At 37.8% G+C, this 144,179-nt stretch overlaps 3 protein-coding genes across 8 annotated transcripts; 1 reads left to right on the top strand and 2 right to left on the bottom strand.

The window, feature by feature from the left end:
- Window positions 1-11,722: 11,722 nt before the first annotated feature.
- EPDR1 (ependymin related 1) lies at window positions 11,723-37,408 on the bottom strand. 6 transcript variants are annotated; one of them, XM_079152583.1, is made up of 5 exons: window positions 36,830-37,400; window positions 32,866-32,939; window positions 26,882-26,960; window positions 14,579-14,787; window positions 11,723-13,512 (listed from the first exon to the last, which is right to left on the bottom strand). In XM_079152583.1, exons 1-5 carry the CDS (start codon window positions 37,105-37,107, stop codon window positions 13,316-13,318), a joined length of 837 nt encoding a protein of 278 aa, XP_079008709.1. In that variant the 5' UTR covers window positions 37,108-37,400; the 3' UTR covers window positions 11,723-13,315. The 6 variants fall into 6 exon arrangements, with proteins under 6 accessions (XP_079008709.1, XP_079008710.1, XP_079008711.1 ...); XM_079152585.1 differs by lacking the exons at window positions 11,723-13,512; window positions 26,882-26,960 and adding an exon at window positions 19,634-19,755 and having other exon boundaries at window positions 14,655-14,787; window positions 32,854-32,939; window positions 36,830-37,408; XM_079152586.1 differs by lacking the exons at window positions 11,723-13,512; window positions 26,882-26,960 and adding an exon at window positions 19,634-19,755 and having other exon boundaries at window positions 14,655-14,787; window positions 36,830-37,408.
- Window positions 37,409-40,644: 3,236 nt separating this feature from the next.
- On the top strand, window positions 40,645-50,066 carry SFRP4 (secreted frizzled related protein 4). The gene is made up of 6 exons (XM_079151159.1): window positions 40,645-41,423; window positions 42,751-42,831; window positions 42,931-42,996; window positions 44,802-45,000; window positions 47,924-47,987; window positions 49,625-50,066. Exons 1-6 carry the CDS (start codon window positions 40,979-40,981, stop codon window positions 49,808-49,810), a joined length of 1,041 nt encoding a protein of 346 aa, XP_079007285.1. The 5' UTR covers window positions 40,645-40,978; the 3' UTR covers window positions 49,811-50,066.
- Window positions 50,067-59,388: 9,322 nt separating this feature from the next.
- On the bottom strand, window positions 59,389-143,705 carry NME8 (NME/NM23 family member 8; the record flags this gene model as incomplete). The annotated part of the gene is made up of 16 exons (XM_079150394.1): window positions 59,389-59,526; window positions 65,383-65,621; window positions 67,454-67,598; window positions 75,102-75,253; window positions 79,889-79,996; window positions 80,660-80,804; window positions 113,712-113,887; window positions 125,677-125,873; window positions 127,147-127,239; window positions 129,769-129,842; window positions 130,924-130,990; window positions 131,648-131,764; window positions 138,015-138,086; window positions 143,247-143,353; window positions 143,536-143,593; window positions 143,673-143,705. 15 exons carry the CDS (start codon window positions 143,703-143,705, stop codon window positions 65,384-65,386), a joined length of 1,782 nt encoding a protein of 593 aa, XP_079006520.1. The 3' UTR covers window positions 59,389-59,526; window position 65,383.
- Window positions 143,706-144,179: the final 474 nt, after the last annotated feature.

Genomic DNA, 144,179 nt, shown 5'->3' with positions numbered 1-144,179 from the left:
TGATCTGGTCTCACATTAATAAGTGGTAAGTGATTGTGGGAGTCTGGCTGTGGTATTAAGTTGCTCCCAAATCTTTCTGCCCACACTGGCTGATGTATGATTGAAATCATAGTACAGTAGTCGCCTTTTCTTAAACTCAAGCTTTTGCCCTCCTCCCCCAAATCTCAGATGACTACTTTTCCTGTTCACCTTAGACATAATTTCATCCAGGTCAGGGTTTTCTAACGGCACCAGTATCACCTGGGAGCTTGATTGAAACATAGATGCTCAGGCTGACCTCAGATCTCCTGAATCTGAGACTCTGGGGGTGGGGATCATTCTCTGAGGAATTCTTTTTTATTTGGAATATATTTTTAGTTGTAGATGGACACAATACCTTTATTTATTTACCTTTATGTGGTGCTGGGGTTAGAACCCAGGGCCTCATATGTGCTGGGCAAGTACTCTACCACTGAGCTACAACCCCAGCCCCTCAACAACTCTAGTTCATGCTATAGTTTGAGATGCTCTAGGAATTTTACTCTAATCCCCACCCCAAATTGTGTTCAAAGCTTGTGGGGGACACAGAGTTCTTTTACCTATGTGCATCTTGAAGAAGAGAGGATCCAAAGATTCCATAGCGATTAAAAAGAAGTCCTTAATATTTTATTGGCTCATCAGGTTGATAAAAGATTAAAAACTGTTGGATAGAAGATTTCCCTAATTCTCAAAGATGAACTAAGTAAGGTCCTGTAAATTCTTTAAAAGTAATGTGGAATTGAGTTTAAGAAATGGTCAAACGATTAATTAAAACAAAATTTTCACAGTCTACAGCCTGGCTGCAAGTGTTTGTATTTCCACCTAAATAGGTGGAAATGTGTTTGGAGTTGGTGATGTTAAATGCCCATTTCAAAAATTTGGGGGTGATAGTGAAGGGATGGTGGCCTAAAAAATGTTATAACTCTCAATTCCGTATCACCAATGCTTTCCAGGACTGTTCCCAAGTGTAGGTTGGCAGTTATGTATGAGAGGATTTATCAAGCCTTTCACATCACTGGGGACTGTAAACTTTCTAATATGTATAAGTACTAGAAATGAAAATGGCATTATATTATTGCTTAGCCTGCATTTCTTTAACTTGATCATTTAAAAAATGCCTTTCGTCTTATTTTATGAATGTCTATTCATGTCCTTTATTTTATAATGAACCTTAAAAATTTTTGATTAGTAAAATGTCATCTAGGAAATACATTGTAATACGTTTCTTGACTTGTCATTTATCTTTTAGTCTCCTTCATTACATATATAATATTACATATTATGTAAACAGTTTTCTAAAATCAGCTCCCTCTCTCCTGTGTGGTTTCTTTCAATGATTTTTTTTTTCCTGAAATTTTTTCAAACCAAGATCAGGATGCTTGCTTTTGTTTTACTTTTATAACCTTTAAAAAATCCTTAGAGAAGTTTCATAGTGTTTTTAAATTCTTCTCATGATACATTACAATTTATTTCAGTGCATACTATGGGTGAAACAAAAATGAGGCTTTGTTTCTAACTAAAATGGCTGATTTCTGCAACACTTTTTAGTAAGAAATCTCATCCCTTAATACATTTTTTTTACATTTAGTGTCTTATATACTTGATGGTGAGATTCACTGTGATATATTCATATATGTACACGAGAATGTTAGGTCAGATTTCTTCCTATCTGTCCCTATCCCATACCTCCTCCCCTCCTTTCATTCCTTTTTGTATATGTTACTGAACTCCTTTTATTCTTTTTTTCTCCTGATGTTTCATTATGAAATGTCAAATTTATATGTCTGCTTCAAGACTATTGTACTCCATGGCTTATCTGTGAATTCCAGGATCTGTCCAATTTTTTATTCAACACTTCATTTTACACCTAACTCATTACAGGGAGAATCCACAGCTATACTTTCCTTTTCTCCTTGAATCCCAGATGGTTATTTTCCCAGATGGAATTTGACATTATTTTGTTAAATTTCAGAGGAAATCCTTTTGGGATTGGAATTAGATATTTATAACCCTTACATTAACTTGTAAAATTATACCTCTATAAAAGATCTACTAGCTGAGTTCAGAAATCGATAAAAATAATTATATGCTGCTATCCATTAATGAAGCCTGTGCATTTATTTTTTTTAAAACAGAGATTCCACAAATTTCTTATAAAGCTTATTTCTAGCAGTCCCAGTTTTCTTGACGCTTAACTTGAATATAACAATTTTCTTTTGTTTTATTTCTGATTATTTCTAGTAGTTAGAAACTATTGATTTATTAAATAGTTATCTTCATGTTCTCTTCTACTTAAACAGATGTACAACTGAAAGACAAGACACCAGTCTCCCCAAGAGGCAGAGATGTTCAGCTTGGGGAGAAGAGTAGATAGAGCAAGACACAGTTGTCATTCAGTTCTATACACTTCAAGTGGACTTCTCCCTTCACTGTCCTTGGTTTAGATTAAGAAGGAGGAGTTAATATGGGGCCCCATTGTTCATTAGTTTGTCTCAGTCAAAGGAGATGAATGGGCTTTCTAAACTTTGTCTTTATCTTTGAACTTCAGCACAATTCTCTGAGAACAAGAAAAATTCTATTGATATCTCATTACACAATATAACAGATAAACATATATACTATTCATGAATAATGACACTTTCTCCATAGTTCTAACAGCACACACACACACACACACACAGAATTAGGCTACTAGATAATAGACTGAAGAAAGAGTTCCCCTGCTACCATTAGCTAGTTTTCTGAATATGAGGTAAATTTAATAGCAACTAACACTTGACTGGGTGTCCTTAATTCCTCTTTCCTCACCTTCCAAAGAGAATTCATCAACACATCCACTGACTACTTCCAAACCAACCCTGACAGTATCGCCTTCTCCCCACTCCACTGCAGCCAACTCATGCAAGCTGCCATCATCTCTCCCATAGGTTACTCTACCAACCTCCTCCTGGTCTTCTTGCTTGCTTCTCACTTCCCTAACACCCATTTCTACTCAACAGCCAGAAGAATCTTGATAATAAATCAGATTTTGTGACTCCTCTGCTCAAAATTCTCCAACTCCCTTGGGTCTTATCCTGAGGTCCAGTCTCCTTGCTCTGCCACTCCAGTCTATGGAATGTGGCCTCATCTGCCTCCACTCTCAGGGAAGGTCTCACTCACAAAGCTTCAGCTCCATGGGTCTGTATATCTTCTCCACCAAGATGGACTCATAGAGCTGAAGCCTTTGCCTTAATTGTTTTGTCTACCTAGAGTGCTACTCTAGAATCTTCTCCTGCCCTGCTTCTTGATGTTTGGGGTGTCTAGTTAAAGGGAACCTTAGAGAACCTCCCCTGACCATCTTCATGTATAGGAGCTATTTATTCACTCTATTCTATCATCTGTGTAGTTCTTTTCATTCTCTGGCTTTTAAAATTGTCTGTGTATCATCAACCTCTCCTTTACCAGAATATCCTTGAGGTCAGGATCTTGTCCTTGACTATATCCGCACTGCCTAGAAGAAAGTCTTACACATAGAAATGTGCTATGGTTTTGATACAGTTTTTGTTCCCCAAAGGTTCACATGCTAAGAGTTTGGTCCCCAGTGTGGCAGTGTTGAGATAATAAAATCTTTAAGGGATGGGACCTTCTGTAAGGTGATTAAGTCATGCGGGGTACAACATTTGGAAGGGATTAATGCTGTTTGCACAAAGTGAGTTATTTCTCATCAGATTGGATTGTTATAAAACAAGCTTACTCCATTTCCTTGGCCTCTTCTGCATATAGCCATTTCCCTTTTTGCTTCTGTCATGTTGTGATACATATGGGGGATGGGCCCTTGTCAAGGTTCTGGCACTATGTTATTAAACCTCAAGAACTGTGAACCAAATAAAGCTTTTTTTCTGTATAAAGTATCTATCCTCACGTACTTTGTTACACAAAGTGACTTAACACACAGGGTTTCAGTAATGCTTAATGAGTAGAATGAGCAATAGGAAACTACAATCCCCAAGACCTTTTCTCTCTTTGGGGTAGTTCATGTGCTATTAATTATGGTCATTACCTATCCTTATTTCACTCTTGGTTGTTGCTAGAAATCATATTACCTGGAATTAATTCGTGAAAAATATTCTGTTGAGGAAGGGTAGATTTTATGAAGCATGAAGGGATAGCTTTAGTTAGCACTGACACAGCTCTATCCCAGGAGGGAAGATGACCGCTGGCTTTCTGACTGGACCAAACTTTTGGCCGAAGTGGTAACACTGGATGGAAATATCTTCCATCTTTATTCTTGCTGCCCTGTCACTTTTCAAGTCTAGAAATGGAATGGGCATGACCCTTGATGAACAGGCACCGCTGGTGCCTAGTTAATGATGCCTCTTGCACAAGTTGGCAAACAGCTAATGGATACTACTTGTTTCCAGTGTCACTGTGATTTTGGATTTTTTCATGTGTGTTTAAACAGACATTGACCATAAAACTTGGGGAAAGATAAGAGTCACTAAAACCTAGAAGTCTACAACTTCTGGCAGCCAAAGGTGATTTAGAAATTCGTGGTTTTCTTTTTAGATCATATTCAAAAATCATCTGTACAGAATTGTGTTTTAATGTATCCATTTAGTCTTTTTATTCACTTAATAAACATGACTTCTATAAGTAAAGCACTAATAGCACTTAGTAAATAAAATCGTAGCTGAGAATAATTATTAATTATTCTTCCAAGTCATGGGCATTTGATAAGGCCCTCATTCTTCTGTTCTATGAGATAAACTTAATAATATCCAGTTCAAGGCAGTTGAAAAGTTCAAGTGAAATATTTGTTATAAAACCCTGAGAGCTGACACAAAGCAAGTGCTCATTGTTTTTCTCTAGGACTGAAGTTGATACTAATTTCTTTTTCTGTTTTTATTACATCATATGCTCACAAGAGACACATTTATTAGTAGAAAGTTGCTGCTACTTTTTTTTCAGTTGTCAATGGATTTTTAATTAATTAATTTATTTATTTATATGCAGTGCAGAGAATCAAACCCAGTCCCTCCCTCATGTGAGGCAAGTGCTCTATCACTGAGCTACAACCCCAGCCCTGCTGTTACTTTTAAAACTGAATATTTATTACATGTGATGGTGCTTGAGTGTGGCTAGGGGTCAGTGCATATTTTTGCATGGGAATGTGAAGCAATTAAGGACAGAGCTACTCAGCACCTAGGGACAGACTGGCTAATAAATCAAGGTGAGCACAGGGAGGGCACTGCCTTTGTGGAGCTCTGTGACCCAGAACTAATCCTTAGAAGATTTTCACAGTTGTAGACGTTTGGTATTATTGGTCCACGGAGGATAAATCAAGCTCTCAGAATAAAGAAGTCAGGGAGGGAGGTGTCTAACATTTTGAGTGCCAATTATTTGCAAAGCCAGGTGTTACACATTTTGTAAATGCTATCTCATTTAATCCTACCAAAACAAAACAAAACAAAACAAAAAAAACCTGTGTCTCTCTTTGTAGGCAGTGGAGAGTTCAAAAAATTTATCCCCAGTCACGCAGCGGTAATAAGTGAATCAGCATTGAGACTCAGACGTGTGTGATTTCGAATCTTTGCCTTTCTTTTCCACTGCACAGTCTCCCTCAGAGGCTGATATATACTAGGCAACTTAACTTAGTTAAGAGAGATTGATATTTAAACCAAGACAGGATCTCATTATTTTATAATGGTGTTTTAAACTTTCCCTTGAGTGGACTGCTTAAATCTACCATTTTGGATATTCAATTGTGATTAAAAATTACTTAAAATGTCTGATCAGAAGAGTAAATCCACCAAGTCTAGAGGGATCATTCTAAGTTTATTGAGTTCTGTCTGGCCCCTAATCTGTTTTGGATCTTCTTCTTCATGCACAGAAGCATGCTCTAAACAGCCAGGGTCTGAGGAAGGCAGCATTAGACACTGAAGCAGACACTTTATTTTGTCCTTGTTCATCTTTTTCTGTTTCGGTGAGTCTATTCTTCACGTCTCTTTGTTGAACTGGGAATGGGAAGGTCCACTTGGTTGGAACTCATGGTAGAATGGACAAACCTGGTCATTTAGCCTGCTTGGGCAGTGGCTGCTTTGACCTCTCCTTCCTCCACTTGGTCTAGCCTTGTTCACCAGCATCTATGAAAGCCCCCGGAGCCAAAACTCCACCTAAGTAATAGTGACGATTAACTTGGCCTTGGCTTCTGGGCTTACTCCTCCATGGAGCTTTGACAAGGAGAGTGAAGTAAAATCTGAATATTCCTGAATCATAGCCAAAGTAACAACACATGACTTTGATCTCATAACTGTCCCCAACACTTCTCTCTGTGTCTGCCAGATTCTGTATTTTTTTCTCCTGGATACAGTGAGATAAACACTGCCAAATCCTTGCTTTTAGATTCCCTAACTAAACTCCATGTAAATCAATCTCCTTCTGCTGAAACACTTTGTCTTCAGGAGAAAAAAAAAAAAAATGATAATATCTCTGTGTTCTTTCACATCAGCCCAATTCTGACTGAGCCTTGATGAGACCATATTCCAATGGCAATCATCTTTAATTGGACATCATGATTTCTTCAATTTTTAGACCTTCTCTTTCTGTGATTTACACTGCTAAATAGCTAATCCATTTTTAGAACCTATACTTTCATAGTGTGTAATCTTATTTCCAAGTATAGAGCACCTAAACGCTGTCCTTGTATGTGTGGCTTTGTTAAGTAAAATGCATTGACCATCTTCAAGGGACGTATAGATTCATCTAAATGGAAAATACATTAGCAAACTTATTTTTGAATGGCTTCATTAAATTGAATGATAATTTATGGCAGGAATCTGGAGGTGGGGGTAGTTTACTTATCTCCATTCCAGGAGCGTCTATGGAAAATACCATAATAAACTTAATCATTTGTTCTTTAGCTGAACTATTTGAATTACCTGAAGAAATCTGTTTCCCTCTATTCCTAATCTTCAACCCAGGAAATACAGAGTTCTCATGCCTGAAGAGAAGAAGTGATTTGTCTAGGAATAATAAGATGGACCAAGAAATTTTAAAAATCACATGGAAACCAAGGACTAAGTACCTTTGTTATTATTATCCATTATTATCCAAGGACTAAGTACCTAATAATAAAACTTCCAAGTCAAGTTAAACCAAAAAGTTCCTTTAAGTTTTGATTTTTGCACACTTGAACACATAATAAAATTGAAATTTAACTTTTGGAAGTAGACAAAGTGAAAATCATTTTTAAATTATTTAACTAATAAAAGCAGGAACAATATTCCTGAAGCCAATAGCAGTTTTCTTTAAGGCTAGTTTCCTTTTTTTGTTAAATGACAACATCTACTTTGATTTACACAGGCATACAGACATGGAATCAATTCTGAATTTCTAATAGAAGAGACCTATGGGTCATGGGGATGATATTCAGTTTGCAAATTGTTTTAGTCCGCTTTTTCGCTGCTGTGAGCAAACAATCTACCCAGAACAATTTTAGAGGAAAAGTTTACTTGAGGGCTCACAGTTTCAGAGGTCTCAATCCATAGACAACTGACTCCATTCCTCAGGGCTGGAGGTAAGGCCCAACATCATGGCAGAGGAGTGTGGCGGAGGGAAGCAGCTCACACATCATCAGGAAGCAGAGAGTCTTCACTCTCCAGATAAAAATATATACCCAAAGCCACACCTCAATTCCCACCACCTCCAGTCACACCCTACCACTTCTGTTACCACTCAGTTAATCCCTATCAGGGGATTAAATCACTGATTGCGTTAAGAGTTTTACCACCCAATCATTTCTCTGCTCAACCTTCTCGAATGCCTCACATGTGTGGTTTTGGAGGACATCTCATATCCAAACCATAACAGAAATGCTCTATGTTAAGATAACTTACAATGGAAATACGTGAATTGAAAACCTCTGAGCCCTGTTCCAGTGTGGCTTGTGCTAGTCTCATGTTTATTCATCAATATGCAGCAACCCCTTTGACCTGAGAAGTTATGGCATTAAGCCAAAGACCTCCCCGTGCTTCACTTCTTCTCCCTCCTCCACTCCCTCACCCTAATTTCTCACCTCTCTTATCTGTTTGGGATATAGTTAGACAGTTTGAGCTAGAATTCATAGGAGGGCTAGGATCATGGTACTTGTCAACATTATTGAGGTAGGATACATAAAGATCTAAGTCAAATCCTTAGCGCCAAGATGTCAGAAGTGTTGGGATCCATCTGGAAACCTTTGTAGTGCTACTGGTTGCTTTTACGTGGTATGAGTTATGGTGATAGAAGCGCGTGGGTAGTTACTGAACGGGGAGGAAGTGATGGAATGTGTTAAATGAAGAGAGGTTCAACCTGTAAGAAACTTCATGAAGCATACATTTTTCCTGGGTTTGGTCATCACTCTTCTTACTCCCATGATGTAAATGTGCACCATAAAATCACTAAAATTTCCTCAGATCATGCAAGACAGACCAGGGTATGTCTTGACTTTATTATCCCTGAGTCCTCACAGAGGCCAGAGCTATTGAGAAGCAGACACTTAATGTTTTCAAATCAGAAACTGCTGCAGAAGAAAGGGCTCTGTTCAAAACATTAAATTTCAGCTGTTGGTCATGAATACCATCAACTAAGGTGATCACAGAGTATTTTAGAAATAATATTTATCCTTGCCTTAGTGTTTATATGTTTTTTATTTTTCTTAAAAATTAATTTTCTCAGTTTGTAATGGAATTTAGTGGGAACCTGGCCTTTGATGAAATGTATTTATTCCATAAGATAGGACAAAGATACACTGAGCAGACTTAAAAAAAAAAGTTATGTTTTATGTTTTATAGCACTGGAAGTGAAACACAACCAAGAGATCCTAAACTTCTGATATATACATAACCACTGATATATACATGAACTACTGATATATACATAACCACTCATGTATCCAGCCCAAGACTACATTGTTAATCAAGTAGCTTTGTGTATTTGTCTAGCTGGGAGCTTTCCAACAGTTTCGGTTGGTGCCTTTTTGTTGGGAAGCTTATGCCAGTGTTTTCCAACAACCTCCTTCCTCCAAGCTAATTGAGAAAATTAATCAACTGCTATAGTCTGGATATGGTTTGAGTGTCCCAAGGCTCCATGCATGGAAATTTAATCCCCACTGGGAAGCAGTAAGAGGGAGAAACTTAATTTACTCTGATGCTTAGAGGTGGGTGGAAACTTTGGGAAGTGATTAGTATTAGATAAATTCATCAGGGCAGATGGAACCTCATGATTGAAGCCTGGTGGCTTTATAAAGAGGGACAGAGACCAAACAGACACACACACTATATACACATGATCCCTGTCTCTTGCATCATGATACCCTGCTTCATCTGGGGACTCTGTTAGCAAGAAGGCCAACAGCAGATGTGGTTCCTTGTCTTCACATCTCCAGAACTGTGAACCAAACTAAATATCTTTTTCTTTATAATTAACTTGCCTCGGTTATTTCATTATAGGAACAATAGGCATTAAAACACAAATTATGCCTGAGAAGTTATTAAATAACACATTAGGTTTGAAAACCATTTTACACAATAACAGATAATCCTTGATTTATTATTTGTTTATGTGATAAATCTCTTTATTGAAACTATGAGCTTAACTGAAAATTGCCATGTAATATACACACATATATACTCAGATTACTTAAGTACTATGTATGCTGTATTCACTGAAAAATATTCATAAATTATAGGATAATTATAGTTCACTCCTTAATTGCTAGGGCTATCTTTTCCAACTTTAAATATGATATAGATATTGAAGATATTGTGTCAATTTTTGTTCTGCTGAAAACAATATGTATTTAAAAATTGGAATGTCATAAAAGTAAACATCATTCTAACTGCATAAAATATACAATAAATTCTAGGTCAACAATTTTTCCACCCCTGTAATTGAGCTAATAATTCAACTTTAAAACGAATAAAAATCTATTTCTGTTGTTACTACCCTGGCAAAGTTCTTGAAAGAGATGGTTACAAATGCTAGGCTATCCATAAAGTTAAATTTGTCTTTTAAAGAAGTGTCATAAATTACTCCCAAGTTGTTGGCTGAGCAGCCCCATTCTTTGCAACTCGTTGAGTTTTAAATCATCAAGTTATTTTGACTCAGTAAGAATGACAATAACAGCATTCCTGCATTTGAGGTGCTTTTTGTAGAGAGAGGAAGGTCCAGTCTGTGTATCTGGAAAACACCCCTGTGGGGTACAAGCCAACATGTTGGCTCAATGATTGACAGCAGAAGAAGGAATGTTGGAGGTGTAACTAACCAGGGAGATTCAGGAAGAGGTGATTACTGAGCTTACAAGTAATGTAGAATTTAGCTTGATGAGGAATTATGAGTCTTTCATAAAAAAAAAAAAAAAAAAAAAAAAAAACACTCTCAGAAACCTGAACTTTTTGGCATTCTTTAAATATTTAAATCTTTAAAGTGTGTTCCAATTTACAGAAATATTAGTTAGCAAAGCTTCTTAGAAGAAAATCATCCTGCCAAAGAGGAATTAAAGTCAGAAAGGCCAGGCCTCCTTGACTCTATGTGACCAAGTGGGAGAGACTGTGAAAGACATGCCCAGGGCTGGGCCTTCTTCAGCCTGGCAGAGGACTCCTCAGGATGTCCTGGCAATTTGAAAGTGAGAAGCCTGACTGGGAGAGGTAGAAGTAATCTTTTCCAATGTAGAATAAGGAGTCAGAGACAAAGGAGGCAAAGTATCCACAAAAACAGTATCTAACCCAAGTTCATGCCCATTGTCAGTAATGCTACATTTGCAGACACTGGAATGCTCCTCTTCACTAACAGATGGCTGTCCCTGTCACATTTAATAGCCCTCTTCATTTTGACTATGATGGTCACTAGCAAGTTTTTGCACAAGATTTCTGAAACTCAGGAAACACTCCTGCCACCGAGGGGTAACCCAGTCATTATTTCTCAAAGAAGGAGCAGTACCCATGATGGGAAGCCACAGGTCTGATCAAAAAGACTTGTTCACTGTGCTTAGGGGACCCTTTACTTTGGGACAGCAAAGAACCAAGGGATAGGGCACCATCAGATCTATATTAAGCAGATGTAAAATCCTTTTGGACTTTCTATTCATTTTGGTAAAGTGGGTTAATTACTAGGATAGGACAATTGGTTAAAAAAAAAAAAAAAAAAGTGCCCACTTCATGCGCTCCTGAATAAAATAAAAGGGTTTTCTTTCTTTCCCTTTTGAATAGGGACAAAGACAGAGTCCTGGGGATAAGGGGAAGGAAATGTGTGTTTTGGAGAGGAGAGGGTCATTCTGTGGGTGGGGAGATGGGGCAAACACAAAGGCTTTGTAGGCCGGCCCCCTGGAACACATTCTTCCTGGTCTGTGCACTGCGGATAACTGCCTCAGCTAAGCTTCACCATCCTTTGTGACTCCAGGAAACAGCATGGGCACTGGAGAGAACAGACGCTCAGTATTGGCTTATGAGTATGGATGAAGGAAGTGTGAAGGAGCACAGAATGTTTCTAGAAGAAAAGACCAGGATGAGGACAGAGGGTACAAAAATCCCCCCAAAGGCCAAGGATGGTGGAATCCAAGACCTGGTGGTAGCTAAGGAGATGGACAAAAACAGCCATTTTAAGAGCTGTTTTGATGGTGATTGGGGGTATTAATTGGTAGTGAGAACTGAAACAGACATGGGTCAAAAATGACTCTGAAGCTTCTGACTGAAGTCACTACAAACTGGACTTTAGTGAAAATAAGAGCAGGCTTTTGCAAGAGGATAAGCAATTTGGTTTGATCACACAAAACACTTTATTAGAGAAGATTTTAAACTTTCTTATAATCAAATTCATCCATGTTTATTACAATAACAAATATAGCAAAGAATGCTTTGAGATGTGCTTAAACTAGTTTATTAATATAGATAAACTGTGAGTAATACAGATTGTTTTGGACATAATATAGGTATCACACATTTATTTTGATAACTAAAGGATATGGCCAGATGAACTACAATAGAAGAATCTAGAATAATAAATTGTATTACTGAAGGTCTACCCAGCAATCAGCAAACCCAACCCTACTTAACAGATGAGGAAACTGAGAACCAGAGGCTAGTATTCTCAACTCTACAAATGTTGAGGGCACTGATCGTGTGCCAGGCACTTGCTTGGTGCTGGGGATAAAAAACGTAAACAGAGCAGTGTACCCGTACTCAAGGGGCTCTTAGCCAGGACAGGGGGAGACAGCATCCAGAAGGCAGGAAATCATCACACGGCATAAGTATTGTGAGAAAAGCATGCTCAACCTGCAAGTGCAACTAATCCAGGCTTGGGAGTAGCTCTCAGAGAATGTCGTGTGTGAGCTGACCTGGTAAGGACGAGCAGATGTCAGACAGACAACAGAGACTGTGAAACAGTCCCAGCAAGGCCAAGGTGAGGGCAAGTCTAGTGTACTTAATAACCAAAGGAGCTAGAGTACAAGGGAGTTCTAATCCTGCATTTGGGAGACAATAGTCTCCTGATACCCGGTACAGGGGTACTTTAGAACACTATCTGTCCATTGACAAGAAAGTCAAGATTCTGCACATAAATCGATACTCTTGCATAGAAAACAGGAAGCATACATGGCTTGTGCTTCATCAAGTATAAACATGATTGTCCAAATCCTCCTGCTTCAAAAGTCTTTGTTTTTCTTTTTCTTTCCCCTTTCAAAGAATTAATACTTCATGTAATAGCCTTTCATTTCCTTCCAAAATATTTCTATCCATGGGTCATGTCATAGAGCTCTTAATTCTGAAAGGAATTTAGGGGGTCATTTTGTGCATTATAGGGGCAGGATCAGGGTGAGCATCAGCGGAAACAGATGCCACCTGGACAGTGAAGCAAGGAACTTTCCTTATAGGGAACTTAACAATGAACACTGACCAAAATCATGCTGCATTTTATTATCACCATCAATTCTTAACAATGTCAGTGATAAAATATTCATCCCTGCCAAGGCAAACTGCTCCTACTAACCCTTCACCCCTTCATATGCCACAACACCGAATTGGCATCTATGCACACGGAAAGCAAAATAAGCTTTAGCAATAACTGAAGTGACAATGCTAGTGGTCATTTCAGAGGGCCACATGTTCTCCATTCAATTTCCTTCTGTATATGTAGCTGAGCAGTCAAAGTCAGACGCAGGAAAAACCTTACATCAGTGTTTAGCATCCTAAAACTATATTTATCCCCAGTGAAGATCCTCATCCCAACCAGTTTCCAATCTGTTTCCAGCTTGGAGTTCAAGGCAGTCGCTTCTGCATTTCCAGGCTCACCAGGTGCAATCCTCACTCATCTTCTCCAGCTGGGCTGTCTGGCACGTGCTTGGAGGGGTAAACACGGAGGGGTCTTTAATGCCCAGTTGTACATCAAAAAATCGTGTGGACAGTACCACACTATAATTTCTAATGAAGGTTTCCTGGACGGGATAACAATCCTTGGCTGTATAAATGCCGATCCAGGTTTCATCTATAAGAAGAAGAAAGCTGACTTTTAATAGAGGAGACAGACAAAATACCACATTTTTTCCTAACTGTGGTAAAATTCACACAAGATAATAGGTGCCATTTTAACCATGATTAAGCACACCATTGGAACCATTAAGGACATTCACACTGTTGTACCACCATTATCACCATTTGTCTCGATGACATTTTCATCTTCCCAAACTGAAAACTCTGACCATTACATGATAACTTCCTGTTTGTTTGTTTTTTTTCCACAGTCCCGCCCACCTCCATGCTCCTTTTTACCGGAAGGAATCTGGGTACCTAATGTAAGTGAAATGCAATATTTGTCCTTTGTGACTGGCTTATTTCTCTTAATATAATATCCTCAAGGGTTATTCATGTGGTAGCAGATTTCCCTTCCTTTTTAGGCTTTCTGCTGTATTGAATACCATATATTGTTTATTCATTTATCTGCCTATGGACATTTGGGTTATTTCTACCTTTTGCTTATTGGGAATAATGCTGCTCTAGATGTGGGCATACAAATACATGTTTAGGTCATGCCTTCCCTTTTAGGAATATATCAAGAACTGGACTGGCCGGATCAAAAGGTGATTCTGTGTTGACTTTTTTGAGGAACCGCCATATTGGTTCCCACAGCATGAATGCCTCAGTGTGTAAAACAAACTTGGAATCACAGTAAATAGCTTCACATACAAGCAGGCCAGTGTGACACTCAGAATAATGGAGTAGGTCTGGCCAGGGAACTTTAAGAAGCCATGAGGGGGAAGGAAAAGGAGGCACCTGATTCAAGTATGTGCCTTAGAAAAGTGCCCCCATGTCACATACTTCTGGGTGATCCCAAGATCCCAAAACATCAAAAGCCAAGGCAGTCCATAAGAGTGAAAGTGGAAGAAAAGTGTGTGTGGCACTGGAAGGCCGAGGTATTTCAAATGACATGCTTAGACCCCAGTGTCCCATAATGTGCAAAGTCCATGTGGAGAACTTACATGGCTTTAAACAACATAATTAAGCATATGTTTCCCTAACAGCTATCTTCCTTAAGAGACTGTTTTAATCCTTACAGGATCGAGCTGACTTTCTGTTGGACCACTCCTGGACAGTGATCTGCTCCTGAGGCCCCCCAATGGAGTACTGGTCTTCAAAAGTAGAGTTCTGAGGAATGTCGAGAGGATCCCAGGGTTCTGTCAGGGTGATCTTTGAGCACTGCTTGGTGGCTTGTTCAATCTGAAACATCACTCCATCCTTATAGAGCAAAATATATTCAAATAATCTGAAATACAGATGAAAAGAAAATAGAATTTTTATGCTACAATCATCATGTTTTTTACCAGCACAGAGTCCAAAGGCTTCCTTTGATATAAATTACTTTTACAATAGAAAAAAAATTTTTGCTTGCTAGGTAATCATTTCCTTAAACACTTCATACCAATCAACTTAATATGAAATCACTAAAATTTCAGGTCAAAATTGAATATTCACTGGACGAATTCTTATCAATGGCTTATTATACGCCTGACCCTGAGCCTAGTATGCACACATGGGGAAGTTATGACCCTGGCTTGACAGCTGGTTTGTGATATTTCCTTTAGCCACAGGGACACAGGAGGGTTTGACCCTTGACTTGGCTGGATTCTTACAACACTAAGCCAAGGAATTATAGGGTTGTAGTGAATGTAAGACAAGAACTCACTGAGGACCAGATGAACCAAATACCCATACCTCACTGCCTTGATGTCTATCAGTTACAAATAAAACTTAGTTGACGCAGCTGCACCAAGCTTCACATACCCTAGGAGGCTGAGACAGCAAGGACAAAAGCTGAGGGGTCCCCAGCCTGAAAAGGGTTCCTTAAACCGAGCTCTTCTACATGCTCCTGACCCTTTGCAGGAAAAGAGAGGGAGGTATTCCCAAGTGATGCCAAGTCATGTGCATGTTATGTTGTATCTCCCTTATAAAGCTGAGCAATCTGGTGTTGGGTGAAGGCCACCATGGTTCCAAACATTTCAGTATCAATCCAAAACTCTGGCCACCGCTGCTAGTGGATCAGAGTGGCATTGCACCTTGATCAGAAAAAGTGAAATTCACAACATCTGAGTGAAAAAGGACTTGGTACTTTTCACAAGTAAATTAAGTTGGCCAACAGAAGGCAGAGATGCAGCTCTGGTATGCTTGCCTGGTATGCATAGGCCCTATGCATAATCCTAGAACTGCAAAAAATAAAAATAAAAATAAAAAAAAACAAGAAACCAAGAAATGATCTGTTCTTCGTGGAACTCATGCCACTAGAAAAACACTCATGGAGGATGCATGTTCTCTTCCCCAGTCTGAGCTTAAAGATTACTTTCTTTATTAAAAAAAAAAAAAAAAAAAAAAAAAACTTGCAAACAATAACTGCCTGTGTGATGAAAATAATGCTATGAGATAGTATGGAAATATGAACATGATCTCATTTTAAACATTGAGATATATCCTGCTTATTCCAGAGAAGATATGAAATGGCTTACCAGAAAAAGACAAAAAATAAAAATAAATAAAAGAACAAATATCTTTAGAAGTGGGAGCAAATATAGAAAAATGTGGGTTTGTGAGATAATGCTCCAGAATGAAGTAATCTCTTATAATATGCATGTAGTGTCCACATAAAACCATTAGCACCTTGAAAGGGCTTGGTATTGGATAGTAACTGTTGCCTCACAAAGAGTTAAGCTCCTAACTCACTAGACCCTAAACATTCATTGAAGGAATACAAAAATATTAATATCAACTTCCAAAGCATAGTCCACTTCTAAATATGTGAATCTCTGTTGAAATATAAATCCTGTTCTCAGACACTTTTAATGACAAGTGGGCCACCACACAAACCCTACACTGTATACCCTCAGGAGTATATGGCTGCCTTTATTGTTTTTCTCCTCATCACTAGCATCTTGATCTTATGTTCTCTGAGGTCCTAGGTGTCCAGGCTGGGAGTCATTCCCAGCTTTTGCTGTTATTCCTTGCCTTGTGCTCCTCAAACTCTAACAACTGCTCCCTGTAGGATGTGCAGCCATGTGCATGAGAGAGATTTGTGTTCTTGATACTACTGTTCTCAGGCCCCAAATCCACAGGATGCCAGAAGTACCCACCTGAGCAGCATGGAGTCACACATGACTTTTCCACTGTCATCATAGCTTACAAGACCTGGGGTAGACCTGTGACCCCGAGTCACACAATCAGATTCCCACACACACATGTGAAATTGTAACTGAAGCCTACGATTCAACCTCTTTAGGCAAATGGGCATGTCATATTTAAACTCAGAAGCTGTTGAGAGCTACTTTTCAACATGTGAACTAAGAATAAAGAAGGAAGCAGCAGGAAGCACTAGCAAGCTGCTATTCCAACAACTGTTCATTTCTGAAATACCCCTGAAGAGTTATAAAACCTATTGTTCTCATAAAACTTCCTTTTCCAGCTTACAACTTTTGGACCTACTCACAACCAGGATTTCTGTCAGATAGGGTTGAGGATTCCAGGGCTCCAAGAAGGAGCCCCAATTAAGAGCTGTATGTTCATTAGTCAGTTTCTGTCACTTTCACAAAATACTTGAGATAAATAACTCATAAGGAGAAAACTTTATTTTGGCTAATGGTTTCAGATATTTCAGCCCATGGTCACTTGACCTGTTGCTTTCGAGCCTGTGTTTGTCATATTTTCATCAGTGTGACCAAAATAGCTGAAACGAACAATTAGAGAAAGAACAATTTATTTTGGGCTCATGGTTTCAGAGGTTCAATTCATGGTCAGCTGACTCCATCACTCCGGCCCAACATAAGACAGAACAGTCATGGTAGAAGGGGATGGCAGAGGAGGGTTGCTCAGCTCATGGTAACCAGGAAGCAGAGGGAGCAGAAGAGCCAAGGAGAAGATAGATAATCCCCCAGTGATCTACCCCTTCCAGCCATGCCCAACCTGTCTACAGTTACCACCCAGTAATCCATTCAAATTCTTGATCCATCAAATGGATTAGTCCACCAAATAGGTTACAATTCTCCTAATCTAATCTTTTCACCTCTGAAAGTTCCTGCATTGATATCACATGGGTTTACCAGCAGGCAGCTCCTAACCAAACCATAATAGGGCCTGTGGCAAGACAGCACATCATGGCACGAACACAAGGTTGAGTGAACTGCTCACCTCATTGCAGCCAGAAAGAAAAGTGAGAGAAGAAGCAGGTGAGATCCCAATATCCCTAATTTCCTCCAACTAGGTCCCACGTCTTAAGGGTTCCACCACCTCCCAGTTGTGCTGTGGGTTAAAACCAAGCCTTTTACACATGGACCTTTGGGGGACATTCGTGATCCAAACCAAAGCAAGTGGTCTCCAGGAGAAGCCTGCACGACCCTACATAAGGATTCAGGGCCACTAACATGTAGTCAGTCACATGCAGAAGAAAGGAAGGGGACAGCAAGAAAAGTTATCTGCAAATTTCTCCCTCCCCTCAGGCCAGCTCTGCCCATACAGAGAAGTACAATTTAACTTTAAACTTAAAATTCTGGGCCTGAAACTATCATTACAAAATATTAATGTGTTAAATCTGGGTGATTTGCACACAGGTGTTTGTTGTGGTATTCTCTGTAATTTTCTGTTTTTGAAATATTTAATTTTTTTAAGAGGGCACCATTAAGAGTGAGGTTATGTTGCCTAGCTTTAAGGAAAACTGAAAATAACTATATGATGGGAAACAGAGTAGAACTGTATAATTCACTTTATTTTTCAAAATTCCATGTGATTATAAATAGTAATACTGTTCCATGACAAAATTTAGGGAAGAAAATCTTAAGGATGCTCCCATGTTTATGTGAATGTATTAATAGCTTGGGTGTAAGTTTCTCCTACACAGGGTCTGAAGTTTGATAGGAGGGGACAGAAGGTCAAACGCAGCCATCAGCCCAGGTGGAAATGAGTCATCTCTGTGGGGACACTGTGCGGGTTGTAACCCACAGACCGGAAGGACTGTCAGACTTCAACAGAAATTGCATCCCTGGAGGCAGGATCAAAGCTGGGCTCTGAGATAGAGGCAGTTGTGAGGATGGGAGTCATCAACTACAGCCCCAGGATACAGTCCAGAAAGGTAAGGTGCTGGAATCAGTATGGAAGACAGACAGGCAGACAGCCCTGGGTCAACAACAGCAGGCAAACTTCACCTCCTTGCTGGCCAGACACCAAGCAAAGCATGGTTCTCTGGGAGCAGCGGGTGAGAGTTCCTGCAGAGGCCAGCCACCCGCTGCTGGGCCTTAGCTGTAAGCAAGGTCACAGCTGGTCAGGCCCGGCCAAGGGGTGAGAAGGCCAAGCTTTCTAAGGCAACCACAATGCAGAGGAGTGGCCTAAAGCCCATTTTGTCTCTCACCATAAGGGATAAAAGATTTATGTTGCTTTTAACAAAATTCTCAGACTCACTGACAATTCTTTCCATTTCCTAAAAGTTCTTTTCCTGAAACATTAGAATGCCATCCTCAAGTCTTCCAAAATACTGATAATGTGCATGAGTTTGATTTCTTTTGAAAATTGGTTTATGGTTTTTATAAAACTGATTCATGTTCATTAAAAAAAAAATCAAACAATACAGAAATAAAAAGAGAAGTAAAAGTTGCCCAGAAACTAACTTACAGAAACAGTAACTCTGTGCATTTGTCTAGATACTTATTCTTCTAGATACATCTTTATGCTTATATCAATTTTTAAATTATAAAATATCTATATATGTAAAGTTTATCATCTTAACCATTTTCAAATGAACAGTTAAATAGTGTTAAGTACATTCACATTGCTGTGTAACCAATCTCCAAATTGCAAATTTGAAACTATATGCCCATTAAAATTCTTTTCCATTTCCCCTTCTCCCCAGCCCCTGGAAACTACTTTTCTACTTTCTGTCTCTATGAATTTGACTACTCTAGGTACCACACATAAGTGAACTCACACAGTATTTCTGTTTTGTTGACTCTTACATTTCACTTGACTTATATCCATCTAGGTTCTTCTATGTTGTAGCATGTATTTATCAGTTTTTCATTGCTGTGACCAAAATGGCTTGTAAGAACAACTTAAAAGAGGAAAAGTTTATTTTAGCTCTCAGTTTCAGAGGTTCAGGCTACTCAACTCCATTGCCTGGGCCCCAGGTGATGGCTGAACTTCATGGCAGAAGGGAATGGCAGAGGAAAGCTGTTCAGCTCAGGGCAACTAAGAAGCAGAGGATCTGGGAAGCCAGGAAGAAGATAAGATATATAATCCCCAAGGGCATGCCCCCACGAACTTACTTCCTCCAGACATGCCCCCCACCTGCTTATAGTTAGTACCCAGTAATCCAGCCATATAATTAACCTATCAAATCAGTACACTGATTAGTTCCAACTCTCATAACCTAATCATTTCAACTCTGAACATTCCTACATTAGCTATCACATGAGTTTATTGGGGGAAACCTCATATCTAAACCATAACAACATATGTCAGAATCTCATATTAAAATTTTAAGGTTGAATGGTACCCCTTTACATTTGTATGCCACATTTTGTTTATCCATTCATGTTTGATGAATACTGGGGTTGTTCTCACCTTTTGGCTATTATGAATGAATGTTGCTATGAACATGGTTATATAAATATCATGCTGATTTTGCCTGTGTATGAACATATATATTAGAATGCCATTGCTTTAAGGTCCAGTCTGTGGTCAGCAATTCTTGTATGGTTACAAATCATGAATTCAAATTGATATTTCCAGCAGAAATTTAACATGACAGGTTTTCCCCCATTATTTTTTGTATTTATATATCTTTTCTCTTAAAAATCATTGCTTCCAAAAACATTAATAAATTTACTTATTTGCTTTATATTACAGTCAAATCTAATACAAAAAATAGAGTTGCTGAATGACTTTTAAGATTTCATAGCAGCTCTTATTGTCTTGAGAGTATAACTCAGATTTAGAATCACTTGTAATATGTATTTTCTGTGTGGTTATGCTTATAGATAGAATGCTAGGTTCATTTGTTTCAGTTCTTTTTTCTCAACTTAGGGACCTTACATTTACCCTCTTTGCCTTAATTTTATTGCATACGGAACATTTTTCATGTTTCACAATGCAAAATAATATCAAATGGCACATTGAAAGAAGTCTCCCTCCCATCTCAATCCTCACCCATCCTCAAATGCCCTATTCATCAGCCTCTATTTAACATCTCCTGTGTGTCTTTTTACAAAAACAAACAAACAAAACAAAACAAAACAAAAACAGCAAATGCATGCATGGATTCTTATTAACTCTCCTTTTCTAAGAGGGGTAGGGGGATGCTGGGGGTTGAACTCAGGGGAGCTGAGTCATATCCCTGGCCATTTTTTTTTTTTTTTTTTTTTTGAGGTCTCACTAAGTTGATTAGGGCCTCACTAAATTGCTGAGACTGGTCTCAAACTTGTGATCCTCCTGCCTCAGCCTCCTGAGCTATTGGAATTACAGGTGCACATATCCTCCTTCTTTATGAAAAAGTAGCATGCTCTATATTTTTCTGCACCTTGTTATGTCTACTCTCTATTATCACTACGTATGGGTTATTTGGTGTAAATGCCATCAGTTATTTAGGCAGAATTCTACTGATGAACATTGGATTGCTTCCATACTTCTAATATTAACAAAACACTACAAAGAGTGCCAGTGTGCTATTTTGTTTTGGAGGGGTATATTTAAGGTAATTCTAAATGGAACTGCTAGGTCAAAAGGTGAAACATTTTTGATTGTGTTAAATATTACCAAATTTCTCTCCTTAGAACAGTACTATATTTGGTACCCCTACCAAAATACATGAGAGTTCCTATTTTCTTTATATACTGCCAACAGAGCATGTAGTCAAACTTGGATTTCAAGACCATCTGATAGTAGGATATGGAATTTGACTATCAAGGTTTTTACTTTTTTTAAGAACTTTTAAAAATATCTATAACATCCTTACAATGGATTGCACAAATATAAAGTTTGGAGCTTGAAAAATTTTGCAAAGTGGGCAATCTGTGGATTCCCCACTTAGAGCAAATATGGCACCCTAGATGCCTTCTTCCTGCCAACTCCCAGTCACTACCCTTCCAAAGAGCAGACTAGTTTTTTTTGTTTTTTTGCTTTTCTTTTTTCCTTTTTAAACAGAGTCTCACTAGGTTGCTTACAGTCTAGATAAATTTCTGAGGCTGGCTTTGAACCTTCAATTGTCTGTCTCAGCCTACCAAGCCAATGGGAGTACAGGTGTGCTCCACTGCACCCGGATAGTCTAGTTCTAATTCTCCTTCACTCATGATAGTTGGTTGAGCAAATTTTCATGCGGAAGCATGATCTGGCCTTATTTTTGTATGAACTTACTCTTCATTCTCTGTACATTAGTTTTTTTTTTTTTTTCCTTTCCAACTTTCTATAACTTGTTACTGAGTCTTTTGTGTCTGAGAAAAGTTGTAAATTTTTCCTCTGTCATTTTTTGACTATTAAAAATTTTTCTACAATGCAAAGAATTTTACACTCTTTCAAGTCAAGTTTCTTATATTACCTCTGAATTTTGTCATACTTAGAAAAAAATTCTTACTCTTGGATTATAAAGAAATCCACCCATGTTTTCTGTTATGTCCCAGTGGTTTTGTTTTGTTTTCATTTCGATCTTTAACCCATTTAGGGTTTATTTTTACGTGTGATGTGAGACATAGAGCCAATTTTTATCTTTTTCCAGTTGTTCCAACATTATTTATTAAAAAGCCCATCTTTTCTGCAGTGATTTGAGATTCCACCCTTATCATCTACTAAATTTCCAGATGCATGTGAATCTCTTTCAGGACTTTTTATTGGATTGACTTTTTGCATACCAGTATCACATTGCTTTATTTAGAGAGACTTCATAGTGTGCTTTAATATCAGGCCAAATTTACAGGCACTCCTATTGTTTTCGTCTTTTCCAGGGTTGAAAGAATTAATACCTGTATTATGATGAGTGATCATCCTGCCCTTCCCCAAAAAAACCTTCCTATGTTAGTGTCTTTTTGTATATTTCAGGAGTATTTCAAATATTTTCTGTACAAGTTTTGCAAATCTCCTTTAAATTTACTCTCGAGTAGTTTATCTTTTGTTGCTATTACTAGTTTAAATGGAAGTTTCCTTCCCTTGTAATCTCTAGCAGGTCATCATTTGTACATGTGGAAACTATAGGTTTTTCCTATTAATTTTATGTACAGCCACCTTAGCTGGTTTACTGCTTGTGATCTGTACACTTATAATTTTGATACTCCAATTTCTCAAATGGAAAGAGGGAACAAAATTTTAAAGCTCATGGCATTATTTTGAAGAAAATTTAAGAAACTAGATATAAAATTCTTATAAAAATGCAATGTATCCTTGCTTTGATAGAAAAATCTGATCCTTAGCATTTACCAAAGAAACTTGTACACATAATCATTTAACTTGTACACATAAGACTTGATCTGCTATGTAACAAGACTTGATCTGCTACGTAGTAAGAAGTTTTACTTTATCCAGGTGGGAAGGAGAGAGTAAAAAGCCTATTACTGAATGCTGTGGTAGATACTTCCATAAAAGACCCAGAAGGCATTTTTTCCCCTTTCTCCTTAATTGCCTCTTAAAATGGAGGCTGAAAAATTCATGTAACTAATTTTCTTCATCTCCCTTAGAACAAGCAGTATAATTGATTCTTGCCTTGAAAATCTAAAGGGAGGTCTGCAGGGAGAAGGAATCCTCTGGAGATTTCTCTATCAAAAAAGAAGAACAGAGCTGCTATAAGTTTCTGTCTTTGAATGTCACTGGGTAAGGACATAATGCCTGGAGCAGAGACAGCCATCTTGAAGCCATAAGGCAACAAGTCAACACCCCATCTGCAACTATGAGACAGCATCCTAAGGGTGGCAGAACCAATGGGTGGAGAAAAGCCTGGAGCCTTGGTGAAACTGTTCTGTCAAACCAAGGAACACATCACAACAGTTCTGGATTAAACAAAAAACATCCTAAACAACTATTAGTGAGATTTTTTGCACTTGTAAATGTAAGTATTCTTAATGAAATAAGAACCACTGTTTTACAGGTATTATCTACTTCATTCCTTACAACAACCCAATGAGGACCTTCCCTTCCAGAATGGGCAGGACCCAAGAACTTGACTAATTTTGGAATCACAAAATACTGGTGCTTTGGCAGAGTGTAGGTGAAACTGACCAGCTCCTGCCTCAATAGTCAATAGCCATTTGTTTTTCTTTCCTAAATTAGGGTTCAGGAAAAAAACAAAGGTTTAAGATTTGAGTTTGCTGAAGGCAAATTCAGCTGGATGACAAGTTACTAGCGTTTTTTTTTTTTTTAAACAGATGACTGTAACAGAGCATAACTCAGTAGTAAATAATGGGGTCAAGATTGGACCCAAGATCTGACCTCTTAACAGACTCATTCTAATTCTCTGACACCATCCTGTTCACTGCCTCCACAGGGGGAAGGAGCTATTTTTCCCATCTATGTAGAACACTTGGCAATCCAAGATACACTCAATTACAGCAAAGGGAGTAGACAAATATTATGCTGTGATTACAAAAGGACTTTGGCTTTTATGGAAGATACTGGTCAAATTTTGGATTTGTTTAATGTGCAATATAATAGATTAGTAATGCATGCTGGTCCTCTGACTCTCAGGAGGAAAAACTGAGCTGCAGCCACTTGCCATTCTGGCATCTACTAAGTTTGAGTTACACCCTACAGTAATTATGAGACATAAAAATGAAAAGCACTTTCAGAATTGTGGTGCTAGACACACACTCATTGTGCATATTGATGCCAATCATACATAACCAAAGGAAAATTAAATTACCTAAGAATGCAGCCTGAGGAAAAGGAAAATTATGTGTGCAATTTAAGAAGCTGTAAGGTGATGGACCTCCACTACTTGGATTCTACTTCAAAAGTGGAAAAGAATGCTCAAGAAATTGAAGAGGTTTTTTTTTTTTTTTTTCCTCCAAAAATATATCTGGATGAATATTGGCAATGCGTAGGCATGTATTCTTTCATCTGATGAAAGATTAAAAAAAAACTTTTCATGAGACAGTAGTTCAAACTGACTTAATTTTCCCCATTACTAAAAGAAACAGCCTCATCAGTACTGGGATACCCAGGTTGCCACAGTGCATAATGGTTTCCAGACTACACATCAAGGGATATTAAGAGAGGTGAGTCAAGGAGTACATATTCAGCAGTATGCTTTTCAGTAGAAATGTTTCAATTCCCACCATGCTGAAATATAAACTAACACACCCTTCCAGCTAATGGCACTCTGACGTAGAAATCTGATCTTTCTACTTTCATTGGAAATTGGGATGAACTGTGTTCATGATAAAAGGAATAATGTGTGAACGCAAGGGTAGTTTTCTGATGAAAAACAGGAGAATCAAAACAAGAAATGCAGTAGAGGTGGAATACAGTAAAACAAAAATCAATCAATAAACAGGCAAATAAATAAACAGATAAATAAATAAATCCCAGAAGCATGTGACTTCTAGAGTTCAGGGGGGAAAAGTGGTGAAAATGTTAAAGAAAAGACAAAATACTTGAAGGACAGATGTAATAGAACCAAAATGTGTAAGTAGAAAGAGATCCACACAGAAAGAAAGTAAAGTGTAAAAACTCCAGAACTAGTAGATGAAGGGTTGGGAATGTCACTCAGTGGTAGAGTGCTTGCCTATCACATGAAAGGCTCTGGGTTTGATTCCCAGCACCAACAGAAAAAGAAACAATAGATGAAAGTTTTTTAGAGGTAGACATATGCTAGAGACATAAAGTTCAAGGACAATAGGAATGATCTATAAAAATTTGGGTCAAAAATACATATGTTAAAACTAAACCAAAATTAGCTTGGTATCAGACTTCTGTGCTAGAGCTCTGAAACATATAAAACTATTTAAGCAAAAGGACTATTTCTACCCACTGAATTGTACACATCCAACAAAAACCTATAATTAGGTAAAACAATAATAAGTAGATGTTCACAGACATTAGAAATCTTTAAAAGTATACAACCCAGGTATCCTCTCTGATGAAGAGTAATTGAGTAAGTTCTTTAGCTGACTGAAACATGAATCAAAAGAAAGAACTCAGGTAAGTGAGAAAACTGGTACAGAAAAAAATTTTCAGTGAAAGGATGAAAATGACTTATGTTTTAAAACTTTTTAAATAGGAGACCATGTGGCAAAGTTCCTTAGAAGTTTGTGCAAACACACACACTATAAAAATTCCTGTGTTATACCAAGTGAAGGAGCTGACCTTTCGAGGGTTTGAGTCAGGATAACAGAAGGAGTAAAGACTATAAACCACCAAAACACTTGAAATTCTTTTCAACATGCTAAGTAGGACCTAAATAAACACTTATCCTGTGCAAAAGGTTCTGAGGTCAGAAAAGTAGATTCCTAGGCTTTATTTTTGGACTCCTTAGGGAGAGTCAAGATCTCTCCAGGGTGGCTCTTCTGGGGTCTCAAGTTTCAGCCCGAACATACTTGGAGCTGGGCTGGGAGGAGTGTAACTGTCCACAAGTAATGAATGTATGACAATGGGGACAGGTAGAAGGCTTGATTCTGAGATGGAGGAACTCCCACGTCCACAGGAAGCACACCAGGCAGAACACAGTACATGCTGTGGCACCCAAGTGGATATTAAGTCCCATACAGGTTCTCTTCCCAAAATCCTTTGCTACCAAGGGTGTGAACTGGTGGAATGTCCACTGGTTCATTGCTCTCTTTCTCCCAAAATGGGAGGTTCCATCTTCTCACACTTTCTCTACGTTTGCTGCCTCTACCTCTACACTTCAACTAGGACCCCTCTGCAAAGAGTTGTCCTAGGGACTATGATAGCTTCAGTGTGGTCTGGACAACTTCTTCAGAGGCACATATCTTCCTTTCTCAGTCTGGACATCCTGATTCATCAGCATCTTGGTGAAGCACTTTGGGCAGTAGGCCTTAAGATTCCAGAGGATCAGGAGGGGTTTCAGGAAGGGCTTAAAGGGAATGTTTTTGAAGCTGCGGAGTCAATGCAGGGGGCCTGGCTCATCACAGTCTTCCCTGCAAATGTGTTTGTTTTGTTTTTGGTGCTAGGAATTGAACCCAGGACCTCTGGCAAGAATTTCCCACTCATCCACACCTCCAGTATGCTGCAAATATTGTCAAACACCTATGGAGGACCTTGCATTCAGCAAGGCTACTCCTGGATTTCATGCCACTTAGTCTGGGGTTCACGATGCTACACGTATATTCTTCATAAATTATAGTATACCTATAACTGACGATACTATATCAGACCAAAGGATTGGCATGTACCTTGGCCCTGAGTCCTCTTCTTCCCATCTGCTAGCATCTTCCCTGGCAACTTCTGAGATTCTCCAAAGCAGTGTGTTCTCTGGGAGAGATTAGGAGGTTACTTTCATGTCTTTTATGAAGCAAGCTTTAGGCTCTTACTCATCAGTAAAGTCCACATTCTGGATTTCTCCCAGTAGACTTCACTTTAGCCACAACAAAATCAGCCCTTTTTGAAGGGGCAGGACTCAACCATGACACCAGAGCTTTTTTTTCTTTTTGTCCAAGGACAGGCAGCTGCCTTCTTCTTTTGGGGGCCATCTGTCTCAAGAGTTTCTCTTTCTTTGGAGGTCTGAGGGTAACATAAATACCCTGCTAGGGGACTGGTGCTTCTTTAGAAGGCCTCTCAGTTCAAAGAAGCATTGCCTCTGAAGAAAACCAATGGTGCCTGGAAAACCTCCATGTCCATATGGGTGAAAAGTCTCCAAAAATTGAGATGAAGGAGGAAGAGAGACATCGAGAAGAGTGTTTGATAAGAGATGAGCTTGGGAGTGGTTTGTGGATGAAATGAAGACAGGGGAATCCATTCCCCAAGGGTTGGCATATGCCTGCCTGCTCGGGTTCCACTACAACCCTATGTAAAAACTTTTTTAAAAAAGTAAGCTAGGCAGTATAATTTAATATAAAAATTATTCTTATTCTTAATCAAGCAGATTAAAATATAAAATAAAATAAAAATAAATAAATGAAATAAAATGAATAATAAACTATAAAACCTTTACATGAAACTGTGAGTTCGCTGTTTTAGAAATCACGAGCAAAAAGGCTAGAAAAAGACGCAAAGGTGACTTAACATTTGGCGATCTAGTAGTACAAATCACTAGGCTGGTGAAGTTTCATCCATTTTGTTTATAATACATTCTTTACAAAATGGGATCAGAGATATATTTACTAGGTTTCCATAGAGTGTCTTTGTTAAGCCAGCAGCCTGAGAAAGTTAACTGTGAAACGTTAGAGGTACTCACACTAGAATAAGACTCTCATTGCTTTAATTTGGGTGAGGGAAGTCAGGGCAGATGAGGAAACAAACTTAGGATTATTAAATCATATTTTAGATAGTAGTAGGATCCTTGGACATATAAGGCATTTGAGGAGGGTATATGGCCGTGCTGAGAGAGGATCTATGCAATTTGAGTGTGACCATGTAGCTTCCCAGGGAAAGGTTTTGTAGGTTAAGAGAACCACACCTAAGGCTGAGGGTTGGTGATGAGATTGGGAAAATAAGGTATGGTGAAGGGAGGAAGCAGGTCCCCTAGGGTCTTTAGGCCCTTATGAGGGCATCTACTCTCGGAGGAAGGACATTTACTCCAAGATAGGTGGAAAGCACTGGAGTGTCTTGAGCAGAGGAATGACATGATATAACATTTTTTGACAGAATTGCTTGGGATACTATGTTGAGAATAGACTAAAGGGGGCCAGGGCAGAATTGGGGGGCAAAGAAGTAGAAGATAGGAGGCTGTTTCAAAAATCCAAGTAAGAGATGATGAAGGTGGGACCAGAATAATATTGGAGGCAGGATAGGGTTCAAATCTATCAAAATTAGAATCAACTGGATTTGTTTACAGAATATTTTTGGCAAGTAGGAGAAAAAGAAATCAAGGATGAGTCCAAGAGTTTCATGCTGAGCAAGTGGATTAGCTACGACCAAAGAAAAAGAAAACTGGAGGACTAAGTTTGGTTGGTTTGGTGGATTTTGGCTTTTATTTGTTTGTTTGTTTATATGCAGGGGAAACATTTACTTTGGACATGCGGAGTTCCAGATGACTACTGGATTCCAAATGAAGATGCCAACTTAAGCAGCAGGATCCATGAGTGCAAAGTTCGGGGGAGAAATATGGCTTGGAGATGGACAGGCGAGAGCTGTCCATGGGGAGAGGGCACTCTGAGCCATGACCTAGATGAGATCATCAGGACAGCAGGTTTAGACAAAAAGTAAAGAGATGGAAAGTCTGAGACTTGAGACATTCCACCACTAACAGTCCAGAGAAGAGGAGGAAGGGCAAAAGGAGACTAAGAAGGAAAGGACGTGAGGCAGAAGGAACGAAACCAGAGTGTGGCCTGTGGAAAGCCAAATGAAGAAAATGTGTCAAGATGGAGGAGAGGAGCAAAGCAAAATGAGGACTGATTCCAGATGAGCTGATTAATGATATGCAGCTTATTGCTCCAGCCCAGAGCATTCTCAAAGAGCTGTGGTGATGAAACTTTGACTGAAGGGGGTTTGAGAGAGTCTGGGAGGACAGAAATTGAAGTTAGCATAAGATTTGCCTTAAACAGAAGGAAAGAATGAGGTTTCAGCTAGTAACCTTCAAGAGAAGTTTTTTGGTTTTTGTTTTTTTTTAGGACGGGTAAAAGAAAAGAAAATTTAAAGGGGGAAAATAGAAAAATTTTACTGGAATTGGGAAATATAAGACTATCACATTTTTTCCAGGAAAAATAAACCACTAATTGGTGGAATATTTTCAGATCTTTGGGCACTCTGCCCCTGACCACCTTCTTTAAGGTCAAAATCAGGAAGAAGTAGCTCAAGGTTACAGGAGAGAAAAAAGATCTTTCCAGAACAGTATGGTGATCACCTCTGGCTTCCATTTATAAGTTAGTCTTATCCTCTACTAGTTTCCATACCTTTTTTGGCACTCATTTTACCTCCCTTCCTTCCTCAATGCCCATTCCTCCCTCCTCATCCTGAAACCCAGTGGGGAAACAGACCCACTGAATTAAGCCCCTTAAAGCAAATTTTGTGTTCTTCTGTGAAAATCTCTTTAAGGAAAGAAATCTCTTCTGGAGAAAAACTTAGTGTTGCAAATAGCAAGTTTATTCTTTGAGAATCAAGAGGCCATGAACAGTCATACTCCCTGAGCTAATAAAAGAAAATACTATCTCCTGCCATCAGAGATCAAGAGGAGTGAGTAACAGCCAAAGGAGGAGTCATTATTCTGAAATTCTCAAAGTCATAACTTCTTAAAAATCAAAGTCCAATCCATGCAAAACAGAGTTCATGATCAAATAAATTTGCTGAACACTTTATACTCATCTACCTCCTCCAGACACACAGACACCCTCTAAGGATTTGCAATGGTGATATGATATGCTGAGAAACACAAAAGAAAACAAACATACATTTAAAAAGTAACCTAATCTTCCCCTTATTCTTGTTGAACAATTTAGACTAAATAAAACCATTAGAGAAGACCAAGCAAAGTACATTTTACAGAGACTGGCTGCGGGGTGCAGAGCCCATTCAGGGTGAGGTGTGCGTTTACGTGCAGAGGAGCCATCCTAAGAATACATGACTGGTTATGCTACAATTAAATATAGGGAGCAGTTTCCTCACTAAGAAGAAGCCTCACAAGTGATATAAAGAGAAATAGAGAGAACCGTGTGGTGTTGGGTCAGAACAGGAGGTATTGTTATGAATATCTCTTTGGATTAGAATACAGGTTTTCATGTGTGTAATCTACATATGAGTGTATGTAAGTGTGTGTGTATTCAAGCCCACACACACTTGTTTTGTCCATTATGAAGGCCCGGGAGCAGGGTCACACAGTAGCAATGACCACAACTAGAGCACAGAGTTTGACTTCCAAATACCATTCTCCAGTGGAAGTACCCAGGGCTTCTTGAGAAATGGCTTACTCTAAGGTGGAACTGAGGAAAATACAGATGATCTTGAAATGTTTTGCCAAAAAGCAAGGAAGTGCTCAAAGAATAAGATGTCTAAAGAACACAGGAGCCAACTGGAAGAGGCTCCCACTGGGCAAATCCGGAAAAGCCGAATAAACACTGATGCAATAAATATAGACTATTACCTCTGAGCTATTCCTGCTAAAGGTATCTTGAATCTAATTATGAGGGAACATAAGACAAACCCAGGTGGAGGGTCAATCTACAAAACAACTGGCTTGCAATCTTTAAAAGTGCAAGAAAAACCTTAGGAACTGTTTGAGACACTACAGAGACACAAACCCTAAATACTATGCTTGAATATAAACTGTATCCCTTTCCTATGAAGAACATATAAAGAAAAACTGGCAAAACCTGAATGACATCTCAATTTTAGGTAGGAGAAATAAATCAATGTTAACTTCCTGATTTTTAAGGTTGTATAGAAGTTATATAGTAGTTGTATAGAAGTTATATAGTTTGTTGTAGGAAATACACCCTGAGGTATTTAAACATCATGGGTGTGTGAGGTTGGAAACTCATTCTCAAATGGTTCAGAGCTTTAACGAGGGAGGAAAGCCCTTTGTAATATAATTGCAATTTTTCTCTAAGTGTGAGATAGTTTCAAAACAAAATAAACCACACATATGAAAAATAATTTTAGCCAGGTATGGTGGTGCATGCCTATAATCCCAGGTACTCAGGAGGCCAAGGCAGAAGGATCACAGGTATGAGGGCAGTCTGGGCGACCTAGCAAGAAACTCTCTCAAAATTAAAATAAATAAATAAGTGAAAGGGCTGGGGATGTAATTCAGTGGTAGAGGACCCCTGGGTTCAATTTCTAGTGCTACAGGGGGAAAAAGAGAAAAAGGAGTCTTATCTTCATTTCCAAACACCTAAGGTCATTGAACTTACTTAACATAATCGCATATGCTGAAACTAATCTTCTACAGCAGACACTTGGATGAAACTTCCTGTAAGTGATCCTATTTTATCCTTAGTATGAAAAGATGCCCAGGAGAGAGGAAAGCTCTATGACTTTAAAGCCAAAGTATTGAAAAGTAACATTTTATTCTTTGGCCACGAGCACAGGCGTTAAGTGAAAAGAAGGAGGAAGAAAAAGAAGATTGAAGCTGAATACGTGGCTCAGTGGCAGAAAGCTTGACTTGCATGCATGAGGCACTGGGTTCAATCCCTAGAACTGGAAAATAAATAAATAAATACATAAATTAACACATGAATAATTTATTCCGTGAATAAAAGGAAATTTGAATTTATCTACACAAAGGAACAAGTTGAGAAAAACTTAAAATCTGTGCCAAGTTCATTGCATCCTGGTAGAAACAACCAGCTTGATAAGATACGAGCACAATTGGTGCTTTCATGATATCCATTAATCCTATCTCTACCTAGTTTTTAAGAAAAAGGGCCTGGAATTTATTTAGTATCAACATTGTAGGCATTATTAAAGTTAAAAGATGTAAAATACTGAGTTCCTGAGAAGTTAAGGACCTTATTGTGGAAAAGTCAGGATTAGAAGCCATGACTGACATCTTATGTATCAAAAATGGATGCTTATGCTCTCTGCAGTACAGATGACTTGTTTACTATAAAAATAGGGGAAAATTTTCTATTTTGTTCTGCAGGAAATAAAATGCTCTGGGAAAATTGGGACAGATTAGCCAGAACTTCAATGAGAGTACACTTGCCCTTCCATTTTTGACACATTTTCCATCATTTACAAATAAAAATCATTCCCAATAGTACATATAAGATTGATAACTGAATAGTCTAAGATTTTGCCTCTATGCATATTCATTCAATGTCTCTCCACCTACTAACATTCATAGCTTCGTTAATCCCAACACCCAAGCCATCATTTTGTAAGTAGCAGTAAATTACTCCAGGTCTCTTAGTGTTCATTCACTATCTATACTGTTTCTCCCATAAAGTTCAACGTATTGATTGAAGTACAAAAATAAACATGTTGCTTTTCCATCAGTCTTTCAAACATAATTCTTGTGAGTTTAATCAAAGAGTGAAGAAAGACCATTGGAACCAGAAAACAAAATAATATCAATTACTAATATTTCCCATTCTCTGTTCAGACTTGTCTTATCTAAAGCTTGTAAAGTTGTTTAATCTCTTCCCTCATCTCAGGGAAAAGAGAGCCTGGAAAATCTTGGTCATTCCACATTAACTATCAGTGGGATTTTCCATAACTATCTGGACACAAAATGAAAATCTTAAGAAGTTTATCCAATTCTAAAACTTACTTCTCAACTTACTAATAAATACAAGGAGACAACCCATCCACATTTTCTTCAAATAACATCTGCTTTCTTGGCCAGACTGCTGATACCTGAAAAAAAAGCTCTTGAGTTCATTTCAACAAATCTACATTTAAAGAGTTCAAAATGCATTTATGCACCAAACCTTGTCTTCTACATCTGACTTACGGCCAGCAATGAGACTCTGAGACAGAACCTTGCCAAGAACTCTGGAAAGAAGAGGAATAAAATCGTCCTTTAAAAGTTAAACTATAAAACCAACTCTTAATGAATAAGGACAAAGAAATTAGGAATTACCCTGAGGGAACACAAAAGAAAAAAACGATGAGCAAGATTTGGCCATGATCCCACTAAAGGTAAAACACAAAAATCTTTAGACTTACTAAGTCATGGAGTCATGAAAGGAGAACTACTAATGCAGATTTCAGCAATACCCACCTATACACTATTCAGAATGGGAAGAGTTCAGCCCAGCAGAGTGGGAACAAGGCATCTCAACTGTGCAAATGAATGCATCACTTCATCTTCACCTGATTACCATTAAAACCTACTCTGGACTGGCTTCTCTTATTCATGGAAAATCCAATGTTGAGTTTAAGGCCTAGCCTAGCTCAATCATGTTTGTTCAATGTATTTGTTCCAATTCTTTGCTCACAGCCTCTTGATTATAATTTGCCCCTCTCCGTGCACCCAACACACACACCTAGTACTGAGTACAGGAAGAGAATGACCTAGTCTTAGTATTTGAGAATTCCTAGAGAATTCTGACCTCTAGGCCAGCAATAAAACTCATTGAAACATGCAGTTTAACATTTGACGTTGCATACTCTAAATCTGATCTCAAAAGAAAGGAAAGTTTTATGTGCTGCTAAGTCTAAGTTTCTGAGTCCACAAAGCTGGCAGCAAGTTTCTGGCAGATGGTAAACTCACCAGGATGATGATGGTGGTGGTGATGTGACCAATCACAGCCGTGTACTGAGTCTTCAGTGTGCTATCAGATGCTGTACTATGTCCTCTATATAACCAAACTCAATCCCCACAATGACCTAACAAATTGTTCATAAATATTCCTATTTTATAAATGAAGAAACTGAGGCTCAGAAAACTGCAGTAAATTATCCAAAGACCCACCTTCAGAAAATGAATTCAGATCTAGGTTGTCTGACTTTAAACCTGAATTTCTTAAATTACAAAAAATGCTTTTTGGGGGATGGGGGATGGGTAAAGCTTTATTCCTCTGGCTTTAGTCCACTGCATCACAGGGAGTTTCAAGCCATTCTAATCCATCTTTAACAACACCCTCATCAATACACTTCTAGTGCACCTGACTTCACATAAATGTGCACAATGAGTAATGGTCCACCATTAATCAGAAGTGCAGAAAGTCAAAGCCTACCTTAAGGAACAGCTGTCCATTCCATGCCATCAGTATAGTCAGCTTCAGAAGCCAAAAATAAAGCCTCCAAGACTCTCCCCTTTCCCTTCCCACCCCTGCTCAGCTTATAGAGGTACTGTGGATTCACATATATTTCACCTCTCCCAGGAAGACTGGGTTAACTGCTGTTACGGTTTAGATATTAGGCAATCACAAAAAGCTCATGTGTAAGACAATGCAAGAAAGTTTAGAGGTGAAATAATTGGGATATGAGAGCCTAAACATAAACAGTGTATTAATTTGCTCATAGGCATTAACTGGTAGAGTGTGGCTAGTGGAGATGGGTCATAAAGGGTTGGGGTGTGTCTTTGGAGAGCAGAAAGCTCTCTGTGCTTATTGATTGTCAAGTCCTGAGCTGCTTTCCTCTGTCATACCCTTCTGCCATTATGATCTGCCTCACCTCGGGCCAGAAGCAATAGTGTCCACCATCTATAGACAGACCTCTGAAACCATTGGTGCCAAATAAAATTTTCCTCCATTAAAACTGTCAGGTCTTTTGGTCACAGTGGTGAAACAATTAACTAAAACAGTTGCCTGTTCAAACTATTCTCATCACACTCCAGTTTACCTCTCATCGCACTGTACAGGGATTTTCAGTTTATGTGACTTCACATACACCATAACTTCCCTGAAAACCAGGATCCACTCTGCTGACACAGGGTGTCTGACATGAATAAAGTCTTGCTGAAGAAAAGAATGTAGGAGCATGACCCTCGTATATCACAGGTGTCAGAATGTACCTGGTTTTCTAGTCTCGGTTCTGTGGTTGTGAGAAAGTTCTTTTAATCTCCCTAGATGTCAGAGTCCTTCTATTAATGGAGGTCATAAAACCTGCACTGTTGAGTTGTTGTTAGATTTAAACTAAATCATATAATATAGGTGAAGTTGGCAGCACCATGTCTGGTATATAATAAGCACTTAAATGTTGGTGATTGTTACTATTACATCTTTCAAGATCCAACCCAAAACATCCATGTTTTTGAAAGGTTTTGCACATACCCCCAATCTACCACAAAGATTCTTCTGCTTCATGCGTCCACAGAGCTCATGTACAGCGATCCCCAGGTATCCAAGGAGAAGGTTCCAGGGCCCCTATGGATACCAAACTCTGTGGATGCTCGAATCCTTAGTGTAAAATGGTTTGGTACTCACAAATAACCTATGGACATCCTCCCACATACATTAAATCATCTATGGATTACTTACAAAACCTAAAACAATTTAAATGCTATGTACATAGGTGCCATATTGCATTGTTTAGGGAATAAGACAAGAGAAAATCTGCATGTTCCATTCAGATGCAATTTGTTTCAAATAGTTTTGATGTGTGCTTGGTTGAGTCCTCAAATGCAGAACCAAAGAATACAGAGGGCCCATTACTTTTCCTAATGCATTATCTTGCACTCTGAATAGATTGTTTAAAATGGTCTGTCCTTTCCCCAGTTTCCTCAAGAAGTTCAACACTTCAACAAACGTTTTTAGGTGAAATAGTATTACCAAGATTTGTTTTGTTCCAGAAAAGAATGGTACACTTTGGTCACTGATCTTATGGTCCACTGAGGCCTTAAACTGCAAACATTTACATCACACCTCCTAATGATGCAAATGTCATAAAGAGAGGCCAGCATGACCCTTGGAGGAGCAGGAGGGCTGTAACAGGAAGACAGGTGGTAATCCCAAATTAGAAAGCGGTTCTTAAAGGGGCCAGAGGCAAGGTGACCCTCTGTTATAACCGTGGAAAGGTGAATTATTAGACCAGTTATATTTTTTATATTGAATCATTCCTCTACGGAGTATTGTGGACCCATTAAAACTAGATAGAAGTCAACAAATAAAATGGCAAATAACATGTAAGAGACAATGTTAAGGAAAAAGGATACAGATAAGAGTATATACTTTCTGATGGCAGTATGTAAAACTAGTTTTAAAAAGTAAACAACAAAACACGTTATAGGAGTAAACCAAAATTTTAAGTTGTAACAAGGTGATGAATTATCAGATTCCCCACACCTTTTAGTGTTGTCATATTTCTTTAAAATGCAAAAAAAAAAAAAAAAAAAAAAAAAAACACTTTAAAGTATTATATATGTGGGTGTGTGTGTGTGTGTGTGTTTGTGTATGGAGATATATATATATATCCCTCCTGTGTCCCTGGCAGCTGGCTTCTGGAAGAAATGAGCTAGTGCAGAAACCACGCCCTAGGCTCCAGTGGGTTCCAGGCGCTGAGGGCCTGACTCAGCAACCTGGAGACCTGGACGAACCTGGGGCTGGAGCCCCTGGCGGTTCCATCTTGCCAGGGTCTTTATTTCCCTGACATCGCCATGCTGAGCAATATTGAGTGCCCGCCAGCCGGCCGCACTTGGTGGGCCCAGCCCCAGACCATGCTGTCCCCATGCGACCCTCGTTGCGAAAGTTTTCTTTGGGGAAGGGAGGAGCCAGGAAGGGCTGGAAAGCGAGCGCCCAAGCGTAGGGCCCCATGACCTCGCCCTCCCCGACCCGTCCAACTGCGGACCCCACATCCCGTACCTCTTGCAGGGGATCAGCGCCTTCCTCTCGTCCAGCACCCGCACGCGCTGGTTGAGCCCATCGTAGGACAGCAGGGCGCGACTGTTGTGCCCGCTGCTCTGCTGATAAAGAACCTGGCGTCCCTCCCACTGCTGAGGCGCCTGGCACGGGTGCGGCGCCCCCGGGGAGCCTGCAGTCCCCAGGCCACACAGGCCACCCAGCGCCCAAACCCAGAGGCCACCTAGCAGCCACGGGCCTAGGGTCCCCTTGGCCGCGCGGAGAGAAACGCGCCCTGACATCGCGGTCGGCGGCCCCCCCGGAGTGAACCCGAGCCCAAGCGGGCGCTGAGGGACCCAGGCGCAGAGTGGTTCCCGCGGGTTCTCTCCGCACTGTGCAGGGCGCGTAAACTGGGCCTGCTGAGGTGCTTCCTGTCCTAGCGGTGGCCTTTATCAGCTGTTGAGATCAGGACAACCGAGGCTCTGGAGCCAGACACTGGGCCTGGGAAGGCTCTGGTGAATCGCGCGCGAGCTATTTCTGCCTCCGCCGCTGCCTACTTCAGCTTCTGTTTTCACTGCTCACTGCTGCCAACAGGAAATGCAGTGGCAGTGGTGCCACTAGCACCCTGAAGGGCATCGCAATTTAAGGGGATTGGTGAGGAGAATGAGACTTGGCTCGGAAGGAATATGCTTCTCCAACTAGCTGCAGTGTTTAACAAATAATCACACACTGGGGGCAATTTCAAGGTCAAGGTGGGAGAGTAGAGCTGCTACATTGGCTGTTCCCCACTTGCCTCTCTCTTGGCAAACCATAACGTTCTCCAAATTAAAAGTCCCTTCCTGAAGAGAGGCAAGTCCCTTCCTGAAGAAATGATACCAGTTATTTATCATAGCCACTTCCCAGCCTCCACTCCCAGGCCCTCACAATAAACCTCGGGCTCAAGGACATTGCTTCAAGAGCACATTGCATTGAGACCGCTCTCCTCCATCATCAATTGGTAATGCCTCAAGTCTAGAGGTTTTTGTTATCTAGGTGTTTAGCATCTTGAAGAACAAAGCTCATCAGGCTATGTTTAAGTACTGTTAGGATCCATCATATGAAATCAAGAAAAAAGAAAACTAAAAGATTACCCTTACTTTTCAAGTTTATACCTTCTTTTCATTTGCATTTGATATCAAGGGTGAAGAAGAGTGAACCAGGTGAAAGAGGGAGAGAACATTCCTGAATGAAGGACACAGAAGCAAGAGAAAATAGGTATAGTATTGAGTTTAAGCACTAAACTGGAGGATAATCTGGAGCCAGAACAATGATGTCCTCAAAAGTTATTTTAAGTATTTTGTTAGCAAAACTGGGGATGTTGGGAGCCTTCAATCCATTTAAAGCTAGGGAGGGGCATCATCCGGTATGTTCCTTAGAAAGCTAATTCAGGTGTCAGTGTGAAGAATGAGTAGGGCCAGAGGAAAGGCAGGAAAACCAAGCTGGAAACTCTTATAATGCAGTCAAAGATCTTAGCTGAGCTAAAATGGTGGTGTTGGGAATGGTAAGGGTGGACGGTGTTAGGAATTATAGAGAAATATTTAGATTCAAAGAGCTTTCTGGTTTGGGTCACTGGGAGTTCAGCTCTGAGTAGGGAGAGAAGATAAATTTCAGTTACCATCTTCCTTCATCATGCCAAGGGACATTTGGCAAAGAATTCTTCAGCCCCAAATATCAAAATGACAAGACTGACAACCCCTGGAGCAGCAGAGTGTTGAGAATGAGAAGAGAACTGAGGATGGAATCCTACAGAACTCCAGCCACCTAGAGGATGGAAAGAAAAGCAGGCACTTCCGGAACCTGAATGGAGTCACCTGAGAGAAGCCAGGGTCTCCTTAGCTAAGGAATATTGGACTGAATGCTGAAATAGGGAGTTCTAGAATCACAGTCTTCTTGGGGACATGAATTTTCGGAAGGGAAGTTGAGAAGCACTCCTGAAGATACTTCCTTCGCTGTAGAAACCGCTGCCTCCACTGCTGTAGAAACACAAGAGATTGATGGGCTGATGGCGTAAGCAAAGACCTTTATGAAGAAGGACTCTTCATCTCTACTCACCTTTTCTTAAAGGACATGCATCCCAAGAACATCAAGGAAAACGATGAAATGTTGGGACATGGAACTTGTTTAATTAAGAAAAGCAGCAGATTCAAGCTGTCTGCAGAAGTTTTCAAGTTCCCCCTCTTCAAACAACTCATAGGAAAAGGGTAGGTCATTCTGCGCTTTCTCTTGCTCCTTCAGTAGAAACTTAAGAATTTTTTTTTCACTTAGGGAGTGGTTTAGACTCAGAATTTCACTGCTGGAAATGGCTTGAAATATTATCTAGCTATCCTTCTCGCTTGATGTTTTACTGGTCTATTTTGGCATCTTCTGAGCTTGAGATCTGTTCTGTAGGCATTTGGAATACATATCTAGGTTAGATTTGCTGTCCTAGGGCACCTTGAGCTGTGCTTTAAAAGGCTAAATAGGGCCTGACTCCTCTGGTGAATATTGAAATGTATTTGTCTCATTTATCCTTTTTACTTACCATGTTTAATTGATGTTCCTAGGGGAATAAGAAAGTGAATTTAAAGTTTTTACTTCATACCTTGCCCACTACAGAGGCCCAATAAATGTCAGTTGTTATTGTTTAGTCAGAAATTTTAATCCTCAGTCTTGGTCAGGGTCACAACTAAACTAACTTTGTGGGTCTAGGGTTAGGAGAGAAAAAAACATCTGCCTTAAGTTCAGATTTCAAATTAAACTGTTTTCAAAGATTAACATTTACACAACATTTCCATTTTGCTATATTTTTATTTATTTATTTATTTATATTTATTTTTCTTATAAAATATATATTAGATGCTATGTTGCCTAAAAACCTGATGCATACTCAAAATAATAAAGCCTCCCTTTCCTCTGGGTAATTGGGCCAGCAGTTGGTTTTACTGACTCTTCCTAATCAAGTAAGAGAAAAGAGAAAATAAAGCATACATACTTGTTTCCCAGAGAAACAGCTTCTTGCTGAACTCAAGTAATCAGTCTTGAAGCACATCAAAGGTCAAGATTTTAGGCTGCTGGAATGGAAAGGAGGGGAAATCATTTTGCGGTGTCCAGAAGTTTCTTTGTTTTCTCCCAGGTTCCCCACATGCTGGAGAGGGGACTAACCAGTTAGAAGAAGGAAGAGGGAAAGTTGATGGTCACTAGATATTTCTCAAACTAGAAGATGTTCTCATACCTCTGGGCAGTCCTGTTTAGTTTCTGGAGAAGGCACAAACCAAGTGCCATTCTGGAAAAACTTGAGCCAAAGCTAATGTCCAGTAGCCACAATAATAACAACAATAATAACAAAAACAAACTTCACACAACTAGGACTAGGGTGGGGTGGTTTATATAAAGTGTGCGCTCCCTGTTTCCACGTTTACTGCACCATCCCTCGGTCCCACAGCACACTCACTAGTCAGCGCTTCTCATGCCCCCTGCTGGAGAAAGCAAATGCGTTTCAGAATGTGAGGGTAGCCGCACTTCCCCTTTCCCTCCAACTCTTATCTATAGTCCGGAAAACTCTAAGGCAGAAGGAGCAAAGAGCTTTTTCTCTCTTTCTTGAAATTCTGTCCTGTGCCCTCTTGTATGCGGTGTCCAAAACGATTGCCAGATGCTCTTGATCCGAAGAAAAAGGATTAGGCCAGACTGAAAATGAGGGACTTTGGAGGAAATGCAGGATTCCAGCCCTTGGCTTTGGCGGGGGGAGATGATGTCACCCCTTCTGCATGGTGGGGACGGGGGTGGGGCTGCAGAGGGAGAGCCCGCGCCGCTCTTGCAGCTGCCAAGGGAGCGTTCCGAGCCCACGTCAGGGGAGGTGTCGAGATAAATAGGGTCCCGAAATGGCCGTGGCTGGCTGCACTGGGAGCTTCGGGGTCCCGGACTGGAGCAGCCCGAACGAGTTCGTGTCCGGGAGACTGAGCGCTGGCGCTGCTGGTGCTCTTTTCGCTGGCAGGCTGAGATCTTCAGCCAAACCCTATTGCTGCCGACTGGAGTTTGGGGAGGAAAACTCTCCAATAACCCGAAGAATTTCCTCTTAGGAGAAGGGTCAGCGAAAGACTAGCGGGACGAAAAGGGCACTTTCTGCCTATCTGGATCGCAGCGCGGGAAGGCAGTGCCATGCTTCTCTCCATCCTTGTGGCTTTGTGCCTGTGGCTGCGCCTGGCTCTGGGCGTGCGCGGCGCGCCCTGCGAGGCGGTGCGCATCCCCATGTGTAGGCACATGCCCTGGAACATCACGCGGATGCCCAACCACTTGCATCACAGCACGCAAGAGAACGCCATCCTGGCCATCGAGCAATACGAGGAGCTGGTAGATGTGAATTGCAGCGCCGTGCTGCGCTTCTTCCTCTGTGCAATGTATGCGCCCATTTGCACCCTGGAGTTCCTGCATGACCCCATCAAGCCGTGCAAGTCTGTGTGCCAGCGCGCACGCGACGACTGTGAACCCCTCATGAAGATGTATAACCACAGCTGGCCCGAGAGCCTGGCCTGCGACGAGTTGCCAGTCTATGACCGTGGGGTCTGCATCTCGCCAGAGGCCATAGTCACAGACCTCCCGGATGGTGAGGCACTGGGAAAGATGGAGGGAGGTCAGAAGTGCCTGGGGCGTCACCGCCACTTGAGAATGAGGCGGGCCTCACATACCGCTGCCAGCGGGTGTTCCACACAGCACCCTCCCTCGCAGCACCAGTCTTATGTCCCAGGCTTTTAGGAGGTGGGAAAGCAGGCAGAAGTCTTTACTTCACAGGAATTTAACGAGATGGGGAAAAGCACACGGCGCTCCGTGAAGGGGGACAAAAGAAAGATTTGCTTACAAGGGAAACATTGGCAATGTTTTTATTTACAGTAATAATAGAAATAATCATGGTAGCAAACAGATATTGCTCTGAGTGTGAGCCAGTGTTGAACCCAGTGCCTGTAACTAGTTTAATGCTTAAACCAGTCCGACTGGAGGCTAATATTCCCCCCATTTAGTGCTACTTTTTGAAAGTTCTTTCTGAAAGAGCGGTAATTGTCATTACTCCCCAGCAGAAGTAGGATTTGTAGTGTAGTCTGCCCCTTGGCAAATGCTGACCTTTGTTTCATACTAAAGATGCTACCTAGAGTGGCATCAATTTAGTTAATCCCTTTTATGCTTCTTTTCTCTTTTCTCACATTGTTTCTTTTTCTTTCTTTTTCTCTTTTTTTGGGAGGTAGGGGTGGGTGGGGTGGGGAGGAACTGGTCTAAACTGACTTCTTGAAAGGAAACCTTAGGCTATTTTTGCCTTCTTTTATCCTGGTTTCCCCTAAACTAGGTTATCCCACATTAAAAGAGATTATGGTGTCACTTTAGAGTCATCTCCCAAGTTATACTTTAGAGGATTTCTCTCAACATGAAGGAGGCATAGTTAAGTGGAGGGGCAAATTAAAACTCCTCTCTAACTCCGAGTTTTAAAGAAAACACTATTATTGTTTGCATTCTATAAATGATAGAGATGCTTGGTTTTGGTTGTGCAACTGTGCACTGTTGCTGCACTGCAAAATGAGAGGTGAGGATTTGGAAATATTCTGATTATTTTGATTAAAGTGCTCACTTGGAAAATAAATGATTTACTATCACTTTCAGAGGGAGTGAACTTTTTTTTCCAGGTTGGTTACATGGGTGTTCATTCACATCATTTTTTTTTTTTTTTTTGTGCTTGGATAGGCAAAGTCTCACCTGAGAGATTTCTCTCCTAAGTCTGGGGACATCATTGTGAAAGACGTAGCTGACACCTGTCATTTTTACTGCTAGTAGTATTCTTCTGTGCTACTGTATTAGTTTATCTTTTCAAATGCTCTCTTATATTCCAGAAGGGGGAACAGATCCAGTCACTGACCACACCCCCCACGGCCCTGTTTATGTTTCAGATGTGAAGTGGATAGACATCACCCCAGACATGATGGTGCAGGAACGGCCCCTGGATGTGGACTGTAAGCGCCTAAGCCCTGGTAAGTTCTTTCCCCATGGTTCCCTCTCCTTCTCATCCCCAGAATGATTTCTGTATCCCTTTTCCAACTTTGTAATCTCTCTTTTGTGCCTTTTTTTAGATCGGTGCAAGTGCAAAAAGGTAAAGCCAACATTGGCAACATATCTGAGCAAAAACTACAGCTATGGTAAGTCATCTGCTAAAGCCATTTACTTTTGAGACTTGGCAAACTGCAAAATTGCAAAAGACAGATCTCCTAGTCACAAAGTAAAAAGAGGCTTGATGATTTTTCTAGATGATTATGTGGGTTCTGGACAGCGTAATAATAGTTGTAAAAGTTATTGTCTTTCTGGGTAGATCAAGTACAAACAAAATAAATCACCCAGGTGAGAACATTGTGCAAATCAGACTTAAGGCTAGACACTTACTCAGATTTATCTTGGTGAGAAATGCTGCTCAGCAAATGACCCCTATCCCTTATTCTCTTCCTAAGGTTTTATTGCTACAGGAAGGATGGAGCTGTGGTCCATGGACTTGACTAACTGAGGCTCAGAAAATGAAGGCCCAGAGGCCAAGAAAGTCCATATATCTTTTTACTTATAAACAGTTACAAATATTTAAAATTGTTTTTTAAAATGTGGGGAAATATGTTGCTGAATATTATAATCATGAAACTCTATTGAAATTGAAATAGTTTAAATGCCCTCATCTTTCTTATTTTAAAGAACCATTGAGCATCTTGTCAAAGAAAAATTCAGCCATGATATTTTAAATGTTTTAAGTAAGTTTAATTCTACTATCATCATTTGAAAATCAATTTACCTAAAAACGCTTTTTTCAAAATGTCAATTTGGGCTATTTTATACTTTGTTGCATATCTTAAATTATTTTTGCTGAAGTAACAGGAAACCAGGTAAAGATACTCAGTTTACTTTCTAATTCAGTTTTCACATTTCAAATTTAAATTTTATATCAAACTTAGGTTATATATCACTCACAAAAGTAGGAAAATCATGGCTGTAAGAAATCTGAAAAAACAACCAGAACTTAAGGTATCAGATTTGAGAATCATACATAACCAACATGGGTAATTCAACAACAACAAAAGTACATTATTTTTTTCCAGTAGTTTTTTTTTTTTTTTTTTTCCTTGAAGCCTGTTGTGTAGATGTTGACCTACTTAGTCCCTCATCTGCCAAGATCCAGCCTTAGGTGCTAATCAGAGTTTGTCTGCCAAGATATTCTCTGGGGTGTTCTGGCCTTGGAACCCTTTGATGATGAAACATTTTCTATTCAAGTTCTTTTGGCTCCATCTAAGCCAGCTTTCTAGGATGGAATCCAAGAACGACCCATATTAGGTTGATCACAACTCCATGGGAGGCAGTGATAATAGCAAGGAACCAAAGAAGCCAGAATTTAAATCTTGATCAAAGACAGTGACATTGACAGCCACCTGTAATAACAATTCTATCTCTGCTCACCCTGGGCCTTACTTTGTCAATCTTTGAAAGTAAAGGATTGAGAACAACAGTCCTCAGAAATTCCTTGCAGTTTGAAAATGGTATGACTCTAATAATTCTTTCTGTAAAACAGAAGAAATTAAAGCATCAGATGGGTAATGGAAGGAATCCAAATTTTTAAAGTGACTTCTGAGCGTGAGAATATATGTACTCACTTCAAATCATCACAAGGGGAATAGAAACATATAAATATGCTTCTGTGATATTTTTGCTGACCTAAGGCAGAACCCAAACTAAAGACTGCCTTTAGTTTGCTTTTCCATCTGGCAGTGTGATTCAGAACTTTGTAGACAATGTTGACAAAGGATGCCTTACATTTAGCATATGGGCCTTTGCCCACATTGGGGTTGCTTGGACATGACCATAATTACAGGAGTGATTCTTTAAGAGAGGCTCAGCAGTTGGCATGAATGCACCATCCCTAGTTTAACCCACAAATTCAACAACCCTTTTATCAATTTTTAAATTGTAGTTATTCATGCCAAAATAAAAGCCGTGCAGAGGAGTGGCTGCAACGAAGTAACAACAGTGGTGGATGTAAAAGAGATCTTCAAGTCCTTGTCACCCATCCCTCGAACACAAGTCCCACTTATTACGAACTCCTCCTGCCAGTGTCCACACATCCTGCCCCACCAAGATGTTCTTATCATGTGTTACGAGTGGCGCTCAAGGTAAGTTCACGGTCAGAAGAAACTGCACACTTCTCACAGACACATGAAATGCATTTAGCAGTTAATAGTTTTAAAAACAACAACAGAAAAGCACCAGTAGTTGTTTTTGAAAAAGTACCTTTAGTAGCTGTCTCTCTTGGCATATATATTTTATATATATATATATATATTATATGTCATATATATTATATGACATATAAATATATATATCCTAATGTATTATATATATATATATATCCTGATGTAGTATATATATATGCATATATCCTGAATGTCAATTAAATCTTAAAGGAATGAAGAAAAATAGAGATTTATTTAAATAAAATCTTGAAAAATCAATTTCAGAATCCATTAAGTGATTTCAAAATCAAATAGGCAAGTAGATTATTTTGAGAAAAAAACAATTCTTTCTAAACCATTCAATCTTAGTGTGAAAAATTCTGATTTTGGTTTCTTTAATAACTTAAAGGTTAACTCTGGGACTATGGCTTCATACATTTTTTTACGTACACTTCACAGTATTTGTTTTATAGAATATTGAACATATACATTCACAGACTTTAAAATGTTTCTTTTTTCTTCTGGGTACTGGCAATTAAACCCAAAGATAATTTACCACTGAGCTATATCCTCAGCCCTTTTTAGTTTTATTTTAATCAAGGTCTCAGTAAGTTGCTTGGGGCCTCGCCAAATTGATGAGGCAGGCCTTGAATTTATGACCCTTCTGTCCCAACCTCCTGAGTTCCTGGGACTACATGCATGCTCCACTGCACCGAGCTTTTTAAGGTGACTTCTGAATCTAAGAATATGTGATCCTATTCAAGTCATCACAAGGCAAAGTATAAATAAATAAATTATGTTATATGCATACACATGCACACATTCTAGCTGGGAATATTTGTCTCTTCACATCCCTTCACTGGTCATTTATTTAAATATATTGGCACATTCCCTATAATATAAAGTCAAATTCTACAGCCTGGTTTCCAGGATGTGCCCTGTAACTTGCTGCAGATACTTTCCAGCAAAATCACTCATTTGTATAGAACAAGTGATCCCTTTGAGTGTCTGCCATTCATGCTTCTCTGTTTCTTCTTGGTGTAGCCCAAGACTCCATTGCTCCAAACAGGAAACAAACACTTCTTTTGAAACTGAGTTCACTTGAATAATTTCTGATTCCATATTCCACCAATACCAGTATACCTCCTCATACTCCACCTTGCATCGTGGCTTTCAGGCTGTCCTTCCACTTACATCTTGTCTCCATTAGGAAGCCAGCTGTATTTCTGGGCATGTGTCTTGTGTACTGTTTGCACCTGCTACATTGCTAGATGCAGCTGGAGAGGAATTAGATTGCTAGTCATTAAATTCTATCAGAACAGATGAATGGGTTTATATATTTCTATTGCATTACAAATATTTTTGGATGATTAGGATTTATGTCTTCATACATGGTACTCATCATCATTTGGAAAAAGAAGCTGGTAAGGGCATGTAAAGGGGATTTGGGAAATAAAAGTGATGAGAGGAGATCTGCCTTTTAAAACTAATATAAAGCTACACGTGTTAAATCCCTGTGGTACTAGATTATAAATAAAGAAAGAAAGAATAATTCTCAGGAGATTTTAAGACACAAAACAACTCTTCACTGTCAAAGAAATGTGCTAAATTGATAGAAAATGAATGTTATTTAGTAAATGTTGCAAATATGCTTGTTTACAAAAATAGTATGTTTTTCACTTTATACTGTACTAGAAAATAAATTTCAAGTAGGTACAATTGATAAATATTTTACAAACTTAATCAGAGTATGTGATTAAATGTGAGATCTGAAAGTCAAAGGACTTTGTAAACGTAAAAGTAATATAAGAAATTGCAGGGAAAAATACCAAGACACATAATATTGTGTACTGAAAAAAACAAAAATGGAAAGACTGATAAAAGTTGAGAAAAATTCTTGAGGTGGATATGACAAGTTTTGTGATCTTTATCAAAAGTTCACACAAATTAATATTTAAAATGCTGAGAACACAATGTAGAAATATGCATACATAAATCCATAAAAAGGAATTCTTGAAGAAATGCAAATAGCAAGTAAACATCAGGGTGGAATGTTTTCTCTCATATGTGGAAGTTAGAGAGAAAAAGGGAATAAAAAAGGGAACTCATGAAAATAGAAAAGAGAACAGGAAGCTGTGGGAGGAAGAAAGGAAAAGGGAAAACACTGAGGAGTGAAACTGAGCAAATTATGTTAAGTTCATGGACGACAGATAACAGCAAATAAACTATAATCATGATGCACTGATTAAAAAAAATACCTTCTTAATTCCAAAGCCCAAATTAAAAGCAGATTCGTTTTTACCTAATTCTGAATGTTAGTGAGTTGGATGGAAGTATAACCATTTTGAAACTGTTTGGCAGTCTGTATTGAAAATCTTAAAAAAAAAAAAAAAAAAAAAATCCAAATCCTTTGACCTAGTTATTCTACTTTCAGAAATCTGTCTTCAGGAAATAATAAGCCAGAGCCCATTACTATATATAAGGATATTCAATGCAACTCTTGTTATAGTAGCTGCAGCTATAGCTAAACAAAAGAGGGAATTCAATAGTAAAGAAATGGATAACTGAATAACCACAATTGTAACATTATATTGTTTAAAGTTGATCTTTGAGTTTTCCTAATTATATCAGAAAGTGAGTATAATATAATGATGAAAGGAAATGTACAGTAGGATGTAAATATACTATATGCTTTTAAATACATATACATATGTATATACGTGTACATTTATATTCTTGTACGCATGTATTTGAAAAGGATGGGTTATAGGGATAAGGGTTATTGAAACAAAATTCAAATAATTTTCTGCACTTTTAAACTTTTTACTTTTATAAAGTACTAAGATAGATTTCTTTCTTTCAGGATGATGCTTCTTGAAAATTGCTTAGTTGAAAAATGGAGAGATCAACTTAGTAAAAGATCCATAGTAAGTGTAATTGGCAACAGTCTGAATATGGATAGAAATGCATGTAATTAAATTCAATAGAATCTGGGAACCCTTCACATTCTTTATATCCAAACTCTCATGGGAACTAGTAATAGTCTCTTTTGAATAAGTAATTAAGCATAGCTATTTGTATTGAATTTTTTTTTTTATCAGAAGTCTATCATTTGGCTTCAGAGTTGGTTTTGTGTTCAATTATAAAGTACTGGTTATTTCTAAATTAAATTATTCTTTCGTTTCTTTCTTGTATTATAATTTAATTGTTTTAGTAATTAAGATATTAAGTAGAGTTAATATCTACTGGGATTAAAACCAACATATAGAGATGCAAACACCCAGTTCTAAAACTTATACCATCACTATACATAGCAAAATCTTTCCCTGTATTTAAAGTACTCTTAGATTGTTATGAAAAAATCAGATGACCAAATCCATAATTTTAGTGGTAACATCATAGAGACATTCATAGTTCAATTAAAGGAGTTAGAATAGCTTTTTGCCTCAAGATGAGAAATCAGGTAATTGATGTGAAACTTCTAAAGCATCCTTTGTCTTGAAGATCAGTTTAGACATCTTTAGGAGAATTCATGTTTTCCAGTTCACAAGAGGGACTGCTCCTGGCCAATATCCTCTTAATTTGTATGAATAAGAATTCTTAGGCAAGAATATATAATAACTGACTTATGGAGAATATAGTTACAACACAGCATTATCTGAATAACAGAACTAAACACTATTGTGTTAAATCTGAGCTAAAATCATGACCAAAAACTCATAAACAGCTCAAGCTCATGCTCAGAGGTACTAGAAAGAAATAGTGCTACTCCCAGAATTGGTTACCTGGTTTCAGTAATATAGAGACATCAATGGAAAAGACAAGTTGGCCAGAGGACCTGATGTTACTGAGAGAAAAGAAACTTTCAAGAATCACAGTTTTGGTGGCAAATATTCCGATATACTTCACCATATGAGAGCAACATGCAGTAATGAGTTTGATATTCTAGAACAGACTGGAAATATGTCCTAGAAGAGTGGGAAGAGTGTTTTCCTTTTCATTACAATTCTAGTGCCTGCTCAAACTTTTTGCTGAATGAAATATACTCTAACGAGAAAGGAAAGGAAAGGAAAGTATGGATAATAATATAAAGCAGTTCCTATTCAAGTGGGTTGATTTTCAGATGTTGCTGTGTCTGAATGTTACATTATAGGGCTGGTGATCAAAATGCATGGGTGCAGGCCTGGAGCCCTGGAGATAGTGGGTGAATTTGAATCCTGGTTCAAGCATTTATCAACTATTTGGCCTTCTGCAAATAGCCTCCGTGTATTTATTTTCTGGTCCTGACAGTGTTGCCCACTTTGTGAGTTTCAGAGTTTTGACTTCACCATAGATTAAGCACTTTCCAAATCACTTGGTACTTGACAAGTGCTTAACATCCGGTGTTCATTTTAATTGTCATTGTCTTGATATTTCAGTGAGACCATTGTGCTGGCAATAAATAAATAAATAAATAAATAAATAATAAATAAATAAATAAAAAACACTGGTAATTTCTAATATTAGTCTAACATCAAAAGAGGTGCCATGTGTTTGACAGTCACCTTTGTGAATTGTCTTCCAGCAGTGGGAAGAGAGGCTGCAGGAACAGCGGAGAACACTTCAGGACAAGAAGCGAACTGCAGGACGCACCAGTCGTAGTAATCCACCCAAACCAAAGGGAAAGCCACCTGCTACCAAACCAGCCAGCCCTAAGAAGAATATTAAAGCTAGAAGTGCCCAGAAGAAAACAAACCCGAAAAGAGTGTGAGCTGACTGCTTTCCTAACTGGAGACTTCCTTAGAGATGAGGCCAGGCCTTGCCTGGGACAGCCTGCATAAGGCCACGTGCCCCTTGCCTTAACGACTCACTGCAGTGCTCTCATAGACACACCTTGCAGCATTTTTCTTAATGATAGGCTTCAATTTATATTTCTAAGGCTCCACAAGCCAGTTTGGTAGGTTTGCCCTTTGGTATGGAAGGGTGTAATAAATAAAGCTGGTTGAAAGCGTTTTGCATTCAGAGTAGCCTGTGTACATATTCTGTGTGACTTCCACGTGGAGAAAACCTGCTTTTGTTCTCAGAATCTGACTTAATATGTGCGTTGTAAAATCAATGCCACATTTCAAACAAAACGCTCATTTTTGGACAAAATATTTGATTTCTGCTAAAATATTAGCAATATTTGAAAATGTGATGGAAAACATAATGCTTCTGGGGAAAGCAAGAGAAATGGGATGTTTAAAAGATCTTTATGTGTTTAATGTCTGCAGAAAGATTTTTGTGATGAAGGGGGAATTTTTGAAATAGCTAGAGAAGGAGGACATGGAAATGCTAATGTGTGTTTATAAGACGTCCAGCTCTGTTTTTGGTAACTCTTTAAAAAATTCTAAAATAATAACAACAAATAAATAAAAAGGAGAGGCAGAGAGACAATACCTGAATTCTTGTTTTCTGGTTACATGCAGGGTTGGAGATGCTCTGATCTCATGGTCATGATGCTTCTTGTCAGTACTCCAGAAACAGGGAATTGGTTAGTCCCATAATGATTTAGATCCCAATTAATGGGTCAACACTCAAGTAATTTTACCCACAAGAGGTGTGGTACTCATCCCACTTCCCAATACATCCACAGATCATGATTACCAAACCAGGGAGAATATTCTGGCAATTGCTGGTGCTCAATGCAGGGCCTGTGGGCCCCTGGTGGGAGGGCTGGGTTCTCAACCTGCTGGTTCTCCACCTGCTATGGCATGACCATTGCAGCTCTGTGCCTGGGGAAGAGGACAGAGGTCAATTGCCCACTTGTTCCACTATGTGTGGAACTAGTAGAAAAATCTGAAAGTTTAAGACTGATTCTCCTTCAGATTGGCCATGGTCCTCACTTCTCAGGAGAGGGGGTAAGTTAAATAAATTTGTGTAAGAACTTTTATTTATTTATTTATTTTTTTGGTACCAGAGATTGAACCCAGGGGTACTTAACCACTGAACCACATCCCCACCCCTATTTTGTATTTTATTTATAGACAGGGTCTCGCTGAGTTGCTTAGGGTCTTGCTAAGTTGATGAGGCTGGCTTTGAACTTGAGATCCTCCTGCGTCAGCCTCCCAAGCCACTGGGATCACAGGCATGCACCACTGTACCGGTTCATACAAGATCTTTAATGAGATGATTTAATCTCTGTACTCTGTGTGTTTGATTTACCCCTAAAGATTAACCAGGCAACTGTGTGGTTTTTATGAAAAAGTTGAATGTAAGTATAACCCTCACTGAGGGTGACGTGACAAGAACTAGAGTGGTCTCCTGTGAACACCAAAAATTCAGTTTTCTCTCTTAAAAGCTTCCCTTATCTAAATATAGATGAGGAGAATAGATATAAAATATGGAGAGGAATGTTGAGGTTCTATCTCTAAAAGTGGAAATTACTTGAGATGTGGAATATTTCAATCAGACAAAAACTTATTTTATAATATTTTATCAATAAATTAAAAAAAAACTATAAGCAACTGAAGGCATGCATTTTTTAAAATTAAATTCTTTCTAGTGCTAAAATTGAACCCAGGACCTTGTTCATGCTAGGTAAATATTTTATCACAAAGCTACATCTCCTACCCTTTTAATTTTATTTTGACAGAGTGTCTCAAAAAGTTGAGCTGTCTCCCAACTTGTGATCCTCCTGACTCAGTCTCCTGAGTGTCCAGAATTATAGCCATGCGCCACCACACTAGGGGAGACACATTTTTTTAAAGATAATTTTGTCAATATTTCAATAACACAGTAATTGGGCATAGTGATGCACAACTGTAATCCTAACAACTCAGGAAGCCGAGGCAGGAGGAGCTTCAATTCAAAGCGAGCCTCAGCAACTTAGTGAGACCCTAAGCAACTTAATGAGACCCTGTCTCAAAAGTTAAAAATTAAAATTAAAAAAGGACTGGAAACGTGTCTCAGTGGTTAAGTGCCCCTGGGTTCAATCCTGGTAATAATAATAATAATAACAACAACAATGTACACATGTATTCTCTATGAAGTACTAAATAAATGCAAAAAATTAAAAAGTGGAACTACAGACCTACTTAATCTACCTAACATCCTACCTACGTGGGAGTAGTCATTATATCTCAGAATACAATTCTCCAGATATTTCCTTATGCATTTATATAGTGATTTGAAAAAAATAAAAGTTGGAGCCTATTACATATTGTTTCATAACCTGCCTCTTTCACTCAGCCCTTTATTGAGTTTAGTTTTCATATTAACATAGCTGATACCACCTCATTAACAATGGCTATGTTGTATTCCATGGTATGCAGTTCTCAACAAACTCATGCTATTGAATACTTGGGTTAGTTCTTAACTGATCACACTAAATAACTGAATAAGCATCTTGATAGTCAAATGTCTGTGCATATCCTTAATTAGTTTCTTGGGATAAGTTTGTTTCAGTGGCATCATTGGGCAATGGTATATGCCTTGCAAGGAACATTCTTGGTCATATTGTCAATTATGCTCCAGAAGTCTGAGACTATAGGTGTATGAAAGTGCTGAACTTCCAAATTCTCTCCTTCCCCAGAATTTTGTAAAGTCAAGCTTGGATTTAACAGTGCCCTTGAATGAATTTCCTCTATCTGTGAAGCATCAACCCTAACATTCTCAACACTGCTGCAGAAACAAAGGAGTGAACATCTAAAAGAAGGAATAGTCAATAGATAAATGACTGGATGGACACCCGAATGACTGAGTAGGTTAACAGATTAAGGTATAGATAGATAAATAAGAGAGATCATTTCTTGGTTATTGGTAAAAACCATACAACCCCCTCAATTTTTTAAAATAAAACAAGTTTAATAATATAACTGATTAACTAGAGAACCTGAAGAATCAGTGTAGCAAAAGGCCAATAGATTGTCTCTCTGCCCACACCTTCTTTTAAGGTACGTGAAAACTTACATAAATAGCCTGTGTTCTTACTTTCTGGTTCTATGTTCGTCTATGTTCAGTTTCCAGTCTAACACTATTGGGTTTCTGTCCTTGGATGTCCATAAGATTGTCTATTGCATCCTCAAAATATAGCTTGTACTAGCCTGAGGGGGATTCTGTTTGGGGAGCAACTTACTGGGTAAAAATGAAGGGCACATTTTTTGCCACAAATATCCACCTCCTGTTGTCACAAATTCAAAAGGCAATAATGGTTATATGTAATCATGGAAAGGAGATAAAGGAGACCTGAGAAGACAAAATCTTCCTTGCAAGAGAAACGCTGTGTGAGGGCTTGTCTGATGTCCCATTCATGGAAAGAGAAAGATCTGGGCTCCCAGAGTTCCTAATTTTAATTTACCCAGCCTTTATTTACTGATATTTTGGCAACATAAACCTGGAAAACTCTGTAAGAGGACTACTCATTCATCAGCCTAGAAAGAGCAATACAGGAACAATTTTTGGTCTGGGTTATAGTCTGATACCATATTTTCTAGTGGGGAAAATACTTTTTGAGGAGTCTTTTATACTGAAAGATGTATTATATTATAGGCATGCAAACCTAAAAGTTTATTTGTGAACTGTGTCCCTTAACTGGTAAGAAAGCCTGTCATATCCTCCAGATCCAATGGAGTCCTTGGGATAGGGTTTCCACTTTAATCTCAGTACCTCAGAGCAGAGACACTTGGCCTTAAGATAGCAATCAACCCACCCCTTTTCATTACTCAAATAACACACAAGCAAAAAAAAAAAAGAAAAGAAAACAGAAACATCCAGAATGACAAAGTAGCTACTCCAAAAAATAAAAAGGAGCATTCTGTTGTGAATCTTTCCAGACTTCCTCCCTGTTTTGTTGTCTGAATTTAATAAAGCAGCAGCAAAATCTTCCCATGTAAAGAAATTCAGTTGTATGTATATGCTTCACAGCTGCATAACATAAATGCAGAGACTTTTGCCAGTGACAGGTGAGAATGGACTTTTAAATGTGATTTTCAAAGCACGAAAGGGTATGATTTTCTACCATTACTGCATTCTCAAGACCAGGAGAAAAAAAAAAAGACGTAGAAGAGTACAAGGTATAGATATCTTCATCACATTAGCCCTGCAGGGCCTAAATTATTTCTGTTATCTTGGTCTTAATCATTATTCTTGAGTTTGCCATAGCTCTAATTCAAGCTTATGTCTTCACAGTTCTAAGTGCCCTTGACCCACGTGATAGTACTTAATTATTCACCAGACCCATTCTTGTCACAAAGTTAGTCCTGACCCCTGACCACTGTCATCAGTTCTGTTCATAACACAGGGTTTAGTAATACGATTTCACTTTAATTCAGCTATTCTACTATCCATACTTTTCTTAATTAATACATTAACCAGTGCATTGTTTTTTTTGTTTGTTTGTTTGTTTGTTTTTTTTGCTGGGGATCGAACCCAGGGCCTTGTGCTTGCAAGGCAAGCACTCTACCTACTGAGCTATCTCCCCAGCCCCAACCAGTGCATTGTTGATGATAAAATATATTCTGAGAAAGCATATTTCAAGGCTACACACATTGATTGTTCAAAAAGGTCTATAGTAAGTATATTATATAATGAACATATGTTACCCTTTTTTTTTTTGTATCAGAGATCGAACCCAGGAGCACTTAATCACTGAACCACATCCCCAGTTCACTTTACATTTTATTTTGAGAGAGGGACTTGCTAAGTTTCTTAGGGCCTCACTATGTTATGGGCCAGGCTATATGGGTAAGACCAAACATATTCCATTTTGCCCTGAGACTTCATGTCATATAGCAAATGCTTCTCCCGTGGGAACACCATGCCTGTGTACCCATCATCAGTTGCTTAGCACAGCATGCGTCACAACACAAAATGGCAATTCTTATATAATGTAAAATTGTTCTCTTTTTGGTTCCTATCTTTCTTGGACAATGTACTCTGTCAGAGAACGATTGTCTAGATGTTAGTAACTATTCTTTAACTTGTATCAGACTTAAGATCATTTTGACCTACTTCTCCTTCTGCTTATGATTTTAGATCTCATGATGTTAGTTTGTAGTTTTGAATCATAGCAACAGCCACTTATGATTGATGTACTGACATGCTTTACTTATGGTTGAAAAAAAAAAAAAAAAAAACCTGCAACCCTACACTCAGGGCTGTCCTTCTAGTAGCCATTTGGGGCCTTGGGTGAGATGGTCAGCCTGCTGGCTAATAAAGACTCTCAAATTTGGACTTCTCAGTGGTGATTGGTCTGTTTTTAGTAGCACCCCACAACAACCAAATTGCTGAAGCTAGCTTTGAACTCACAATTCTTCTGTCTTAGTCTCCAGAGCCATTGGGATTACAGGAATGTGCCACCATATCCAACCATATGTTACTTTTATAATTATAGGATGCCACAAAAATAACATCAAAAATACAAAACGTAGTATGGCTTAAAGTCATGTAGACACACAGACCTGAAAACTATTATATTGATTTTGTGTGTTAGTCTGGGTCATTGGAGAAGCAGATGCCAAAACAGAATTAAATGTACAAAAATTCTAGGAGAGGAAACACCCGAGGGAGAGAAAGGGAGAAGAGCTGGGTAGGGCCAGGAGCACAATGCATGTCCACCCTGACTGAAGGAGACAGGGAAGGAGGAGGAAAGTTTGAGTGGAAACATTCCAGATTGCAGTAATCTCTATGGGTGGTTTGACTTTGAGTCTAAGCCACCCATTAAGGAGTCCCTCATCTTCCTAGGACTTCTCTGCATAGGAAGCCTCCTGTTATGCTGTCACTACCTAGAATAAACCATGGTATGGCAATCCCACACATCTGCCGAATGCTGCAGTTGGACATTTGTGCTATGGCCAATGTGGTTGGACCTCTGATTCAAATTCTCATAATCATCACAATATGATAGCCATAAAAATCTTAAAATTTTACCACTATCCTTTCCCACATAATCTATAAAGGAGTGGTGTCAACAAAATGTCCCTGTTGATTTCAGTAATTGGCTTCAGTACACTCTTTGAATCCCTAGACCTTAAAGATGCATGTCTTTAAGCTTTTCTATGTCTTTCTATTTCAAGTTTATTGAAGAATGAATAGGATGATCAAAACTGTAGATCTCACAGTACTTATTTGCTCTTCTAAGAGATTTCTCTTTCTACTAGAATGTAAGGAAATATTTTTAAGAGGCAATTAATGGCAGTAATAAGGACCACAAAGTGTCCAGTTTTGCCTTTATAGGTCCAGACAGCACAAGCTTGAGTCTAATATCTTTAGTTGTGATATTTACAAAACAGTTTTTTTAAAAAATATATGAAACAATAGGGTTTATTTTCACATACTCATAAACGTATATAACATAGTTTTCTTTAATTCAGTCCCTAGTATTTCCTCTTTCCCTTCCCTCCTCCCTCCCAGTGATAGCCTTCCTCTATTTTATTGGTTTTTCTTCTTTTATTTATTTACTTACTTTCTAAAAAATATATAATACTTTATTATTTCCAAGATGCATCTGTTTATGTCAAATTTCCTTTTTAAATTTGTTTTTATTTTTACAGACTGCATTTTGATTTATCATACATAAATGGAGAATAACTTTTCATTTCTATGGTTGTACATGATGTGGATTCACACCATACATGTAATCATACATGTACATAGGGAAGAACAGTTTTATAACTAGATAATTCTAAAATATACTATGGTAATATGTAGATGAGAATTATTTTATAATGGCAAGCTCAGGTCTCTTTGGTGATATACTTTGAAAAGAGTAAAGATCATATTATATTAGCAATTAAACTCAGCTAACAGAGAAATCTCATACCCAGAGGGCTGTTGCCAAATCTCACAAAATCTTAAGAACTTGAATAATATAATGAGGTGTAAAGAACTGAGGTTAAATAAGAAATGGAATTATGAATAACATCCTATCATGGTACCAAAGGAAATGTAAAATGCCATTGTCGAATCAAACTGGTGGAATTTTAAAATTCATTAACATATTTAAGCTTCTGAATATTTATTATGTCATTGAAGTATTTCAGCAGATGAAAATCACATGGACAATTGCTGAGTCAATTTTCTCCCTTTACTGAAAGCATAAAAATATGACTTTGTAGGTCATCCAAAGTAACTTCCAATGAATGAGCAAGTTTAAACAGTTCAGGCAGGCATCAGAGTCAGGGAACCCACTCCAGTAAGCAGAAAAGGCACCAGGATACCCAACCTAAGTGCCTTAAAATAAAGGATAGCATATTTTACTATGTCCATTTTCTTCAAGGTGTCTCCTTACAGGGAACTGGATCCAAGGAAGAGATATTGAAGTCCAGAATTGGGCTCCAACCAAGAATGCTTCAGGTGTCCTGTCTTGGAAAAGGATTGGAGAGACTGCTATTGTTTGGATCTTTGGATCTTAAATGTTCCCCATGGGCCCATTTAAAGGCCTGGTCCCTGGTCTCCATTCCATGGCATTATTGGGAAGTGGTAGAATCTTCAGAAGGTCAGGCCTAGTGGGATAAACTTAGGTCATTGGGAATGTTCCCTCTCAGTTTATATCAACATCCCACCTGTTTCTTTATTAATTAATTAATTATTTTGCTTCCTAGCTACCATGAGCTAAGCAGCTTGTTCCTCCATGTGCTCCCCATCATGATTTACTACCTTGCCACAGGTTTAAGCAATGGGGCCAACAGACCATGGACTGAAACCTCTCAAACCCTGAGCCAAAATAAACCTTTTCTCTTTTTAAGTTAATTATCTCCAGTATTTTGTTATAGTAATAGAAAGCTGACTAACACAGGGATTTAGTATAGCCATCAAAGAGACTCTGGGTTCAGGGTCAAGGTACATGGCTGAGCAAAGACTAAAGGATGGGGATTATTTTACCTAAGGGAATTCATAAGGTCCCAAACCCCAACTATGTTTGGCACTTGGGATAGAGGTACTTTCTGCGTAAGCACCCTCTTGCCTTTCTGAGTCTATTCCTGCATGTGGATCCACATCCCAATCCCCACTATCATGTGTACTTTCTCATGCTAAGTCTCGGCTCAAAGCTCCCAGCTGTTCCCACCTATTTTGTAGTCCTTAATTCCTCAGTCAAAATAGTTTAGGACTTGTTGCATTTTCTGCCTAAAGTCCAGCTAAAATTCAAGACCTGAGCTGAATTCAAGACCATGCTGAGCTATGATTCTGAGGAGTTTTCAGTCTTTTCTAATGTTTTGCTCTCAGGGGCAAGAAGATATTTACAGGTACTGCAAACCCCATCCCCACAGGTCTGCCTTACACGGACGTATCCCACTCACTAAATTCAACCCCCTCAAGACTCAGAATGACACGAGTTAGGACTGAGTTGAATGTATCTCTTTGGACATTATTGGATTTCTAGTTATTCACCTGTATCCAAAAGAAATGGCCTTTCTCTATCTTGTGTATAAAATCTTTATACTGAGAGAGTCACCCTTATCACAACTGAGTGTAGCTTGCCATCTGCTGGTGAAATGTGATATTACTCTTATGGGAGTTTTCAAGCTTTAAAAGTTCTGGACTATCCTTGATGCAGGTACAGTGTGCTGCATAACGCAGTCAGCTGAGGAACACCCCAATACAAGCTGGTCATATAAAACAGTGGATAATACTACTCAGTTTGAAGGAGGCAGAGAGGTGAAGGAAATTAAGAAGGTGAGATTTTTGCTATGCTTACTTCTCTGCATAATTCAAAGGAAGCCAATGATTGATTTGACTTTTTAAAAAATGCATGGAGTGATCTATTACTAACGTTAGATGGTTAGAGTCTGTATCTCAATTTTATTAATATTAGGGTTTAGAAGTTAGGCTGGGATGTTAATCCTACAACATCACCTTCACTTACTTGTTCTCTTGAGTGGAATGAAAAGGAGGCTGTCCCAGCTGTCCTAGCTAGCATACTGGGAAGTGCGTATAAGCATAGGAGTGTACCACTACAAGAAACATTCAGACTACGTTTCCAGAGGGGAAAAAGCGAGAATAATAAAAACTCTGATTTTTTTCCTATTCCTGGAGATATTTTCATCATCTTGCCATCATGATCCTGTAGTGAGATTGCAAATTATGTAAATCTCTATCTACATGACATCTTCTCAGAATTTTCTGCTGGCAAGTTTAGAGCCAAATTTTGAGCAATTTCTAAATCTATCCTAGGGCTTTGCAGTATGCATTTTGCATGTAACTCCACTTTAGCCTTCATTTGATCTGTGCTCTTCTCTTCTACCCCCTATTCCATGTTCCTTCCGAGTGATTTTGCCCAGCACATTTATATATTATAAGCCACCTTAAGTCCTTTCTGGAAGATAGGATAAAAATAAACATCCAGATTTATTTGGGGAGCTAAAGTTTTATTGCCAGTGTTCATTACCATGCATTTTTTCATCTCGAGATGAGATTTTCCTCCAAAGAATGGCTTTCTTATTATTCCTCCCAGGAAGTCATCTCACAATTATATGATGATGTGAACCTAGCCATTATCTTCTCACAGTTCTAGGAAAAGAAAGAATACACTTAATAAAATACATGTCAATGCTCTATGATAATTGTAAAGCAGTTAGTTAGGAGTTAAGTCTTGAACAAAAGTCCCCCGACACGTGGTATAATCTCAGAGCTTAAGAGCTGGGTCCTTTTATTTTAAACCCAGATGCTATTCAGTTCAGCATATAAGCAATCATCAAGGATTTAAAAAGCAACAAGTTAGTGAAAAAAATTTTGCAACAAAAAATATGAACGTGTAAGTAAGCACAGTATTCTACCCCACCGATTCAAGGACTCAGAACTGCTGGTTGACCCACAGGTACAGAAGTGAATTGGAAGGAGCTGAGAAAGACAACAAGACTAACGATGCAGCTCTTAACAGGACACATGGAGAGGCCGGAGTGGGAAGGACAGGGCATGAACTGGGGAAGTAGCTCCAGCTTGGGAGGGGTGGAGGGGGTCCAAGGGACTCTGAGAACAAAGAACCCCTAATGAAGAGTTTGACAGATTTATTGTTAGTGGTGCTATATTTTATAATGAAATAAAATTTTGCTCTTTTTATCTCTTGAAGAATATTATTGAAAACTTACTTTTAAGAGTATTGAAATCAGAGTCACATGCATCTTTCTTTTAAAAATATCCTAAGAATAACCTAATTTTCCATCATTTTGGAGAGCTTTTTTGGGAGCAGTATTGCAAGGGCTCTTGTGCCTCTCTAAGGGATCATTCTTCCTTATTTTATTTTATTTATTTTTCTCCATTTTAATCATATATATACACATATATATACATTATATATGAAATAAAATTTGCTATTGTCACAATTTATATGTACAAATAAGTGGCATTAATTATATTAATGTTTGAGACTATTACCATATATTGTTTGAGACTATTACCATAATTTATTTCCAAAATTTTTCATCACCAAAAACAGAAACTTCGCTTCTCATCAAGAATAGAGTTACTTCATATTTAGGTAGAGGGGAGTGAAGGGAGGGGAAGGGGTATGGGGTAAGGAATGATAGTAGAGTGAAACAGACATTATCACCTCATGTACATGTATGACTGCATGACTGATATAATCCTGCAATATGTATAATCAGAAAAATGAGAGATTATACTCTATTTATGTATGATCTATCAAAATGTATAAATGCATTCTATTGTCATGTTCACCTAATTGGAACAAATACAATTTTTAAAAATTAAAAAAAAAAAAGATGACAAACACAAGGATCTTCACTTTTGTTACTTCTATTTAACATAGTACTGGGAATTCTAATGAAGACAATTAGGCAAAAATAAACTAAAAATAAATAAATGCAATAAATTGGAAAAGAAAAAACAAAAATGACAGAAAAAAATAAAATTGGTAGATGACATGATCTTATGTTTACTCTAAAATATTATGTATATTAATATAAGAATTAAATGGAAAAAAAGGAAAACAGCAACTATGGTGAGGATATGGATAAATGGGTGCCTGAAATACAGTTGGCAGAAATATAAACCAGGCTGCTATAGAAAATAGTTGATAGTTCCTCAAAAAGTTAAAGAAGGAATCATCATTTGACCTGGGAGTTCCAATCCTAGATGCCTACTTAAGATAACTGAAAACAGTACTCAAACATGTATTTATATGTCGAGGTTCCCAGAAAATTTATTCACATAGCAAAAAGGTGGTAACAACCATGTCCGTGAACAGATGAATGGGTAAACAAAATGGGGCACACCCATACAATGAATCATTCAGTCACAAAAGAGAATGAAGTGTTGATGTGTACTATGAGGTGAATGAACCTTGAAATATTTTCCTATACTATCTCCATACTGGAGATTCCTCAGCAAACTTGGAATGGAACTACCATTGGACCCATTATCCCACTCCTTGGCATATACCCAAAGGACTTAAAATCAGCATACTACAGTGACACAGCCACAGCAATGTTTATAATATCTCAATTCACAATCGCTAAGCTAACAGAACCAACCCTGGTGCTCTTCAATAGATGAATGGATAAAGAAAATGTGGTGTATATATACACAATGGACTATTACTTAGCCATAAAGAAGAATGAAATTATGACATTTGCCAGTAAATGGATGGAGTTGGAGGCTATCATGCTAAGTGAAATAAGCCAATTCCAGAAAACCAAAGGCCAAATGCTCTCTCTGATATGTGCATGCTAACACACAATAAAGAAGGAGGGCAGAATAGAAGTTCATTGGATTAGACAAAGAGGGAGGAAGGAAAGGGAGGAGGAATGGGAATAGAAAAAACAGTAGACTGAATTGGATCTAACTTTCCTATGTTCATATATGAATATGTGACCAGCGAAACTCCATGTACAACTGCAAGTATGGGATCTTCGTTAGAATAAGTTATACTCTCTATATATGTATAATATGTTAATATATACTCTCATGTATATCTAAAAAGAACAAATAAAAAATAAATAAAAAATTATGCAGATTCAAAAGAAAGAAAACATTTTGCTATATGAAGTAAATCAGACACAAAAGGACAAAAACTGAATGATTTCAGCCTTGTGAGTTACCTAGAAAAGGCAACCAGACAGACATGAAATAAAATGAAGATTACTTTCTGGAAGGAAGAAAGAAATTTTTTCTCTCTTTTTAAAATTTTTTAAAATTTTATTTGTTTTCATTAGTTGTACATGACAGTACAATGCATTTACACACTTTGATAGATCATACATAAATCAAGTGTAATCCCTCATTTTTCTGATTCTACATATTATAGGATCACATCAGTCATGCAGTCATACATGTACATGAGGTACTAATGTCTGTTTCACTCTACTATCATTCCTTCCCCCATACTTCCCCCATACCCCTTCCGCTCCCTTCACTCCCCTCTACCTAATATATTCTTCCCTCTACCCGCTCCCCTTATTGTGAATTCACTTCCGCATATCAGAGAAAACATTTGGCCTTTGGTATTTTGGGTTTGGCTTATTTCACTTAGCATTTTAGTCACTGTACAATGTTTTCAAGTAATGCCCATTACTTTTCCACCTGAATGATTTTCCCATGAAATAATTTCTGAATGAAGTAGAGAGGAATGCCTTGTTCATACAGCTTCTGGAAAGGGGATGGAAATGCCACAATTGTTGGTGAGTGAGATCTGCTCCTTGGAACCAGAGAGTCAGGGATTACCTTGGGAATACAGGCTGCCATCTTTAGGACTGTCAACTGGAGACAAGGTGAGACAGGTCAAGTAAAAATGCCACAGAGCATTCCTAACACTTTAAGTGGCCTTTACATTGATTACCCATTCTCTTGGTTTCTGGAGATCTTTAGTTTCCAGAGTTCTGAAAAAGTTGTTTATGAAAGTTTCTTCTTATTTCTTCAATGTTCCTAGAAGGAGGGGAGCTTGCAGCTGCCTTCCCACCATTTGGCTGACACCATTCCAACAGATCAATGCAGATATCCTCTACCCAACATGACCAAATCACAACTCAAGGTTGTCCCTTTTAATCTGCCCTTCTCTTCTGAATCCTCTGTCTAGTGTTGATCAGATTATTTTCTCAGCTACTTAAATTGGGAAGCTTTATCTTTTCCCAGTTCTTTGATAAGGTCATAGTCAATCATCAAGTCCTCTGTACAGTGCAGTCTTCTAAGAATTATCTGGTTATCCCTCCTATCCTAAACTCTCTTGTTTCTGTATTGATTCAATTTTGTGTAATCCTTCCCATTGACATTGCCATGCCTCCTGCCTGGTTAGTGCTATCTCATTCTTCTTCTTTCTATGTCTTATATGCATCTGATCAAAGCATTCATGGTTATATCCCCTGCAGCCCTAGAACACATGCTTATTTTCTGTCTCTTGCTCTTGAGTGTTACAGTTCATTTAGCACAAAGACTATGTATATTCAGTCCTGCAATTATATCCAGCATATAGCAATACTGAACACTGACCCAAACCCTAACACTCTGAGTGATATGACAGAGTATGTATTGTAAGACAAGCCAGCAAAATGTCTTTAGATACAAACATGAAGAAGTATATACATATATATATACATATATGTGTGTGTATATATTTATGTGTGTGTGTGTATGTGCACATATATATGTATCCATATGACTGTTCAAAAAATGAATTCTCTTTCTTGTCTCCTTATCTATGATTTTGAAAACTATATCCATGTCTAAAGTTCTATTTCACTCCTTACCTTTTACAGTTCCTACCCATGATACATAAACCTGCCAATTCAGCTCTTACTTATACACTAATTGGAAATCCCTTAAATCAATGAATGTGCTCTCCCTGACACAAAAGAGAGGGACATGCAGATGTTAGCAGAAAGATTCACAGCTAACAGAAGCTATAAACAAACTGTAGCTCCACTGAAAGCCCCCAGCCGACAATCATTTGTCTTTTGTCATCCCCTTAGGTTTGCATTTCCCTGGAGGTAATAACCTTCATTCGACTGGTTTTGTATTAACTGAACCCACATTTCAAGCCAGATATATGATGCATATTTTATCAACTTGAATGTTTGTGGGTGGTGTGGCCATGCCTCGGTCTTTATTTGAGTGATAGTTATGGAAGAAACTATACTTTGCTAGAACTCAATGTTATTTTACATATAAAATACTTTTTTCATTATTCTAATAGCTGGATAAATCATAGCCTAAATTACAATATTAAGGAAACAATACCCCCTTCTCTCCCAAGGAATTGTGTGGGTATAAAAGGGTTTCTCCATTTTACAGTTGTTATGGTTTAGATATGAGGTGTCCCCCAAAAGCTCAAATGTGAGAAAAATGCATAAAGTTTTAGAGTGAAGTGATTGGGTTATGAGAGTTTTAGTTTAATCAGTGCACTAATCCCCTGATAGGGATTAATTGGGTGATAACAATAAGGCAGGTAGGGTGTGGCTGGCAGAGATGGGTCACTGGAGGTGTCCCTTTGGAGTTAATATTTTATCACTGGTGAGTGAAACTCTTACTCTGCTTCATAGTGTGATATCCTGAGCTGTTTTGCTCTACTACATTCTTCTGCCATAATGTTCTTCCTCACCTTGGGGTCAGAGCAATGGAGCTGGCCATCTATAGATTGGACCTCTGAAACCATGAGCCACAAATGAACTTATCCTCCTCTAAAATTTGTCGGATATTTTGATCACAGCAATGAAAAAGCTGACTAAAACACCAGTGCTTTGGATGAACCTCAATTTGGCCCATGCAGGGGAGGACAGCACTACACAGAAGAAAGACCTGCCATTCATATACAACTCAATAGCCACAGCCATTATGGTGGACACTTATGAACCTGCCCTCTAAAACTAAAATTTTGAAGAAAAAGTCACCCATCTCACACTCCATCTCCCATGTGGCCCATGCTACTTGATAAAGAAGGGCACTTGGTGCACATAACATTAAGTAGTTACCTCCACCCAACAAATACTCCTTCATGATTTTTACTATTCTGTTACATTATCATATCTCACCCACACTTAGTACGTTCTACATTTCAAAATACTTAAGGCTGCTGAATGAGACTCAGGATAGTCAAAGTGGGGAAGAGTGAAGGAAAGGGACTGTATGAGACTCCCAAGGCTTACAAACTCATGGGTGCTCACTCACCCCACTGTCTCCAACCTTGTCCCTTGACAGTAGCTGCCTCAGCCTGGCTACATGCAAATAAACTTCCCAGGTCACTGGCATTATGAAGCTTGGCTTTGGCACTCTGAGGCTGCTAGTAACAGCCTAGCATGTCTGGTAGTAAATGTACTTTGTTTCTGAACTTCCCATGACAGACTTGTCTTAGGCGCAGTCCTGGCAGCAAAGTAAATGAAATCATAATTAAAATGGTATATACTTCATAGTACTTACTTCAGTTTTCCTCTGGGTCCTCAGAAACACTCTCCCCAAACATTTTACTAATGCCCTCTGCTGCCTCAGAGGCATTAGATGCTCCATGGGCAGCATTTTTCAAAATATTTATTCCGTATTTGGCTCGAATGGATTCTGGGGACAGTAGTCTTGCTTCCTCTGGGTCTACTGGACCCATCAACCTTCTCCAGTCTCCAATAGCATTCCACTTTGTCAGAACCATGACCAAAGATGGGCCCCTGCAAATAATAACATTTTAGGAAGATATGAGTACTTGAAACAGTTCAAAGTGCATGCATGGCTAAAAATAGAACATCACAGGTCTATCCAGGGAGCTATTCTTTATCCTTTGCCCTAATAAGTATGATTTTGTGTTTTCTTTTTTTATGTTTCCCTAGTCCAACAGGTTTTTGTGCTAGAAGAATGTTGTATTTTAATTCTAGAGACTGTCAAAAGATTCATTATTTCGCTTCTTAGAGACATTCTCACTGATCTAGAATTTGCGGTTGTTCTTAAGCTTCTAGTCCCTTCAAGAATTGCCACTCCAGAAAGCCACATGGCTCAGGCCCCCTCATTCCCAGGGTAGACTACATCCAGAAACTGACCAATGTGAGAGTACAAAGGCCTGGTCAGCCCCGACCAGCATAGAACAGCTCAGATGGGCCAGTCTATCTTGTTGCAGAAGCAATTGTCAGTCTGCCCTGTACCTTGATTTTTCTTTCTTTCTAGCCCCTCCTACACGGTGCCCTTAATAAACAACCTGAACTCAGCTGCTTCCCAGGGAACAGAATCTGTAACAGAATTCAAAATTAGTTTTGTTTTCTAAACTGCCATGGTATAGGTACTCAAAGTCCCTTGGTTTGGGTTTATTATTTGTATCTAATTTCTACTTATATATTGGCAAACCTTTTGTTGGAACTCTGTAAATTTTGTCTTTCTACATCAACAAATGGGAGTCATTGACAAGTGTTCAGAGACTACAAAGGGAAGATATGCATTTAAACCTGAGAAAACATTCTGAACCATTAAGCTTAATAAATATGTGCATGCATGTGCATGTGTGCAGGTGTGTCTCTAATTTTTTTTTAACTCAAAGTAAATAGATAATTATGAACTCTATGCAAAAGGGGGTTCTGTGGAACATCATACTGGAGTATAGACTCACTGGGGTCAGACCCAGACAAACCCTAGCTTTGTGATTATGGACAGATCCAGCACTGAGCCTCTGTTCTGTCATAATCAAAGTGGAAATTCTAGTAAATTATGACATAGAGTTGTCATGGAGTCCATAAAGTATAAGTAAGTTATCAGGAGGCCTGGAATTAAATGAACACTCAAAAACTGTTAAACTTTAATTCTTATGGAATGCTAATGAAGTTGTGTGTTGCCAGAACAGATCCACCATGTGAAGGAAAGATGTTATAAAGCAGCATATTTAATATTATAATATTTATATAGCTATATATATCTAGTAGGTGTACACGAAGAGTTTGACAAGGTGTCTACACATGTCAAAAGAAAGAGACATGAATAAGGAGAGTTTTCATTAGTTATTTCATATATGCCATGCACTGTTCCAAGTGCTTTCAAGGCGTCAATTACTTAGCTCTCCAACACACCTATGAGGTGGATCCTATTGTTATTCCCATTTTGTAGATAAGGAAGCTCAGGCACAGGTTTAGTATGCTGCCAAAGCAGGAATCTTATCACAGAGAGTCTCTATAATATATGATGTAAACACCTAAAGAAACAGGAAGGAAAGAAGGAAGGAAGGAAGGAACGAACGAACAAAGGAACGAAGGAACGAAGGAAGGAAGGAAAGAAGGAAGGAAGGGAGGGAGGGAGGAAAGGAAGGACAGAATTGGGGAGAAGGGGACAGAAAGAGGGAGATGGAGAAAGATATGGAGAGAAAGAAGAGAATGGGAAAAAAAACCCCACATATTAACAAAGTATCTGTTCATGAATAAGTTTAGATGAAAAGTTTTTAATTATTCTCTATGTTTCTCAAAGTTTCCAAAAAAAAAACATTTACTACATTTATAATGCAAAGAACTATATATCAGAAACTTACTCAGCTAATACTGCCAATACATCTTTATAAAAGTCTCTTGTTGCTATTTTGTAGTAAATTTTGTTTGCTTCTTCTTGACTTAGGACCATTTCCTTCAACTGAGTCAGTTCAAATCCTGCATCCTTAATGATCTTCATGATCTCCTCTAGGGGAAGCAAATACTTGGTTACATCTGCAAATTGTTCCACTTTTGCTCCATAGATCCAAATAATAGAGGAAAATAATAGTTTCACTTGCATATTGTGGATTAAGAAATCAAATCTGAGCTAAACTAAATTGGGCTTTAAAGGCACAAATTGTTACTCAGGAGAGTTTTAAGACATGAATGTATATGTTCAGTTCAGAAAGCCCCTGGGATCCTAGAGAACCATCAAAGAGGGGAAGGAGGAACCCTGCCAGCCTGCTAAGAATGAAGACGTGTTTTCACCTCTGTGCTACAAATGCCCATGAATTTCTTCCTGGAATTGTGTTGAAGGGACGGACCATCTGAACTCTCCTGAAGAGTTAGGGTACCACTATATGAGGTAAACTGAATCTTGTTCAAATCTCATCACAGCCTGAATGTTGAGGACTACATTCTGGAGACAAAGGTGAACCAACTGAGAAACTGTGACATTTCTAGAAAAAAAGAAAGAAGGAAATGAAGGAAAAAAAAAAAAAAGGGGGGGGGAGAGAAAGAAGCGCCTTTATTTTATTTCCTATCAAAGATACACACATGAGTTGAGCTTGGAGTTAAAAGTAAGAGTAACCACAACCTACAGAAAGTCTGAAGAAAGCTGACTTTTCCTACCAGAAGGGAGGTGACCAGGATGTACCCTAAGCAAGGCACTATGGAAACAAATGTAATAGAATGTAAACCCTTCTTGGATGTTAATTGTCTGGTCAGAGAGCCAAGCCTGTAAATGCATCACAAAAAGACAGTCATTATTAAAAATAATAATGTGCAAGATCCCTAGAACCGTAGGTGAGGAAACCATCAACTCTCTCTGGAGATGTTAGTGATTTCTTTTGAGAGATTTGACCTTTGAGTTCATTATGGAGAATGTAAGCTGCGATCACCAAGCAAATAGGTAATGGCAGGACATGCAGGCAGAGCCAACCAGTGCACAATGAGTTCAGAGGGTACAGAGAAAGAAACATGGAAAGCCGGCTGGAGATGGAGAAGAGGTAGCTAGAAGAAGGAGTATGAGGAGCTGCACCTCATGAACACATTTGGACTTTCCCCTGAGAACAGAAAGTCACTGTTAAAGTACTCTAAGCAGGACCAAATTCAAATTTATATTCCAGGAAGGTAATTTTCTTTGCAGTATGAAGAATGAATTAGGGTGGTATGGGTGAGCGTGGCCTTGGAAGCAGGTCCAACACAAGGTGCGTAGAGACTAACTCAGTGTTTCAAGGTGTCAGTATATAAGGCAGCACTTTTGAAAAGAGAAGTCGATTTCTGTACTTGGTAATGAACAGAGAGGAAGAAAGTGTCTGAGGTAAATGTCCTACATAAATAGGGAACACTGAAAAAATGAGACATAAATCCACCCTCTGCCAAGGCCTACCCATTATAAAAACTATTTGTTATACAAAAGTGAGAGAACCTTCTGAACTGAGAAGCTGAGTAATGCAACCCAAACTCTCTTCAACCTCTACTGAATCACATAAAGAAGAGTGTGCAGGTGGGTCCAACATACTCAATATAAATGCTACTATGCACCATAAATCTTACCTAAACTCCCACAAGAGATAAGATTACAATCATTTTTGTGGTTAACAATATTTTTCTTCCCCCAGCAAAGAAAGGAAGGATGGAAGGAAGGAAGGAAGGAAGGAAGGAAGGAAGGAAGGAAGGAAGGAAGGAACGGAAGATCAACAAGTCCAAAGAACACCATAACACAACACTCTAATATGAATTAAGAAGTAGGAACATAAAACATCATGCATTATAACTTTGAAATTGTTCAGCAAAAAGTAGATGTAAAAAGTTGACTGCATTCAAGGAAGAAATTAAAGAAAAAGATAAAAGCATCACAGAAATAGAGACCAAATTAAGTGAGTTGTAGTGGATATACGACATAGAGAACAGGAATGAAATTAATCAAGAGAGGGAAAATCAAATAAAGAACAAAAAGATGATAAAAGAGAAAGTAATGGATATAGAGGTTAGAGGTTAAGCAAAAATAAACTTATTACTTGTGTGTGTATATATGCCTGTATGTGTATGTGTATGTACACATACAAAGTTAAATATTACAGATGTATTTTTTTTTTTTTAAAAATTTATCATACCAAAAGTAAAGAACATTTGAGTTATTACAGAGAATCTCCTGTTATTTCCAGTGAAGTCCTTAAGGAAGAAAATAGAACAAAGGAAACAAAACAAACATTAAAAAAAAAAATAAAAAAAGCTAAGGGAGATTCAAGATGGCAGTTTAGAAGAAGGCTGACTTCCTAGTTGCTCCATTGATCAGGATTCAACCATTGGTAGTACTGCTCCTGGGCGAGGTGAGTGAAAGAGGGATTTTATTAAAACTCTATATTAGACAGAATGTTTTAGAGACTCAGAAATTTGGGTACACTAAACAAATAAGAAAGTACACTAGAGCAAAGACATTGACCATAGAGGCAGCTGTAGTGGTGTTAGTTCACCACAGAAGGAGGAAGAAGTACACATTTGGTACAGAAAAACCTGAGATCAGAAAAGAGGCCTGAGCTTAGCTGATCCATAGATTGCAATGTGGCACTGGTACTTGAAAAGTGCTCTTTCCCTACCGGCCATGGACAGTTGACTTGGGAACTGTCTTGAGATGGCCATACTGCAGCTGCTGCAGGAGCCTGGAAAGCATAGCAAACATGTCCACACTGTCCTGGCAAACACCTGTCATGTGGCCTAGGGTGTATCTTTCAGAACAAAAGTAAACAGGAACGGAGAAGATTATACCCAGGAGCATTCAAGTCAGAAAAGTGACATGTGGTCCAGCTGGCTTCTCCTTTGATTCTGGCAGCTCATGTGATCAGATGAAGTGGGTCAGGCAACCGAAGAGGTGGGTGTGCATACACTCAGGGATTAAGCCGAGGAAAGCTGTTCACATGGGTAGCACAGTGTGTGGAGGGTTGACTCCTTGCCCCACGAGCAGAATTGGGAGGCTCCTGAGATCCAGACCCCTGACAGAGATCAGCAACTGCCAGGTCTTCAGAGTGTGTTGGCTGAATCCTTCCAGGGCAGATACTACCCAACAAAGCCCCTGAGGCCTAATTAGATATAAACCCCACACACTGAAACACCACTCCTAGGAACTCTGAGCAAATACAAGAAAAGTTGATATAATTCCTTGCATATTATCAGATCATAATGGAATAAAATTAGAAATCAAAACAATACCCTACAAAAACTATATAAACACATGGAGATCAAATAATAAATACACTTTGGAATGATGAATGGGTGATAGCATAAATCATGGGAGAAATTAAAATATTATTAGACTAAAAAATTATACAACATATAAGTATCTGAAACCCTATGAAGGTAGTTCTAAGAGGAAAGTTTATAGCTACGAGTGCCTATATAAAATTCAGAAAGATTCCATATAAACAATCTAATGATGCATCTCAAGGCCCTTGAAAGTGAAGAACAAACCAATTCCAAAAGCAGTAGAAGGAAGGAAATAACTAAGGTCAGATCCAAAATCAATGAACTTGAGAATTAAAAAAAAATACAAAAGATCAATGAAACAAAGAGTTGGTTCTTTGAAAAGATAAGCAAGATTTATAAGCCCTTAACCAAACTAGCCAAAAGAAAAAGAGAGAAAACCCAAATTAATAAAATTAGAGATTAAAATGGAGAAATCAATGCAGACATCACAGAAATCAAGTGAATTATGAGGGACAATTTTAAAAATTTATACTCCAAAAATTGGAAAACCTAGAAGAAATGGATACATTTCTAGATAAATATGATATGCCAAAACTGAATCAAGAAAACATAGACAACCCAAATAGGTCAATAACTAGTAATGAGATAGAAGCAATAATAAACAGTCTTCCAACAAAGAAAAATCCAGGACTGCATGAATTCTCAGCTAAATTTTACCAAATATTTAAAGAAGAATTAATGCCAATGCATCTCAAATTATTCCATAAAACAGAAAGGGACAAAACACTTCCAAATTAATTCTATGAAGCCAAAATCACACTCATACCAAAACCAGATAAGGACACATCAAGGAAAAAAAAAAAAAAACTATAGATGAATATCCCTGATGAACTTATACACAAAAATAGATAATAAAATATTAGCAAGTCATATTCAACAACATGTTAAGAAGATTGGGGTTGGGGTTGTGGCTCAGTGATAGCGCACTCACCTAGCACACTTGAAACCCTGAGTTCGATCCTCAGCACCACATAAAAATAAAATAAAGGTATTGTGTCCACCTACAACTAAAAAATATTTTTTTAAAAAAAGAAGAAGATTGTGCACTATGACCATGTTGGTTTTATTCCAGAGATGCAAGGATGGTCTAATATACACAAATCAAGAAATATAATTCATCACGTAAATAGAACTAAGGACAAAAAGCACTTAGTTATTTCAGTAGATGCAGTAAAGGCCTTTAACCAAATTTAGCACCTATTCATGATAAAACACTGAAGAGATTGGAGATAAAAGGAACCTACCTCAACATCATAAAGAAAATATATGAAAACCTTAGGGCCAGCCTCATAGTAAATGGGGAAAAACTCAAAGCCTTTCCTTTAAAATCTGGGGCAAGACAAGGATGTCCACTTTCAATACTTTTATTTAATATAATGCTAGAAATTCTAACCACAGGAATTAGGCAAGAGAAGGAAATAAAAAGTATAAAAATAGGAAAGGAAGAAGTTCAATTATTAACTGATTGCAGATGATATAACCCTATACCGAGATGATCAAAAAACAACTCCACCAAAGACTACTAGAGCTAATAAACAATTTGGCAGAGTAGCAGATTACAAAATCAGCATACAAAAATCAGTAGCATTCCTATATACCAACAACAAATCTGTTGAGAAAGAAATCAGAAAAACAATTACATTCACCATAACCTCAAAAAAAAAAATTACATAGGAGAGATCTAACCAAGGAGGTAAAAGACCCCTACAATGAAAACTACAAAAAATTGAAGAAAGAAATTTAAAGAGACCACAGAAAATGGAAAGACCTTCCATGTTCATTAACAGGCAGAATTTATATTATTAAAATGACCATAAAACAAAAAGCAATAAAGAGGTTCAATGCAATTCCCATCAAAATACCAATGATGTCATTTACAAAACTAGAAAAATAGTTCTAAAATTCATTTACAAGAATAAATGACTCAGAATAGCCAAAGCAATTATAAATCAAAAAAGGAATGCTGGAAGCATCACAATACCTGACTTCCCATCAAACTACAAAGCTATAGTATCAAAAAGTGCATGGTACTGGCATAAAAACAGACACATGGACGAATGGTACAAAATAGAGGACACAGAGACAAACTCACACATCTGCAGTCATCTGATCCTTGAAAAAGTTGCCAAAAACACACTTTGGAGAAATGGACAAATGGTGCTGAGAAAATTCATTATTCATATGTAGAAGAATGAAACTAAACCCTTATCTCTCATCCTGCATGAAAATCAACTCAAAATGGAGCAAAGACTAGGTTTTAGACATAAACATTGCACCTCCTTGAAGAAAACGTAAGGTCAACACTCCAGCATAAAGGCACAGGCAATACTTTCTTAATAGTACCCCCAAAGCTCAGGAAATAATGCCAAGAGTTAATAAATGGAATGGCATCAAATTTAAAAGCTTCTGCACAGCAAAAGAAACAATTAGAAATGAGAGGAGAGAACCTCAGAATAGAAGAAAATCTTTGCCAGCTACTCTTCAGACAGAGGATTAATAGCTAGAACACATAAGGAACTCAAAAAACTTTATGTCATGTAACCCAATTAGAAAATGGACAAATTAAACAGACAATACTCAAAAGAAGAAATACAAATGACCAATAAATTTTTGAAAAAATGCTCAATATCAGCAGCCACCATTATGAATCAGAACTACAGGAGAAATAGAAACATACTAAACATAGGTAACTAATGTATGGACAACAGTTCAAGACAGATTAAGTTGGGAAAAAATAAAGGGAATCAAACATGAATCAAACAAACAATAAGGTAGGGATTGTATTCAAACTTTGCACCATGAAAATAGAGAAGATTCATAAGTATTTACCAGATGGTAGTTCAACAAAACCACAACAATTACAATAAAGAAATGAGGGGGAAAATTCTCTAATCACATTATACTGAAGTAAGACATTAATAAAAAATAGAATTTGTCTTCCATTAGACTAATTTTTTTTAAAAACAACTCTTAAAAGAGTATACTCATTTATTGAAATGACTTGAAGACCCAAAGGAAAACAAACTCAAACTGCAAAACTTCTAAAAACCTAATAATAATGAAAATACTATGCATCAGAAACTTGGGCTATAATTTAGTAAAAGGAACAGGAAAATGTATAACCTTAAAATTTTATATCAATAAAAATAAAGGAATAAAAGTGATTGAATTAAATATTTAACTTAAAAAGCTAAAAGAACATAGAATTTTAAAAATACTAGGAAATGAAGGACAGGGAATAATGAAGATAAGATAAAACCAAAAGCAATGAGTTCAAAAAGAGAACTGGTAAATAAATCAAATTCTCATTGGAAAGGCAAAGAAGTAAGAAACAGCAAGGTAAAAATAATCTTTCAAACAGAAGAAATATAATAAGAAGAAACTACTCAGCAAACTTGATACAGATGGAATGGATAATTTCCTAGAAAATTCAATTTAGTGAAATTAACTTTAAGGGAGATAGAAAGTTTAAATAGATCAATTTCCATAAAATAGAGCAAAACAACAGGTCAAAAGGTTCACAGGAAAATTATACCAACCCTTCATATGTCAATCCCAGTGCTGCTTGAACTCTTTCATGATACTGAAAAAAATGTTCATTTTATGAAGTAGTCCATTGTTACCTAAACTTGATTAAACTTGCACAAAAAAATACAAACGAAGTTCACTTATGCTTCAGTGCAAAAAATACCAAATGAAATGTAAGCAAATAGAGCACAAAAGCATATCTGAAAATGCATCATGACTAGGTGAGATGTATAAGGAATGAAAATATAGCTCAATATTAGGAATACTCTTACTGTCATCTCCCATGTGAATATATATATGGAGAGAAAAATCATCATTTACGTCAACTCTGAAATGAACTTCAACAAATATTTTTGTTGTTTTTTGTTTGTTGTTTTGGGGCTGGGGATCAAACCCAGGGCCTCACATATCCTAAATACATGATTTATCACTGAACTATACCTCCAGTTCAGTATAATTTTTTACTACAATAGAGAGAGAGAGAAGAATGAGGGAGAAGAAAGGAGAAAAAGAGCAAAATACAGAGCTGAGATCATGAGCAAGTGCACAAGTAAACATGACAAAGTGGATTGCTGAATCTAGATGAAGGGAGATGGACAATTATTGCATTATTCTTTTAACTTTTCTATAGTTAGACATTTTTCAAAAACTCTGGAAGAAAAATGCATGCATTCACTTTTATTTGAAAACACTTACCTCTTTGTTCATGTGTTACATGAGGCTTAATCACTGCTAAAGTGTTCTGAAGAGGAAAGAAATACTGTATTTCTCTTTCAGCAATTTCTTTTGAATCACTTCCATATAACTGGTTGACAGGTAATCTGTCCATTGCAAACTGTGCACATAAACTTTTAAAAAAAGAAGTCGGGTTTAAAAAAATGAATATAATAATGCCACATGATTTAATACTATTTATATAAGTTGTTCAAAAGTTATCAAGCAACAGCAACACATCTGGACCTAGGTACTCTGACAAAGGAAGTCATTACATAGTGGCATGGGCCATGCTACCTCCTTTCAAAGAGGTAACAGTCAATAGGAAGAAAGGAGGTGGTCATTTAAATCATCATGGTAATGGACATCGCCAGATAACTATGAAAGAAGTAATAGATACTCTGCCTAGTGAAAAAACCCAGATCCTGTAGAACCTTGGTTGCATTATCTTTTAACTATGGGATACTGGGCAGTAAGTAAACTACTCTGTGCTTAGTTGTCTCAAAACTTTTAGAAGGTGGTTTTGAGGATGCAATCAAATGATGGTTTGAAATACATGGTGCACACTGAACTCTTAATATTTCTTCCACTCTTCTCCAGGAAATATTATCAAGTAGTAGATGGCATTTGACTCTATGCCAAAGATAACAAATTATGAACATTGAACCCAGGAGATACTGTAACAGAATCCTCCAAGTGAGTAAGCTTTGCAATAAAAGAGGAGCAGATAGCACGGCTTTGTAGAAAGAGACTGTGTGATGCCAAGAGCACTGGAAAATCCATGTTGGGTTAAAGCATTTATTCTGCTTTTGCTTCCGTTCCTAAGGAAGATTGTGGATTTCATAAATCAATTATTGTTTCTTGGTTTTGTCAGCTGTCGTTTTTATCTGTCTCTTGATTAATGCATAGTTCAGTAAAAGAGACCCTTTCAGCCCATTTAAATTTCTGCCCTTAAAAAAATCAGTCCTGAGTAGCTAATCCAATAAAATTCAGCTCTGCAACATCCTTTCATGCTCAGAATGATGTGTGTCTTCTTTACATCACTGAGAATTGGCTTTCTTTAAGAACTTTTTGTTGTTTTGGTTTCAGTGACCCAGTCGGTTTCCCTTTTGCCATATCTGCTTGACCATGCCACATGGTCCTTGGCTATTCCCACACCTCTAGTTTGAAGATAATTCTCTTCCGAGTCACTTGATTGCCTATGATTGCCAGGGGTGGGAATTTCTACAATGAATGACAGAAACATTGTGAGCCCCACTGTTCAGGCATTAACCATGATCATTGGAAAAAAGAGTGTGTAGGGGTAGAAGTTACAGAAGGATGGACTAGAGGGAAGAAAGGGTGAGGATGAGGTTGCAAGTGACCAGTACAGAGAAAAGAATCTGATGACCAAATGAAGGAAAGGGGCAGAGCTCTCTCCAAGAGTTATTTCTAAAGTAGCCCATGAAATCTCAGCAGAGCCAAGGAAACTGGAAATGGAGAGACCAAACAAAAATAGTGGTCAAGAACTTAAGGAATTTTCATATCATAGTGATAGAGAGCTAGAGAGGGGGCAGTCACTGAGTATCTGTGCTTAACATACAGGTCTCTGTACTGATGCGTAACCTCCATCCTTAGAACCACAGGTCTAGACCTGTTTGCCTGTGGGCATAAGCCTTGTGATGACAGGAGTTTTTCTCTGGCACCATGCCTTGTATTCTATGGTACGGGTTATTGAGAGGTTCTATGCTCTTTGCTCACACCATGAACAGAGTGATCAATCTCTATTATCTTTGCAGTAACTGGAACTGAGTAAGGCTGATCAAGTGGTAAAATGTGTCCATGTAGGAGAAGTAAGATTCAATTATATCCTACCCCAGAGAAAGCACTTCACTTTTAAGTGATGCTTCATAGGCACCATTACTTATTGTGTCAACATGTAGGTCAAGTTTGCTGTGCCCTATGGAGCATCTTTATTCATGTATATGGGAAAGAAAAGCCTTTCTTCTCCTGAGTTAAATTCTACTTTGAAGTCAGTGTGAATAATTCAAGTGGATTGTAATTCTCTTTGTTTCTCTCAGTTACATGCCAAGTACGAAGAGACAAGAGATACTATTCCTATCTTCCAGATGTTACCACGCCCAACAACTAAGAACAATAAATATTGAAATTGTGCCCACTCTGTGCCAGATACCATGCCATGTGTCAACTTGATAACAGAATTCAGTTGACTTCTAAGACTCATCAGTAAACTATCTCAGTAAATGTTTTCACCAAATTGTAGATTACATATTGAGTTAGTCATCATTGTCTTGAAACTCAATCATGTAAAGGGATTTCAGCTGCCATCATATCCCTTTCTCAGTAGAACTCTCTCCTAAATAGCAAGTGGGATGGATATTTCTTCTAAAAGAAGGTTGTTGATTAGATTTTCACCTCTTAGTTTCCGATTCCAAGTCAAGAATCTCATAGCCTTCTCTTGTAAAACATTGTCCAATTTCAAGTTTTTTTGTGGTTTAGAGATTAGATGTTCCCCAAAAGCTCATGTGTGAGACAATGCAAGACGGTCTAGAGGTGAAATGATTGGGTTATGAGAGCCTTAACCTAATCAGTGCATTAATCCCCTGATAGGGATTAACTAGGTAGTAACTGTAGGCAGGTAGGGTATGGCTAGAGGAGGTGGGTCACTTGGGGGTGTGTCTTGAAGTTTATATTTTGTCCTGGTGAGGAGATATCTCTCTCTCTCTCTCTCTCTGCTTTCTGGTGCCATGTCTCCACCTGCTTTTCTCTGCAATATACTTCTGCTGTGATGTTTTGCGTCATTTTAGGCCTTGAGGAATGAGTTGGCCATCTATGAACTGAGACGTCTGAAACCATGAGCCTCAAATTAAATTTTTCCTCCTCTAAAGTTGTTCTTGTCAGGTCCTTTGGTCACAGTATAAAAGAAAACAAACAAACAAAAAAAGAGACAAAACAAAAAATGACTAAAACAGACATTGGTACCAAGAAGTAGGGCTGCTGCTGTGACTAACCTGACCAGAGATCAGAGTTCAGAGGTTTTTGGAACTTGTTTTGAATTTGTGAAAGGAATTTTGGAAAGTTTAATGATGCAAGCCAGAAAAACTTTAGAATATTGTAAGTGGAGTTTAATGGATGATTATGGTGGGAATTCAGAAGACCATAATGCCAATAGGACTGTGGACAACAAAGACTGGGCTCATGATTTTTGGAGGAGGACTCTACTGGAAGTTGGACTAAAGGTCATTCATGTTATGTTCTAGTTAAAAAGTTGCCTACATTTTGCCCATGTCCTGAGACTGTCTGTGAGGCTTAATTTAAAGGTGATGGGCTAATGAATCTGATGGAGGAAATTTCAAGGCACCACGGTCTTCAGCCGGGGGGGGGGGGGGGGAGGGGGGGGGGGAGTGGTATGAATGTTGCTGGCAGCATTTAGTCAAGTTTATTGTGATAATCAGGAGCAGAAAGATTTGAAAAACTTGCAGTTTGGCCAGAAAACTGAGAGTCAAATTGAAGACAAGGAGTTGTGAGGAGGAAACTGAAGCTGCAGTGGAGACCCCTAAGACTAAGAAAAGGCAATACTGTGGAACATCTGCCAAGGAAAGCTGCAGGAATTGAGCAGAGGACAAGCTAACAGAGAGGCCACGTGAACTGCAACCAGCGAAACCTTGTTTTCTCCAAAGGGGTGAAGCTACACCCACCCTTTGGAGAAAACATTAGGATGCCATGAGCCCCAGATGCTGGACATGGAGCTTCAGGACTTGTTTGCCCAGTTGGATTTTGGTTTTGCTTCAGTCTCTTCCCTTCCTTCTTTGCACCTATTTCTCCCTTTTAGAATGCAAACATTTACTCTGTACCTTTATATATTGGATATATATAACTTGTTTTTGATTTTTACAAGGGCTCATGGTCAGAGGAGAGTCTCAGAGGAGAATTTGGAATTGGACTTTTGGGTGATCCTGGACCCGTTGAGAGTATGGGGCATCTTGAAAATGAACTAAATGTATTTTGTATTGTGTGATGAACCTGAGCTTTGAGGGGCCAAGGACAGAATGTTATGATTTAGATATCAGGTGTCCCCCATAAGCTCATGTGTAAATCAATGCAAGGAGGTTTAGAGGTGAAATGCTTAGGTTTAATGAGATTCTTAGTCTAATCAGTGCATTGATCCCATGATAGAGATATAGAGGTTTACTGAGTGGTAACTGTAGGCAGGTAGGGTATGACTGGAGGTAGGTCACTGGAAGCATGCCTTTAGGGTTTATCTTTGGACTGCATGAGGAGAACTCTCTCTCTTGCTCTCTCTCTCTCTCTCTCTCTCTCTCTCTCTCTCTCTCTCCCCCCCTCTCTCTCTCCTTCCCTCTCTCTCTCTCTCTCTCTCTTCACCCTGCCCCCATGCCATGTTCCAAACTGGTTTTCTCTCCCACAACCTTCTACCTTGGTGTTTCTACCACACCTCCTCAAGCCCAGAAGAATCGAGTTAGTCATCTATAGACTAAGATCTCTGAAACTGTGACTCCCCCAAACAAACTTTTCCTTCTCTAATTGTTCCTGTCAAGTCTCTGGGTCACAGTGGCAAAAAAAAGCTGACTAGAACAGAGCTGGTGTTGGACAAGACCTCCATCATAATCTATCTAATACCTCTCAAGGAACGGTAGGTTTTTTGAGAAGTTTCTTTGGACTAAATTTGTTCCTTTACTCTGCACTAAAATGAAACCAAATGGATTCATGAAAAAAAAAAAAATATAAGGACCCCATGATAAGAATCCTACCTGTCTGGATAAAATTCACTGGCTTCATTAACATTTGTTGGTCCTAGTAGATTTTTCCAGTACTGCAAACCATTTTCTCTCAATAAAACAAGGGCAAGAGATGGACCACTGTTAGAAAAGAAACAACAGTTAAATAAACTGTGACTCAGTGGCCAATGATGTACATAAAACAAATGTATATTGTTAAACAGAGTAAAATATTTCAAAATGATCCTGGAAGTGTTGAATTTCCATTGTTTCCCTTTCAAGAGCATGATTTTAAAAGGTAACCAGAGAAAGAAAAGGAAGAGTGAGTAGTGATTCTTGGGGAGCATTTCTTTTGAGGCTCCTGTGCCCTTTCTGGCTTACGTATCCTTTCTGGATATCTGCTTCTACTGCTATTTTAATTACTCTTCTATGTATCTCAAAATTTTCTAGCATACTATTCGTTTCCTGGGACTATGGTATGTAGGATTAGCAAAGCCCAGGCAAAACGTCAAGTTAGACTAAATGAAGAGCCAGTGCTCTGTTTGTACCTCCTAAAATACACTCTGAACTTCTGGTGTTCGTCAATTCAACTAGATGCCAGTAACGTCTCGTTGCTCTAGTAAAATTCCAGGAAAACCAGAGAAGACAGAGAGCTGAGAAGAAAACTGGAATAGGATCAGGATTTTCAACAAAAAGTAGACACAGGACATGTTTGCCAAAAGAATAGAAAGCAGGGTTAAGAAAAAGCTTAAATGACTTAAAAATAAATCACATTTTTCTTTATAAACCTGAATTCTACTTCACCTGGTCATATATTCTATAAGTTTGTCATAGTAGTCTTCATTTTCATATTCCTTACACAGTGTTTGAGCTTCTTCTTCTGACAATTGTATTTGCCTTTGCATCAGTATTTTAAAGCCTTCATCTTCAATAATATTAAAAACCTCATCTAAATAAAAGTAATCACATTTTAAGTTTCAACTCTCTAAGTTATTGGTTATAGGAACAACACAATATAATATCATGAGGGCATATAAGATATTTCTCATAGGAAATATTAAAGTTCAAAAAATAACTTCTTAGGTTTCAATTTAAGGTGAATAATACTTAACATACCAAATTAAAATATTATTTCTGATTTCTTCATCACACAGGAATTATACATACACACTCATACACAGAGGTATTTCCCTAAATATTTTCTTCAGCTGTACATGCACATTTGTATGTGAATATAGATAGTAATCTAAATAATCCACCAACTCAAGTATAATTTTCTAAAAACTTGTATAGGTTTTTTTTTTTTCATATTAAGTAGCTCTGATTTTATTTGTTCACTTGAGGATAAGGAGGTTGACTAAATAGCCGAATGTTTTTCTCAAACTCCTCTCTTACCTGCTTCCACTAAAATACTCATTTCCCCATCTCTCCTTATGGATAGTATGGCAAATGTGATCCACACATGGTCAATGACATATCAGAGAATGTGCTGGGATACTTCTGAGAGAGCACCCAGGGAAAACCTTTCTGCCTTGCTCCACCTTTTGCTCCCTGCTTTTCTACATATGAAGACATGATGCTTGGGGCTGTGGAAACCATCTTGCAGCAAAGAAGTAGAACATACAAGGATAGACTCAGCCCAGACAGCTAGTGCCTGGCTTATAATTATGTTAGGACTGCTTAATTCAGAGAGTGTAAAGTAGGGAAGGCATTCTCAAGGACCGTCAATCCATTCACTCGGTCATTGTCTAGTTTGATTAGCCTTATCAAAATCTACCCCCCTGATTCAGAATGAATTAGATGTAACCTTCCTATGTTCACATATGCATACATGACTCGTGAAAACTCCACATAACATACAGCCCCAAGAATGAGATTCTAATTAGAATAAGCTATACCCCATGTATGGGTAATATGTTAAAATATACCCTTTCCTATATATCACAAAAGAACAAATTAAAAAAAGAAAAGATTTACCTTCCTTGAATGCTTCCCTCAACTTTTAACCCAAGTCATTACAAGAAGCCACAATATGCTAACTGCTTGCAGATTAGTTGTCACATTTTGAACTGTTGACATCAAGTACCCATCACATGAGAAATCTTTTTTAAAACACAATAATGGAAAAAAAAAAAAACCACAACAGTCTCCTCTATGAATTAATATGATTCCATCTTTTTACATTTCAAGAATTGTATATTCATAATTTTTCTTACCTATAAGGTAGTTATTTTTTATAATCTTGAACCTTTACTTAGTGATATATATATATATATATATGTGTATATATGTGTGTGTGTATATATATATATGCATATATATATATATATTATCAGTAATTTTTACAACAAAAGTCAATCTTTTGAACACAACTTTAAATGAGCTGAAGTCTAGCCCATTTTGGAATCATTCTAACATGGAGTAAGGTGGAAGGCAGAGTCTTATCTCAGTCTTATCTTCACAAATAACACAATACAAAATTACATCTGGAACATGAATCAAAGAAAGGCTAAGAAAGTGTTTAACTTTCATTTTGTGGAAAAAGAGGCAGAATGCTTCCATATTTTACAATGTCATCTTTTAAAAGATCAGTCTTTCATTATCTTTCAAAAATGCATTTAATTTCCAATTCCAGTGTGAAAAGTAACATAAAATTGTATATAGAACTTATAGCCAGCAGGTTACTTCATCCACTATAAAACATCAAATGATATGAATAAATACCAACCAAATTTGTTATTTCCATACAAATCTGAGGCTATTGCTACAGATAATTTTAGTTTGAAGAACACCAGCTTGGCAAAGTTCTCTCCTAAGTTTTACATTTAACTAAGTATAATTTAGAATCCAGAGTGTATGGCAACAATAATCCCAGGTCTGCAGGGGCAAACGAAAATCAAAGAATAGCTTTAAGTTTCTTATACATTTAGGAAATAGTTTAATGATCAGAAATTGACTTAGTCAAAGCAAATAGATATAAGAAAGGTCTTCAAATGATAGTGCTGCCTTTCTGTGTCAGAGACAATGTATAAAAGAAGGCACTTATTGGTTATCTTGCCAGTAAAAAAAAATTCATTTTATAAACTTTTACATAACACTTAGAAAAGACTTTGGTTGATATAGTTCTTAGATGTATACATATACCTAGTTGCATACATTTTAGTGTGTCAACTATATTGCTATAACCTAAACAATGGTTGTTTGTTTAATCAGTTACAAAGTAATCATTTAGGACTTAAAAACAGGTACAAATTCTAATTCCATTAAGATTTACTTTCCCCAAGTAATAAAACCTAAAAAATAAAAGAAAATTACCTTGATAGATAAGAGCAGAGCAATAATTCCTTGTTTCAGATCAGTACATTAAAGTTCAAATAACTTTGTGCTAATTATAGCCAATTTAATCACAAACACAAACTTTTTGAGATTTACCTTCTGTAAGGCCCCCAAAAAGGAAACCCCAACTCTGTCCCATGGATGGACGGCAACCCCAATCAACCGCAGGAGGCGTCACTTGATGCAAACCGCAAGAGGTGTTTATTCCAGCGCGCTGGGACCCAACTCCAGGAGTCGAGTCCCTAGCAGAAAATCTTGTAGGTTTATAAAGGCAGAAACCACACATCGGGAGGGGTCACACATGAAAGGGAAAAGGGGGACAAAGCTGCCAGGAAGTTTCAAAGGGGGTCTGGGTTTGCTGACAACATGTTTCACAATGTTTTACAACAGGCTGTAGATTCTGGTCAATAGTTTCTGGTAATCCTACTGTTTGAGCACTATCTGGCTATCAGGCTCAATTTACTCTTTTACTCTCTGTTTGGGAACAGAGAACAGCTTTAAGGGCTTTGTTCCCATTACTGGGAGGGAAACCTTAGGGAGTTGAGATAAAACAGACAGCTTAAAAAAATGTCCATTCTTTCATTTCCCCATTTTCTTTTCTGGTAAGTTCTAATCATGGAACTTCTGTCTCTATATACTCTTCTCCAAAGCTATTTCCTTGGCGGAGGGACTGGTATTGTTGCCTAAGCATTAGTACCTATACAGCACTTACTCTTTCCCTGATGAAGGTGACTAGGTGATTTCAGGCAGGCAAGAGCCCAGGGGGCGGGCCACCAATTAGCAGCCCCTTGTTTGCAGTCCTTGATAAACAGTCCTTGATAAAGGCAGGTAAATTTGGTAATCAATGGCCTCCGGAGAGCCTTGACATTCCATTCTTCCAGGGGCAGTCTCCAACTTCCAGAGGCAGATGATTTTATGGCCATTTCCTTGATTTGACCCGATCCCCTATTTCTACACTAACTACCTGTTCCCAATTCTGGCTTCATTCCCCCCTCTAATCTCAGGAACTCCATGCTGCTGGGGAAGGAGGTCGATGACCGCTCTAGCTTCTTCGAGCTGGAAGTGGGTGGCGTGGGGCAAGCAGCTTGGAGTTCCTTTTCTAAAAATCGGGTCAATCAAGGGGTCCCAGGAAGAAGCCTGGTTGGGGAAGAGCAGTTTGTAAAGTCATCTGGGGGCGGCTGCTTCTTTTTGTTCTAGAAGAACAAAAAGACATGAGTACTGAAATGAGATTAGCACAAAGTAAATGTTGCAGCATCTGAAACATGCCACTGAGTATCATGAAAATGACAGAAGTTAATCTCTCACCAGGATGTGGAAGAACTGAGAAATTGTTCCCATAACTAGGCCTAGCAAAGGCTGGAGAGAACAAGGCCTTTATTTGGGGACTTAAACATTGTCATAGATGTCCCCAGAATATATAGTTAAGCTACTTAATGTCATCTGATTTTGTAAAATATCCCTTTATTGGTATAACCTGTGTTTACTAGAGATCTCTATACTTCTGTTACTTAGGAATAGATAATCATACTAGCAAACAGATTAAGTCTACCTGTGTAGCTTAGGAAGGTCTTAAACTGACTAAAAACTTCTGACTCTGGCAGTTTCTCTTGATAGTTATCAGGCACATTTGCTGAAGAATCTTTCTTTCATTTGTAGCTTCCAGCCTTTATTCTAGTGGGCTAATACAAGTGTACATCTTAAGTTACATTTAATTATTATTTCCTTTAAATGCCCAAGAATGGCTATATTTTGGTTTTAACTGTTTTGCTGGGTATCTAAGATCAAGCTGGTCAAATTGACCTGGTTCCTGTCTTGTTAAAGAGTCAGCTGAGTTCCCACAGGGGTCACTCGTACAGAACTTAAGAGCGGCTCCTTAGCTCCACCAGTGACTTTGATTAGGCAGGGTCTCTTGATGAGGTGACTTCCTTTAGAAGCATCAAGGGATGTTTCCCCTTTTCCATGAACCTCCTCTGCAGCAGATGCACTGGATAATTTTTCATCCTCTAGTCTCAACAATCTCCTTGATCAGGAGGTTGTGTGACCCAGAGTTGCAACGCTCCTTAGAGAAGTTCTCTTACTCCCTGGGTTCAGGCTAACGTTGAGGGCAAGACCCAAATATGGACTTTTCTTGACCTCTGTATTTGACTCCAATTTCTAAGTTGGATCTTAATTATCCAGCAAGCCAGTCTCACCAGTCATAAATTAAGAGTAATGGGCTTTAACTTTAATGTCCATAACTTTACAGTTATTTACCCTTTTATCTAACTGGAGTCTGCATTAGTACTGGAAGTTACCACTATCTATTCTATAGGTGATGGCTTATTATCACAAGTTACCTAGGTTGTTTGTTCTTGGAGCAGCTACTTCTGCAAAACATTAACAGGTAACAGTTTTACAAAATGAAATTAGCAAGAGTAAAAATATATTCAGCTTGTATAATAGCTATCTTGAATTTTGATTGAGAACTACATTCTATCCCCTATTTGAGATCACAGTACTTTTACAACAAGAACCAATCTTTTGACTATAACTTTAAATAAGCTGAAGTCTGGCTTATTTTGGAGCTATTCTACACACAGTGAGGTGGGAGGCAGAGCCTTATCTCAGGTAAGGCGTGGCTCTTTACAGATCTTAAGTGTTCTAATTCTGATGTTGATCTTTGCTTCTTTTCCTTAAATACCATTAAGTAGTTTACATATACTGTTTCCTGAGTCTATATAAACTTTATAATTAACACAATTTAACATAGTATCTAAAACATGAATCAAAGAAAGGCTGAGAGAGCTTTTAACTTTCCTTTTGTCATTAAGTGGCAAAATGTTTTCATGTTTCTTTCATATTTCACAATATTAACCTTTAAACAAATCAGACTCTAATGTTTAGAAATACATTTACACTTGAAATTCTTTATCTCAGTGTAAAAAGTAACAAATTTTACACATACCCTATTGATAGCAGGTCCTATAATAGAACATTAAATGATAGAAATAAATCCCCAATAAAATTTACCCTTTATAAGTTTAAGATTACCATTACAGACAAGTTTAATCTGGAGGATAGCAGAGCTTAATAAATTCCTTGCTTTAAAAACTTGTGGTCCTGAAAAATATGAACACATTTAATATACAACTAGTGACCATTTCACAAATACCTTGACACTTTTATCTTACCAAATTGAGTTTTTAAAGAGAAATGTAGACTCTGTAACAAAGTACAATACTCTATAATAGTTGTTTAACCATAATTGTATACACCCCAATTTTTAAGACTAATTGTTCTAAAGAATAAACTTAATAGACACAAAGTTAAGAGTAAATTAGTGTTTCAAATCCTTGTCATTTTACCATGTCATTCTACCATATAGATTAAACTTTGGTTTATATCAGAACGTTAGTATTTCACCTTAGGAAAAACCTTCAATAGTTTTAGCTGTCTCACATACATATAACCAACTTAGTTACACACAAACTTGTTGAAACTTGCCCTTTACTTACACAGGCTTTCTTAGCACTTACTTAGACCCTCATGTATTTCATCACACAAGCACTTTCTTACCCAGAAACATTTCCTTTTTCCTTTTACTAAATATATTTCCATACCCAGAACCTTTTATTTTCTCTTTCCTATTCGTTGTCCCCTTTTTGTTCACATTCTGAAACAACTCTTATGAAATTTCTGAATTTAGATAAATTACTCTATTTTAATAAGATTAAATATTCTGTTATTTATAGTACTCTAATTGAAACACAGTTGAAACTTTTGGGACCCTTTGTATATAGAAGTGCACTTGTTAGGACATAACTCTTAGTAACCTTGTTTTTAGTTTAGTGATGACACAAAGCAAGTTTAAACCCTTTTATTTACCAACCTATGAAAACACCAATAATGTTTAAGTATGATACCCCATGGAATTTAAGGAGTTAAAAGTACTCGATGTTATTTAACAATTAGCATTTTAACTTTGTAAATTAATCAGATATCTCTACAAACACATTAGAGTAATCCCATACATGTTAACTCTAATTCACTTATTCTGTAAAAACCAAGATATCAGACAAGTGTTCTGTACAGTATTTGCTGTCTCTTTCCTGTTGAAGAAAAGTCCTAGAAACAATTGATATTAGACATTTTATTAACATCAATATTTTATTAGCTTGACCACCTAGAGACTTGCGAGTTATTTTCAAAGACATTTTACTCTTATTAGTTTACCCAATTTGAACCTCTTTTAAATCACGTGAATTAAAAGTATTTGGATCCATTTTTAAATTTTAATTTTAGGAGCGCTCAGTTCTGATACAGACAAAACATGACATCAGACAGCACAACATACAAATAACACAAAATCAAGCCCTTGTAACTTTATAGGTGAATCTCCCTTGCAATGTAACAGATGTTCAAAAACTCTAGTTGAATAAAAAATAGAACTGATCAAAAAATCATGAGCTCAAAAAAACATATAATTAAAAATATAGCATTTACTTTGCTGGAGTTTTAAAGACTCTTTTTACCTTTTCTTTCCCTGGGTTTGAGACCGGTCTCCTACTGAGTCTTTAGGCTTCTTTTATTTATATTTCAGTGTAAGCCTGGGCTGAGATCTGGAAGGATCTAACAGGTTTTAACAGAAACTCTGTGTCTAAGGCATTTTAGCCACCTCATCAGGACAGGTTGGATGTTAAAATTATGAGACCTTATTTTTCATTACTTTTGAGACTGAAGCTACTTTGCTAAGTTACCCTTCAGGGCTGTCGGGAGGGGGAGTCCAGAGAAGGAACCTTTGGGGTCCACCCGAGAGTAGCCCAGGCCGAGAACCCCCCAGTTGTTCCAACCCTTCCTCCACCTTGTCCGCCACAAACACACAACAGAACCAGATACAGACGGGCACCAATCTCTGATCCACCAATTGAACCCCATCAGCGCCCTTACCGACGGAGACTACCAGGCATCCCTGGCTCTCCTTCCACCCTTAGGGCGTCCCCCAGGGCTGCAACCTGTGGCCCCCCAGGCACGTCTGCCGGCCACTGTTCGGCCACTCTCACGAGTCACCGAACGGCTGCCACCGAAACCGAAAGCGCGCTCACAGAACCAGACCAACTAACAAAACACAAGACAAAGACAACTTCGGGGTACCCCTTCTTACCTCCAAGGTCGACTCCGCGGATGAGGGGGGGCCATCTTATCCCGGACGAGCCCCCAAATGTAAGGCCCCCAAAAAGGAAACCCCAACTCTGTCCCATGGATGGACGGCAACCCCAATCAACCGCAGGAGGCGTCACTTGATGCAAACCGCAAGAGGTGTTTATTCCAGCGCGCTGGGACCCAACTCCAGGAGTCGAGTCCCTAGCAGAAAATCTTGTAGGTTTATAAAGGCAGAAACCACACATCGGGAGGGGTCACACATGAAAGGGAAAAGGGGGACAAAGCTGCCAGGAAGTTTCAAAGGGGGTCTGGGTTTGCTGACAACATGTTTCACAATGTTTTACAACAGGCTGTAGATTCTGGTCAATAGTTTCTGGTAATCCTACTGTTTGAGCACTATCTGGCTATCAGGCTCAATTTACTCTTTTACTCTCTGTTTGGGAACAGAGAACAGCTTTAAGGGCTTTGTTCCCATTACTGGGAGGGAAACCTTAGGGAGTTGAGATAAAACAGACAGCTTAAAAAAATGTCCATTCTTTCACTTCTACAAACCTTCTTCAACTTACTTAGACATTCACCACTTTATGTCCTTAGCTTTGTTCTCTTTCACCTTGGACTTTAGCAGAAGAACATTACTTTACCAGACAAAATATTTTCTCATTCGGAAATGTTTCTTTTACCTTCAAATTTTCCATACTAAGATATTTGCATATAACTTTCTTTTATCTTTTTAGTTTCAAAGTCTTTCTTAAATTCATATTCTGAAACAATCCTTATGAATGTTACCAGTGTATATAATTTACACAACAAATTTCATCCCAGGAATGGGATCAGACAATCTGGCATATACAAAAACTATGATTTAATCTTTTCTTTCTTAGGTGGCATTCAAGGGGTTGGAGTACAGAATATTTTTGAGCCTGACCTGTCTGCCTTAACATTATCAAGATGACATCAAATTTAAATGAGTTACCCACTGTCAATTGTACCCAGAAGTTCCTTTTGGGCCTTTCTATTATACTAGGTATGTTGATATGAAAGGAGGAGCCCCCTTTCCATCATTTCTTTTAGGCTTCCTTAAAGATCCCTTTGCAGAGGCTGCCTATAAAACACAGGTTGGTCTTAGTTTCTATCTTTTTCTTTTCTGGGTGCAGTTATTTTTCTTCCAGTCTCCCCAGGCATTTAGTGGGATGGGATACTATTAAAGCAATAATTGCTTTGCCCCAGTGATAAATATCCCCTGGGCAAATGGGATGTCCCCTTATATCTTAAAAGGGGAGACTATTCCTGTCCCTAGGTCATAAACTAACAGTGCTGAAGCCTACTGCCACATCCTTTGTAGCCAGCAGCCTCCACCCGCCAGGGGCAAAAGGGGCTGGAAGGCAGGGCAGAGGCCAACTTCTCTTTGGCCATTTTTTTTTACAGCCCAGGCAGTTTTTCTGGGATTGTTTTTCCCAGTTTAGGGTTGGTGTCCTTGAGATGATCTGCAGCTGCCTGAGGCCAGGCTGAGAAACAGTGCTGGGAGTACCAGCACTGGGTTAAAAAGATTTAAATCTTTTAAACCTTTTCTCTGGTGTTCTGCTATCATTGCACACCAGGGGCAGTGTCTTTTGGCACCTTCAAATTAATTAGTTCCTGACTCTTCAGACCCCTTATACTGTTCAGCCCCTTATCATGCAACTGCATAAATGCCTGCCCATACAGAGTCTCTTTCATATACTTTACCCCCAACAGACTAACTTCAACTTCAGAATTGTATAATAATCTGGAAAAACTATTCAAAGGCCAGACTGTGTTACAGTAAACTGTCTGTCTATTAGATGGGCTTAAGCCTATAGGTGGCCCATTCAGTCTATTGGTAGACTCAAGAGACTACCCATAAGATCAATAAGATCAATGCAGCATGGCCCATGTCTTAAAGGGTCAGTAAAATGAAAAGAAAAAAAAAAAAAAAAAAAAACAAAACAACAACAACAACAACAAAAAAACAGACAGACAAAAGAGGATCACCAAAACCAGGGCTGATTGACAGGAATCTTTAAAACACAGAGACCTACACATACGAATTTCTTCCACTTATTTTACCTTTGACAGACCAACTCCAACTACAAGATTGTATAATAATTCAGAAAACTATTTAAAAGCCAGACATTACAGTAAAACGTTATCTTAGACAGACTTACACCTATAGGTGGCCCTTTCTTCAACTTACTTTACCTCTGACAGACCAACTCCAATTGTAAGATTGTACAAAAAAGAAATACAGAGAGTCAACCAGAGAGGAACCCCAAAACCATGATCAACAAAAGAGAACTTTAAATAGACCAGCCAAGATCTTTTCCAAGAGACTACCTATAGGATCAATGCAGTACTGACCATGTCTTAAAAGGGGCAATAATAATTACAAACAAAGCAGACAACCAGAGGGAATTCCCAAGCCCAAAGCTAACAAACTGATGAGAACCTAAAACAGATTAGAAAGAAGTAAATATCTTCTTTAGAAAGAAGTAAATATCATAACCATGACCCCCACACCAGGGGCACCACACATGTCCCCAGAAAGAGGGACCAGCTGTCCCCATGAAGAGGAACCAGATGTGTGGAATCAAGGGCCTTAGTGTGCACACTGGAGGACTTACCAAATGGCCAGAGTTGTTGCAAGTTCAGTTTCCTTTTTCTTGAAGTGGAACATGATGGAGCAACCTGTACCATTCAGGGAGAGATGGTGGGAGTTCCCCAAAGCAAAAGGAGCTTCAGCAGGCAGAGCTCCTCTGGTTCAATCTGAACCAGTCTCCTAACTCTGCTGCAGCTGGCCCTCACAAGTTCACCAGCCACCATGCATCCTCAGCTTGGAAGTAGGGTTCCTTGGAAAGCCAGGCCTACTCAAGAAAGCTGGAGTGGGGGCTGCACTTGGGTCCCATCTGGGCCAAAAAATTTGTGGCCAAAATCTTGGTCCTTATCCCGGATGCCAATCCAATAATGAGGACACAGTTTTGAGAAAAAGGAAAATGAAGGTTTATTGCTTTGCTAGCAAAGAAGAAACACAGGAAACTCCTATCCCAGAGGCTGTGATAAGGTAGTTCTGAGCAAATTATGGTTTAAACTGCATTAATGTGCCTAGTACTTTGCTTGTTTTGCTCTTGCCTTGCAATTGTTTGTTAGTTCTAGTTTTTGGGTTTTTTAAAACTTTATTTCCAGTCTAGCAGGGAAGGGTTAATACATGTCAGGATGCTTTTTTTTTTTTTTTTTTTGCCTTTTAATTCTTAATGTCTGTAAAAAAAAAAAATACAGCATCACCATCTGTCTTAAACAAAGTGACAATATTCAGCATTAAAAAAAAAAAAACATAAAATGAGGAAAAACACGTAAAAGGTATCTGTGAACCATAATAGCAAAAAGTACAAGTAACTGATATTTACTGACTGCATACTTCAGAGCAAAGCAATTGGTATCAAATTTAGTACTGTATTCAAATAAACAATAAGAACTACAAAAAGAAAACCATCATATTCAAGTAAAAGACATACCAAGTGAACTGAATAGAAGTATATATTTTTAAAAATGAGAATATGATGATGATATCAGTTTTACCTAAATTAAATAATCCACATGGACTTGGTTTTGGAATATCTTGAAGTTAATCAGAACAATAAAATCTCAATAACCAAAAAAAAAAAAAAAATCATTGAAAAAGAAAAATAATGAGTTGCCACTTATTACCAAAATGGTAAACATATGTAAACATGAAGTTCAGTGACAAAAAAAATGGGGGGCTATGATCAAGTAATGGATCAGTAGGAGATTAATATCTAATCAATTTCACATTTCTTCCCCATCTTGATTTTCTTCACATCATCTTTAAACAGCAGTAGGCTTTGTGTGTCATAGTTACCATGTTTATTATATTAGCTCATCAAAATTCTTCATAGAAGAAAATTCTATTTGTTTGGGCAAAAATTCTCTCACAAACTATTAAGAGTAGAAGGGGAGGTTTGGGGGATGTGGTAGAGGGTGAAATCATTTGTTTAGGAGAATGGAAAGATGTGCTAGTTGCCCAGAACAGGCCTCAGGGAGTTCATGGCCATACAAACCTAGGTGACCACTATGGGCCCAGAAACTGCTATATACCATGGAGAGCAGAGAATAGAGGACAGACCATTTGAAACTTGGATTTGGCAATCTGGAGGTCACTGTAGGATAATCTAGACTTCTCCAACAGAATCACAATAGGAGGAGGTACAGGAGGGCATGCATCAATTTAATGAGTAGAGAAACGAGATATCAACTAGGCTGTACTGGGATTAAGTGAAATTTTTCTTTTTATTTCATTAAATGTTGTTTGTTAACATATTGGAGCATGTCTCTGTACTAAGAGGGAAAACTCAGAGCTGGGGGTGAAAGCAATGTTGCAATAGAAAGAGGGAAATCTGCAGATGTGCAGCCCTTGGGAAAGTGGAAAGAGAAAATCACAGAACAAGAAAAAGAACCTGGCCTTTAGAAGATCATATGTACAGCAGGGTTATCTCCCCTCCCTCGGCCAATCACAGTGCTTCTTCCTTTACAGCAAAACAAGGTATGGGCAGATTAAAACTCTATCTTCCTGCCACCAACCCCGTGAATCAGATCTGTGTCTCTTGGGTCCAACTTTCCTCTTGCTATATAAAAGGTCAGAGTCTTTCCTCTCGAAGGCCGTCCCTGTATGTCTGTTACAGAAATCACTTCTGCCTGGCTCTCACTGGTCTAGGTCTGCCCTTGTCTTCCCTCTGTTACTTGTATCTTCATCTGTCCCATTTCTACCAGTTGGTTTTCCCCACAAGCTTTTATCTATGATCAGATCTTTCTGACAGAAATAAAGCACATAGAACCTTTCGAAGATTATTTCTTTACCCACAGACTGTTCTTAATTTCATTGATTATAATCTCTCACCTCACTCTGTAGTCTAACTTCTTTTGCAAGCACTCCACTGGAACTGCTCTAGATTTTTTTTTCCTCCTAACTCAAATCCTAACTCACATGGGGCTTTTCAATCTTAGCATGAGGAATGCTTCCTCTAAGAAGCTGTATGACAGACACCTTCCCTTTCCTTGGCTAAGCTATACGTATCCTATGCTCACACCAAGTGCCATGGCCATCTCTTGTAGTCCTTGCCACATTCTACTTTAACAGCCTATTTACTTAAGAGTCTTTTTATAGCAGGTTTCTGTACTAGTCAGGATAAAGATTATGCAAACTAGACCTAAAATCTTAATGATGTAATACAACACTTATTCCCTGTGTTCCATGTCCCTACTAAAGCTGCAGAGGGAGTCTGCTTGTCATTCACTCATCAGGTTAAGAACACTCCACTATCTACATTGGCATCAATAGGAATGCAAGTCCTTCTTGGTAACCGCCAGAGGGACAGAGATGCCATATTAATTGTAGTATGGATGTTTTATAGCCTAGCCCACAAGTGTCACATAGCATTTCCTCTTACGATTAATTGGCCAAAATTAATCATATGGCACTGTTAAAATTTAAAGGACTGAAGAGTGCAATCTTCCATTGTCCCAGACTACAGGAGATGGGGTGGGGAGAATACTGGCAATGACTACGACAGCCATGATCTGCCATGTGTAGTAACTTCTATCAGAGTATTTCTAATACCTAAGTCAGCAATATTGGACAAATGGTAAATACAGTTGGCGCCATTATCACAGATTTCACATCTGTAAATTTAACCAACCACAAGTCAAAAAAGTAGCCAAACCTATGAAGACTGGAGTCTGTACTGAACATGTACAGACCTTTTTTTTTTTTTTTTTTCTTATCATTATTTCTTAAATAACACAGTATAACAACTATTTACCTAGCATTTATGTTGTGTTAGATATTCTAAGTCATCTACAGATGATTTAAAGTATAAGGGAGGATTGCTTAGGTTATGTGCAAATATGCCATTTTATATTATGGAATTGAGTACCCATGGATGTTGGTATCTTTGTGAGGTCCTGGAGTCAATCCCCTCAAGATACCAAGGGACAACTGTATTATATATATTTTAGCAAATGAATCAGCAAAAATTTTATAAGCATGAAAAAAATTAGAACTTTAGGAACTGGGTATGGTGTTACACACCTGTAATCTCTCTACTTGAGAGGCTTAAGTGGGAGGATGGAGAGTTTGAGGTCAGCCTAAACAACACAACAAGATGCTGCCTCAATAAGAATTAAGCAGACAAACAAAAAAATTAGATTTTTAAATGGATGAATTGTGTGTTATATAAATTATATTTCCAAAAATAAATATCATAAAAAATAGAACAACGAAGACTTGACAGGTTTAAGGAAATAAATTTTAAATTTAAACAAAAAATTAAGGTGAAATACTAAACATACTAAAAATAACAAGGTAAGTACCCTTAAGATATATATTTTAAAAATCTTATTCAAAACTATGAGAAACATTAAATCATGAATTACAGGACATTATTAGCAAACTCTCATAAAAATGATTTTAAATTGCATGAAAAGATGTCCAATCTTGTTTTTAATCATGATACACAATTAGTCAAGGATATTCAATTTTCTAATTAAATTTTTAATGATTATGAAAATAAAATTGCATAGTGCTAACAAGGACATAAGATAGGTACCCTCAATATTTTTGAGGGAAGAGTAAATGAGCCACATACTTTCAGAAAGCAAAATAATATTATATATACAGGCTTTCATAAATGGTTGTATTCAGAAATCTCCTTTCTGAGTGTAGGTTAGAGACAGTGTTTTAGTTAGTTTTGCGTCCCTGTGATTGAAATAACTGCAAGAACCATTTAGAGAAAAACGAGTTTATTTTGGTTCATGGTTACAGAGGTTTAGTCCCATATTTGGCCAAGTCTATTGCTCTGGGCCCAGGATGAGGCAGAACATCATGGTGAAAGGGCAAGGAGGAGGGAGGCTCCTCTGTACTGAGAACCAGGAAGCGGAGAGAGACTGACAGCCAGAAAGCAGAGGGAGAGAGAGAGACAGAGAGAGAGAAGGGACCACAGGTAAGACACACCTTTCCAGGGCACACTTCCAGTGACCTACTTTCTCCAACCAAGGCTCCACCTGCCTACAATCACCACCCACTCCATTCAAATAGGTTACAACTCTCACATTCTAATCATTTCACCTCTGAATATTCCTGTATTAACACAGGAACCTTTGGGAACACTTCATACCCAAAGCAAAATAGAGCAAAAATATTTATAGATATAGTCATTATAGAATTAATTCTAAAAGTAAAAATGTGAAAGTAACTTAAATAGGAAATGGTTATGTAAGAACTAGAAATAAATTGACTTTATAACAATACAAACATTAAATCTGGTTTTAAAAGAATACCTAAAGACATGAATAAAAGTTAAAGATATACTAAAACTGAGAAAGGCAGTCTACTACTCTGTACTTATAAAAATATTTATAATCTAAAAGGAAATGCCAAAATGTCAAAATGGCAGTAAAGCAGTATGAAAACTGGTTCCTCGTAAATGTATTTTTCCAATGTTATTCAATAATGTTATTTTAGCATTGTTAATAAATGGTCATTTAAGTGACTTCTCAAAAAGAGTCTATAAAGGGTTCTTAATAGCACAGAAAATATTTTTAAAAATTTTTTAAGTGACTAAAGCAGGATGCAAAATTACATAAGTAATGCTTTCTAATCTATTATGACTCTATATAATAATCATATTATATGTATTATTTAAACATATATGTTTAAAACACATGAAATATTACTAGAGTTATTTCTGGGAGGTATAAAAAATTGTAATGAGAATTTTAAATTTTTCATTCTTAATTCAATTAATTCACTTTATTAATAATAGCCAATATTTTATCATGTACATAAAAACACAAAAATTGTACATATTACTGGGGTATTATGTGACATTTCAATATGTGTGTACATTGTCATCATGTCAAACATGTCTAGCTTCTCCATTTATCACTTCTTTATGGTGGAAACAATTAAAATTTTCTATTCTAGCTTCAAAATGTACAATACATAATCTCTATTCATAGTTACTCTACTGTGCAATCACATATTAAAACTTCTTATTTCTATCTAACCATAACTTACTTAGTTACCCATTAATCAACCTTTCCTCATCCAACCCCTCTCCTCCATTCTCCCCAATCTCTGGTAACCATCATTCCACTTTCAACTTCTTTGAGATCAACTTTTTCAGATTCCATATGGGTAAGATCATGTGGGACTTGTCTTTCTATGCCTGGCCTGATACATTTACAAAATATCTTTAATTCCATTCATGCTGTTGCAAATGATAAGATTTAATTCTTTTTTATGGTTGAATAGCATTCCATTCTGTGTGAACCACATTTTCTTTAGTCATTCATCTGTCAATGAGCATTTAGGCTGTTTCCATTTCCTGGTTATTGTGAATGGTGCTACAAAAAAACATGGGATTGCAGATGTCTCTTTGACATACTGATTTCACTTCCTCTGAATATATAGAAGTGGGATTTCTGATCTTAAAGTGTTTTCAGTTTTTGAGGAAACTCCATACTGTTCTCAGTAATAGCTATACTAATTTACATTCCCACCAACCATCTTCAAGGGCTTCCTTTTCTCCCCATCCTTGCCAGCACTTGTTATTTTTCAAATACTATTTACTTTTCAAATCAGAAAACAAGCCCCAATCTTTATTATTTCAAAAAAGAGTTTGTGGAAAGTCCAGCTAAGATAATAAATATATTCCACTAATTATAACTAAAAAACATGAACTGAATGCACATGATAACTAAGGTCACTGAAAATTAAATAACTGCAGGTAGACTGGGGAAAGAAAGAAAACTCAAAGAAAATTCAATACTGGGTGAGTTTTCTGGGATCTTTTGTCCCTTATTTCCTAGACTACAGCAAGGGAAGATCAAATCTTAAAACTATGCAGAGGTTATGGACAAAAGAAGATCCCTAACCTTTCTTCTGACTAAGACCAGAATATGGGACCTGGATTGGAGACTTTGAGGGTGGTCTTGTTGTTTTTTCCTCTCTTGGCCCTGCCCTGAGGCAGGCCCCAGTCAGAACATTGCTCCAGAGGTGGCAAAGGTGCTGCAGGTCCCTAACACTCAGAATTATCCTTTTGTCTAAGCAGGAATAGAGAAAAGGACCTCCGACCCCTGTGGCCTAAGAGTATGGGAGGAACCCTATTCTGCCCACTTTGCTGGACACTGGCCCAAATGAGACAGGTGCATAGCAGCACAAAGAGGCTAAAGTCCAGTTTTCCAGCCAGAGGACCCAAGATAAAGATCCAGAGAGAACAGAACTGGAGAAAATCATCTCAGAAATCTGTTTCTGAGGTAGTAGGCCCACCTATAAGCTGGGCATAATAAAAATGTGAGAACTGAACTGCAGAGTAGACTACCACAAGGGTAGTCTGATTCCTACAGTGTGTACAATGTCCGTAAGAGCATTGCAAAAACTTGAGAACAGAACTGACGTTCCAAACAGCCCACAGAGAATAGGCTGGAATCTGCAGTGTGAACCTAACCTGGCTAGTTTAGTGCTAAAACAAGCACCCACACAAATAAGAAATCAAAATTCTCCAGAAGATTTTAGCAAGACTCTGAGTCCAAATTACATAACATTCAAAATGTCTGGGGACCAGAATACAATTCAAAATTAAGCAATGTATAAAAAATTAAACAAATCTGAACAACTCTACAGTGAAAATTCAATCAACAAACAGTCCCCAGGGAACACATGTGCTGGAATTTGCAGATCAAGAACATAAAGAAGCACTTACAGAACAGCCAGGCCCCATAGGACCGCTGGCCGGACTGACTGAGCCCCGTCTCCAGGATCCCTCAGCCCAACCGATCACTCCCTGCCTCTGGGGCCCTCACATCAACTGACTGCTCCCAGCTGCCAGGACCCCCAGACCAAATGACTGCACCCTATCACCGAGAACCCAGACCGACTGATTGCACCCGGCCTCCAGGATCCCACAACTACACCAAACACACCCGACCTCCAGGATCCATGCTGGACCAACCGCATCCTGTCTCCAGGACCTCCAGCTGACCACGTCCACCCCTGAGCTGCAGCTCCCCATTTGCCAACACATTTCAAAGCCAGAGCGGCCATCTTGGATAATCCTGGAAGCTGTAGCTCCGATCTTTAGGTGGGGCAAATCCCATCCTGAGACACCTGCTGGAGACTTGAAGCTCATTGTCAGGTACCTCTCATGCATCAGGCTACTGAACTCTGGGAGGTTTCATTAGTATATGACTGCTATACAGTAGATTTTCTTTTTCCCCTTTTAAAAAAAAATTAAGTTTTTATTTCTTTACTTTTCTTGCTTTCTTTTCCTTTTGTTTACCTGTTCCCTCAGAGTCTCTTTCTCCCTTTTTTGCATGCTAACATCCGATTTCTTTTGATTACACTCTCACCCTTTCTATTTTCTAGAACTTCTGTATATTCTTTTCTTATCCCATTAACAGCCATATTATACATCCCTCTGCATCCTCTTTGTCCTCCATTTGAAACTGCAGACCGTATTGCAAATCTGTTTGTTTTTTTGAAGATAATATTTGAACTCATTCTGTTTATTATGACAATTTTGTTATTGTTCTCATAGGGGTATTTGGTCTAGGATTGCATAGTGTCTGATTTGGTCACTGCTAATATTGATCTCCCCTTAAAGAAAGGGTTTTGGAAACCTATAGGGCCACTATAAGCCTATAGGGGGAAATCTGTAATACCCCAGATCTGCACTGCTAGAGGGGAAGATACATGAACAACATGAAAAAACAAGGGAAGAAAATGATCCAAACAAATCTAGATTCGATAGTAATAGAATCCAATGACAGTATGTTAGAAGAAATTTCAGAAAAGGACTTCAGATCACACATGATTGAGATGATTCACGAAGCAAAGGATGAGCTAAGAGAGCAAATGCAGGCAATAAATGATAATATCAATAAGCTGAAAGAGCACCTGTAGGAAGCAAAAGATCATTTCAACAAAGAGATAGAGATTCTCAAAAAAAAAAAACCAAATGGAAATCCTTGAAATGAAGGAGACAATAAACCAAATAAAAAACTCAATGGAAAGCATCATCAACAAACTAGACCACTTGAAAGACAGAACCTCAGACAATGAAGACAAAATATTTAATCTTGAATATAAAGTCGCCCAAACAGAGAAGATGGTAAGAAATCATGAACAGAATCTCCAAGAACTATGGGACATCATGAAAAGACCAAATTTAAGAATTATTGGGATTGAGGAAGGCACAGAGATACAAACCAAAGGAATGAATAACATATTCAATGAAATAATAGCAGAAAATTTCCCAAACCTGAAGAATGAAATGGAAAATAAATACAAGAGGTTTACAGAACACCAAATGCACAGAATCACAACAGATCCACACTAACACACATTATAATGAAAATGCCAAACATTCAAAATAAAGATAGGATTTTGAAGGCCGCGAGAGAAAAGCATGAGATTACATATAGGGGGAGACCAATACGGATAGCAGCCCACTTCTCAACCCAGACTCTAAAAGCTAGAAGGGCCTGGACCAACATATTTCAAGCTCTGAAAGAACGTGGTTGCCAACCAAGAATCCTATACCCAGAAAAACTAACCTTCAGAATTGAAGATGAAATAAAATCCTTCCATGATAAACAAAAGTTAAAAGAATTTACAAATAGAAAGCCTGCACTACAGAATGTTCTCAACAAAATAAACCATGAGGAGGAAATGAAAAGCAACAATGGAGGTCCGCAAAGGGAGAAACTACCTTAGAGTAAAACCACTCAAAGGAGAAACAAAGCCAACTTAAAAACCAAAAATAAGCCAAATGACTGGGAATACAAATCATTTCTCAATAATAACCCTGAACGTTAATGGCCTAAACTCCTCAATCAAAAGACAGAGACTGGCAGAATGGATTAAAAAGAAAGACCCAACATATGCTGCCTGCAAGAGACTCATCTCATACAAAAAGACATCCACAGACTAGAGGTGAAAGGATGGGAAAAAACCTACCACGCACATGGACTCAGTAAAGAAGTGGGGGTTTCCATCCGTATATCAGATAAAGTGGACTTCAAGCCAAAGTTAGTCAGAAGGGATAAAGAAGGACATTTCATACTGCTTAAGGGAACCATAAATCAGGAAGACATAAAGATAGTAAATATTTATGCCCCAAACAATGGTGCATCCCTGTACACCAAACAAATCCTTCTTAATTTCAAGAATCACATAGACCACACCACAATAATTCTGGGCAACTTTAACACACTGCTGTCACCACTAGATAGATCTTCCAAACAAAATCCAACCAAAGAAACCATAGAACTCAATAACACAATCAATAACCTAGACTTAATAGACATATATAGAATATTCCATCCATCAACGAGCGGATACACTTTCTTCTCAGCAGCACATGGAACCTTCTAGAAAATACAACATGTGTTATGCCACAAAGCAGCCCTTAGGAAATGCAAAAAAATAGAGATACTGCCTTGTGTTCTATCAGATCATAATGGACTGAGAGTAGAAATCAATGACAAAATTAAAAAAGGAAATTACTCCAACACTTGGAGACTAAATAATATGCTATTGAATGAAACATGGATAACAAAAAACATCAGGGAGGAGATTAAAAAATTCTTAGAGGTCAATGAGAATGATGATACAACATATCAAAATCTCTGGGAAACTATGAAGGCGGAACTAAGAGGAAAATTCATTGCATGGAGTGCATTCCAGAAAAGAATGAAAAGTCAACAATTAAATGACCTAACATTACAGCTCAAAGCCCTAGAAAAAGAAGAACAGAATAACAGCAAAAGTAGTAGAAGACAGGAAATAATTAAAATCAGAGCTGAAATCAATGAAATTGAAACAAAAGAAACTATTCAAAAAATTGACATAACAAAAAGTTGGTTCTTTGAGAAAGTAAACAAAATAGATAAACCCTTAGTCACACTAACAAAGAGAAGGAGCAAGAAGACTCAGATTACTAAAATACATGATGCAAAAGGAAATATCACGACAGACACCACTGAGATACAGAACATAATGAGAAGCTACTTTGAAAATCTGTATTCCAACAAAATAGAAACTACCGAAGATATTGACAAATTTCTATAGACATATGCTCCTCCCAAACTGAACCAGGAGGACATACACCATTTAAACAGATCAATATCAAGCAATGAAATAGAAGAAGCCATTAAAAATCTACCATCCAAGAAAAACCCAGGACCAGATGGATTCTCAGCCGAGTTCTACAAGACCTTCAAAGAAGAACTCATTCCAATACGTCTCAAAGTATTCCAGGAAATAGAAAAGGGGGGTACCCTACCAAACTCATTCTATGAAGCTAATATCACCCTCATACCCGAACCAGGAAAAGACACATCATGGAAAGAAAATTTTAGACCAATATCCTTGATGAATATAGATGCTAAGATCCTTAACAAAATATTGGCAAACCGTATCCAAAAACATATTAAGAAAATTGTGCACCACGATCAAATGGGGTTCATTCCTGGAATGCAAGGATGGTTCAACATTTGTAAATCAATAAACGTAATCCATCATGTCAACAGACTTAAGGATAAGAATCATATGGTTATTTCAACTGACACAGAAAAAGCATTTGACAAAATACAACACCCCTTCATGCTCAAAACACTAGAAAAAATAGGGATAGTAGGAACATACCTGAACATTGTAAAGGCTATTTATGCTAAGCCCATGGCCAACATCATTCTTAATGGAGAAAAACTGAAATCATTCCCTTTAAAAACAGGAACAAGACAGGGATGTCCTTTTTCACCACTTCTATTCAACATTGTCCTCGAAACTCTAGCCAGAGCAATTAGGCAGACTAAAGAAATTAAAGGGATACGAATAGGAAAAGAGGAAATTAAGCTGTCACTATTAGCAGATGACATGATTCTATATTTAGAGGATCCAAAAACCTCCTCCAGAAAACTTCTAGACCTCATCAATGAATTCAGCAAAATAGCAGGCAAAAAAAATAAAAAAAATAGCAGTATAAAATCAACACATATAAATCTACAGCATTTTTACATGCAAGCGACAAAACAGCTGAAAGGGAAATGAGGAAAACAACTCCATTTGCAATAGCCTCAAAAAAAAAAAAAAATACTTGGGCATCAATGTAACCAAAGAGGTAAAAGATCTCTACAATGAAAACTACAAAACACTGAAGAAAGAAATTAAGGAAGACCTTAGAAGATGGAAAGATCTCCCATGTTCTTGGATAGGCAGAATTAATATTGTCAAAATGGCCATACTACCTAAAGTGCTATACAGATTCAATGCAATTCCAATTAAAATCCCAATGATGTACCTCACAGAAATAGAGCAAGCAATCATGAAATTCATCTGGAAGAATAAGAAACCCAGAATAGCTAAAGCAATCCTTAGCAGGAAGAATGAAACAGGGGGTATTGCATTACCAGAACTTCAACTATACTACAAAGCAATAGTAACAAAAGCAGCATGGTATTGGCACCAAAATTGACAGGTAGATCAATGGAACAGAATAGAGGACATGGACACAAACCCAAATAAATACAATTTTCTCATACTAGACAAAGGGGCCAAAAATATGCAATGGAGAAAAGATAGTGAGCAAAGCCTCAGGAACTTATGAGACAACATCAAAAAAATCTAAGTTGTATATCTTTTGAAACCCATATGAACTGAAGAAAAAGTTGACACAGAAAGAAAATATTTGAATAAGCAATGGCAGGGGAAAATGCCCTAAATATTGCAAAAGACATAATTTATAGACTCAAGAAGCTCAGTGAACCCCCAAACTCAAAGAAAAGTATGCTCAGATGCGTGGTAATATAATTGCTGAAAACCCGAAACAAAGAAAAAGATCTTAAAAGCAACCAATCTTGGCCAACTTAGAAAACAAAAAAGGAGCACATTACATATAAGGAAACAATGCTTGGAATGATTGTGGATTTCTCAGTAGAACCAGTGAGGCCAGAGGCAATGGCACAGCATTTTCAGCATACTGAAAGAGGAGAACTGTCAACCTAGAATGCTATGTCAGTACAAATATCTTTCAGGAGGGAAGGTGAAGTAAAGACATCCTTAGATGAAAGATAACTGATGTCAGCAGATCTGCTCTAAAAGAAATGCTCAAGTTCTTCAGGTAGAAGAGAAATGACATCAAGCAATACAGAAGAAGGAAGGAAGGAAGGAAGGAAGGAAGGAAGGAAGGAAGGAAGGAAGGAAGGAAGGAAGGAAGGAAGGGATAAAAGGAGGGAGAGAAAGAAAGGGTAATTATCAGGGTGAACATAAAAAAGTCCCACTGTTAAGTCCTATAGAATATTTTTGAGGCTAAAAAAATTACAATATAGTTTGGTGGAGTATTCGATATATATAGATGTGATATTCATGGCAATTTCCATAGAGAGGAAAAGATAAAAAGACATATATGGTTTTAAGGTAAATATATTTCATTTTTCAGTGGTTAGATATTATCCCTAAGTAGTTTTAAAGTTGTATTGTATGTAATCCATAGAGCAACCATTAAAAGAAATATTCAAAGTATGTATAGTTAAAAAACCAATGGACAAATTACATTGGAATGCTAAAAAATACTTAAATTCCTAAAGAAGGCAGATAAAACAATAAATTTCCAAAGTTTATCAAAATGACATTTAATATAAATGGCATAAACACAGCATTTAAGAGGTTTTCAAAATATAGTTTTAAAGACTATATTCTAGGCTCATTGACTAGAAGAAAAGATACTTTAAATGATAATGGAAATTATCCTGACAAGCTAGGCTCAAAATGGAGAGAAGGGCTTCACTAGTCCCAAAGGAGATAAAAATAATGACAAAGACGTGTTTTTTCCATTTTTGCTACTACAATAGTCCCTTCTTTCCTTGGAAGATATGTTCCAACACTCCCAGTGAATGTCTGAAACCTTGGATAGGACTGAATCCTATTTGTACTATGTTATACATACATACCTATGATATAGTTTAATTTATAAACTAGGCAAAATGAGAGATAAACAATAACTAATAATAAAATTGAATGTAATGATATATGGTTATGAAAGTTATGTGAATGTTGACTATCTTGCTCTTGAAATCTCACTGTACTATACTCACTGCAATAGTCAATCTGATAACTGAGATGGCTACAAAGTGAGTAACTGGAGCATAGTATATATGGTGTGGGTACTCTGGACGAAGGGGAAAAGTAAGCATCTTAAAATGCTTAAAATCTTAAAAACGCCCGGGGAAAGGTAACTATTTTGAAATACATCCACAGAATTTTCCAGAACAAGTTTTTACAGGAATTTCCTTTACCACAGCCTGATCTGATCTAGGGAAAGGGTAAGGAAACAACTGAAGCCTCTCCAGCCTTCCTGTGTCACAAAAGGGAAAAAAAATCAAAGGCTAAGTATTGCTTCTGAATTTCTCAGCCCAGGGACTCAGGCCTGCTACCACCTTAGATTTAATCATAAGAATACATGGTGCTTCTCCTCCTAACGCCTTACCAGAACATCAACAGGACACCAGTACAATAAACATGGATTGTAATGGAGAGGGTTACAAGAAACAAACTCTATTTAAAGAAGACTCCTTATAAGAAACCCAAACATGACATGGAACTTGAGGGACAAGATATTAAACTAAAAGAAATTGAAGCCTCCGGCACCTACAGCAACAAAAAACATTAAAACAGGTCAGCTCCTAAGCAGATTAACAGAAAACCTCATGCTAAAAGCCTAACTGCCTCAGTTCCTATTACCTGTTCCATAATGTCTGACTTTCAACAACAACAACAAAAATTAAAAATATACCAAAGGGGGGAAAAATCAGGATAAAGCTCAGTCTGGGGAAAAAAAACAAAAACAAAAAAACTCAGATGTGACAAAACTTTGGAAATGCCAGATCGGAGAATTCAAAATTACTATGATTTATATGTTTAGGGCTACAAAGGAAAAAGCAGACATGAAAATATAGATGAGCAATGTAAGCAAAGAGATGGAAACTCTGAGAATCAAAAGGAAATGCTATAAATCAAAAAATACTATAAAGGAAATGAATAATGTTTTTGAAGAACTCATCAGTAGTTTCTGATACAACCAAGGAAATAAATCAGTGAGACTGAAGGAGACTCACCAAACAGAAATGCAAAAAGAAAAAAAGAATGAGTAAAAAATAGAACAAAACAAACAAAACATAGAGAAGGCTATCTAAGAACTATAGGGCAGTTATGAAGATGTAACAAACACATAATGGCAATTCCAGAAACAGAAGAAAAAGCAGAAGAAATAGTTCAAATTATAATGGCTCAGAACTTTTCAAAATGAATGAGAGACACCAAACAACATATTCAAGGAGCTCATAGATCTCTGAGCATGATAAAAAAAATCAAAACATTTATATTTATGAACATTTTTTTCAAACTTAAGAAAAATAAAATAAGAAAAAAATCCTGAAGGAAACATTAAAAAAAAAAAAAAAACCTTACCCATAAGGTAGGTAAGTAAGGCAGGGTAAGAATTACAGTGGACTACAGTGGACTTCACATTAGAGATAATGCAAGTAAGGATACAGGGTAATAAGGTATTCAAAGTACTGAAACCCAAAATGCACTAGCAAGGAATTCTTTATTCAGTGAAATTATCTTTCAAAACTAAGGAGAAACAATTAAAGTGATACAAATAGGAAAAGAAGAACTCAAAATATCCCTATTTGCTGACTACATGATTCTATATTCAGAAGACCCCAAAAACCCAACCAGAAAACATCTAGAATTAATAAATGAATTCAACAAAGTAGCAGGATACAAAATTAACATCCATAAATTAATTGTGCTCCTATACATCAGTGATGAATCAACTGAAAGAGAAATTAGGAAATTTGTCCCATTCACAATAGCCTCAAAGAAAATAAAATATTTGGAAATCAACTTAACAAAAGAGGTGAAAGACCTCTACAATGAAAACTACAGAACACTAAAAAAGAAATTGAAAAAGACATTAGAGGATGAAAGATCTCCCATGTTCTAAGACAGGCAGAATTAATATTGTCAAAACGGCCATACTACCAAAAACACTATACAGATTTAAGGCAATTCCTATTAAGGTTCCCATCACATTCCTCATAGAATTAGAAACAACAGGCATGAAATTCATTTGGAAAAATAAGAGACCCAGAATAGCCAAAGCAATCCTCAGGAAGAAAAGAAAAGCAAGAGGCATCATAATACCAGACCCTAAACTACACTTCAGAGTTATAGTAACAAAAATGACATGATATTGGGACAAAAACAGACATAAAGACCAATGGTACAGAATATAAGATGCAGAGACAAACCCACATAAATACAGTTATCTCATACTAGACAAAGGTGCTGTAAACATACATTGGAGAAAAGATAGCTTCTTCAAAATATGGTGCTGGGGAAACTGAAAATCCATATGTAACAAAATAAAATTAGACCCCTATCTCTCTCCCTGTGCAAAACTCAACTCACAATGGATCAAGGATCTTGAAAACAGACCAGAGACCCTGCATCTTATAGAAGAAAAAGTAGGTCCAAATCTTCACCTTGTTGGCTTAGGATCAGACTTCCTTAACAGGACTCCCATAGCACAAGAAATAAAAGCTAGAATCAACCACTGGGATAGATTCAAACTAAAAAGCTTTCTCTCAGCAAAGGAAAATATCAGTAATGTGAACAGAGAGCCTACACAGTGGGAGAATATCTTTGCCACTCATACTTCAGATAGAGCGCTAATTTCCAGAATCTATAAAAACTCAAAAAACTCTACACAAAGAATACAAATAATCCAATCAACAAATGGGCTAAGGAAATGAACAGATACTTCACAGAAGATGTACAAGCAATCAACAGATATATGAAAAAAAGTTCAACATCTCTAGTAATAAGAGAAATGCAAACCAAAACTACACTAAGATTTCATCTCACCCCAATTAGAATGGCGATTATCAAGAACACAAGCAACAATAGGTGTTGGCGAGGATGTGGGGAAAAAGGTACACTCATACATTGCTGGTGGGGTTGCAAATTAGTGCAGCCACTGTGGAAAGCAGTATGGAGATTCCTCAGAAAGCTTGGAATGGAACCACCATTTGACCCAGCTATCCCACTCCTTGGCCTTTACCCAAAGGACTTAAAATCAGCATACTACAGAGATACAGCCACATCAATGTTCATAGCTGCTCAATTCACTATAGCCAGATTGTGGAACCAACCTAGATGCCCTTCAGTTGATGATTGGATAAAGAAACTGTGGCATATACATACAATGGAATATTACTCCACCATGAAGAATGACAAAATTATGGCATTTGCAGGCAAATGGATGAAATTGGAGTATATCATGCTAAGTGAGATAAGCCAATCTCAAAAAACTAAAGGACGAATGATCTCGCTGATAAGCGGATGAGGACATATGGGGGGGTAGGAGGGGTTAGTGTTAGGGTTAGGGTTAGGTTTAGGGTTAGGGATAAGGAGGGTGGTAAGAATGGAGGAAGAAAGGAATGTATAGAGGGAAAAGAGGGGTGGGAGGGGATGGGGGAAGAGAAAAAAATAACAGAATGAATCAAACAACATTGCCCTATGTAAATTTATGATTTTTAATTAAAATAAATAAATTTTAAAAAAGAGAGTCTACAGAATGAGAGAAAATTTTTGCCACCTGTACCTCAGATAGAGCATTAATCTACAGGACATATGAAGAACTCAAAAAACTGAACACCAAAAAACAAATGACCCAATCAATAAATGGGCTAAGGAACTGAACAGACACTTCAGTGAAGAAATATAAATGGTCAACAAATATATGAAAAATGTTAAATATCACTAGCTATTAGGGAAATGCAAATTCGAAACTACACTGAGATTCCATCTCACTCTAGTCAGAATCACAATTATCAAGGATACGAGCAACAATAAATGTTGGAGATGATGTGGGGGAAAAGGTACAGTCATACATTGCTGGTGGGACTGCAAGTTGGTGCAACCACTCTGGAAAGCAGTATGGAGACTCAGAAAACTTGGAAAGGAAACATCATTTGACCCAATTATCCCACTCCTAGGCATATACCGAAAGGACTTAAATCAGCATACTATCCTGATGTGGCCACATCAATGTTCAGAGCAGCTCAATTCACAATTGCTAAGCTATGGAAGCAACATAGGTGCCCTTCAATAGATGAATGGATAAAGAAAATGTGGTATATATCCACAATTAAATATTGATCAGCTATAAAGAAGAATGAAATTATGGCATTTGTCAGTATATGGATGCAACTGTAGGTTATAATGCTAAGTGAAATAAGCCAATACCAAAAAACCCAAAGCCAAATGTTCTCTCTGATATGTGGATGCTGACTCACCATAGGTGTGTGGTGGGGTAGAGTTTCACCGGGTTGTACCAGGGGAATGGAGGGAAGGGAGGGGGAATGGGAATGGAAAAAACACTAGAATGGGACATAACGTTCCTGTGTTCATATATGAATACACAACCAGTGTAAGTCCACATCATGTACAACCACAAGACTGGGAAGTTATAGTCCATGTATGTTTGATATGTCAAAATGTGTTCTACTGTCATGTATAACTAAAGAGAACAAGTAAAAAAATAAATAAATAAACTAAGGAGGAACAAAGACTTACTTAGACAACCATAAAGTGAAGGACTATATCATCAGGAGACCTCACTTGCAAAATAAAGTTAGAGAAAGTTCTTCAGGGAGAAGGAAAATAGCAAATGTTAGAGAGGGGGAATTTCAGAGAAACAAAGGTGAAGGTAGAATAACAGCTTTTGTTTCTTACACTCTCAGCTAATAGATAGCTACTTGCTCAAAGTAATATTAGCATTAATGTCCTAAATGGGGCAATTATGGCTTATGGCTAAGTGAAATGAATCATCTCCAGCATCAAAGGGCCAGTATGAAAGAATTGGGAACACTCTATGATAATTCTCTGTAATAAGGTACCTGCACAACCCAGAAAGTACATGTTATTTGAAAGTGGACTTAGATTAGTTATAAATATATATTGAAAATTGCAAGGCAACCACTTAATGTGTATTAGTCAGCTTGGGTTTCCATAATAAAATACCACAGACTGGGTGAATTAAACAATGGAAATTTGTTTTCTAACAGTTCTGAAAGTTGGAAGTCCAAGATAAATGTACCAGAAAGTCAGGTTTCTGGTGAGGCCTCCCTTCCCTGGCTTGGAGAGAGCTACCTTTTACCTACATTCTCACATGGCCTTTTGGGGGCTGGGGAGCAAAAATCAAGAGTTCCAATGTCTCTCTTTACCTTGACAAAATTTGCTGTGGAGGCAATGCTGATCTATTCCTTTTCTACATAGACCCCATCTTTACAAGCCTCATTTAACATATGAACTTTGTGTTGGGGATGTCCAATTCAGTCCACAGCAATATGCTGAGAGAAGAGAGAACCAGAACCTTAAAATGCTCAATCAAAATCAGAGAAGGCAGAAAAAGAGAATATTTTAAAAGGGGAAAAAAAATAGAAAGAATCGCAGTGAATAGAAAACATGGCATGTATTAATCCAACTATATTTATAATCACTTTAAATGTGAATGGTTTTAATATGTCACTTAAAGTAGATTTTCAGAGTGTTATTAAAAGACCCCAAATAAATATATTTTAAGTGGATTCACAAGACTCCCTCTTTTAATATAAAGACACAGATAATTTTAAAACTAAAGTAATAAAGAACAATATGTGTATACTAAACTAATTTTCTAAAAAGCTGAGTAGCTATATGAATCAGAATGAAGAAAATTATCAGAGATAATAAAAGGGTCAATTCTCTAAGGCATAACAATCCATAATGTACATGTGCCTAACAAAATAGCAATGAATATATGAGGCCAAAACTGATAAACTGCAAGAGAAATAGTTAAACCCCATACTACAATTGGATGCTTCAATGCCCTTTGATCAGTGAATGATCATACAGCAAGCCAAAAAAAAAAAAAAGTGTGAGGAGATAGTCATCAATCAGCTTGATGTAATTGATATTTATAGAACATTTCTTCCTACAGAAGCAAACTACATGTTCTTCTTAAGTTCAAAGGAACTTAAGAAGATGCACTGCATACTTGGTCATAAAACACACCTTAACACTTTTAAAGGGCTAGAAATTATACAAAGTACATCTCAAAGCCACATATGAATTAAAATGGAAATCAGAATAGAAAGTTCAGAAAAAAGAACCACACTATATACTTACCTGACTTGTGACAAAGGAGCAAAGGCCATAAATGGAGAAAGGGTAGTCTGTCAATAAATAGGACTAGGACACTTAGACATCTACATGTAAGACAATCAATCTGGACACAGATCTTACACTATTCAAAAAATTAAGTCAAATGAATGACAGACTGAAATGTAAAATAAACCTATGGATTTTCTTTTCAAATAGTGTAGAAGAAAATCTAGATGATCCTGGGTTTGTTGATGAGTTTTTAGATACAACACAAAAATCATGCTCCAAAAAGAATAAGTTGGACTATATTAAAAACACAAACTTTTCAATAAAAGACACCGTAGGATTCCAATGATATGACATTCTAGAAAATTAAAACTTTTAAGATAGCAAAAATCACAGAAACATAAATGCAGAACATATTTGCAAAACACATACATGATAAAGAATTTGTATTCAAGATATAAAAATATATTTACCACTCACCAATGAAACAAACATCTCAATTAGGAAATGGGCAAAAGATTCTGTGAAATAAATAAATAAATGTCCATCACAGTCATCATTTCTTTGTGGTCAAACACTCAATGTCCTCTTTTCTAGTTATTTTGAAAGACCTGTATCTTCTTTGGCGAAGATACAGACATGACCAGTAAGCATATGAAAAAATTCTTGGCCTCATATGTCACTAGGGAATTGTAAATAAAAACAACAGTAAGATATCATTATGTTCCTAATAGTATAGATAAACTCCCAAAAATGACAATATCAAATGCTGACAAGAATGCAGAAAAACAGGAACTCTTACCCATTGCTGGGGGGGGGGGGGGGGATGGAAATAGAACAGTTATTTCAAAACACATTTTGGCAGTTTCTTACAAAGCTATGTGGATTAAACATAGTTTCTACATGATGCAATAATCATTCTCCTAGCTATGTACCCAATGAAGTTGAAAGCTTATTCTACACAAAAACCTGTATATGAATGTCTAAGGCTGTTTTATTCATGATAATCAAAAAGTAGAAGCAGGTAAGCTATTCCTTGATAGGTAATTTGATAAACAGACTTTGTTATATCCATACAAAGGAAAGTTATTCAATAATAAAAAAAAAATGAGCTATCAAGCTGTCAGAAAAACATGAAGGAACCCTAACTGCACATTGCTACATGAAAGAAATCAGTCTGAAGAACCTACATACTATATGATTCCAGTGGTATCACGTTATGGAAAATAAAAACGGTAGAGAAAGAAAATAGATCGGTAGTTGCCAGGGGTTGAGAGGGAGAAGGGATCAGTAGGTGAACACAGGATTTCTAGGACAGTAATTCCTTCTTTCTGATTCTGTAATGGGGACACATGACATTGTACATTTGTCTTAACCATTTAAATGTACACAGCAAAGAGTGAATATTAATGTAAACTTTGAACTTTAGTTAATAAATTGTAATAATATGGGTTCAATAAATATAACAATGTAGAACAATAATACAAGTTGTTAATAACAGGAGAAACTAGGAGTGGGCACACATGGATATATGGAAATAGTATTATGTTAATTTTTCTATAAATCTTAAACCATTCCAAAAATAGTCTATTAAAAATAATATGCACATAATTAAAAAGATTCAAAAGGGTAGAAAGGCAAAAATGAAAACAAAAACCAAACTTTGAAACAAAGAAAACTCCAGGCCCAGATAATTTAACTGGTATATTTTAATAAACATTTACGAAAGATAAAAGGCCAATGCCACACTATTTCAGAAAGTGAAGAGGCAAGACATATTCAGTTATATGTAAAAATGATTCTACACAACGACAACAAGTAGCATTTATCTGGAGAATGCAAAGCTGTTCAATATTCAAAAATTAAAGTGTCAAGCCCAAGAAAAAGTACACAATTACATCAATAAGCAGAGAAAAAAAAATACTTGAGCAAATACAACAGTCATTCCATTCAAGATTAAAAAACAGCAACAAACAAAAAAACCTACAACTCTCCCCAGATGAGAAATGGGTGGAAATTTCCAGTCTGAAAAAGGGCAGTTGATACTCTGCTTAATGTTAAGAGCTGACTCCTTAGGGACCAGGTGGCTCCTCCTCAGCAGCACACAGGAAGTGTTTGCTGGTCCAATGAGGCAAGCAGAGGGAATAAAAGCCACACGGACCAACAGCAAGGGGTGAAGTGTACCACTTTGCCAATCACACCACTGTCCACATCAATGGTTCTCAGTCAGAGAGATTCTGTCCCTGGAGGAGCATTTGACAATGGAGATATTTTGTTGTCGTCACATCTGGGGCTTTGAGGAATGCTGTTAACATCTGGTATTAAAAGGCCAAGGATCCCGGGGAGCACTTTACAATACCCCTGTCACAGTTCCCACCCCACCGAAATACCTGAAAAAGTAAGTGGACCCAAGGTTAAGAAACCCAGTTCTACATAGAAATCCCCAAACAAACCACATCAAAGCTCCTAGAACTGAATTCAGTAAATCCGGGAATAAAAGATCAATATTAATTATGTTTCTGTATAGTAGTTATATAAAGTTAAAAATGAATTAAGTATTAATGTATAATCCACCTTCTTATCCTGTGGTATTTACTGTGCTGTGTGAATGTAGGATGAAGTTAAAAATAACTAGTACTTAAAATGCCGGGCACTTAATTTATGCTTTTGCATTTTAATCTCCTGAATTTTACAAATGAAGAAATAGACTTGGTAAAATATCTTATTCAAATCACACTGTTCAAACATTTTTTTTTTTTTTTTCAGTGCTAGGAAGGGAAACCTAGGCCTCCCACACGCTGGGCAAGCCTTCTCCCCCAGAGCTACAGCCCAGCCCTCCAGTCACACTTAATTAGGGTTGACCCAAACTCTGAATTGAGGCATTTCAAACAAGAAAGCTTCTAATCTCACCTACACAGTAATTCCTACAATGGTAACATCAACTTTGACAAGTCATAGGTTAAAAAATTCTTCACAAACTCTTAAAAAAATGTGTTGTTCATTATTACTAAGAATTAGTAAGTGAATAGTCATCCTTTCTACAAAGTACTTAAACAATTTATGCTGATTCCCTACCTTTCCTTTCTTGAACGAGATCTGGTCGCAGTAAGGCTAGTGTCCTTTCCAAGTTCCTGCTTTTCATTAATTTAAAATCAGGAAAGAAGATATCAAGGAACTTAGCAACATTAGTTGCATCATCTTCAATATCACAAAACTGAGATATCTGTTGTCGTTCCAGATATTCTTGTAAACTGTTGAAATGCAAAATATTATTTAAGATTGTTATAAACTAAAGGAAGGAAGATGGTAGAATAGAGAGATCTGTCACTCCACCCTGAAAGTAGAACTCAGCAAGGACTCTAGAAACCCAGATGCCCAGCTGAGGTGGACGTGCACCTAGCCATAGAGATGCAAGGATTGGATCACTCCAGAATACCTGCTCCAAACAAGGGTCCAAAGCTCAATTTAGAGTTTGAACTCAGCACCCAGAATTTCCCAAATAGATCCCTACACACTTCTAACCAGGAAGTGCAGCAATTTAAGATGCCTGATCAAAATCCCAATTGAATGTACTTCCAGTTCCATCCCCCTGTTCTGGCAAACAGAGAAGCTGAGAGCCATCTCAACCAGCTATACTTCCAATCTTCTCTAGCAAGAGGCGAGATGAAAATCAAAAAAAGGAGGTTGGGTTTAATATCACCCAGCACTAGCTCCTTCTAAGGGGCACACAGCCCAAGAAATGAGGCACAGAAGGGCAGTCTGGAAGAAAGACAGTCTAGAATAGGATGTAGATATTCGACTTCAGCTACCTCAGTGGAAAAGTTTAAGCATTTTTAATTAAGATTTTTTCTTTTTATTTTTTTCCTTTATTATTATTAATTATGAGTATTATTTTGCTTTTTCTGGTTATATTTGCTGATTGATTCAAGTCTGTACAATATACATATGTTTCTGGTTTTATTTCTTTTTCGATTTTATTACTTCTTTTACTTTTATTAGCCTTTTACTATTTCATTCTGTTTTTCTAAGAGGTAGTGACTTTTTTATTTGGTGTTTTGTTTTATTTTTAATTTTGGTTGAAAGGGGGGGTTATTTTCTTCTGCTCTTCTTGTTTCCTTGCTTTATTACTCCGCTTCTCCTCCATTCTCTAATAGCAACATATCTTCTCTCTCTTCCACTCCTTCATTTCTTCCCTTTTTAGGGCCCTCAGGCATTACCTTGCTTCCACTTCCTCTCCTCCCACCCTTTGAATATTGTAGCCTTACTTTTGACTTCAGACCCCAACTTCTTTATGCCTAATGAACCATATTTTTAACATGGTTATGGCTTGTATGTGAGGTGTCCCCCAAAAGCGCACGTGTGAGACAATGTAGGAAGTTTCAGGGGTGAAATGATTGGATTGTGAGAGCCTTAACCCAATCAGTGAATTAATGTCCTAATGAGATTAACTCAGTGGTAACTGAAGGTGGGTAGGGTGTGGCTGGAGGAGGTGGATCACTGGGGGTATGCCTTTGGGGTGTGCTTTGGATGAGCTGTGCTTAGGCCCTCTCTGCTTCCTGATCCCTCTGTCACACTCTTCCACCATGATGTTCTGCCTCACCACAAGTCCCAAGGAATGGAGCTGGCCTTCTATGGACTGAGAACTCTGAAACCGTGAACCCCTATATAAACTTTTCCTCCCCTAATTTTTTCTTGTCAGGTCTTTTAGCCACAGCAGCAAAAAAAGATGACTAAAACAAACATCCTTTAAATTCATATAGTTTAGCCTTTTGGGAAATGGAATAAGGTCTTCAGGGTCACAATATCTCCCCAAGAGTGAATAAATACAGTACCAGCTACTTTCCATAATGGTTACACCATTTTGCATTCCTACTAGCAATGTATGAGTGTACCTTTCTCCCCACATCCTCATCAACATTTATTGTTGCTTGTATTCTTAATAATTGCCATTCTGATTGGAGTGAGATGAAATCTTAGAATAGTTTTGATTTGCATTTTCACCATTTGATCTATTTATCCCACTCCTCAGTTTACACCCAAAGGACAAAATCAGCATACTACAGTGATGCAGCCACATCAAAGTTTATAGCAGCTCAATTCACAATATCTGAACTATGGAACCAACCTAGATGCCCTTCAATAGATGAATGGATAAAGAAAATGTGGTATATATACATGATTGAATATTACTCAGCTTTAAAGAAGAATGAAATTCTGGCATTTGCTGATAAATGGATGGAGTTAGAGAACATCATACTAAGTGAAATAAGCCAAACCCAAAAAACCAAAGGTCAAATGTTTTCTCTGATATGTGGAAGCTAATTCACAATAAGGAGGAGGGGATAGGGAAGAATAGAGTTACTTTATATTAGATAGAGGAGAGTGAAGGTAGGGGAAGGGGTGAAGGGGAAGGAATGATAGTAGAGTGAAACAGACATTATTACCTCATGTACATATATGACTGCTTGATCTATGTGATCCTACAATATGTACAATCAGAAAATAAGAAATTACATTCCATTTATGTATGATCTACCAAAATGTATAAATGCATTCCACTATCATGTACAACTAGGTAAAACAAACTAAAAAAAAAAAAAAAAAAAAAGAACTGGCAAATTGAATCCACAAAGCTAAGAACAGCAAAAACTCTTTTACTCAAAACCTGTGATCTGACTTCTGGGATGAGGAGCCAGGCTCCTCGCTGACACTTGGCGGATGCAGGATGTGTAAGCAAAAATAACCAAAATGGCTTTGGCATCATGATGGAAGCACAAACAACTGAGATGGAAGGAGACCTCAAAAGGATCAGCAAACTTTCCTTTATTCTGTAGCAGAGTCAATCAATCAGGCACTGGAGGGGCACACTTTCTAAATAGAAAATGGCTGCCAGTTACAGAAGGTTCTGAGTTTAGTAGGTTACAATGAGGGTGAATCAATCATTGAAGACTGAAGCAGAATGTGTTGGTTTGGACAATCAGGAAAAAAGTTGTAAAATGTCCAAAACTTATTGTTACTGGGAAGGGATGAAAGCTCAGAACTCAGCCAGAGTTCACTGTTTTATCTTCTTCCTCTGGAACCCATTGTTACCTAGAGCTTCACTATTTGCTTTTCTCCTTCCAGGGACTCATCAGGGACCGGAGAGGATGAAAGTCCAGGGTCCAGCATTCAGTATCTGCCTCCTCCCTTCAGGACCCATTGTGGTTTGGAAGGGATGAATGTTTGTTCCCTACCCCCCCCCCCCCACCGGGGCCTATTGTTACTGGGAAATGATTTATTGGGAGAGGATTAATTATTGCCTTCCTCTTCCCTCTTCCTCTGGGTCAGACAGTTTGGTGGGGAGGGTGTCATTTCCCTGTCTTGGGGGTTGTTATTTTTCATATCCTTCAGGTTGGGGGGTAAGAACTGAGGCTAACTAAAATCAAACCAACTCTGGTGAGCCCTGAGTCAACTCTTATAAGACTAAAAAGGGTTGGAGGCTAGGCTGACACAGTCCAGTCTCCTTCCCTCAGAACTGGTTTGGTAACTCTCAGAAAGAGGAGGGTATCTGAGCCCTCCAGCCGAGAAAGGAGTGAAACCCTGCAGTGAAGCTCTTCATACGCTCCCCTAACAAGATCAAAGCCTTAGGGTCTGATCTGAGAATAAACAAACTGCACAGTAATTGACACCCCAGACATAAAACACTCTATTTTCAAAACCTGACCAACAAACATAACTACATACATAAATAAATCGACTTCCAGAAAATGGTGGAGGGAAAATAGTCTCAACTGTTCCACAGCGCAGAATAAAAGCAGTGGGAAAGGAGCTGACTGAAGAACCAAATATAGTTTAAAAACAATTTTTACTTTCCATATTATATGATTGCCCAACCCATTCAAGAAAATTACTCCAATTTACCTCAGATTAGTGAACTGCTGGAGAACATTGTTAATGAGCTTTTTAAAAAAATATCTATTAGTGTAAGGCATTGTTCTGAAGTGGCTGTAATTACTGGGATTAATCTTTTCTCAATGTGGTGTTAGAGATTGGACCTAGTAGCAAGCTCAAATTGAGTGAATCTACTGACAGGAAAAGGGAAGAACTGCAGAATGAAAATGCCCAAATTTTTCTACGTACATATATGAGTACACCACAGTGAATTCATCTTTTTTTTTTTATTATTATTTTTTTTATTGTAAACAAATGGGATACATGTTGTTTCTCTGTTTGTACATGGTGTAAAGGCATACCATTTGTGTAATCATAAATTTACATAGAGTAATGTTGTTTGATTCATTCTGTTATTTTTTCCCTTCCCCCCACCCCTCCCACCCCTCTTTACCCTCTATACAGTCCTTCCTTCCTCCATACTTGCCCCCCTCCCTAACCCTAACTCTAACCCTAACACTAACCCGTCCCTCCCCCCATTATGTGTCATCCTCCTATATTTACCTACAAAGCACCAATAAAAAAATAAATAGGACTGGGATTGTGGCTCAGTGGTGGAGTGCTCGCCTAGCATATGTGAGACACTGGGTTCGATCCTCAGCACTACATAAAAATAAATAAATTAAATAAAGGTATTGTGTTCATCTACAACTAAATATATTTTTTAAAATAAAATAAATAGAAGGAAAACCAGTAGAAAAGAGGAAGGAGAGAAGGGGTGGGACAAAGGAAGTACTAGGGACTGACGTGGAACAAATTATATTCCATGAATGTATGATTATGTCAAAATGAACCTCACTATTAATGAATAACTGTAACACACCAATAAAATCATTTAAAAATTATTGTAAACTAAAGTTTAAAAACCATGCCAAAACATTAACTGATAACATGTTCTCAAATTAATCAGAATTTAATTAAAAAACGCGAAAATTGAATTTCACGTAAAGATGTCTTTCCCTATTACATCCATAGTTGGTATTTGTTCAGCTTTTGATTGATTTACTCCAAAAATCAGTTAGAACAACTTCATCTGTGTTTGACTTTATGTAGGAGAAGCATGGCTCAAGATAAAATGTTTTTAAGAAAAAAACTTTTTTCTATGAAGAGATTTCCAGATAGTTTCTAATTTCCCTTTGAATTTTGTCTTTGAATCAAGGATTATTTAGAAACAAGCTTCATATTTTCAAATAGACATTTTGGTCTTTTTTTATTGTTTATTTTCAATTTTATTAGGTTACGATCAGCAAGTATGTATATTAGAAATTAATATTACTTTTTTTGTTAAAATTTTGTGAACAGAGAAAATTTATTTGGAGTAGGTAAGGTTGTTCTAGTTCATACTTTATATACTAAAGATCCTCTATTGTACATTGCTCATAGAATGTGTATTTTTTGTGTGTGTGCTTAGATGTCATTACCTCTTTTCATCTACTAGCAGGTATTTTTATCCAGTTCTCCTTACGTTCCTGTTTCTTTTATCCTTTTATACTTAGTAATTACATTGGCTGAGTTAAATTTTTTGGATCACTTTATCTCCACCAATTTTGCCTTCTCCATCATTTTCTTTTTTTTTTTTTTTTTTAACAAATTGAAGCACTTTTAATGATCAATTTTAAAATTGTTCCTGGCTATTTTTTGATATCCTTTAATGTTTATTTTTCTTCGTTTTTTCTAAACAGAACATAGATAGATGAGTGAGGTTGTTTACATTTTTAATTTTGAAAAAAATTCAAGTTGACCAAAAAGTTGCAAGCCTTGGACGATGAACTTGCATTTATACTCAGCATCTTATTCACCAGCTGTTAACCTTTGCCCCATCTGTTCTCTTTCTTGATTTTTCTCATCCCAGCCATCTGTGTGTGTCTGTAGTCCAGGGGCTGGGTTGTGACTGTGAGCTTTGGCAGAACCTTTGAGAGTAAGCTGCAGATAACCTAATCATTCCCCTTCAGGGAATTTAACGTTGATATAAATCCATTATCTCATAAACAGTCTGTATTCAAAATTTCATCAATTTCCTAATACTGTCTTAACTATAATAATGAAATTTCTACTCCAGAAACACACATTGTATGTAGTTGTCCTATCTTCTTATTCTCTTTTAATCTTGAACAAAAAGGTCCTCAGCCTTTTTTTGTTTCATGATATTGATATTTTGAAGAGTCCAGGCCAGTTGTTTTGGAGATTGCCCTTGCTCTAAACTATAGATAGGATAACCCAGTAGTTTGCAATTATATTCAGGTTTTGAATCTCTGATGGGTACAACCTAAGTGGTTATGTGACCTTCCTTGTCATGGATAACTGTTACACGATATCAGTTTTTACCATTATTGGTGACATTTGTATGGCTAAGGTGATCCCACCAATCCCTGTTTTCTGCACTGAAAAGCTGACAATTTCCCCTTTGTAATTAATAAGTAATGGATGAGGACAATATATGAAACTATGCATATAGTTTTTCACAATTGCTTAACACCCATTGATGATTCTTATCTATATAATTACTAGGATGGTTTTTAATTGATTTCTATTTACCTTAGTCTGGTTATCTCTGCACTAAATGGAAGAATTAATCCTGTCATATTTAGTTTAATAGCCCTAGTCTGGACTTCATTCCTTCCATGTTACTTTACATGCTCTGTTTATTTTAAATTATGGTTTGTTTTTCTTTCCCTTATTTTGCTGGTCTGAACAAGTTGCTGTTCATTTCATATCTTTCCCTTGTTAACGTGGAAGTTCTGTAGTTATCCAAAGCACTAATAGCACCTATCTTTTCCTGTTCCCAGTGTCAGATACAAGCATTGCAAATATTTCTTGCCTCTAGCACTCCATTTCCCACCTTCCACACTTCATTCAGGCCCCTTTCTGTAAACTCAAACAAGAACCTTACAACATGCTCAGTGGCCCTCTGCATCTCCTTCCTCTGCCCTCTGAGACCTTTGAACCATCTGGCCACACACACCCAGCAACTTGTAGGTTTTGTTGAGATAATTTAGAATCTGTCAGCATGCATTTACTTCAAGAGTCCATCATTTTAGCCCTTCTATAATCAAAAATTATGCAATGTGTATACATGTGTGTGTGCATAGATTCCAAGGTTTACTGATAACAACGCTTCTGCTTCTTTTTCCCTATAGTTTTTGTTTGACTAGGTCTTCAAATATTTTCCATGGGAGGGGTACAGGTGATGTATTCCTAAACATGCCCCTGAACACCTAAGTTGTACAGGCCACTTGTCGAATAGAGGAGACATTTTAGTCTTTTTCTCAGAATTCTGATGATGGTTTCCATGCCAGTCAGATATTTCTCCCTTATAAGTAGCTTCTTCTCAGTCTCTGCCAAGTGTGGAACTGGTAGAAGGAAACCTCTGAAAGTCCAAAGGAAAATGTAAACCCATAATAAAATGGTCTAAAATATAGTCTTCTTTTATCACACCATGCACCTTAATTCTAATCATGTTAGTGATAAAATACTTCTAAAACAAGAAAAATCTTTTCTTCATCTACACCCTCAACAATTCCTATAGTTTTTGTTGAATTTTATTAATATCTATGTACTCTTCAAGTTTGCACATTTTTACTACTATCTTTTAATTTAAGAAAATGTCCTCTACTGCAGCTGGGAGGTATAACTCAATAGAGTTACAGCATGCATGAAGCCCTGGGTTAGAGCCCAGAACTACATAAAAAAAAAAAAAGAAAGAAAGAAAAAAATCCTCTACATTGTACATGAAAACATCAACCTCAACAACAAACCTGTTGGCAGGAATTCCATTTCTGGAATTTATTCCAAAGTGGGACTTTTACATATATCTTTCTATTAAACATGACTACAGGACAAAGTTCAATATTGAAAATATCATACACATCTTCAAAAATTGATGCTTTTTAAAAACAAAAACTCATTTCCGTGGCAGGCATAATTTTTTTTTTCTTTAAAAAACAGCATTAAATAAATCTAAACAGCATTAATTCATCCCTTTTTTCACTTTGGGCTCTGTAATATTGAAATTTTTATTTTTTATTTGTATGTTCATCTATACAAATTCCATAAAAGGTCATTTAAGTGTCTGAGTTTCTTTTCTAGCATTGCTGATGACTTATTCGATAATTAGTAGTTAAAAATATTTCTGTCATACAGAGGAGGGGAATGTGAAGAAAATGACCTACTCCACATTTTAAACATAAAATGTACCACTGGTGCTTCATTCTATCTCAAAATAGTGTGCACTGTTTCCTCACAGGATATTCCTGTATTTGTGTTTCTTCAATGAAAAGGATGTTTTTTCTATTATTTGTTAGATTACAGTTTGTCCATTTGTTATTTCTTCTTTGCATAAAGTTTCTCTTATTAGCATATTGGTTCCCCAGGGTATTCTCCAGATAGCTTATTTCTGCTCTCATGATGTCAGTTTAGTATTTCTTCTTTCTTTTTTTCCCCTGTACTTTGAGCTATTTCTTGTATCTGAGTCCCAAGTCATTAATTCAAGACTCAAATAACTATCATACCTTCTGATTCTAAATTGAATTTATAGTTGAAATCACAATTTTCATAATTCAAATGTGAAGTCTTTTTTTACATATATGTAGTACTTGGATCTCGAGCACTATTATTATTATATATATTTTTACTACTTTTCTGCCTCTAGTAGGTCCTTTCCCTGTGCCTGTTTGTGATTTGTATGTAGCTCCTCCTTTCTCTGGCTGCTGGGTTCCCTTAGGTGACTGGTCATTTTTCTCAATTGACTCAGTGCGGATTAGGTCTGGTTTCTGGTGTGTTAGAGTGGTGGAAGATTTATAGCAAAGTAATCTCTAGGCCACAATCTTGTGCGTAGAAGCCAGCAGATCATCATGCCTCTGCAAGAACAATTAGAGATGGCAGTCCCCTTGGATTTCCAGGGCAGGGAATTCAATAATTCTACTCAACTCCATCAAGTGTCTTTTCAGGGCTCAGGAAGAACCTGTGAAGTACAGTATCACCCTTCCCTGAGTCTGTTTGTTCTACTAGGGGCCTGGTGCTGTCCCTTGGTTCAGGCCTCCTGAGTCTGAGCTCAGGAACTGCCCAAACCCTCAGTGGAGATCACCACACCATCCCCAACTTCTTTCCAGTTGAGGCCTAAACAGAACTCCAGGCCTCACCTGTATTCAGCTGCTCATTAGTGCAATTCCATTTGATTCCGGAGACTCAAGAAAGCTCTGGCAACAGGAATGGAGAGTCATGGTACACAATGTGGGCTGCCCTCATTCCAGAAACATGTTAGAGATTGTTTTAGGAAAGGTGTCTATTACTTTTAATTTAAGAGAGAATTTCACTAAAGAATAAAAAAAACCTAGCTCTCTATAGCTATAACATGTATAAGAACAAATAGAGAGCTCACCAAGAATAGAAGAGATACTTTCTATGGACAGAGAAATATAATTGAGTTGGTTGCTGACAAAGGATACTTCAATTCATAAATTTTTTTACTTTATGACAGTGAGAAACTGATGCACATTTAGTAGAAACCACATTTCTTATTTTGAATTGTGATCTTTTCCCAGCTAGCAAGATGCAGTAGGATTTCTTTTGATGCTGGGCAGCAGCAGTGAGCTCTCAGTCGGCCACAAGATCACAAAGAAATACTAAGACTCTACAGTGGGCTGTGTGGCTGTCCTGTGATGTTGGATAGGTTGGGTGTGTTAAATGCATTTCTATTTATGATACTTTCAACTTATGATGAATTTATTGGGACATAACTGGACAGTATATTGAAGAACATCTTTCCACTATTGTAGATAGGAAATGCCACTGCACTCAGTCATAAAGATTCATAAAGCTGAAAGGGACCTCAGGGATCATCTAATTATTTCCTGTCTTTTTATCTCCAGGACATAGCATAAAGTAGGATGTTAGTAAATATCAGATAAATGAATGGAGGCATAACAGAAAGAGTGAATGAATGCATAAAGACTCTGCCAGTAACTACTTGAATGACCCTGGGCAGTGTGACTAACAGAACCACACCTTCCTCATCTGTAGGAATACTGGAAAGCAAGTAAATGACATTGACCTCTGACTTCTTAACACATGGCCAATTAAGGAGATAGACATGTGCATAGATACTGTAAATCATGTATAAAAAACCCTCCAGTAGGAATCTGGAATGTGAATGTAAAATGTGGGTGATTGTGCTATATGCTTCTGGCTCTCCCTCCCTCCTCTCAGCCAGCCATTGAAGCAGGCACTACATCATTGGCATGGAGGAGGTTTTCCCATAACATATGGTTTCACAAGCTGTGAGTGTTTGTCTCTGCAGGTATAACCAACCTGGAAAAGCCCCTGGGCTCTGCTGCCCTAGCTGGTCCTGGACATAGCTTATGTTCATGGAAGGTATCATCAATCATTCCCAGTCCAATTGTGTTGCTTTTAACTTCCCTTCTGTCTCTCCCTCCCTCCCCTGTTATCCAGAGGAGAAGGTGAGGAGGTTCTAAGAGGGGGAAGAGAGTAGTAAAAAGTACAAGTGAACAAATATGCAAATTACTCATGAGAGGTTTTGTCCTTAATCTCTTAGGTTCTGGATCTACTTAAAAGATGTCAGATGGGAGCTGGGCAAAGTGGCCACACCTGCAATTCCTGTGCCTCAGAAGGCTGAGGCAGGGGGATAGCAAGTTGGAGGCCATCTCAGCAACTTAGCAAGAACCTGTCTCACCATAAAAAATAAAAAGGGCTGGGGATGTAGCTCAGCACTAAAGTGCCCCTGTGTTCAAGTATTTAGAAAAAAAAAAGTATCAGAAGGAAGTGATAGCACCTGTAAGGCCCTCCCTCCAGAATAAGCTACAGAAACAAGAGCAAGGAAAGCATGCTCCACACCATCCCATGCTGCCTGCTTGTGGCTACTGCTCAGGGTAAACACAGGCCAAATGTAAATGGGATCCCTAAATTTAGAAAGAAAATACTGCAGACTTTTCCAAAGCAAGGTTTACAAGTCTATTTCACTCCCATCCTGCCAATTAAAATGCTGACTTTGTTCATGCTGTTATGTGGAGATTGAACAATTGGAAGCAGTTGCTTCTCCAAGTTTGATGTAATGGAAACTTATTACCTGAGCAAGAGTACCAATGGAATGTGGATGGAATGTTTCACAAGATATTTTTCTTTGAATGGCTCGAAAATTCTGGTATAAAATCTTGTATTTTCTTAAGCCCAATACTCCCAATCCAAAGCTTCCCTCTGCCCTTGTATTATCATTTACCCTAAAAAAAAAAAAAAAAAAAAAAAAAATAACCACTATCATTTACAAAGCCAGCTGTTGGTTTATCTTTTATCAGCCCCTCTATCCTGCTGAAAACTTAGAAATAACAGTATTCGAATCTCCTCCTATCTCCTATCTACTAAGAACTGGCAGATGTAGCTACTCGAGAAAAGCCACCACAGTTCATTACTAAGACAACAAGGAAAGTTCTGGAGGTTCTCAAGTAGAAAATGCAATTAAGTGGGTTGCTTTGCTGAGCAGCAGGGGGACACACTCCATGAAGCTTCAAGAATCAGATATTCTGAATATGTTCCTGCTCACCTGACTTATTTAAAACACTGGTTTCACAACTATGTTAAATGCTGGATTCTCTGACTCTTCACAGGAACAATAGGTACACATAAGAGCACACAAAATCAGTATTCTGAAACATTTTTATGTTCATTTTCAATGATTTAAAAATTCATTGACAAAAATGCATGACTATTTTGTTGTCAGCAATTTATAAACATGAATTGCCTTAAATAAAACAGCATGCCAGATATCTTCAAGTGCATGGAAGGTGGAAGGGGAATGTGGAGAGATGGAGAGGATACTGAGTTGGGAGGGATTATATTTGATTTCCTTCAAGCTCCTGGTCATGATGTCAGGCTGCTTTCAAGGTTTAGAAAGACAAGCTGGGAAAATTCTTGCTTTTCTAATGTTCTTACATAAGTATTAGGACAATCCCACTGTGAATATACAATATTTGAGGTTGACTGGAAGAAATACTGTGGCTTCCAAATAAAAGCATTTGGACTTAAGTTTTGAGCTATTTGGCCATTACACTTTTATTATTTAATGACATTCATAAATGATAAGTTAATTTGTCTTGGTTACCTGTCCCTCTTCTTCTTTGTCACTTCAGATGTGGCATTAACTTCAGCCTCGGATAGATCCTCAGGTGATTCTTTAGGTTCTGTCTCCAGCTGAGCTTGAATTTCTCCCAGGGAATCTGTTTTTTCATTTCCTGGAGATACAACTAGTACATGGCTTAAGCTAGTTGTCATGAAAGACACGAACTCTTCGAAGTCAGGCTGCAAAATAAAATGATAAAAATAAAATAATTCAATAATTACCTGAACTAGGTAAACTGGCAGCTATGAAGACTAATGGAATCTTCTCCTCATGATCACCAGAGCCAGGGAATGTGATTCTCATAAACCTCCTGTTTGTAAAGACATTTATTTTTCAGCACTGGGGATTAAATCAGGGGTCACTTTCACTGAGCTACATCTCCAGCCCTTTTAATTTTTTGTTTTGGAAGAGGATCTCATTAAATTTCCCAGGCTGGCTTCAAACTTTCTATCCTCATGAGTTTTCAGCCTCCTGAGTTCCTGGGATTACAGAGTTAAAGACATTTTTGAAGAACAGAAATCCACAACTTGCAGGAATTGATCTTAAAGATAGTTTAACAACTATTTTCAAACTTTAGGATGTTTCCAAGTCATGTGCAGGGATTATTAAAGCACAATGTCCTGAAACTTAATCCCAATGTTTCTGATTCAGTAGCCCACAGGGGGAATTCATGAAATGGATTTTCTCAGTGGTTCACAGTTGCTGCTGATACACCTGCTTCAACCCTTTCATTTTATACATTTTTATACACAAGGAACCAGGAGGGGTGGTTCTTCAAATTGCAGTCAGTTCTGCAAGTTGCTATCAGATGGAATTTCTGTGATGAGGAGCACGTTCTTCTGCACTCTCCAACACAATAGCTGCATGTGACTATTGAACATTTGAAATGTGATTAGTGCAACTAAGCCTCTGAGTTTTTAACATTATTTACTTTTAATGAATTTAAATCCAAATGACCACAGGTACCTAGTGCCCACTATATTGGACAGTGGGTTTCTAGAACGAGATCTCCTGACCCCCAAGCCAGTGCACTTTCTAATGTTTTCCAGCGCTGTCTTTAACATATTTGTCTAGGCAAAGGAGAATTTAAATGAACACAATCTGCACGAAAAAGAACTTTAGGTAAAGAGTGGTTTAAAACCATTCCTGTAGAGCTGAAGAAAAGGAGAGACTTTACTGGAGGTACACTTCTAGAGCACATAACAAAAAAGAGGAGTTCATTCCAAGGAAAAAATCAAACCATTCTGCTTTGCCAGAGTGTGACTATTTCTACTGGAGATCTTCCCAAAGTCACTGTCTTTGGCCTGACCAAGATATGTACACTATCAGGGAACCCTGCAGCTTAGTTGGTCAAACCTACCCATTTGCTTTTCTATAATGAAGTTCACAGGAATCGCTGTTTTTGAATATGTTTAAATACACAGTGGCTTTTTTTTTTTTTTAATTTCTTACCTGGTCTGCCATTCTACTGTAGAAGTCCCTCACTTGTTCTTCAGTGAGCATCCTTGCATCCTCTGCTTCTATGACAAATCCCTCCTCAAGAATCTTCAATGAAACAGAGCAGAACCAGACACGACGGAGAATGCAGGTAAAACAAGTTAAGGACGTTTACTTCCTGTGCTTAACAAAGCACCCAGATATTAATGTAAAGACCTAGGGCACTGGGTTTGAAGTGGTTCTGAAATATATGAGAAGGTTCTTGGATGCCCCCTAGATATCCAAGTTTTCAAAGCCTGAACCAGGGACTGCAAAATATTTCCATTCAATTGAAACTGCCTCAAAGGATCATAAGTTCAAAGTCAGTCTCAACAACTTAGCAAGACTATGTCTCTTAATAAAATTTTTTTAAAAAGGGCTGGGGGTGTTACTCAGTGGTTAAGCATCCCTGGGTTCAATACCTGGTAACAAAACTAAAAAAAAAAAAAAAAAACTTAATTTCAAGTGCAATATCATAGCTTTCTGGATCATTCATAAAGACATATTTATAAGTACTCCTTGACTGTATTCAAAGTTGTTTGAACTTTATGTTTTAAATTTTGAAGGTCATAACTCATAATCTAGTAAAACTTACTCCTTCTTTTTAAACAACCAACTCCTTAGGCAATGAAAATATCTGTGATATTAGGAATTTAAGAATTAGCCATGTTTTACTTGTTTGAGTTAATTTATATTTAATGAAAAAATTCAGTTTCCATATCACTCACATGTAATAAAACCTACCAAGAAAAGTTTTGAGGCAAATATGGCAAGCCCAATGAGGTACTAAATGATTAAATAAAAATTACATTAATTGTTACCAATAACATCACCTCAATTTGATTTGAAAGTATCCAGTACAAGGTGCATCCTGATTCAGTGTTAGACACAAAAATTCTACTGGTTCCATTATCTTTGTTGACACTGCAGAGCATCACTTACATCTTAGTGACCCTCTCTTCACTGATTCCCATTTAAAAGTTGAAATAATTTTTTTTGTCAAGTCATGTAGCAACTGACAACAGAAAATCAAATTCAAGCACCATTTTGGGCTTGATAATGTGTCCCTTGCTGAAGCTTTAAAATGTAGCATTTTCATTTGTTTTTATTCAAAACATTCCTTATGTTTTTTCTGTCCTGTTACACAGCTTTTACTGTACTGCACAGAGGAGGGTTATTTAGCCGACATTCATTACATCTCTGATATCATGCCAGAAACAAAAAAATTCAGAGATAATGATGATTAATAATATTGCCTCATCTGAAAGAACCAGGCAATTTTGAAAATATTCACAATTGTGGCTATTAAAAAATAAGGAACAATAAACCATTGATATGTGATACTATTTTTGAAACACTCAATGAAGAATAGCTAATATATGAAGGAATACGGTAGTTAGGTGCTGCTCCAGTCCTCCACAAACATACTAGAATCTGGAGAAAAAGGGCGTACCTTAGAAAGTGATATTAACTAAATCAACACAAAAATGGAACAAATAGAATACATTCTATCACCTGCATGATAGGAAGTTCATCAAGAGATGTCCAGTCCCTCCTCACATAGCTCCCTATGTGACCTCTTCTATTCCACATGCAACATTCCTTCAAATTTCAATATGATTTTGTTGTCTCAACACTAAGTTCAGGGCTTTGCAAACTACAGGCTGCTGACAAAACATGACCCATTACTCTTTTTTGTAAATACAGTTTATGAGAACACAGCCACACCCATTCACTTACATATATTTTATTGCTATTGTTGGAGACACTGTGCAGACTAATCTGAAAATAGTATTTGATCCATTACAGGAACAGTTTGCTAACCTCAAAATTGGAGTGTACTTTTCATATGTATATGAAAATATATATAAATACATATATTCACATATATATAGTATACACACATATGTATGTATGTAAATATATTACATACATAAAAATTTTTTTTGTACCAGGAATTGAACCCAGGGGCATTTAACCACTGAGACACATCTCCAGGCATTTTTTATACTTTATTTAGAAACAGGGTCTCACTGAGGTGCTTAGTGCCTCACTAAGTTGCTGAGGCTGGATTTGAACTCTTGATCCTCCTGCCTCAGCTTCCCAAGCCACTGGGATGACAGGCATAGGTCACTGTGCCTGGCTATTTATATATTTTATAAAAGATTTAGTTCGGCTCTAAAGCAAAACATTAATCATTTCTTAGGCCATTGTTTATTGAAAAGAACCATATATTGGTAACAACATACAGGGAATAAAGCAAGTTAGTGTGAATTTATAACAGAACTGTATGGCTAATAGTTAAATAACAAGAGTATTTGCTTCAATTCAATATGGCAATTTTTACGATTTAATGAGATGTTGATGGAGTAGGTATTTTAAAAGGAGGATGCATATTAAATGGAGACTTTGTAAAGACAGAATGCTCAAAGCCTTTAGTGGGACCTAATACCCACTAAATACCCAGGAAGCAGTTCATTGTGTTTTTTATTCTAAATGACAAACTTATCTCCAAACTGACAATTAATGTATTATTATTTTGCAATTAATTTGAAATGCTGTTGGTGAATACTACTTACTTTTCCAAATAGCACTTACTTTTTCTTTAATTTTCAGAACTTTCTTACTAATCACAGCATCAGGTTTGATAATAGTAATACAATAATGTTCTGCTAGAAAGAAAAAAAGAGAATTTGATTTTCTTGGCACAAAATCAGGATAATGAAGCATCAGACAATTAGAAATGTAAATTCCTAATGCCCTGTGAATACTTGACCATTGATAGCTTCGCATCTTATTATGCCACTTCAATTCCCATTGGTAGCTTCGATAGTGCTTCAACTAATAAGATCATTTGGATCTTTTTGAGGCACTTGGAATCAAAACACAGTTCTTATATTCACATGCAAGGGAAACATTCATGAGAGTTCTTTAAGCAGGAGGTAAAAATCAATTAAATAGGCTGTGGTGGTTTTAATGTAATTCACTTACATTAGAAACACATCTATGATCTAGGTAGCTCAGTATCACCAGTGAATAAAGTTTCAACCATGCACGATGCAAGAAAAGACTGAAAATGAAAAGAATTACCACCTATACATTTATCTATATTCCTATGACAAACTTTTACTGCAAACTAGCCACTGAGGGTAGCTATTTGCTCTTGCTGCCTCCAGAGACTGAATACACACACACACACACACACACACACACACACACACACACACACACGTGCATGGAATTCAGAGAATGCATGGAATTGTTAAATGCAAAGGAAACCAAGGTATTGTCATCAAGGAAGTAATTACTATTTTCACAAGCTTTTGGAAGATGATGAAAGATGAAGTATAGAGCTGGGTATGGTGACACACAAGTATAATCCCAGTGACTCAGGAGGCTGAGACAGGAGGATGGTTAAGTTTGAGGTCAGCCTCAGCAACTTAGCAAGGCCCTCAGAAATTTAGTGAGATGCTGTCTCAAAACAAAAATTAAAAAAAAAAAAAAAGAAACAATACACTGCTGTCCACATTAGTTACAGGAGATAGAAGCTAATTGTTCTACATAACCTTTGAGGCCAGAGGAGCAGAAGAGGGTGCCTTTTAATAACCAAGTCTTGCAAGGCAGGCATCATTACTTATCCACCCTTATTGATCAACATTGATATTGTTACCAAATACTGTTGCCACAAGTAATGCTGTAATAAGCACCCAGGTACAGAAAACCGTTCCCATTACTTAAAGTAAATTTACTTACCAACATTACCATCATGTGCTTCCCCGGTTTCTTCTGAATCTAAGTCCTTGAGCAAAATTTCATTATACTGTGAAGGAAAAATGCAAGTAAGACACAGTGCTGTTAATCTGATGGTGAAAGAATATTTAGAACTTTTTTTTGTTTCTAATCAATATTGATAATCCAATGAATAGAAGTAGGTAGAGTGGAAAGGTGCCTTTGATTCACAAAGCCCAAATGCTTCCCAGAAAGGCCGTAACATTTAGGCACCTAGATAGTTATAAAGCATTACAGTTTGGATAAGTAACTCTCAAAGGCCTATGTGTTAAGGGCTTTGTCCTCAGCCCTTGTGCTGGTGGATCCTTTAAGAGGTGGAGTCTAGTTAGAGAGAGTTAGGTCACTGGTGTGTGAAGAGCATGGGACTCCAATCTCTTCCTCTTCTCTCTTTTTCACTTTCCAGCCTCCACAAGGTGAGTAGTTTTGCTCCACCACAGGCTCCAGCCAGGATTTATTGTTTCACCACAGGTCCAAAGCAACAAACAGTGCCAAGAGATCTGGAACTGACACCTCTGAAACTATGAGCCAAAATAAACCTTTCTTCCTTATGAGTTGATTACCTCAGGTATTTTGTCACAGTAATGGGAAGTTAACTAACACATGAAGTTAGGGGAAAAAATGCTTTAGGAAAATAGGAGAAAGGTAATGCATTTTAAAAATTAAAATAGCCATTCATTCATAGTGTTACCTGAGGGCGAACCATTTCCCCTGCTGCAATCTTCCTCTCTTCATCGATCAAGTTAGTTACTTTTCTATTAATAAGGGGTGCATTTGCACCCTCAATCTTTGCAATAATTTTTCCATTCTATAAGGGAAAACATGGAAGAAAATCTCATTTTCAGAATAAGTTAAGAATTAACACATAATCTGAACCAGGTCACCCTCCCTGCCCCTTATCCTCACTGATCTTTAAGGAATCATAATCAGTCATTTTAAAGTAAGATATTAATGGTGTGAAGGTTTTATTAATTTGATAAACCCAACTCTTTGGGTTCTACCTCCAACTTGTCTGACCTCTTACCACCCAGGGCATGCCAGCACCCTCCCGCACTGTTCCATCGCTCTTGCCTCTCTTGCTTTAATGTGAGAGATCCTGGACAAGCTCCCAACATTATCCTTCCAGGTTATTTCCCCTTTTGTCTGTCTTTCAATTCATAGTTACCAAGCATCCGTTTCCTGGCATGATAGCAGGCAGGATGACATGGAATAAGAGGCCTCATAAACTAATTGAACGGCATAAAAACAAAAAACAAAAAAATACAACCCACAAAGGCACAAACACATGTGAATTAGCAACCGTGATGGGTACCACTAAAAGTTGCAAAGCACTTCAGAGCACCTACCAGAATGTGTCCTGGTCAAGCAGATCCGGAAAGGTACCTCTCAATCTCAAGAAGTGATTCTTGGTTTAAAATATGATGGGTAAGAGAAAACAAAGTGAAAAGAAGAAGGAAGACCATAAGAAGAAGAAGGAATAGCAGATGCACGGTTAGAAGGAAACACAGTAAGTGAGGAGGCTTGCCAAAGAAGGTGGGGGTGAGTTTGGTAGGACACAAAGCCCAGCACTTAGGGGGAGTCAGACACGCAGAGCCTTGGAGCCGCAGAAGGAGGCAGCCTTCATCCTAAGTGCACTTGGAAACTACTGGAGCATTTCAACAGGTTTTGACCACAAGTAGAATTGTTATTTGTAAAGATTATGTTATCCACTGTATGGAGAAAGGGAAGACGCAGAGCAAGAGAAGACATGTGTATATAATTTAGGAACTACTCTAGAGATTGCTCAGCATACAGCAGAAGTGGTGGAGATGGAAACGGCAGAAAGAGGTAGACAAATGTGAGAAACTTGGGCAGTGAAACGACAGGTCCAAGGTGTAGTTTGGATTGGGTGGGATCTAAAGAGAACCTTTGAAGACTGGATAAATTATGGATTATACGGTCATTTTCCAAGTGAGGAGACACTGGGAGAAGACCACTTTTGTGGGGACAAGAGACTGGTGTTAGAGAAGTTCATTGTAAGATGACTTTGAGAAAGCCAAGAAGAGATGTCAAGGCACCAGCTGGGTATGCAAGTCAGGAGTTCAGAGTACAGGAATTATCTGAAGATGAAAACTTGAGTTCTTGATAGATAAGCATAACTGCAAGTGTACATGGAGGGAATGTTCTAAGGAGTGATATTGACTCTCTAAGGAGAGTGTCAATATCAAATAGCTGAATAAGGAAGGGTGAACCTGCAGAGGAGATGAAGGAGAACAGCATCCAGGAAAGTGAAAGAAAAACCAAGTCACACAAATAAAAAGAAGCGCATGTTTTGAAAAGGAGGGCATGGTTACCGTGGAAAGACATTTGAGGGATACAGTGAGGAACACCTAAAAATGCCCATTGTATTTAACCACAGGGCGGTGGTGACTGGATACATCAGCAACAGTCATTTTGGTGGAATATCAGACAAAAGTCAGAATGAATGAACTGAGGAATTAATGGGACCAGAAGAAAAAAGTAAATATAAATATTCATATTTTTGGAGAAATTTACATACAAGGAAAAAGGGGTGGTAGGTAGAAAAAGGTATGGCATCATAACATCAAAAAGGGTATTGATTTCAACTGAAAAGATATAATCAATGTTAAAAGGCCAGTGAGAAGGATCCAGTTGAGAAACATTTAAAGGAAAACTGAAACTCTAATTACTATGTCCCATTAAAATAAATCTTTCAACAGTTATGGTGAGAAAAGCTTTTCCTGCTCAAACTTGCTGGAGTGAATGTATTATCAGCTAGGAAAGCTGACCAATACCAAGAGTCATTATCAGAATGTTTTAATGAAGAAGCAATAAGCCTGATGACAGATTTGTGGTCAGAAAATGAGATTTTTAGATTTGTGGTTGTGGATGTGGAACAAGGGGTGATAAAGATGTCAGAGAAATGAATACAAGAATGAGTACATGAACATGAACTTGTAGGAGAAATGTCCATTAGTGGGAAGGAGGTAAAGAATGGAAAGGCCAGGATGAAGTGTGGGTTGCCAATGGGGGTACTGAGGTCCCCGGGATGCTGGAAGGACTTGATTTTAAGAATAAGAATTTGAGCCACATGCCAAAGTCTTTGGTCATCAGCAAAAATGATTTGAATCTGGGACAAGACAATGATGTACATTCTCACCACTCCTATTTAAGATAGTGCTAGAAATTCTAGCCAGAGCAATTAGGCAAGGGAAGGAAATAAAAGGGATAAAAATAGAAAAGGGAGAAGTCAAATTATCACTGTTTGCAGATGACAACAGGATTCTACTCAGAAGATCCAAAATCTCCACCAAAAGATTGCTAGAGTTAATGAACTTGGAAAAGTAGCAGTTTACAAAATCAACATACAAAAATCAACAGTTTTCCTATACACCAACAACAGATTGCTGAGAAAAAAATATCAGGAAAACAATTCCATTCACAATAGCCTCAAAAAAAAATGCCTAAGAATAAATCACCTAAGCAAGGAGGTGAAAGACCTCTATGATGAAAAATATGGAACACTGAAGAAATAAATTAAAGACCTCAGAACATGGGAAAGACCTCCCATGTTCATGGACAGGCAGAATTAATATTATTTAAAAGGCCATAAAACAAAAAGTAATACACAATTCCCATTAAAATACCAATGACATTATTCTAAGAACTAGAAAAATAGTTCTGAAATTAATTCAAAAGAATATAAGACCCAGAACAGCCAAAGCAATTCTAAGACCAAAAAAAAAAAAAAATCACGCTGGAGGCATCACAACACACAATACCTGACTTCACGTCATATTACAGAACTACAGTAACAAAAAGTGCATGGCACTGGCATAAAAACAGACACAGACCAACGGAACAGAATGGAAGACACAGAGACAAATCCACACATCTGCAGTCATCTGATCTTTGATGAAGGTGCTAAAAACAGACATTGGAGAAAAGACAGCCTTTTAAACAAATGGTGCTGGGGCAATTGGCTATGCACATGTAGAAGAATGAAACTAGACCCTTATCTCTCACTTGCACAAAAATTAGTTCAAAATGGAGCAAAGACCTAAGGAATTAGACCAGAAACTATGCAACTCTTAGAAGAACATGTAAGGTCAACACTTCAGCTTTGAGGCATAGGCAAAGACTTTCTCAATAGAACCCCTAAAGCTCAGGAAAAATGCCAAAAGGTGATAAATGGGATGGCATAAAATTAAAAAGCTTCTGCACAGCAAAGGAAACAATTAGGAATGTGAAGAGAGAACCCACAGAATGGGAGAAAAATCTTTGCTAGCTACTGTTCTGACAGGGGATTAATATTTAGAATATGTAAAGAGCTCAAAAAATTTTACACCAAAAAAATCAAATAACCCAATTAATAAATGGGTAAATGAACTAAACAGACACTACTCAAAAGAAGAAATACAAATGGCCAACAAATACACGAAAAAATGTACGACATTATTAGCAATTAGGAAAATGCAAATCAAAACTACACTGAGATTTCATCTCACACTAGTCATAATGGCAATCATCAAGAATGCAAATAATAATAATTGCTGGAGAGGATGTGGAGAAAAAGGAACACTTCTACACTTGTGGGACTGTAAGTTAGTACAGAAACTATGGAAATCAGTTATGGAGGTCTCTCAAAAGACTAGGCATGGAACCACCATATAATCCAGCTATAGCACTTCTTGGTATTTATCCTGGAGAGTTAAAAACCTATTACTACAGTGATACATGCATACCTATGATTACAGCAGTACAATTCACAATAACCAAACTATGGAACCAGCCTAGGTGTCCAACAGCAGATGAATGGATAAAAAGAATGTGGTATACGTACACAAGGGAGTTTTATTCAGCCATAAAGAAATAAATGAAATTATGGCATTTGCAAGAAAATGAATGGAAGTAGAGGCATCATGTTAAGTGAAATAAGTCAAACTTAGAAAGTTAAGGGTTGTATGTTTTCTCATGTGGAAGCTAGAGAGAAAAAGGAAAACAAATGTGGGGGTGGATCTCCTAAAAATCAAGGTTGATTGGTAGAGGAAAGGGACCCAGGAATGGGAGGAAGAGAGGGAGGAGGAGTGATATTGGCCAAAATATATCATTATTTCGTGTGCATGTACAACTGTATAGCAACAAATCCCATCAATATGTACAACTATAATGCACCAATAAAAATGTGGGAAACATCTGGGGGCAGTGGTGCACACCTATAATCCCAGCCACGTGGGAGATTGAGGCAGAACGATCTTGAGTTCAAAGCCAGACTCAGCAACTTAGCCAGGTTCTGAGAAACTTAGCAAGACTCTGTCTCTAAACAAAAACACACACACACACCAAAAAAACAGGCTGGGGATATGGCTCAAGGATTAGGCACCCCTGAGTTTAATCCCTGATACAAAAAAAAAAAAAAAAAGAAAGAAAAAAGAAAAAGAAAGAAAGAAAAAGTAATGATTTGAAGGTCAGTAAGTGAAAGGAGTGAGATGGAAAGAAAAGAGATGTAGTTAAATGTAATGGGCCTCTAATAAGAAGGAAAAGAAAGTCATTGAAGAAGTGAGAGGAAGCAACAGACACATTTCATTCCTAGATTTAAGAAACACAATCTGAAAAACAAAAACAAACATCAGAACCTCCCCACCTGTGGGCTGCAGGTAAAATGGCTTACAAAAGGAGCTAAGTTTAAGGTGATTCAAGGGAGGAAAGCAAAAGCTTGGAGACAGGGTCAAAGATCCTGGGAATTTGCTAACTGCCGAAATCAATTCCAGATACACTGCAGTGGAACCGTTCATAACACAGGACGAGAACTGGAGAACTGGGTCAGGAGAGGCATGAGTGTGTGTATGTGTATGTGTGGCAGGAGGAGGGGCCACACATGCTGGGAGGCGACACCTACTTACACTTTGGGCACTGATTGCAGAGGGTAGAGAACACCGCCTGAACTTCTATTTCAGGAGAGTAGGCAGGTCTTCCTGATCAGACCTGACTCAGATGGCCAGGTGATGTCACCCCAGAGCTCCTGATTCTCAATGAGACCCCCCTTCCCAGTCTTGGTCCCAGGCTTCTAACTGCATCAAGTTCATCTCTTCCTTTGTATAGTCACTCAATCTGTTTCCCTCAACTACATCTAAGCCAGGGGTCAGCAAACTATGACTCAGAATGAACAGGAGGTTGATGTGTCATCTAAATCAACTCCTACATATTCAACTTAGAGCAAGAACTACCATGTATTTTTTCTTATCCAATTAATCTAGTAATTCACTTCCTAGAAAGAGTTGCAAGAATATTGTTTAAAAGAATCAGAATGTGCCTCCAAGAAATGTTTTTAATGGGTATTTTAATATGGAAAGTAATTATCCCACACTATCCCAGTTTCCATCCATCTCCTTTAAAAGACGACCCTCTGGGTTCTTTGACTGTAGCGACTGTACACAACTTAGCACTTAACTATAGACTCCACTTTTGTAAAATAGCGATTATGTTTTTCTGATGGTTAAAGATGTGTGTTCATCACAGAATATTTGGAAAATGAAGAAAAGATTAAAGAAGGAAAAAATATGCATCCCCTCTCCAAACACAGAAAATTACAATAACATTTTTGGCAAATATCCTCCTGTCTTCTTTCTAGGCATTTGTGAATACAAAGATAAAAGTAACATGTGTTACAAAATAATATCATGCAGTACTTTCTAGGATGGGTATACATGAATATTTATAGCCAATTTTCTCCCACAAGGTATCTGAGAAATTTCTAGTTTTTACTCCTATAAACATTTCATCATACAAATCTGATGATTTATTTAGTTAAGATTAACATCATTTTGGTTTTCTTTTCTCTGATTAACTCAGTGTGGTATTGTCTAAGCTCTTCAATCCTTAACAAGCTCCCAAGGTCATATTATTAAAAAGTATTAATAGAGAAGCAGAGATAAGGGAAACACGATGCAATTACTATCATCAGCAAACATTTCCATGGCAATTTCACAATGCCTGTTGCTCTTTGGCTGCAAACTGGAATATAATAATGCAATTGAGACAATAAATGTTATACTCACAAGACTAAAGAGAAAAACAGGTTCACATTTATCCCTAAATGAATGCAAAGTCACAATGTTGTCAGCTTCTGCCTGGAAAAAAGAGTACATGTTTTATATAATGAAAAACTATATCAAAGTCATTTAGTACACTCTGCTGCTGAAACAATGTAGAGAGAGTATTTTTAGGTTTACTGCAACATTTTCTGGGTATGGTATAGTTGCATTAAGGATCAAATTGCATAGAGTAGGAATTCAAGCCCTGCATCATTTGTCACCAACTTCACTCTCACTCTTCCCCTTTACCCAGACTTCCAGCAGACTCATTTCTTGGTCTTTTCCTTCCTCGTTGCTTGGCCCTGCCTACATTTTCAACCCAGCTCAAGTATACTTTCTCCAATGAGTCTCTCTTACTCAGTCCTGCTACAAATCATTTCTTGCTCTACACTGCACTTGATTCCCCTCTGAGGGGCACCTATTGTCCCTTTCGATAGTGCACTATGGATGGAGGTGGGCCTGCTTCACCCATTGTGTAAGGAGAGCACAGTGTGGATAGAGCATATACCACATCCACAATGTTATCTCCACCCTCCCCTGACATCAGTCGCAGGGCCATACCACAAGGAGCTCACCAAATGCTTCTTCAATGAACTGGCAGTCAAATTTTGAAGGTTTTCATTTTTTATTTTTGCAATTTTCTTAAAATTTTCTCACAAACTTCAAGTTGCCCTAAGCTGATTATGAATAACTATCTAGTAAATAAGTGTCCTCCTCCTTACTAACAGCACCTGCTGATCCAGCCATCAGAGTGAGGCATCTTCAAGATTTCAGACTGCTATAACAAATTGCCATAGACTGGGTGGCTTAAAAGCAAGCAAATATTTCTCACAGTTCTAGAGGTTGGAAATCTGAGATCAGGGTACCAGTGAGGTTGATTCTTGGTGCAGGCCTTTATTCTGGGAAGGTCCACATTTGGAAGAGATCTCATGTCTCCTCCTCTTTTAACAAGGGCATTGATCTATCTGAAGACCTCATATCCAAATGCCATCATATTGGGGATTTGGTTTTCCAATGTGAATTTGGGGGCAACCATGTTGTCCAGAGTCATTATTTGTGGTAGTGTAAGACAAGGGTTTTCAAACTGGAATTTCTGGTGGTTGCCAGTAGCTTTCCAGGATGGTTAAGAGAAGCCAATTCACCTGAACCTGAATGAGCAAGAGGGCTGTGCTATCATCCGTCTTCAGCATATTGGGTTCTATATAATTTTCTTTTAAACAAAATTTTTAACTGTTTTAAAAAGAAATAAGAAGAGACTGAAAGGAACTAATCTAAGGAAGCAAAGATTATATTTAGAAGTAGTCTAAGCATCATTAAATTGCTTGTATTATCATAAAGTATTAAGAACTAAATAATTTAATAACTATGACAAAAATTGATTTCATATGCATGTATCATGCTAATATATGTGTATATTTTTAATATATATAGTCGACTTTCCATATCTATGGGATCTGAAGCCACAGACTCAACCAACTGGGGATGAAAAACAGAAAAAAATTGCATCTGTACTGAGCATAAACAATTTTTTTCCTTGTCATTATTTCTTAAACAATGCAACATACAATTCAACTATTTACATTGTATTTCCATTTTATTAGATGTTATAAGTGATCTACATATGATTTAAAGTGCATAGATTATTTGCAACTGTTACACCATTTTATGTAAGGAACATAAGCATCCTTGGATTTTAGTATCTACAGAGGTCCTGGAACTAATCCATCTGGAGTCTAAAGGATAACTATATATCTGTAATATTTAACATTATTATTTTTAAAATATACATAGCAGAAAAATATATGTACTAATTATTCAACTCTGTGATTTTACTTGGTGATTAACCTCATACATTTTAATTTTGGAGATAAATTTACCTTTTCATAAAGATGGGGAAGAGGGTGATGGAAGGGTGAATATGCTTAAAGTGTGTTATTTGTATGTACAAATATACCACAATGAAACCCATTCTGTATAACTAACACAATTAAAAACAAAAAACAAAAACGGTCCTTTTCCTTGGTTAACAGCAGAAAATAAAAGGTCCAGCAGAGGGCGCCCCTCCATTTTTTGCTCATAACAGGTTTGGAGAGAATTTTTTGTTTTCCACCTATTTGGGGCACATCATTTCATAAAAACAGCATCAATCTATGTGAATACATGATTTTTGAGTGAATACAAACACACCAGAAGAAAAACTGTGCACGCTTTTTGTTAAAATTCAACACATGCTAATATTTTGAACAGGGCACATGTAGGAAAAAAATGTACAGTACAGTTGGTTAGCTATATTAATGAATATAGCAATTCCTCTGAATGAAGCTGAGGGATTCTGTATTCCCAGGTGCTGCTGGGCAGACACAGCCTCAGGACTCCGGGAAGCACTGTCTTTACTATCATCTCTACTATCAGCTCTCCTCTCCTGGAGATGCTGTGCTGACGGAAGCCTAGATGGACCGCTCTTCCACACATCCCCCCACCACCAGCCTTCACATAGTGTGCAGTGCACCTTCATACCCCTGCTATGTTCCAACTCAGACTCTACAAACAGCAGGGATTTAATGACTCTGACCTCTTTGAGCACAGCATCAAATTCTGCTTCCTGCTTGTCTAAAGATCCCTTATCTAACTTTCCTATGCTCAAAGTTTCTTTCCAGATACTCTAACAGGTGGCTTCCAGTAGACTGACAGGTGAGCAGGGAGCCTGCCTGTTGCTAGCTTCTCTGGCTTGGCCTCAGTTTCCCAATAGATACTGAAGTTTCCCTTGACCTTTAGCTTGTGAACTTGTACTCCTACTTTTTTTCAGACAGACTTCCCAGGATGCCCAAGTGTTTTTTATTTTAAAAACAGGAAAAAGAACACAAAATTTAGTTCATAATAAAGGCAGGGTAATATTAGGCTCCCCAAAGAATTTTCTGCTCCTCAGTTCTCTGTGATCCCATCTGCCAACTGCTGGACACTTCCAATATTGACTTTTAACTTATGCCAACCCTGGTTGATCACATGCAAAATCCACTTCGGCTCCTGTTTTCTACTCTCTGAACTTTGTTTTTGCTCTTTGCCAAGAATCAAATCTAGGTTTGATTCAAACATTGATTTAGATTTCAAATCTAAACCAAATCACATCCCAGCTTTTTAAAAGAAGGTGACCTGGAATGTTTTGTCTGATAAGTGGATGCTGTCACATAACGGGGAGGGGGTGGGTAAGGGAAGAAGGGAGGAATGTTGGATTGTGTAGAGGTAAATGAGGGGAGGGGTGGGGTGGGGTGGGGGAAAGGAAAGACGGTGGAATGAGACAAACATCATTACTCTATGTACATGTATGATTACATAAATGATGTGATTTTACATCATGTACCACCAGAGAAATGAAAAGTTGTACTCCATTTGTGTACAGTGAATCAAAATGCATTCTGCTGTCATGTATAACTGAATAGAACAAACAATAAAAATAAAAGAAGATAAAGACAAGATATACACATTTTTAAATAAATAAATAAATAAATAATGGTGGCCTGATTCCTGAGTGAAGCAGGTTGTTACAGAATCTTGCCTTTTATATCCTGCAAAGCCCAGAGAATGAAAACACAAGCCACACCTGGAAGAAAATATTTGCAAGAGACATATTTGACAAAGAACTGTTAATCAGAATACACAAAGCAAGTTTAAACACTAATAATAAGAAAACAGAAAATTAGATGAAAAAATGAGCCAAAGACATTATCAGACACCTGTTTTTTAAAAAAGAATATACAGATGGCAAGTAAGCATATGAAAGATATTCCACATCACATGTCTTCAGAGAAATGAGAGTTAAAACAACAAGGAGCCAGGCAGGATGTCACATGCCAATAATCCCTGGGATTCAGCAGACTAAAACAGGAGGATTGCAAGTTCCAGGCAAGCTTCAACAGCTTAGTGAGACTTGTCTCAAAAGAAAAAAAATTAAAAGGGCTGGGGATATAGCTCAGTGGGCAAAGCAACCCTGAGTTCAATACCCAGTACAAAAAAAGCAGGGAGAGAGATAGAGAGAGATCACCACATATTTATTAGAATGACCCAAATTCAGAACCCTGATATCACCAAATGCTGGCAAGGATGTGGAGCAGGAAAACCCACCACTCATTGCTTGTGAGAATAAAAATGACACAGCCATTGGGAGGACAGTTTGGCAGTTTCTTATAAAAGGAAAGAGAGTTACCTACATTAGGCTGAAAACATATCAACACAAAAAACAGGAAGTTTATAGCAAAAGTTAACTCAAAAAGGTCAAAACATGGAAACAGTCAAGACATCCTTCAGAAGGTGAACAGATAAACTGAAGTATATCCAGTCGACGGAAGGTTATACAATACTAAGAAGAAATGATACCAAGTCATGAAAAGACATGGAAAATGCTTAAATGTGTTTTACAAAGTGAAGGACGCCCATCCAAAAAGGCCTCATAACTTCTGATTTCAACTAGATGATATTCTGGAAAATCCCTGGGTTCCCAGGGATTGGGTGAGAGGGAGGGCTGAAGAGGTGGAGCCAGAGAACTGCTGGAGCTGTGAAGCTGTTCTGTTTGATACTGTAATGGTGGACACCTGCCATTACACATTTGCTAAACCCCACAGAGGAATCAGCACCAGGAGTGAATCCTAATCCAGCTGGGGGATAATGCTGTTTTAAGGTAGGTTTGCTGATTTTAACAAATGTACCACCACTCTGGTGCCAGATTTTGATAGTGGAGGAGGCTGTGTGTGTGTAGAGATAAGGGAAGTCTGTACTTCCTGCCAGTTTGGATGTGAACCAAAAACTGCTGCAAAATAACATCAATATGAATTTAAATTGTTTTAATGAAAGAAAAAATTGACAATAGATAAATACCCAGCATGATACTGAACAAACAGCTTTTGCAGGCCTTCTTTTAAGGGGCCCACACTGAATATGAGGGTCAGGTGATATGAAACAAGTCAGTAGACAGGTATCCATTGTTACACTTTTCTAATCTTTACAGTCAAGGCGTATAACCTCGACATTTAGGAATCAGATAAAAACCACATTCATTTTCAGTGAATAGTAAAACTGCAAAGTAAACATCTATTTTGAAAAACTGACAGGTTTTTAAATTAAGACAATACTTAAATGATTAGAAGGTACTTAAACACTCACTATAACAAGAGAACAGTAGTTCAATGAAAATGAAATCCTTACAACAACAAAATGCAGAATTTCGTCTTCGTTGATCTCATTTTTCAATTTTCTGAATAAAGCTTGCACTGCTTTGCAAGGTCCACACCAGGCTTGGTAAACATCGATTACTAGAAGATGATAATATTTATGAAAGAACAGAGTCAAAGAATCTAGAATAGGCATATCCCCATGCTGGATCCCCCACCAGGGCAAAGATGGGAGAATTTCAGTGGGGAGAGGACTCTGCAAGCTTCCCAGAAGCTCACTGGGCCAAATACCTGATGGCCAGACAGTGGGGAAGCCCCAGTACCTGTTAAGCCTTTGTTCTGTAACATCTCATCCCACAGGCTTTGACTATTGATGACTGTCTGCAAAAAGCAAGGCACTGTCAAAGCTCTTCGAATGTCATCGCACCAGAGAAACATGAGGCTGACATGTCATACCTACCTGTAACTGGACCTCTCGCTTTTTGCTGGCCATTGATCTACTCTCACATGGCAAGGGAAGAAAAATACAAAACATTAAGAGAAATTTTAAATACTGCGCTCTTCATACATTCAAACAGCACCTTAGCATACTGCAAAAAGTTCCCTTTACCAAATATCGGATTGCATTGTCTCACCTTTTTTGAGAGAGAGGAGCTAATCTCACAGATGGACTCCTGCAGGCTGGACTCTATGAGATATGCTTAAAGTTGCCATATGACCTTATTCTCCCAACAATCCTGAAACAAAATAAGAGCATTAGCAGTAATGGAATACTTCAAATTATTTTTCATGGGTTTTTGTTTTGCTTTGTTTTGAAATATTATGTCAGATTTTCTACATTTGCATGCAAGTTGTCAATGAACATTCTCATGGGTCCTTCTCCAGCTCTTCCCAATCCAAGGATATTTAATTTTTAGAACAAAATCACAAGTGCCCTCTGGAGCACAACATAACGTTTCACGGGTGT

Source organism: Sciurus vulgaris (genome assembly GCF_902686455.1).
Source record: "Sciurus vulgaris genome assembly, chromosome: 8".
In the NCBI taxonomy this organism is placed as follows: Eukaryota; Metazoa; Chordata; class Mammalia; order Rodentia; family Sciuridae; genus Sciurus; species Sciurus vulgaris.
This window is presented reverse-complemented; position numbering and strand designations above follow the sequence as displayed.

Excerpts from the sequence above, each read along its gene's own strand:
- EPDR1 (XM_079152583.1), bottom strand. The coding sequence starts at position 37,107 with ATGTCAGGGCGCGTTTCTCTCCGCGCGGCCAAGGGGACCCTAGGCCCG. Across the intron at positions 26,961-32,865 it reads TTGTCTCCTTGTATTTATTA|AGAACACACTGCTTTGGAGA; the intron begins GTAAGTTGAGAA and ends AATCTCTCCCAG. Across the intron at positions 14,788-26,881 it reads GAAGAGGACTCAGGGCCAAG|ATTATTTGAATATATTTTGC; the intron begins GTACATGCCAAT and ends TCTGTATTTCAG.
- SFRP4 (XM_079151159.1), top strand. The coding sequence starts at position 40,979 with ATGCTTCTCTCCATCCTTGTGGCTTTGTGCCTGTGGCTGCGCCTGGCT. Across the intron at positions 41,424-42,750 it reads AGTCACAGACCTCCCGGATG|ATGTGAAGTGGATAGACATC; the intron begins GTGAGGCACTGG and ends TTTATGTTTCAG. Across the intron at positions 47,988-49,624 it reads AACTTAGTAAAAGATCCATA|CAGTGGGAAGAGAGGCTGCA; the intron begins GTAAGTGTAATT and ends ATTGTCTTCCAG.